Here is a 144179-nt window from a genome sequence, read left to right as displayed (position 1 = left end):
AGTTAATCTCTGTCGCAGAGAGAGTAAGAAAAATTAACAAACTGCTGTTCAAATATTTATTAGCAGGAGAGACTGGACAGATATCATTATTCTGTGACTGGGGGCGATTGAAACTTAAGGAATTATCTTGTCCTTACATGGGGAGGGTTAGAGGACCAGAGCCATCCCTGGGGGGTGGGGAAGGGTGACGCCTGTTGTAGGTCAGAATGGGAGGCAATGTCTCCAGAGGCTTCTTCTCCCCTTTCCTCGCTAAAATCGGATTGTGGATGTTGATCCTGACATGACAGGCACTAGCTCACCTCTGACACAGGTAGGGAGGTTCCCCTCTGCCATCCAGGGGGCTCAGTCCTGAACCTCAGCCTTGACCCTCCTCCTGTTGCCGTGCCTCTGTATTCCCTTCAATCACCCCCTCTTTTTGACAGCCTTGGCATTTCTTGACCACTCTGGATTTTCCCCCACAAGTGCTGGGCCTCTCTCCCACGGGAGTCACAAATCACCTGTCCTCTCCCATTAGTCCCGCACCTAAGACCTAGATAAAGTGACTATAAAGGCTGGCACCTGGAAGAAGAGCTCCAGACTTTCCAGCTGCTGGAGATTGCCTCCAAAGATGGCCACCAACAATGCCTCCCAGCCTTGGACTCACATGTTGCTCCTCCCCGTCAAGAGGTGGTACCGTTCCTCCCCCCTGGAATCTGGGCTGGCCTTGTGACTTGGCTTTGACTTGCTGCTGCCATTTCCACACCTAGCCCTTAAGGGACCCTGGCAACTTCTGCTCTCTTGGAGCCCTGAGCCACTGAGAAAGAAGTCTAACTAACCTGCTGAAAAGTGAAGCCCAGCCACCTCAGCTGCCATCTTGAACGTTCGAGTCCCAGCTGAATTCATGAGTGACCCCAGCAAACATGTCATGGAAGAACTGCCCGGGTATGTCTGGCCAACCCTTGGAATCATAAGAAATAGTAAATCGTTGTTTTAAGCCACTAAGGCTTGCAATGGCTGTGAAATAGTGATAGATACTTGAGACACCAGTCCTTCTAGGAATGAAGTCTGGCTTCCCCCTGACATTTTGCATGATGCAAACTATACTTTGCCAACTTCAGGACCCCTGTTGACACACGTGTTGGACACCCTGACGCTGGCCACCTGCCAGGGCTATTCTGTTGCCCTGCCCATCAAACTCCAAGCCCAAGCTCATTGGTTATTCAATAAACACTGATTATACCTAAAGCTAGATTCGAGCCCTGTTTGGCCACTGAGAATTCAGAGACACACTCCCAGCATTCAAAGAGTTCACAGGCCAAAGGGGAGATAGGCAGGAAGATAACATGTTAAAATTCAGGGTGCAGGGACTTCCCTCGTGGTCCAGTGGGTGAGACTCTGTGTTCCCAATGCAAGGGGCCCGGGTTTGATCCCTGGTCAGGGAACTAGATCCCGCATGCATACCGCAACTAAGAGTTCTCATGCTGCAACTAAGAAGCCTGCATGCCGCAACTAAGAAGCCCGCATGCCGCAACTAAGACTTGGCACAGCCTAAATATATAAATAAATAAATATAAAATAAAATAAAATAAAATTCAGGGTGCAAAGTGCTGAAATAGTAGCAGGACATAGTACCGTGAGAGTATGAGAGGTGGGGGGTGGAGGAGGAGCAGTTACACCCAGGTAGACTTCACAGGGAGGAGTTTTTGAGTGATCAGTGGGGAGTTCTCCAGGAGGGTCATTTCCAGGTCACTGTGTTTCTGAGCTGTCCCCTGTGGCCCTTCTCAATGCCACTGCCTGTCCTACCACCCCTGGGCCTCCCACATCTCACCCGTGCAAGCTCTGCTCTCACCAGGGCTGGGCTCTACAGCTGGTGGAGGATTTTAAGTAGGAGAATGACATGACGGCTGATGTTAGGAGTGGACTGGGAGGAACCAGAGACTGGGCCAGAGACAGAAGCTCAGTGACAGGGCAGGTGGAGTGGTTAAGGTGAGAGAATCATGGTGGAAAGGGGAGAGAGACCTTGCCTAGGATGGAGAGCCTAGGACTCAGAGGTCCAAAGTCCCAAAGTCCAATGACTCCCAATCCAGAGCTCATTCCACTGGTGAGCAAATGAAGAGTAATTTGTAAAGTGAAAAGTACACATGAGTATGTGGAGATAGGTACAAGAATGTCCTTGGTAGCTTTGTTTGTGATGACAAGAAGTTGGAAAGAATTTAAATGTTTATCAATAGCAAAATAGCTATATAAATTATGGTACATTTTTACAAAGGAATATTACAGAGGAGCTAAAAGGAATGAACTTAGCTCTATATAACAACATGGGTAAGTCTTGCAAACATGTTGTTGCATAAAAAAGTCCCATAATCACATATACAGTAAAAAAAAAAACCACTTATTTACTAAAAACACAAGCAACATTACATATTTTCTATGGTTTTCTATAAAATACGTAAGTGTATTTTTAAAAGGTCTGGAAGCCACCTGCCAAATTCAATATTAGGAAAGGGGACATGGACCAGGAATCTGGGAGGTGTACAAAGAAAGCTTGTGCTTTACTTACAATGTTCTGTTAAAAAAACGGGAATTCCCTGGTGGTCCAGTGGTTAGGACTGTGTGCTAGGACTCTGGGCTTTCACTGCCAAGGGCCTGGTTGGACCCCTGGTCGGGGAATGAAGATCCCGCAAGTCTCGTGGAGTGGGCACAAAAAAAAAAAAAAAAAAAAAAGAGCAAGAGAGCAATGGTTCAATTAAAACTGATATTATTAAATAGTCATTAAAAATTGAAAATAATGAATTAAGAATTTGATTCATGAGCATTGTTCCTCCCCCTGAATTATCAGCTCAAACCTGTACTCTCCGATCCCTCACAGAAGCTGAGGCTCCTGGGTGCCCCTTTATTCTGTGTCAGGCTCCGAGTGGTGGGAGTGTCACTGAAGAAAGGAGGGGACAAGGATGTACTGAACCCCCTCTGCCCGGCATGCCCTGTGACCGATCTTGCATCACTGCATCATCACAGCAACCCTACGGGGTGGATATGACTAGTCTCATGTACAGATGAGGCATGAGAGGCTCCAAAAGGTCAAATAAGCAGCTCAGTTCACACAGCATTCAAGTGGAAGATTTGAACCCAGGTCTGTCTTATTCCAAAAGCCATACCCTCTCCTCTGTACCCAGGAACAAGGTGATGGACAGGCACAGAATCACTTGGGAGCTTTCAAAGCACACAGGTACCCAGATCCCACCCTCAGAGATTCTCAAGTAATTGATCTGGGCTTTTTTTTTTTAAAAAAAACGTGATTCTATGTTCTGCCAGACTTGAGGACACTGCTTTAACTGGAGGCCAGCTCATTTCCCCTGGATCAGTCATCATGGGTGACCCTCCAACTGTGCCCTGTGTTACTAAAGTGCTGTCCTTCTGGACAATGACTTTGTGAGAAGCAAATGTTTATTAAACGCTGGGATGCATCTTTGAAAGGTAGCTTGCAAAGCCAGTGTCAAATTTTGGTTCTAAATCTCTCACTGTCTTTTGTTAGGGAATGTGAGATGTATTCTTCGAGAAAAAAATTACCCTATGAAATAAATAAACCACCAGTAATAATTTAATAAATTTTAAAGTCAGAGTTTCCCAGACTCAGGCATTTGGGAGCTGCCTTCATATTTGCTATATGTGTGTATCGCCACTGCGAATTTACTTGCTATTTTACTTTAAATCAACTCCCATTTTATAAAACTGAAAACTTTTATTATAAACGATAACTGTATATCATCACTAAAAATGAAAACCAAAAATACTTGTGATAAACACATAACTATTAAAAATAAAACATGATTACTTTTTGTCCTTCCTAAAATGATCTCATATACCACCATTGATATATGTCCTGTATTTTGGGAAACAGTTATAAATATTAAATTTAAAAGATTGGGAATTCTCTGGCAGTCCAGTGGTTAGGACTCTGCATTTCCACTTCAGGGGGCCCGGGTTCAATCCCTGGTTGGGGAACTAAGATCCCGCAAGCAACACAGCACAGCCAAAAATCAATCAATCAATCAATCAATCAAAGATTAAAACTTTTGCATGAACTCTTTTTTTTTTTTTAAAGATTGATTGATTGATTGATTGATTGATTACTATGTTGGGTCTTCGTTTCTGTGCTAGGGCCTTCTCTAGTTGTGGCAAGCGGGGGCCACTCTTCATCGCGGTGCGCGGGCCTCTCACTATCATGGCCTCTCTTGTTGCGGAGCACAGGCTCCAGACGCGCAGGCTCAGTAGTTGTGGCTCACGGGCCTAGTTGCTCCACGGCATGTGGGATCTTCCCAGACCAGGGCTCGAACCTGTGTCCCCTGCATTAGCAGGCAGATTCTCAACCACTGTGCCACCAGGGAAGCCCTGCATGAACTCTTAATGAATTTCTCAACTGGATTATTGCATCTCTCACTTGGGTTATTGCAATATCCTCTTATCCTTCCTGTTTCTACCCTCACCACCCCCTACCCGTCCCCCCCCCATCTATTTTCCTCCCAGCAGCCAGAGCGATCCTTTAAAAATGTATATCAGATCTTGTCATCTGTCCACCCAAACCCCTCCAGTGGCTCTCAACTCATTCAGAGTAAAAGCAATAGAACTTTCTATGGCCTATATCTTTGCAACTTAAAGTGTGGTCCGTGGACCAGCAGCATCAGTATCACCTTGGAGCTGTTTAGAAATGCAGACTCTCAGATCCCATCCTAGATCTGCTGAATCTGCATTTTAACAAGATCCTCAGGTGATTCATATACACTTTGAAGTTTGAGAAGGACTGACCTAAGTGATCCTACAAAATTTCCCTTCCTCTAGAACTGGATGGAGCCCTTAGAAGTCGTTGAGTTTACTAGTCTTTAAACTTATTTCAAATGAAATCTGACAAAAAGTCCTGTATTGAAACAGATAAAAGGGAACAACATCTGAGGTCTCTATGCAGATGTCCTGGGGATCCCCCCTCCTTGTGTTAGTCTTGTGTGTGTGTTTTTTTCTTTTAATGAATCTATTTATTTATTTATTTTTGGCTGCGTTGGGGTCTTTGTTGCTGCGCACAGGCTTTCTCTTGTTGCACTGAGCGGGGGCTATTCTTCGTTGCGGTGCGCGGGCTTCTTATTGCGGTGGCTTCTCTTGTCGCGGAACACAGGCTTTAGGTGCGCGGGCTTCAGTAGTTGTGGCACTCAGGCTCGGTAGTTGTGGCTCTCGGGGTCTAGAGCTCAGGCTCAGTAGTTACGGCGCACGGGCTTAGTTGCTCCGCGGCATGTGGGATCTTCCCAGACCAGGGCTCGAACCCGTGTCCCCTGCATTGGTAGGCAGATTCTTAACCCCTGCGCCACCAGGGAAATCCTCTTGTGTGTTTTTCCAACACCACCAAGCAATTCTCCAATTCTCAGTGGATGCTGACTGATGTCCTACAAATTTAGCTCAATTCTGACACTATCTTCCTGGAGACAGGGAAAGATGGCACAGGGTAAGGGCTCAGTCTCCCAAGACTGTCCTCCTACCCCCAATTCAGATGCTGATCAAAAGTCCAGGTTGTCACCTGGTACTTTTGACTGACCAGCTATAAATCGAGGTTCCCATGACCCCTCCTCAGGTTCGATTGATTTGCTAGAGTAGCTCACAGAACTCAGGCAACCAGTTTACTTACTAGATTACTGGTTTATTACAAAGGATATTAATGGATACGAATGAGCATCCAAATGCAAGAGATGCATAGGGCAAGGTTTGTGGGGAAGGGGCTTGGAGCTTCCGTGCTCTCTCTGAGCGAGCACCTCACGTGTTCTCTCGCAGCACCTCCACGTGTTCACCAACCCAGAAGCTTATTGAACCCTGTCCTTTTGGGTTTTTATGGAGGCTTCAGTACATGGGTGCAATTGATTAAATCATTGTTAATTGGTGATTAAACTCAAAGCTCCAACTCATCTCCCTTCCCTGGAGGTCATGGGAGGTGGGACTGAAAGTATCCTCTATTTCAGGTTGGTTCCCCTGGCTACAAGCCGTCATCCTTAACGGCTTTCCAAAAGTCACCTCATTCATTAACATAAACTCAGGTGTAGTTGAAAGGGGCTTGTTATGAATATCAAAAGATGCTCCTTTTGGGAGTTCCCTGGTGGCCTAGTGGTTATGATTCCCGGCTTTTACTGCCGGGGGCCAAGTTCAATCCCTGGCTTGGGGAACAGAGATCCCGCAAGCCGCGCGGCGGGGCCAAAAAAAAAGAAGACGCTCCTTTCACCTTATAGCTCTTGTCACTTAGGAAATTCCAAAGGTTTAGGAGCTCTGTGCCAGAAAGAGGGATGAAGACCAAATATATATTTCTTACTATAAAGCACAATATCACAGTTAGTGACAGAAAAAGTGAACCCAGAGAGGGGATGTCCCTTCCCCATATAACCCAACACTCAAAAATAACTGACATAAATATGCTAGGGTTGGGCTTCCCTGGTGGTACAGTGGTTAAGAATCTGCCTGCCAATGCAGGGGACATGGGTTCGAGCCCTGGTCCGGGAAGATCCCACATGCAGCAGAGCAGCTAAGCCTGTGCACCACAACTACTGAGCCTGCGCTCTAGAGCCTGCGAGCCACAACTACTTAGCCCGCATGCCACAGCTACGGAAGCCAGTGCATCTAGAGCCTGTGCTCCGCCACAAGAGAAGTCACCGCAATGAGAAGTTCACGCACCACAACGAAGAGTAGCCCCTGCTCGCGGCAACTAGAGAAAGCCCAGACACAGCAAAAAAGACCCAACCCAGCCAAAAATAAATGAATAAATAAATAAATTTATAAAAAAAAAAATGCTAGGGTTGCTTTTCTCTTTGGAACAACTTGAAGGCCTAAAGAGAAAACATGGATGGCCACGGCCTAACTGAATGTTCTGTGGAGGGAGAACTCTCCTGGTCTCTGCAAAATCCCTTCCAGAACAAGGAGCCAGGGAAGCCCAAGTTCTCTGTCTGATCAGATTCACGGGAAACCAGAGGGGCCAGTTTCAAGGCTTTCAGGTGCTGGGAGAAAGCTTGTTATTTTTTTTTTTTTTTTTTTTTTTTTTATATAAATTTATTTATTTATTTATTTATTTTTGGTTGTGTTGGGTCTTCGTTTCTGTGCGAGGGCTTTCCCTAGTTGCGGCGAGCGGGGGCCACTCTTCATCGCGGTGCGCTGGCCTCTCACCATTGCGGCCTCTCCTGTTGTGGAGCACAGGCTCCAGACGCGCAGGCTCAGTAGTTGTGGCTCACGGGCCCAGTTGCTCCGCAGCATGTGGGATCTTCCCAGACCAGGGCTTGAACCCGTGTTCCCTGCATTGGCAGGCGGATTCTCAACCACTGCACCACCAGGGAAGCCCTAGAAAGCTTGTTATTTTATAAGCAGTCTGTGCTTACTGCTCTCTACAGACAGATGTTAGAGTTCTTCCTTGAGAGAGAATTGCTCTTCTGTTTGGGAAAGTATTTCAAGAGACCTATTGATTATGCAGATGATACCTGCTGAGGGTCCAGCCTTGCTGTTCTGCTGTCAGTGATTAAACACCAGGGATTTGCACTTTTATCTAAGCATTGTCTTTTGTATTTGTCTCATATCTTTGCCTATTATCAACCCTTATTTAGCACTTTGTTTTAACGGATTTTTGTCCACCACATACAGAGGGGAGATGGAGAAGAGAGAATTTGGCAACAGGCCAGGGCGAAAGGAGTCAGGTACCCAAGAAGATGTGCCCAGGAGGGGGACATTGGCCACAGCCATGTCTAATGCTCGATTTAAACACATTGTTCATTCTGTGATGACACCTCCTTTTCTTTGTTCTGTTAAACACAAGACAACAGGCCCCAAATGGAGTTGCTTATGCTAAGCCCCAGGTCTCCAAACCTAGAATTAACCTAATTACAGTTTTGACTCTCCCAGGAATGGAATCTTAACTCAGTCAATCAGGAATCACCTGATCAGCACTAGTTAGGTAACCTGCCTGACAGACGCCTGCCATCCCCTAAAGGAAAGTGACCTTGCCATAACCAACCCACTTTTTGCCTAGTATAAGTTTCTCGTTCCTGCTCCCTTCTGCCTATAAAATTCTTTCATTTCATACAGCTCCTCGGAGCTCCTTTCTGTCTGCTAGATGGGATGCTGCCAGATCCATGAATCATTGAATAAAGCCAATAAGATCTTTAAAATTTACTCAGTTGAATTTTGTTTTTTTTAAAAAAAATTTATTTATTTATTTGTTTGTTTTTTTAATTTTTGGCTGTGTTGGGTCTTGCTGTGCGCAGGCATTCTCTAGTTGCGGTGAGCGGGGGCTAGTCTTCGTTGTGGTGCGTGGATTTCTCATTGCGGTGGCTTTTCTTGTTGCGGAGCACAGACTGTAGGTGCGTGGGCTTCAGTAGTTGTGGCACGTGGGCTCAGTAGCTGTGGCTCGCGGGCTGTAGACCACAGGATCAGTAGTTTTGGCACACCGGCTCAGTGGCTCCGCTGCGTGTGGGATCTTCCGGGACCAGCGATTGAACCCATGTCCGCTGCATTGGCAGGCGGATTCTTAACCACTGCACCACCAGGGAAGCCCCGAATTTTGTTTTTTAACAGTTCCCAAATCTTCAGTATCAGTTGTTACCCCAGCAATGAGTTGAATTGTGGCTCCCCTAAAAAGACATGTTCACATCCTAATCCACAGAACCTGTGAAGGTGACCTAATGGGAAGAAGGTTTTTTTGTGGGTTTTTTTTCTGTTTTTTATTTTTTATTTTATTTTATTTTATTTTATTTTCTTAACATCTTTATTGGAGTATAATTGCTTTACAATGGTGTGTTAGTTTCTGCTTTATAACAAAGTGAATCAGTTATACATATACATATGTTCCCGGAAAAAGGTTTTTGCAGGTGTAATTAAGGATTTTGAGATGAGATTATCCTGGATCATTGGAGTGAGCCCTAAATCCAATGATCAGTATCTTTATAAGACACAGAAGAGGACATAACAGAGGAGAAGGCAAGAAGATGGAGATGGAGATGGAGGCAGAGGCTGGAGTGATGTGGCCACAAGCCAGGAATTCCTGGGGCTGCCAGAAGCTGGAAGAGCCTAAAGCCTTTGGAAAGAGTAAGGTCCTGATAACACCTTGATTTTGGACTTCTGGCCTCTAGAACTGTGAGAGTAAATTTCTGTTGTTTTAAGGCACCAAGTTGATGGTGATTTTCTAAGGCAACCCTAGGGAAGAAATACAATCTCCAATGGCTTTGCGTTGGTGGAGCTTTGGGCATGAAGGAGCTTTGGGAATACACAGGACATTAATGAGAAAGATGTTTCACTGAAGTTTTCATGGGAGACAGAGAAGGGGGTTTGCCTCTCACGTCACAGAGCAGGCACTCATTAGAATTCCTGGTCTGTACCCTCCCACACTGAATCTTTCCTTCTCTTCTCCTTCCATAATTCTCTGAAATCCCCCTATTTTTCAAGCTATTCAGCCCTCTTTTCAGCTGAACATAAGTGCCATAGTTATCTGCCTAGAGATTATCTCTGCCTCCTCACGTGAGCCCTCAAGAGTCTCATTTTCTGAGTCATTTTCTCCTTCTTACAACCAATGGCGTCTTTCCTAAGGCATGAAGTATGAAAGGAACCCAAGAGGAAGGAGGCTAGAAAGAGAATTGTCTTCACTGACAATCTCCAGTCTTGGGATGGGCTCTTCCTGATGCACCTCTTTGGGCTTCTCACTGTCTCCACACTCCCCACTCCCCACCCAGTAGCTCTATCTAGAAACTAATGAGGTATAAACAAACACCTGGAATACACAGAATAAACCTCAGTGTTTCCTGTTATTTAATATTTATGGAATGGAATAAAACAGTGGATGCAGTGAGGTGTAAACAGGCCCTTGGATGCATGGGGCTGCTCTCCATTTCAGGCAATCTGGAAAGGAGTGAAGCAATGCCATGCAACCAGGGGGTAATTGCTCTAGCAACACCTCAACATGCAATGCACTGTAGCCCCACAGCTTTCAAATTTGTCTCCACCCTGTGTCTGGCTCTTAGCAGGGGCTCAGTGAATGTGTCAAGCTGAAATGTGAATCTGGTTTCCACACACAGCTAGCTCCCACTCAGTACTGCCCTGAGACCCAGGCAAGCATGGGCTCCTGCTCCAGCCTCACACATCAGGGGCCCTGCACTTTGGAATGCCTTTCTCAAAGGAAGCCCCCTTTTGGTGTCTGAGACGGGATGGGGCTAGCAGTAGTATTCAGGTCTGGTGCCCTAAGCCCAGACCTGGTTCTATGTTAAGTCCTAATTGCCAGAAACACACCTGAAATTTTTCTAAGAATACCTCTGGGGGCTAGGACTGGCTAGGGTGAGCAGTACCATCTGCATGGGTCTCCCTGAGCCTGAACTGGGGTCCATGTGGGTTTCTGTCCTACTTCGCCCCTTCAAAGTGGTCTGTAACCCTCTACCCTACTTGTGGAGTTGACCAGATGACCTGAGGAGCTCCAGGATCGTGCCTGTGGGGTGGTCCTGGGGCCTCGCAGCGGGACCTGCTTCAGGAGGGTGGCATAGGAGCAGAAAACTCTCTCTGGCTGGTGTGGTATTCCTTTTGTGGTGGTACATGAGATTGAGTTTCTAGAATGATGCTGACACACAGAGTTTGAGTAACCCACAAGAGATGCAGGAGGGGTTTGGAGCTCTGGGCTATTAATGGCCTACCACTGACCCTCGGGCCTGACCCATATACATGGGCCTGGGCAGTGGCTCTCACACATCTGTGTTCAGACTATAGTGCCACCTCTGGTCTGCAGCACCCATGGCTGCAGGGTGGCAACAGGTGTCCTTACCCTGTGCACTTTCTGCTCTTGGACTCCAACCTTTCCGCAGGCCTTGAGTCAGGTGTCAGACAGTCCTCTGGGTGTGACTGTGCTTACTCATTGTTCTGCAGTGTCCACGGGCCTATCAGTGTCCTTTCTTGCCTCTGAGTGATAAAGCAAGTCCTGTTCTTCTGAGGTGGCCTTGGGCTATGCTGGATGAGGACAAACAGTCTCTGCATGTATGGATCTGTTCTTGCTCCACCCATGGGCTCCTCATCTATGCTCCCCACTGGTAGTGGGGTGTAGTAGGCAGGAGTGAGGTCAACACTGAAACAGATCCCATTTTAGGAATGCAGTGATTGGGGCCCAAAGTGTTCAAGAGAAGACATGGTTACAAGACGTGTTGCTCTATACTAACAACTAAAAATTCCAAATAGTAATTTTAACATGACCAGAAAATGAATGATCATTCACAGATTCTCCATACTCTGGGTAAGACTTCTATCAGTGGTCATCATCAAGGAAGCACGACCTTTGAGAGTCAATGGAAGCCAGTATTCAGTGGCAGCGCAAGGGATGATGCAGCCCCATGAGTAATGGTGTAACCATCATTAAATAAAAGGTATTAGGGAAATGCAGAGGCAAGAAGATCTGTATTGTTTCAATGTAAACAGAGACTGAAGAACACGGCATTGTAAACAATAATAGTGTTACTGCCTTTTTCTCAGAGTGGGAGATAGGACATTAGCCCAGAACAGCACATTTGACAGTAAAGTACAGAAAGCGATGGGTACCACAAAGAATCTTCATGTGCACATACGTATCTCTTCTGTACCCATAAATAAATCTCAATAAATCACTATACCTCACACAGGCCCAGGAATTTTATAATTCTAATCAAATTCTTTACATAAGCCGGGGGCTCCCCAAAACATATTTGTCCAGGGTCCCATGCACCCTAGGGACAGTGCTGTTCCCACTTTCAGATACAGTGTCTTCCTTGAGCTCACGGATGGACCCCACATCCATTCATCCTTCTTCTAGTATTCACACCCCAATTTTCCTCGGAGAAAACACTCTGCCCCATAATCAGTCCATAGGGAATCTGATGAAACTGAAATCACTCTCCACTCCGGGGGTGAGATTCCTCACTCATCACATCTAATTCTTCTGGCCCCAACAATGGTTCCTGGGTGGGCATGTGGCCCAGTCAAAGCCAATGAGATACAGTGAGATTTTTACTTGGGATTCTGGAAAAGAGACTCTCTCTTTTCTGCAGTACATGCAACCTAGAAACGCATAAGAGCTGCATCTGCTGCTGCCATCTTTTTAGCACATGAGGCCTGGAACTTAAACCAGCAACTGAAGAGGCACAAGGAAGGGGGTGGAGGGAACTAGGAGCTGGTGAGTTCACCTGATCTTCTGATCAAGCTGCACCTGAAGCCAGACACCCTTGGATTATAAGCCAATAACATCCCCTTTTGCGTAAGTAGTTTTAGTTGGATTTCCTATTATTTGCAGCCAGATTAAAACCGACTAGATTATTGCAACCAGATTATCGCATCTGAGGGCAGTTGCCTTTATTGCCCTTAAGCCAATGCCTTTTCAATTCCATTTTTTTTTTTTTTTGGCTACCTAACAAAGAACGGCTCATGAGATATCCACCAACCTCTGCCCAGTTCCTATTCTTGCCTCCTCTCTGCCCTACAACTGAGGCCTCTTGACATCTACTGCAGGCTCAGCCCTTCTCCAATTACCAAGGAAAATCCTGCTCTGAGTTGGAGGGGCCAATAACTCTAGCCCCAGTACTGGCTCGAATGAGCCATTCTCTCCCATCCCATAGCCTGCCCAGCTCTTTCAGTTTATAACCAGATTTGCTACTCACCAAGCTCTAGGGTCTCAGTACAAGTCATGTGCTTGGGATTTTTAAACTGCAATAATCAGAATGACCCACTTTGCCAGCTTGCAGGCATAAATATGGCCATTTTTTCTTGATTTTTTTACTCATTTGAGTCCTCACATGCCCACATTTGTAAAACCCAAATCTTCCTTTTCAGGCCTCCCCTGATCCCTGGATTTTCAAAGCCTAGGGGACAATTTGGGCTTAGGGCATCAGTAAAGTTCTGTAGGGAACTAGGAGGAAGTCTGATCAGTTCACCATAGCCATTGCTCCTCACTGCCACACGGTGTGGCTGAAGACAGGTTCTGTGTAGTCCCCTGGATGCTTCTCCGTAGCTAATGGATGTCCTTGCTGGGTTCCTGCACAGGTCACAGTAGCGCCCCCTTTGGCCTTCTTCATAGCATTTATCACATTTTAATTACATATTTGTTTACCTACTCATTGTCCGACTCCCCCATAGTGTATGGACATTCCAGGGGTGCAGTTTCCATATCTGCTTTATTCATCACTACTGCACTACTGTATTTAGAGAATAGGTGCTTATTAAATATTGCTTAAGTCAATGTAAGAATGAAGAAATGCATGCATGCATGCATGAACGAATAAATGAAATGAAGTTTCTGAAGCAATGGAGAGACAAGACAGAGAAAGGTAGTTTCCAGAGACAGAATCTGGACCCACCCCTTGGGAGATAAACAGCAAACACTTGGCACATATGCTTCCACTCCCCACCCTTTTGTCCTTGGAGTCACTAATCAATCACGTCTTCTTTCTTTCCTACTGAAGCTAAAGACAGTTTCTGAATCCTCAGTACAGTAGTCCAGCCATCTCCCATAATGAATGGGGGAGGCAGACAAAAATGAAACTTTTTGCCATGCTTTCCCTGTGGTAATAGGATACAAGAGAAAGTTCTCATGCTGGCAGTTTTAAAATATAGCCTCCAAATTCTTTGATACTCCCCCTAGTGAATGATGGGATCTATGTCCCCTTCCCTTGTGTCTGGGCTCTGTGAATGTTTGATTAATGAATATGGTAGAAATGATGTTGTATCAGTTTCCAGGCACAGGCCTTAAGAAACTGGCAGCCTCCACTTTCTGTCTCTTGGAAATCTCTTTCTTGAAACACTGCCACCATGCTGTGAGGAAGCCCAAGCAGCTTTGAGAAGAGTCTACATGGAGAAGAACTGGCAGCCAGCACCAACATGCCAATCACATGGGTGAGCCATCTTGGAAAGGGACCCATCAGCCTCAGGGAGCTGTCTCAGCTGACATTGCATAAGCAAAGATGAGCTCTCCCTCCTGAACCTTGCCCAAACTGTACGCTCATGAGAAAAATAAATGGTTTCTCTCTAAAGCCACTAAGTTTGGAGTGTTATGTTATTCAGCAGTTGTAACTGGGACACTTATGAAACTTCAGCCTCAATTCTTCTCCTATGCTTCAGTCCCTATAATCAAGTTTGACTCAGTGACCCTGCTTCACATGCCAAGTCCCCTTCTAGACTGGCATTGTTTTTTAATTTTATTTTACTTTTTATTTAAATTAAAACATAGTTGATTTATAATGTTGTGTTAGTTTCAGGTGTACAGCAAAGTGATTCATATATATATGAATATATATATTTATGTATACTCTTTTTCAGATACTTTTCCCTTGTAGGTTATTACAAAATATTGAGTATAGTTCCCTGTGCTATACAGTAGTAACTACTATATATGTTACTACTATAGTAACATATATAGTAGTATGTATATGTTAATCCCAAACTCCTAATTTATCCCTCCCCCACTTTCCTTTTTGGTAACCATAAGTTTGTTTTCTATGTCTGTGGGTCTATTTCTGTTTTGCACATAAGTTCATTTGTATCTTTTTTTTTTTTTTTTAGATTCCACATATAAGTGATAGCATATGATATTTGTCTTTCTCTGTCTGGCTTACTTCACTTAGTATGATAATCTCTAGGTCCACCCATGTTGCTGCAAATGGCATTATTTCATTCTTTATGGCTGAGTAGTATTCCATTATATATATGTATATATGTGTGTGTGTGTATATATCTATATCTATAACTCTCTGTCTATCTATCTATCTGTCTACCTATCTATCTATCTATATCTTCCATGTCTTGGTTATCGTAAATAGTGCTCCAATGAACATAGGGGTGCATTTATCTTTCCGAATTATGGTTTTCTCCAAATATATGCCCAGTAGTGGGATTGTTGGGTCGTATGGTAGTTCTATTTTTAGTTTTTTAAGGAACCTCCATACTGTTCTCCACAGTGGCTGTATCAATTTACATTCCCACCAACAGTGCATGATGTTTCCCTTTTCTCCATACCCTCTCCAGCATTTATTGTTTGTAGATTTTTTGATGATGGCCATTCTGTCTGGTGCGAGGAGACACCCCATTGTAGTTTTGATTTGCATTTCTCTAATAATTAGCGATGCTGAGCATCTTTTCATGTGCCTGTTGGCCGTCTGTATTGGACCTGCATTCTGGAGAGGCAGCTTCATCCTATCCCAGCCATGGAGGGGGCGGGGGACTTATTCTGCTCCTTATGTCTCCCGTCCTGTAGGAGGATTGCTTAGCCTGTGGCCCACCTGGCCTCTCTGGCAGCCCATGCTGAGACCTTGGATGTTTCATGATAGACTGTGGCTTTTGAACTTGGGAATGAAATGTGGGTGTTATTTCAAGCCAGTTTCTAGCCCTTTCATTCCCATGGCTGTATTTGTCAACACCTGAGCAGAGAACTTAGAAGAACTTAGCAGAGGTTGTTTGTCGGTTGGGGAAGCTGTGTGCCATGTCCAATTCACTGCTTCCCTGTCATGCCCTGTCACTCTTCCTGGATGCAGACTCCTGACTTGGAGGAACCATCTCTGAAGCCTCTGTTAAGTGCTTCTGAAACATGTTTAGATGCCGTTTAGCCGCTTGGATGAGCCAGTGACTGCCTCACTAATCTGACAAACTGTTGCCAACAACTTGCTTGCTTCCCTCCTCCTGGCACTGGGCACCAGCAGCCTCCTCGCCTTGAAGATACTTTGAATTTTAGGAGGCTAAGGGAGCCTGGCTTTGGAGCTAGACAGATGTTAATTCAAATTCCAGCTTCATGATGTGAATGTCTCACATTCCTGTGAACTTGGGCAGGGAATGTCACCTCCTTCATCCTGGGTTTTCATATCTGTTCATGGATATAATGCCAGCCTCACAAAGTGGCTATGAGGAGTCAGTAACCTAAGGCACACAACCCATATTTTAACTATTAATCAGCCTCTTGAGATTGACCCAAGATGGGTTCAAATCTCCCACTTGCCCTTCTATGCAGGTTAATGCTTGTTCAGGGCTTAGAACAGTACCTGTTCGAAAGTGCTAAAGAAAGTCCTGTGAATTTTATGGGCCACTTTTGGGCACCTCTGACTGCAGGCTTCTGGTACATCTGCCTAGAAAGGTGGTGAGGCTCAGTGTTGAGTGTGGACTCTGGCACAAACTTTCTGGGTCTGAATCTTGGCTCCAATTCTTACTCTAAGTGTGATCTTGGGCTAGTTAACCTCTCTGGGCCTCAGTTTCCTCATCTGTAAAATGGAGATGATAAGAACACCTACCTTTCAAGGTTGTTATAAAGATGGAGTAAATCACTGTGTATAAAGCGCCCAGAACAGACACCGTGCTGTATAAGCGATTATGATTCTGCACTATGTTTATCAGATGTAAAGTCTCACCCCTTCCTTAATTCCCATACATAAACTCCAACTCAAAAATTTTTGTGTGAGTATTGCAGAGCTTACAAAAAACATTTGGGTGCGACGGGCAAAGGAGGAATCTATTGCTTGTTACAAAACAACTTCAAGTTGTCTTTAGACATGGAAGTTCCTAAGCTTCAGCCACGCCTCCCGTGACAACCCCTCACCATGTCACCCCATATGGTCTCCATCCTCTCACCTTCTCTCTGGTTCCTTGTTTCTCTCCCTCCAACTACCTCCATTTCTTCTTCTCAGCCTTCTACCTGGGATTGTCTTCCTCACCCCTGTTCAAATTCTTCTCCCTCTTGTACACAAAATGACTCTTCTCTCCTTAGCCTTTACAAGAAACATCCAACACCCTCTAAAGTGCTCAGCAGAACACAAATGGGGACTTCCATTCAACTGGCCCCCTTCTTGGAAGACGGTTTGATTCATAAAAAGAAATGCTATGTCATGATGTAAGGATGTAAAGACTATGATAGATTCAGTATAAATTATACAGGTTCAATTATTAGATAAAATTTATATGTATTATTTTACATTCACCCTATTATCCTTCTTACTTCCTTTCTCAGTACTCTTGGGCTCTCACTGCACCAGGGAAAAAGAGCCACAGCTGAATGGGAAGAAAAACCAAAGAAGTTAATTCCTAAAGATCCAAGTCCTGGTGATTAAAAGGTAATTTATACAGAATTTTCAAGGGTAATTTTGGCAACAGGTAATTTTCTCCTTGTAGTGTTGAAGTTAGGACATGACCCCCACACGAGACAGAAATCTACAGCATAGTAAGTGTTGGTGGCCTTTCCTTAGAAGAAAGAGAATCAGGCTTTTAGTAGAGCAAAAGAATAAAAGTGAACGTGAAATCTTTGCGCAATTATTTGAAAGAGAGAACTCTGATTTGGCAATATGGCAAGTTTATGTGGACCCTTGTTCCAGCTGCAAACACAGAGAAATGCTGGATAGAAATCTTAAAACATATCTTTTTAAAAAAAAAAAAACTTATTTATTTATTTGGCTGCACCAGATCTTCGTTGCGGCATGCGGGATCTTTTTTAGTCGCAGGATCTTTTAGTTGTGGGATCTTTTAGTTGGGGCATGTGGGATCTAGTTCCCTGACCAGGGATCAAACCCGGGCCCCCTACAGTGGGAGCGCAGAGTCTTAACCACTGGACCACCAGGGAAGTCCCAAAACGTATCTCTTTAATATACACCTGAGTTTAGAAGGAGAAAAGGGAAATCCTTAAGTGCCCGAAAATAGGTGTGATCTTAAAGCAAGCACAGTCAACTCTCAGCTGATATTGCAGCAGCCCCCAGGGGACATCCATGGACTTCAAGGACTAGGGACAGAGGTTTTAATATCCATGCAGGTCAGGAGATGTGGCCTTGGGGCCCTGTGAAACAGTGATCTGGAGCTAAGACCCTTTCCATTCAAAGCAGGAGCCTGGAAGGACTGTCCTCCCTGTGAAAAGGAGATCAGAGGTCCTCCAGCTCAGAACCAGAAATAGGCCTGGGGACAGGACAGGTGGCTAGGGTGGGAATACAGACACAATGGGGCAGGACACAACCCCATTTGTCAGTGTGTGAGCATGGATAGGGGAAAATTGACGCTGAGTCTCAGAGTACAAGATTGAATAATAATAATGAGAATAACAGTGGCCATTTACTGTGCACCTACTATGTTCTGCATACCTCATATTTAATTCTCGCAACAACTTGATGAGTTAGGTGCTACTGATGTTGCTACTGGAAGGCTGAGTTTTTGGATTTGGACAACTTCGAGGTGAGAAGGTGGTTGCCTACTGTTCCAGCTTGGGGAGGGCTTTTGCAGGCTAGTAGAGGCACATTCTGGAGATAATTTCTCAACCTAGTGGTTTTTAAACTGTGCCTGGTGGAAGTTCAGGGGCTGCCTTAGGCAGCAAGGGGAGGGTTTATTCTGGGAGGCTTTGCTGTACCCATCCCCCCTTCAACCAGAGCAGTTCCCACTGATGTCTCTTTTATATATTGTGCTTCTTCCTCATGAGATTTGCTTCACCGAAAGGGTTCTGTAGCAAAAAACAATAAAAAGAAACTACAACAAAATAAAAGAAAAAAAATTAAAAAGGGACAATCAGGTGAGGTATCTAATTGCTATCACACAGCTGTCCCTCACCCTCACAGAATCCCATGATGCTCATATGTTGTTAGCCCTTGTTTTGCTGCCGCTGGACTGTAAGCTTGCAGAGGCTTTGTTCTCTGTGGTTTCCCCAGTGTCTGGCCAGAGGAGATCCTCCATAAATGTGGAAAAAGAAATTATGCCAGGATTTCCACTCCCTTGGCTGACCCAGGAAACCTGCCTGGTAGAGACTTGGAAGTGGGGCTCTGTCCACAGGGTGTAGGCTGCTTTTTGCCCCTGGGATCCCCTCCCATAGCAAAAGAAGAATAAAGGTCCATTTCCTGTTCATTATATTTACCTAAAAGGGAAGACATTCTCTGCCTCTGGAAAATCCTTAATTGCGGCTTTATAAAGAGCCTCCACATGCAGAAAAGGGGGAGAAATTAATTGGTCTTCCAGGGAGCAGCTGAACTGAGGTCTGGTAATTGAATTTCACAATGGATGCCTCCCTCTGGGTGGCCTGTGTGTGATCTGGAATGGATATTTGAAGTTTTCCTCAAATAGGAGCTCTGGGCTCCTCAAGGTTTACATTTTTCAGTGGGTATTACTCATTTACACTTTCATCTCAAACAAGATGAAGGGAAATTTACATCATCTTACAAATTCTAAAATGATAGAAGGGAAAGACAAAGGGGTAGGGGAACCTGTCTTCATCTTGAGATGCATTTGGCAAATCCTTTGCAAAGGCTGGAAGAGCCAGTTCAGAGAATAAATTATTACTCAAATGCAGGCTGCCTCAGGGTGAAGCTGCAACCCATCTAGCAGGTACCAGAGCTTGGGGACTTTGTTCCGAAATGAAAGGTGATAGGTGAGATCGGGAGAGGCAAGGAACACACCAGGGCATGATGATAATTGATACCTTGAACTTGTAGATATATACTGAGATGCCCCACTGAAGATTTAACTAGCACAGTGACCTGATAAGGACTTGATTTGTGTGTATTCTGTCTCAACAAAATAGTTACCAGCAAATCACTGTGTCCTTGGTAAGGATATACAAGGCAACCCACCAACCACTGCCACCACCAGGGTGGGTATCAGATATTTTGGGTTTCTAAAGTCTAGGTCAGCACTAGAAATATAAAGTATATTTCTAGAAATATAAAGTATATTTCTAGAAATATATAGAATAAATAGAAATATAATATGAACCACAAATGCAAGCCACGTAAGTAATTTAAAATACAATTTATATTTAAAATCTTTTATTTATTTTTATTTACTTTTTTATTGAAGTATAGTTGATTTACAATATTGTGTTAGTTTCAGGTGTACAGCATAGTGATTCAGTTTTTTTGAAGATTATATTCCATTATAGGTTATTATAAGATATTGGGTATACATTAAATCCTTGTTGCTTATCTATTGTATGTATAGTAGTTTGTGTTGGTTAATCTCCTACCCTTAATTTTTCCCTCCTCCCCATCTTTTATTTTTCATTTATATGATTTCTTATTTTATACTAAGTCTTTTAATCAATGTGTGTTTTAGCTTAGAGTACATCTCAGTTCACACTAGATGCATTTCAAGTGCTCAATAGCCCCTTGTGGCAAGTGGCTACAAATTGGACTGTGCAGATATAGCTCTTCTTATAGTCAGTGAAGGCAAGGAGTAGAATGAACACTTTGTGATTCAAGGGTTACAAAGGGAACTGAAGAGGATTCCGGGTTAAGAAAGTTGATTGAAATGTCCTAATAGTTTGCTCCTTTTCTAATACTTAAGAAGATGAGCAAAAAATAATAAAAGCAGAAAAAAAAAGCCAAAACAATAACCTGGCAAACTGAACAAAACTGATAACTGTTGTGAGGTGAATTGTGACTCCCAAAATTCATATGTTGAAGTTCTAACCCCTAGGACCTCAGAATGTGACCTCATTTGGAGACAGGGTCTTCACAGAGGTAATCAAGTTAAAATGAGGTCATTAGTGTGGGCCCTAATCCAGTAATGATTGATGTCCTTATATATAAGGGAAATTTGACAGAGACAAGCCTAGAAGGAAGACCAGATGAAGAGACAGAGGCAGAAGACAGCCAACTACAGGCCAGGAGAGAGACCTTGAACAAATGGTTCAGGGACAACTAAACATCCATGTGCAAAAGAATGAAGTTAGATCCTACTTCACACCAGGTACAAAAATTAACTCAAAATGTATGAAACATCCAAATATAAGAGCTAAAACTATAAAACTCTTAGAAAGAAAATAGGTGAAAATCTTCATAACTTTGGTTTAAGCAGTAGTTTCTGATATATAACATCAAAAGCACAAAAAACAAAAGGAAAAATAGATAACTTGGACTGAGACTAAATTTTAAAACTTTTGTGCCGTAATAGTATGGGAAAAGACAACCTACAGAATGGAAGAAAATATTTGTAAATCATTCATCTGATGAGTCTAGTATCCAGAATACATAAAGAATTCTTACAACTCAACAATTTTAAAAGCCCAGTTAAAAAATAGTCAGGGACTTCCCTGGTGGTCCAGTGGTTAAGAATCTGCCTTCCAATGCAGGGGACTCAGGTTCGATCCCTGGTTGGGGAACTAGGATCCCACATGCCATGGGACAACTAAGCCCGCGCGCTGCAACTACTGAGCACGCAATCCACAACTACAGAGCCCGCACTCCTCAGCTACTGAGCCCACGCAGCACAGTGAAGAACCCATGCACTGCAACTAAGAACCCTACACAGCCAAAAATAAAATGAATAAATATTTTTAAAAAATGGGCAAAGTATTTGAATAAACATTTCTCCAAAGAAGAAATACAAATTGCTAGGAAGCACATGAAAAGATGCTCAACACCATTAGTTATTAGGAAATGCAAAACAAAACCACAGTGAGATACTACTTTGCACCTAGTAGAATGGTTATAACAGAAAGGAAAAAAATGGCTAATAAGTGTTGGGATGGATGGGGAGAAATTGGAACCCTCATCCATTGCTGATGGGAATGTAAAATGGTGCAGCCACTTTGGAACAATCTAGTAGTTCCTCAAAAGGTTAAACCTAAAGCTATCATATGACCTAGCAATTCCACTCATAGGTTTCAACCAAGATAATTAAAAACATGTTCAGGGCTTCCATGGTGGCACAGTGGTTAAGAATCCGCCTGCCAATGCAGGGGACACGGGTTCGAGCCCTGGTCCGGGAAGATCCCACATGCTGCGGAGCAACTAAGCCCGTGCGCCACAACTACTGAAGCCCACATGCCTAGAGCCCGTGCTCCATAACAAGAGAAGCCACAGCAATAAGCCCGTGCACCACAATGAAGAGTAGCCCCTGCTCACCGCAACTAGAGAAAGCCCGTGTGAGGTAACAAAGACCCAGTGCAGCCAAAAATAAATACAAATAAATAAATAAATTAAAAAAAAAAACAAACATGTTCATACTAAAACTTGTACACAAATGTTTATGGCAACATTATTCATCATAGCCTGAGAGTGGAAACAACCCAAATGTCCATCAACTGATGAATGGATAAACAAATTATTGTATATCCATACAATGGAATATTATTCAACCATAAAAAGGAATAATGTACTGAAACATGATACAACATGGATGAACCTTGAAAACATTATGATAAATGAAAGAAGCCAACCACAAGAGGCCACATAATGTATGATTCCATTTACATAAAATGTTCAGAATAGGCAAATCCATAGAGACAGAAAATAGTTCATGATTGCTAGGGGCTAGGGAGGTGGGGAGGGAAGGAATGAAAAGTGACTGCTTCTACAAATAATAAATGCTGGAGAGGGTGTGGAGAAAAGGGAACCCTCTTATACTGCTGATAGAAATGTAAATTAGTGCAGCCACTATGGAAAACAGTATGGAGGTTCCTCAAAAAACTAAAAATAAGGTTGCCATATGACGGAGCAATCCCACTCCTGGGCATATACCCAGACAAAACTATAATTCAAAAAGATACATGCACCCCTATGTTCATAGCAGCACCATCCACAATAGCCAAGACATGGAAACAACCTAAATGTCCATCAACAGATGAATGGATAAAGACAATGTGGTATATATATACAAAGGAATATTACTCAGCCATCAAAAAGAATGAAATAATGTCATTTGCAGCAAGATGGATGGACCTAGAGATTATCATACTAAGTGAAGCAAGTCATAAAGAGAAAGACAAGTACCATATGATATCATTTATATATGGAATCTAAAATATGACACAAATGAATATATCTGTGAAACAGAAACAGACTCAACAGACATAGAGAACAGATCTGTGGTTGCCAAGAAGGGAAGGGAAGGATTGGGAGTTTGGGATTAGTAGATGCAAACTATTACATATAGGATGGATAAATAACAAGGTCCTACTGTATAGCACAGGGAACTATATTCAATATCCTGTGATAAAGCATAATGGAAAAGAATATGAAAAAGGATATATATATGTATAACTGAGTCACTTTGCTGTATAGCAGAAATTAACACAATACTGTAAATCAACTACACTTCAATAAAATTAAAAAGGAAAAAGAAAGTGACTGCTAATGGGTACAGGATTTCTTTGGGGGTGATGAAAATGTTCTGAAATTAGTGGGCGTGCTTGCACAATTTGGTAAATATACTAAAGCCCACTAAATTGTACACTTTAAGGTGGTAAATTTTATGATATATGGCTTACAGTAAAAAAAAATATAAATGCCTAAAAGAAATTCATGAGACATTGTTAGAACACAGTGAAACTGATAAAAATCTGTAAGTTGTAGAATAATTTTATTTAAAAATTGTAAAAATAAATTGTAAAAAATACATATAAATAACAAAAACTGGGAGGTAAAAAGAAGTAAGAGTGCTCATCATTTTTCAAAGTGGGGAGATAGAAAAAACTGAAACATATAATTTAAAATAAAAACATAATGACCACAACTTTAATGTTTTTGTAATCTCTCCTTTGTAAATTTAGAGAGGTGTTTTAAGAAATGATCTCTTGAAATAAAGAAACTTTATTTGGCTTTCAACAATCTCTTTGGTTTCTCTCCAGTTCCTTTTTCTTCTAGTAAATTATAATAACATAAATGTAATACTTTTAAATTAAAAATTGAATCTATAATATAATCCCATTTTAATAAAATATTTCTATCATCTCATCTTCCTAATTTTACAATGGCATAGAAAGATGTTTCAAATAATGTTCACCTCTTATAATTTCTAGACCACAGAATTTGGTGTGGTTTTTATTTCTACTTTCACATTCACCTTTTTCTGCTTTATTGGAATTCTTCATAATAGGGTGGAATAATTTTCCCAAAACAATAGAGTTAATTTTCTAAATGAATGCAAGAAAATATGCCAAGATATGCATCCATCTCTACCCTGATCACAGACCCTGGAAAATTAGCAAAGTGAGAAGAGTTTTTTTCACTGCTCATGTAATTTATAAAACCAGCTTACCACTGGTGTCAGTGCCTGTAACAATTTATACAGGTAACCTAGATGTACCCTAGAGTCTCTCACTGTGGGTGATCTTGGTAAGATTGATTCAGATTCCTGGTCCACAGTCTGTAGATCCACAAAGTACTCTGCAAGAGTCTGGACACTCCAGGGGTCCACATGCTCAGTAACATCCACCTCTGGGGCCTGGTTCTGGCATGAATCTGTGACCCAGATGTGAAACTCAGTCACACACACAGACAAATAAACCACCCAAATCACAAAAAGCATTCATGGGTAAAATTAAATTTTTTTTCTATGTTGGTAAAAACTTTAAATACAGAAAAGAACAGAGAGTAATCTAACAAACACCCATGCCCTCCAACTCTCAGAATTTAATGATATCATTTTATAGATTTTGCTTCTGATTTTGTAAATCTAGTAGGGTTAAAAGTGAAATCTCCTATGTACACGTCCCTCCTCAGAAGAATTCACCATCAGGAATTTGGTGTCTGACCTTCCAAATCTTGTTTTCATATCTTCACTGCATATACTGTGTCCATAAATGCTTATAACATTGTTTTGTGTGATTTTAAGATATACAAAAATGGTATCATACTTTATTTTCTGCAACTTCCTTTTTCATGCAATAATGTGTTTTTAGATCTGTCTTTGATGATATATACAGATAGATATAAATATATGTGTAGTTCATTCATATTAACTGTTTTATAGTGTTTCATTGTATGAATATTTACAAATTCATCTATCTAAAGCTCTACTTATAGACAATTAAGGTTTTTCAAAATTTCCTCTATTACAGAAAATGCTGCAAAGGGCAAACATTCTTGTACATGTTTCCTGGTACACATGTACAAGTATTTCTCTATAAAAATCTAGAGGTGGGATTGCTGGTCAAAGGGCATGCGCATTTTGTACTGTGCTAGGTAAATAATACTACCAAATTGTTCTCCAAAGTAGATGTCCTGGTTTACACCTCCACTAGCAGAGTGGGAGGGTTCCTGTTTCTAAAGATTGGATAGCATGCAAATAAACAAAGAAATGGTTACATCAGTGAAATGCAAAGAAGTTCAAAATAACTATTAGGCTCATCTGTGCTTAAATGTCCTTCTGCCACCCCATCTCCGTGCATACAGACCCACGCCCAGTAGGGGATTCCACCTGCTGCTTCTACCCATATTGTTCCCAGTCACGCTGACAACTTTCTCCTCCTTATCTGCTTTTTATGCCTCCACCCCCAGTCTCATCTTTCTACCTGCTTCACTGGGGCAAAAACAATAAATTCCTTCCATTTTCTCATGGAAAGTTGCTTAATCATCCCTTGTGTTGCTTGTGGCCTGATACTCTTGCCCCAGTTTTACTTTCTATATTATCAAGATGGTTTCTCAAGTGCAGTTCCCTCTTGTATCAGTTAAGAATTGCTACATAACTAACAAACCCATCCAAAATTTAACTGGCTTAAAACAACAGTATTTATTAGCTCATGATTCTCTGGGTCAGCAATTTGGGCTGGGCTCAGCTAGGTAGTATTGCTAGTCTTGGCTAAGTTCATTCATACATTGTGGTCAGGTAGGTGCCTCTGCTTCTGGGGGATGGTTGGCTGTTGGCTGGGGAATAGCTATGACTTGGCCGCATGTCTTTTATGCTCCAGCAGGCTAGCTTGGGCTTGTTCTTATGGTAGTGGCAGGCTCCAAGGGTGAGAGCAGAAGCATGCAAGACTTCTGGAGGCTCAGGTTCAGAACTGGTACAGTATCACTTCTGCCTCATTCTATTGACCAAAACAAGTTACAAGGCCAGCTTAGCTAGATTCAAGGAGTGGAGAAATAGACCCTATCTCTTGATTGGAGAAGCTGCAAAGTCACATTCCAATGGGCATGGACACAAGGGGTGTGTGTGTGTGTGTGTGTGTGTGTGCGCGTGCACACGCATGGAGGATTTCGGGTTGAGTTCTCTGGGAAGGAAACTCTGAGATGGAGATTAGCATGCAGGGAGTTATTTGGGGAGTGCTCTTGGGATCAACACCTGTGGAAGAGAGAGGAAGGAATAGGATGGAGCAGAGGGAGAAGTCAAACTATGATGTCAGAACAAAAGCCTCAGTTGATTCCATGGGGGGACTCTGAAGCTAGGATAAGTCTTCAAAGTTGTCCTGAATGGGGGCAAGGGGACCAGGTATCTATGCTCCCAAGTGGATCAATCATTGTATACAGGCTGCCTCAAAAAGGCAGCTGCCAAGGAAATTCTCAAAGAAGGCTTACAGCTAAGGGTCACCTGCCAACAGTACTCCCAGCAGCTGGTGGAACAAGTCCTTCATTCTTCAAGGGGGGGTGGCGTGTCTGTGTGGAATATCAGAGTCCACAATACTGCCACATCTCCCTAAGAATTGTGGTGCTAATTTTTTTTGATAACACAATTGTCTCTTGTTATATATGTATACATTAAACATTTGTAATCATGTGTTAAATGTGCTGTCTTAACTGTGCACAGATTTTATTATATGGTCACAATGCTAAATGTCACTCCTTTGAGCTCAGTCTTCATAGTGTCATTGCTCACTCAAAACTTTAAGGAATAAGGAGAAACTTTGCTTTTTCCACTAGAAAGTTAGGCAAGAACAATTTCAAACCATGCTGGCAATGGAGTCACCAAAATGTAATTAAGGCAGAGATGTGACGTTCTTTTCAGTAGCAGGAGAGCGAGGCTAAGATCTGGGTCACAGAGAGATGATCACTCAAAGGGGAACATGGGAAGCAGGGATGGGAATTTGCTGGAGAATCAAGTTGTGAGAGGAAGAAGAGAATGAGTGAGGCACTAAAGGATAAATAAAAAGCTCCATCAGAGCAGCTCTTGAGATCTGAGCAGATATTTTATGCCTTAGAAGGGCAAGTTGTTCCGTATGGAAAAATTCCAGAGGAGTCACCAAGTCAGGATTTGGGGAGCTGGATGGAGAATTGTTTCCACCTGCAGCAAAGGAGAATCCCTGTGAATCCCTGTGACCACATACGAAAGTCTCTGCTTTTTGGATACAAAAGGCGTTGACTTTTATATGGAGACTGACACAGCGGCAAACTTACAGGACAGGCCAAAAAGGAGGAAATTACAGAGCGGTCAGCAGCAAGGCCTGAGAGACCCACAGAATGTCAGGGCCTCTCAATTTAAAGTGGAGAAAACAGTTCAAATTGATTAAGTGATAGGACCAAGATCACACCATGGGTTTTTGGCTATTCTCTTTACTCTCCAGATCTAGCCTTCACCCTCCCCCCCGAGGCATGCTGTGCCCCAGCAGCTCACCTCTATGGACTATGTCAGCTGGATCCTCTACTCTCTGGCTTCCTGTTGGGCTTGCCCAATGGGAGGCACCTGCAGAAGACTGGAGGATGGAAGGAAAGAGAAATGAAGTTATTTATTTCCCCAGCTCCCTCCTCACTGGGGACACAGACTGGAACCATTCTAGAAAACCCTCTCCTACAACTCCAGCTCTTTCCACATTCCCATAAGCACCCCCTCTCCTTGCCCCTTCAGGCCTGGAGTCATAACGCCCCCTCTAATGGTTGCAATCTCTGAGGTGTTTCCCCATCCTTTACCAGTTTCCCTTAACCCATCTTGCACCTTTATAAATTCTTCTTTATTCTCCTTGATTCCATTTGAGTGTGCCACCTCTTTCCTAATGCAACCCTGAATGATGTATCACTTGGGTCAGCTGGTTTAAAAGTCTTCATGCACAGTTGTCCCTTTTGACTGCTCAGACTCAGAAACCCATACTTATGTCTGGAGAATTTCCCACCAATATGAGTCTTAGTGGGAAGTAGAGCTCACTTCCTGATGTAGAATGTGGAAGTGCTAGTTACTTGCTTTCCCAGGCTCCCTTGCATCTAGGGTTTGGGCATGGAACCTAGGCTTAGGCATTTAGAGGTACACACTATACTTTGATTGAGGAGCCAGTGACATGAAGACACAGAGACAATGGAGAAGCCTAATCTGGTGATAGTGGCCACAGAAGCAGCAATATTCTGTCTCTGGGGCAGCCCAGGCAGTAGGGCCAGTGGCAGTCCCTAGAGTGAGGTGTGAAGCTTTAGCAGGGTTAAAGGGAAGCTCAAAGGTCTGACATTCTGTGGTAGGGGCAGCAGGGTCCTTACCAGACTAGCCCTGTGCTTCTGCCACCGTGGTGGCCATTCTGGTTCTCCAGCCTTCCCAGCAATGCTGAAAGCTCTCCGGTGTCTATTTCACTGATTCAGCTTCTGCTGAAATCTACCAGAGTCAGTTTCTGTTGCTTGCATTTATGAATTCCAACTGGTGGAGGTTTCCTTGTGTGGAGTGCATCCACGCTTCACAAGGAACCAGAAAACAGCCAGGGGCCATGGCAGCCGCTCTCTGCCTCCCACTCTTACCTTAGTTTCTCCCACTCTGTCTGTGCATCTGCCACGTCCTTCTCCAGCTGTGGCTTTGTCTTAATTCATGAGAAGACAGTATAGTCTATTGGTTGGGAAGAACCCACTTTGAGGCCAGAATGCTTGGGTTTGAATCCCAGATGTATTTCTTACTAACTGTGAGGCTTTGGTCAAGTTACTGCACCTCTTTCCTCTTCTGTACAATGATCATAGTAGGGTCTTCTTGTTTTGAGGACTAAATAAGATAATATATGTAAAGCCCTCACCAAGCTACTTGGTTCATAACAACCATCAATAATTGTTGCTATTGTTATCTTCACCAGCAGCATTATTATCATCACCATGATTCAAGGGCCTTACAGAGACTAATTAGAGCAGATATCTTAAACTCCAGTTCCAAAAGGAGCCAGGCAAGCAACAGGAATAAGTGACGTGGAGATGTGTGTAAAAACACACTGGGGCAGGGTGGGGACTATGGAATATGGAAGATTGTGTGCCTGTCTAGAGGGAACAGCCACTTCTCACCAGCAGCCATTTATTGCCACGTGGAATGTGAGCCCAGTGATGCCCAACTTTCCACTGTTTCAAGAGAAGCCAGAAATCCAGATCTTTATGGGAAGCCTGATGTTTCTAATATCAAAAAAACACTAGATAGGACAAACAAAACACTCCCAGGGCCATTATGGGCTGTAGATGTCACTTTGTGTGTTCTGAATGCAAATCTCTGGGTCCAGTTGAAATTCTCAGGGAGAGGATCTGGTTGGGTCAGGTTTAGATCACTGACTCAATCAGCTATGGCCATGGTCCACTGCCCACCCAGCAGGGAATGTGGTTAAAACTTTCTGAGAAGCAGGTGTGGGCAAGAATGTGGTGATGAGCTCATTTCAGAGAAGAGAAGCAAGGACTGAGGAGGTTCCCCAAGAGTTGCTTCTCTGTGGATGCCAGGGACACTGAAGGCAAATGCATCAGGAGTGTGATAAGCCCCAGTAACTGCAAACTTAAGATGGGGGCTTATTTATCTTATATAAAAATGTGTCTGGTGGAAGCAGAATAGGGCTGGTACAAAAGCTCAGATATAGCCACGTGATTCCAGATTCCTTCGATCTTTCTACACCTCCATCTTAGCATGTAGGCTTTCATTTTCATGCTTGTTACCTCATGGCTGCAAGATGGCTGCAGCTGTGACCATCATGCCTATTTTCCAGGCAGAGACAAAAGGAATCGAGAAGTGAGGGACGGTCCTTATGTAAGGATTTCCCACAAAGTCCCAGTATAGTTCTTCTTCCATCTCATTGGCCAGAACTGACTCTTATACCTGTACCTAGCCACAAGGAAATAGGGAAGGTGAATATTTTTAGCTTGGTACATTGCAGCCCCAAACAATATCAGGGTTCTGTTCATTGGGAACAAGGAGAAAATAGACCTCAGGTAAGCAATCAGCAGCCTCTGCCACCTCCTCCGTATAGGTACTATGTACCCAGACCTTGGCTAAGCACTGGACACAACAGGCTGAAAGCCACAGCCTGCACAGCAGAAAGATACAGAAATGGTTGTGAAACCCAATGCAGCTGGGCCTGGATCCAAAGAGAGAAAAATCAGCCTCTGGTTCCTTACAGCTTGGCCCCACCAGGGCCCAAGCATGGTGGGAAGAATGTGTGATTAACACCAGCAGCAGTTTCAGGAGGCACCCAAGAGATGTTCCAGAGAGAAATATGTAACCGGCACATCTGGTTTATAATGTGTATTAATCCCTGACATGTAACTTGAGTAATATATGTAAAGCAAAAAGTCCAAGTGCTGATTTAGGAAGCTTATTAACCCTGTCAGCAGAATTCATGTTCTATTTGCACAGTGCTCTGGGTCCAGCATCTCATCTAGGGCAGCAGGAAGGAGAAGGCTTTCTGATGGATGCCAGCTGATGGCAGAGGCCTCACGCTGATGGGGATGGGGCATCAGTCAAGTGCTTGGAGCCCCTAGTAAGGGATGACAGGAGCTCATCTTGGCAAGGAGGACTATGGAACTAGACCACGTTCCAGCTGGAGCTAGGGCCAGATCCATCCTCACCCCTCAGAAAGGAAGAAATCTAGAAAACTGAGGGCTTGGGGGTTCAAAGCCAGCTCTGCCACTTTTTCACCATGTGAATTTACATAAGTTGCTTCAGCTCTTTGAGCTTCAATTTCACCATCTGTAAATGGGAATCATAATCATAATCATAATCATAACTTATAGGATTGTTGTGAGGTTTGGATAAAAACAAAAAATGACAACAAACCAACAAAGTACTGAGCATTAACTGTGGGCCAGTAATATTCCAAGTGTTTACATGTATTATCTCATTGAATCTTCACAGCAACCTCATGAGGTAGATACTATTCTGATTCCCAATTGATAGTTGAAGAAAATGAGGCACAGAGAGGTGAAGTAACTTGCTCAAGGGCACACGGCTAGTGACTGGCAGAGCTGAAGTTCAAATCCAGACAGTCTGGCCCCTAAGCACACGCACTGAGATGCTTCAACAGACTGCTATATTTTGTGTGAAGCACTCAGTAAAGGGTAATTCTCGGGACTTCCCTGGCAGTCCAGTGGTTAGGACTCGGTGCTTTCACTGCCATAGCCTCGGGTTCAATCGCTGGTCAGGGAACTAAGATCCTGCAAGCTGTGAGGCCAAAAAAAAAAAGGGTGGTGGTGATTCTCTAGGCCAGTGACGTTCAATAGACCTTCCTATGGTGATGGAAATGTTTTGTAATTCTGTAGTGTCCGATAACAGTAGCCACTAGCCGCAGATGGCTATTGAGCTAGCTTGATTAAGGATCTGAATTTTAATTTAATTTAATTTTAATTAATTTAAGGTTAAATACTCACTTGTGGCTAGTGGCTACTGTGTGGGACATGGAGCTCTAGGCTCCCCCACCCACTCAGCCCTGCTGGTGGGGTTTAACCCCTTACATCTGTTAGAACCTCAGGGAGATTAGTGGCTTGCCTGGTAGGGGTCCAGTAATAGGGTTGTGTGAGCTGAACAAGGAGAGTGATGGTTCAGTCCTTTGCAGTGCCAGTTAGAACATGCTCTGGGCATCACCATTCAGAACACTGCTCCTTTAAGAGAATGGGGGCTCAAGATCCCAAGCCTTCCAGAGAGCCCCTTAGCTGTAAGCTCCAGGATCCTAGACACTGTCCCAGTCAGTAAGATAATATAACAATCATGGTCCCTACCCTCCTGGAATTGGCAGTCTAGTGGGGGAGAAGGATATTAAGCAAATGACCACTCAATTAATTATGTAATAACAATTAATTAAACTCACACCTGAGTGTATGCCAATGTCACAAATGATAAAATGGCAGTTAGAGAAAGTGCCTTGGGAACCCTCAACAGAGAGCAATTAATTGTGTATGGGGCTTTAGGAGATGGATTGGTCAGAAAAGCATCCAAAGGAAGGCAACCTTGAATTTGGTCTTAAGGGGTTGGAGATTGTAAGGATGAAGTGTGCAGGAAGAGCATTCCAGCCAGAAGGAACAGCATGAGCAAAGGCACAGAGGTGTGATAGTACTTCAAGTGTTCAGATAAAAGAGAACATCATGATTCAAGGGATGGTGAGAGAGGATGAGCCTGGGAAGATCAGCTGGGGACCACATTGTGAAATGTCTTAAATGTCATGCTGGGCTGCTGTTCTTCTTTTTTTTTTTTTTTTTTTATAAATTTATTTATTTATTTATTTTTGCTGTGTTGGGTCTTCGTTTCTGTGCGAGGGCTTTCTCTAGTTGCGGCAAGCGGGGGCCACTCTTCATCGCGGTGCGCGGGCCTCTCACTGTCGCGGCCTCTGTTGTTGTGGAGAACAGGCTCCAGACACGCAGGCTCAGTAGTTGTGGCTCACGGGCCCAGTTGCTCCGCGGCATACGGGATCTTCCCAGACCAGGGCTCGAACCCGTGTCCCCTGCATTGGCAGGCAGATTCTCAACCACTGCGCCACCAGGGAAGCCCCTGGGCTGCTGTTCTTTATCTAGGGGTGAAAAAGCTTTCTCAGCAGAGGTGAACAGTTAGATTTGTTTCAGAAGGCAGGTTATGCTGCACTGAAGAATGTGGAGTTCTGCTGTTCTCTAGATGGGCAAAGTCTTTCCGGTCTCTCCAATTCTACCTTTGGCCCTTCTAATCCACTCTCCACACAGCAGCTAGAAGAATCTCCTTTTTTAAAAATATTTATTTATTCATTTATTTTGGCTGTGCTGGGTCTTAGTTGTGACACGTGGGATCTTCATTGCAGCATGTGGGCTCATAGTTGAGGCATGCGGGCTTCTTAGTTGCAGCACACATGCGGGTTCCCCAACCTGGGATCGAACCCAGGCCCCCTGCACTGGGAGCGCGGAGTCTTACCCGCTGGACCACCAGGGAAATCCCTAGAAGGATCTTTTTTGTTGTTTGTTTTTCTTGTTTTTCATATGGTTCAAAAGCTAAAAAAGCCAACATTATCAAAATGTCTATACTTCTCCCACCCTCCCCCTTCCCCATCCACCTCTCCCCACCCTCAGGGATTCCTCAGGGGATCACTTGAATTAGTTCTGTGTGTATCCTTCCAGATTTCTCTATGCATGCAAATACTCTCTTCTGATCCTTTTTTTTCTTTCACTTAACAGTGAGATCTTTTCACATCAGTAAAGAAAGCTTTCCCATTCTCTCTCTCTCTTTTAATATAAAACATTTATAGATTTACATGGTAGTATAAGAAATAATACTGAGAGATTCCATGTCCCATTTGTCCAGTTTCCCCAAATGGTGACATCTTGCAAAACTGTGGTGCAATATCACAACCAGCATATTGACATTGACGCAGTTAACATATAGAACAGTTCCACCTCCACAATGATCGTGTGTGTTGCCCTTTTACAGTCACACCACCTCCTTCTCCTCATCTTCCCTTGCTCCTGGCAAACACTAATCTGTTCCTCACATCTATAATTTTGTCATTTGAAGAATGCTGTACAAAAGGAATCATACAGTATGTAACCTATTGGGATTGACCTTTTAACTCAGCTTAATTCCTGGAGATTCATCCAGGTTGATGCGTGTATCAATAGTCTGTTCCTTCGCTAACTAGTATGCCATGAAATGGACATACCACAGCTCTTTTGATCATTCACCCATTGAAAGGCATCTGGGCTGTTTCCAGTTTGGGGCTCTTACAAACAGTTTGGATTGTATGATAGTTGCGTGTTTAGTTTTTTTTTTTTTGATGTGGACCTCTTTTTTTTTAAGTCTTTATTGAATTTGTTACAATATTGCTTCTGTTTTATGTTTTGGTTTTTTGGTCACAAGGCATGTGGGATCCTAGCTTCCCCAACCAGGGATCGAACCCGCACCACCTGCAATGGAAGGCGAAGTCTTAACCACTGGACTGCCAGGGAGGTCCCTGCATGTTTAGTTTGATAAGCAACTACCAAAATGATTTTCAGAGTAGCTGTACCATTTTACATTTCCACCAACAATGTAGGAATGATCCGGTTTCTCTGCATCCTCACCAGCATTTGCCATTGTCACTATTTTTCATTTTAGCTATTCTGATAGGCATGTAGTATTATCTCATTATGGTTTTGACTTACAGTTCCTTATGGCTAATGATGTTGAACATCTTTCGTGTGCTTATTTGCCTTCTGTTTATCTTCTTTGGTGAAAAGTTTATTCATGACTTTTGCCCATTTTCTAATTGGGTTTTTTTTTTTTTTTACTGTTGTGTATTGAGATTATTTATATGTTCTAGATAATCCCTTGTCAGATATGTGGATTGCAACAAGTTTCTCCCAGTCTGTAGCTTGTCCCTTCATCCTCTTTTTTGTTTTTTTTAATTTAATTAATTAATTAATTAATTTTTAATTTATGACCGTGTTGGGTCTTCGTTTCTGCACGAGGGCTTTCTCTAGTTGTGGCAAGTGGGGGCCACTCTTCATCGCGGTGCGCGGGCCTCTCACTATCGCGGCCTCTCTTGTTGTGGAACACAGGCTCCAGACGCGCAGGCTCAGTAGTTGTGGCTCATGGGCCCAGTTGGTCCGCGGCATGTGGGATCTTCCCAGACCAGGGCTCGAACCCGTGTCCCCGGCATTGGCAGGCAGATTCTCAACCACTGCGCCACCAGGGAAGCCCCCTTCATCCTCTTATTGTTAAAAGGAGCAGAGCAAAAGTTTTTAATAAGTCCAATTTATCAGTTTTATCTTTTATGGATCATGCTGTTAGTGTCACATCTAAGAACTCTTTGCTTAGCTCTAGACCCCTGTATTAGTTTGCTAGGGCTGCCACAACAAAGTACCACAAACTAGGTGGTTTAAACAACAGAAATTTATTTTCTCATAATTCTGGAGGCTAGAAGTATGAAATCAAGGTGTTGGCAGGATTAATTTCTTCTGAGGACTCTCTCCTTGGCTTATAGGTGGCCATCTTCTCCCTGTGTCTTCACATGGTCTCTCCTCTGTGTGAGCATGTGTCCTAATCTCCTCTTCTTATAAGGACACCAATCATATTGGATTAGGACCCATCCTAATGACCTCTCCTAGGGGTTGCTCTTGGAGCCCTGAGCCACTGTGTAAGAAGTTTGACTACCTTGAATCTGCCATGCTATAAGGAAGCCCAAGCAACATAGAGGAGCCATGTGTAAGTGCTGTGGTCAAGTCCTTACTGAGCCCAGCCTTTGAATAATCCCAGCCTAACTTATACATACTTTTAGCCTTGTTTACTTATATTTTTATGTTAATCTATTTTTTTGTTTAAATATAAAGGAGTTCACAGACTTCATTCCTGTGTAGTGCATTGGGACAACTAACATTCATGAGAGATGACTCATGTCAGGAGCTGTGAAGGGTCTGAGAGTTTACCCTGCTTACAAGCTGAGAAGCTAGACTGCTTCATGGGTGCTAGCAGAAGACAGAGTTCTGGGGCAGAACCAGGGACTGTATTACTTACAGAGAAAGAGCAGCCAGATTGTCAGGCATACTCTGCTTTCCCATGTCTCCCAAGTCCCAAGGAGGTGATACAGGTGGGCCTGCACACACAGTGAGTTGTGTTATAGGAGAAGAATACTGAGCTTGGAGAATCTACCGCTTCTACGCTGAGCAGTAACTAGTCAGCTCTTTGTCTGGGGAAGACATTACTTCATCCGTTAAGGTGGCTTGCTACAAACACAGTCCTGAGAAATGGCCTGAGTAGAAGGCAGTCAGGGCCTTGCGTTCTTGGCATATCCAGCAAGAATGTGCATGGAAGCTTAGGGCCCACGGTTTGTTGGGAGAAGTGGATTGCCTCTCCCAACAAACCACATCCATGGATATGCTGACCACAAACTCCATGCCCTGGATCAGATAGGCTTAGTTGTGCTGTGAGGTCCCAGAGCTAAAACCTTACCATTCTCTCCCCAACTCCTGATTCCACTTAAACCAGTAATAATAAAAGGTAAAAGATTTGCTCACATCAGGAGTTTAACTTTTATTAGTAAAACAACCCAAATGTTGCCAGTCTTCACTAGTTTGCCTGTTCAAGGGAAATCACATTGTGTTCTATCAATTAGTTATTGCTCTAGTAATGCCACATAACAATCAACCTTAAAATCTAGGCGGTATACAACAGCATTTAGCTTTGGGTTATGAGTTTCCTGGTAGCTGGGTGGTTCTGCTGCATGTATCTCTCATTCTCCTCCTAGAACCAGCGGGCTAACCAGAACTTATTTCTCTCCTGATGATGGCTGAATGGCAAGAGAGGGTGCCCAACTGCACAAGCATATTTCAAGCCCATTGGCCAAAGCAAGTCGCATGGCCAAGCCCAGAGTCAAGGGGTGAGGAAGTATACTCCATCCACAGAGGTAGAGGGGAGGGAGGGAGATACTCCTGACAACAGTCTAATCTATCATCTATCAAAAGCCCGTGGTGTCTCTTCTCAGCATTTTTTACTCATATAGGACCTCAAGCCCTCAAGCCCTCCTCCATAATTTCCCTTCAATCCCAAAGTATTAAAGAACAATTAACCCTCAAATGATGACTATTCATACAATGAACTCCTCCCCCACCTCCCAGAACAGAGCTTTAGAAAAACTTACACTCCTTTTTCTCAATTAACTAACATTTCTTCCCAATAATAAAAAAGAAATAAAACATTGATTCCAAGTTTACTTCTCTAAGCTCCCTCCTCTGCCCACCAGGCTGGGGCCTGCTCTTGGATTGACAAATAACCCCAGTGCTTTATGTTCGAGCTTTTACATGCACATGAGGCCTTCTGTTTGAGAGGAGATACGAACTGTGCAATTCCTCATAAAGAATGGATCTGTTCTAGTTTTTATGGTTATATAAGGTTATAAAAGGTAATAAATTAATTTAGAAATGATTCAGGAAAGAGAGAGAGAATAGGAGTCAGAATAATAGCTAAAGTGTATATTTTCTTTGCTGCCTTATATAGTGAAAGAGAATACACCGAGGGTCTGGGCTTTACAAAGAGGTTAAATAATAAGTATCTGACACAGAGTATTGTGTTATAACAATATATTTTCCTCAAGGTCTTTTTCCCCTTTATCCCTGGTGTGTGTGTGTGTGTGTGAGAGAAAAGAAGAATTAAGCAGGGGTATATGTATTCCTAGGAGTCCCCGGAAGGTATTTCCTATATGCAGTCATCTCTGTGTTCCTCTTCCTCTCTCTCCAGCCCCTGCCTGTGAACATCTGTTGCCTGGGAGGCCCTTTGAAAACTCCTCATCTTTTCCACTGCTGAGGATATCTGTATTAGTCAAAGATTCTTTGCTAGAAGTGATAGAAACCCAACTCTAACTACTTCGAGCATGAAAAGGGGATTTATTGGCTCACATAACCAAATCATGGATCGTACAGAGTGGAGCTGACCCCAGCAATGACTGGATTTAGACATCCAGTCTAAAATGCCATCAGGCTTTTCTCTCTCTCTTCTCTCTTGCTCGTTGGAGTCATCCCTGCCTCTCACAGATGGTCGTTCTCTATATGGAGGGGAATGTGGCCTCTGGCAACTCCAGAATCATAGCCTTCCAGCTTTAGCAACTCCTGGAGGATAGAGAACATTTCCTCAGCTCTGGTGTGAAAAATTCCAGATGTCTCTGACTGGTCTGGCTCATGGCTCCATTTCCAGAATAAAAGTGGGGAACACTAGCATGGCCATTGGGAAAATCATTAGGAACCATGAAACCACATTAATTTGTATGAAGTGCAGTGCTCCTTATGAGAATTATAAAGTTGGTTCTAAGCCCTTTCTCCAATCTGCTCCTTAGAAGGCCCAACTGTATAATGGCTGGGGGTGGGGCAATCTGGGAAAACTTCCCACATAGATGCCCTGTGACCTTGCCATAAAGCAACACACTATCCCAGGAGGCAGCTCCCTCTCACGCTCTCTTTGGGGGCCCTCTAGGTTTTGTCTCTGTGGGTCAGTGGGTAGGTCAGGTTCAATTCCTCCAGGGTAGCTGGCCTGGGATGTGAAACTGGACAGCAGTTGCCCATATCTTTGGAGCAGTGTTGCTGGGAAACATGATCGCCCACTGTCCCTGGGCCCCTGGAAGGGCTGGAGGCCAGTGGCTTCACTGCAATTTTGACTCCATTTAAAGCGTGGGGCATTCCAACCTTGACAAGCCTTGGTCTTACAAGCCTTGGGACTCACAAGCCTTGAGTTCTAGAGCTGGCTCTCACTGATCAGTTCCCTTCTGTCATCCCTTTGCCTCTTCTTCAAGCTCTCCCCAAGCATATCTCCACTTACCCAGAAGCCTTAGTGAGCAATGCAGAATATTCTGAAGATTAGCCCTCTGTCAAAAGATTGGCACTTAACTGTACATTTATTTATTTTAAATTAGACTAAAATGCTTAAGGTACGTATGCATCATATGTTATGATTAATCCACATTTGAACTAATATTTTTGATGCACTGATCAAATATCTGTTTCGATAACATGAGATAAAAGAGCTTCTACTATATTTGTTTATTATCTATCATCCCCCAATAAAATATATAATGGATATGACATTTAAAAAATATTAAATGGATGATGTCTTAGGGTTCCCTGAGATGCAGACCTTGGGTCCAGAATTTGAGACCAACTAGTTTATTTGGGGGATGAGCCCTGGAAATACCGATAGTGGAGTGGGGAGGGAGGCAGAGAAGGAAAGCCTGTGGATAAATCATGTGTGATCAAATAATTTACCACTGTGGGCAACTGAAGCCTAATCCCACTGGGGAACTCTGGGAGGCAACTAAGAGTTATTCCTCAGAGTTATTCCATACAATGGGTGAGGACAATGGTGTAGCCATCAACTCCCCATTGGTCATTGGTTTAAGGGTATTTTTGTGGGCATTACATCACTAGTACTTCTGCCTTGTCCAGTGCACAGGCCAAGCATGCTCCTGTGGCCAGGTCTTTTGGGTCATAGCTGCAGTAATCATTCTTGGAGCATGGGTGGGGTGCTGAGGAGATATGGGTGGGGCTCTGGCAGTTGGCTACAGATGGGTTTTCCTTCCTCTAAGTCAAGATATCCTGGGGTTTCCCACCCTACCACTGAATCAGTGGGGAGGGGAGGGTGGTCCACATATAGGTCCATGTGCTGTCCCCTGGCCTCTTAGGTAACAGTCCAAGGACAGCACAAGGATCCGTATGTGGACTGGCCAACACCCAGACACCATCTTGAGTAGAGGAAGGGGTGAAGGCACAGAAAGATGAACATTTTTCTCAAAAGATACTAAGCACTAACTTATGTGAGATGGTTTTAAACGGGAAGAGACTAAGTTACTGTTAATAATCAGGTTTATATTTTTCTCTCTCAATAGTAGATAGGGGAGGCACAAGAAAAAAAAAACCTGTCACTTATAAAAAATAAAGAACCTATACTTTTATTGCACCTATGAGTTGTAGAGGGTAGATTTCAATCCTCCCACAAATATGATCTCCATGAGGATGGGGCCTTTACCTGCTTTGATTGTTGCCATATTCATAGCTCATAGCACTGTGCCTGGCACATAAGATGCTGAACAAATATTTGTTGAATGAATGTGTGCTCTATATTTCCCTACCAGTGGCCCCTTCCCTTCTGAGATCCAAGCCACTTAATTTCAATTATTTTATTGCAACTTCACCCAGAGCTGGGCAGGAGTGCTGGTATTTTCTCTCAGACAGTTAAGCACTTTAGTAGAGAGCCAGGGTATGAGGGGCAGCTCTCTGCACCCCACACAGGCCCAGCTGGACTCATAGAGAATGGTGAGGCTGTCAGAGCACAGGCTGGTAACTGATGGCCTGCGTGTGTCCCTTCCATTTAATGCCCTCTTACTTAATACAAGTAATGTCTGGGTTGTCCCTTGCTGCCGCTACATTTCTGTCTCCAAGGCTCATTGCGATCAGGGATGAACAGATCTCCTCAGACCCCTTAGTCCCCACAGTCATGGAGTAGAGCTGGATTCCTGGCCCATCACTGCCCTCTCAGCTGGACGAACTTGGGTGAGTTGTGTTCCCTCTCTGAGCCTCAGATTCTTCATCTGGATAGGGCAGCAGCCTTGAGGATGGCTCTAGGCTTTTCCTTCTGCAAAGCCTTGCCTCATAGTGAAAACATATGTGACTCTTCAACATGGCAGACCACTAGAGAACAAACGTATGGACACCAAGGGGGGAAAGTGGCGAGGAGGGGTGGTGGTGTGATGAACTGGGAGATCGGGATTGACATGTACACACTAATATGTATAAAATAGATAACTAATAAGAACCTGCTGTATAGAAAATAAATAAAATAAAATTCAAAAATTCAAAGACAAAAAAGAAAGAAAAATTCCAGTAAGAAAAACAAAAAAAACAAAAAAACCCAACATGGCAGGCAGGCCACACACTTCTTCACCCACAGGGATTCCCTTAATGATGTGGGTCTGGAGTCAGCCAGACTTGGGTCCAAATCCTGGGTTCAGCCACCTCTTTCTGTCTGTATGGCTTTAGACAAGTCACTTAACATCTATGAGCTGCACTCTTTTTTTCTAATTAAACACACACACACACACACACACACACACACAGATGCCAGACACTGTCCTAAGACTGCAGAGTTCGAATCCTGAATCTAGTGCTGGCTAGCTATATGACCTTGCAAATCTCTTAACCTCTCTGACCCTGTTTCCTCATCTTTCATGTGGGAATAAAAGTGTTCTCCTCCAGGTTTGCTGTAGGAAGTAACTGAGTTTATATATGTGAAGTACTTAGAACTCTGCCAGCAACATAGCGAGCAAGGATAAATGTTTGCTGTTATTATGGTTACCCATCTCGCTGAAATTTTACAACCCATTCTGGGAAGAAGTTTGAATTTCTCCACTTCTAAACTGAGGGTGATAACACCCGCAGCATAACCACCCATGGTTATGATTATGAAAAGTAACATAGGCAAAATAACAATAGCTAATGTTTATTGAGTATTGCAGTGAACCAGGTATTATACTGTGTGAGTCAGAAATGTGCTTGACAGCAAGTAGCATAGATGAAAAGTAACTGTGGCACATACATTTTATGGAGCTTTATTTATCTAACATTAGAAGTCTGGAGAAATCCAGGCTCTTTCCATCTTTCTGCTTTAACATTCTTATCAAGTCAACCTCTGTTCCCAAGATTTCAAGATGGCTGCTGTTCCTCTGTCCATCACGTCTCTGTTCCAGGCAGAACATGAGGGGAAGCGCAAAAGGCTGAAGAATGTCAGTTGAGCCTGTCTTTTTAAAAAACTTTTCTGGGACTTCCCTGGCAGTCCAGTGGCTAAGACTCCACGCTCCCAATGCAGGGGCCCCGGGTTTGATCCCTGGTCAGGGAACTAGATCCTGCATGCTGCAGCTAAGACCCGACGCAGCCAAATAAATAAGTATTAAAAAAACTTTTCTGGTAAGTAACACCAAGCAACTTCCACTTGCATATCATTGGCCAAAACTCTGTCATCTGGGTTGTTCGTGCAACCTTACCTGCTAGGAAGCCTAGAACACCAAGCCAGCCTTCATGGCAAGGGAGGTTGTAGAGAATTTGGGGGTAGCCAATTCACAATATCTGCCAAATATACATTTTCTTATTTAATCCCCACCAAAGCCTTGAGAAACTGGAAACATTATGATTTCTGTTTTACAGATGAGTAAACTGAGGCCAGGAGAGGGACAAGCCCAAGGATACATAGCTTACAAGTGTCAGAGCCAGGATTCAAACCCAGGTGTGTATGACTGGAGGGTCTGGGCTCTTCACCACTAGGTGATGCTATAAAGAGTCTACCACAATGCCTGACACAAAGTAGGGCTTAATATGTGTTACTTCCCTTCCACTTTTGGCCCTCCATGAGGCCCTGTCAACTTCAGGCATTTGAGGCTGGATCTCTGCACCCCTTTCCCTATAGTCAGAAGGGTGAGAGGGCTGGAGTCCATGGAGAGAAAGATGGTGGCCACACCCAAGGTTTCCCTGTTACTCAGCCTCTATGACCTGAGTGGGATAGAAGGAGCTGCTCTGTGTGTGTAGGGCAGAGGAGGATAGGTAGGAATACTTCTTTGATGCCAGTGTAAACTCTGGAAGGACATTTTGAAATTATGTGGTCAAAAGGTTTCAAAACAGCAGCCTGAAGGCTAAATGGATGTAATTTTTGGTCCTACACAACATTAAAAAAAATTCAATTGAATTCATAATATTTTAACGTTGGAAAACTTTGCTTCATAACCTATATTTCCTGTCTCTCTAAGGAAAACATAACCAGGCGATCTGGCCATGCTGGGCCCAGCTGGAGCTGGGTAGCCACGACCTCCCTTAGATGGGCATGCGCTCACCCACTAACACAGCTCCCCCCTGCACCCCCCGCCTGCTTCCCTTGTCTGTTATCTCCCAGGTCCTGTGAACTTCTGAGTTTGTTTCTCTCTCACTGAACCATTGGAAAGACTGAGGCTCAGAGGGGGAAGCAGAAGCAGTTTGAGTTGTCTAAGCTCATACAGCGAAGCAACAGCCAACTTCAAACTGGGCCACTGTGACTCCCAGGCCAATGCTCCTTCTACACAACACTCCCTTCTGCTGCTGTTTATAAGTTTTTTTCATGCGCAGTGGGAAATACTGTAGAAGGAGCTGATTACGAAGCGGATGAGCGTGGCAACTCTGCCTCTGCTTGGCTGGGGCTGTCGCTTTCCTCCTTGGGCTTCAGCTTTCCCAACAGGAGAACAAGAATCACACTCTCTTAGATGTGGGAAGGCTTTGAGAACTCTGTGGAGCTAGGAGAGTTTATTAAACATGATTGCTGTTTTGTTTTGTTTTGTTGGCTATGCCCTGCAGCTTGCCGGATCCTAGTTCCCGGACCAGGGATCGAGCCCTCGCCCTCAGCAGTGAAAGTGTGGAGTCCTAACCACTGGACTGCCAAGGAATTCCCATGATTGCTGTTTTGATTGTCTATTGCTAAGTTAAAAAGCACCCCAAAACTTAATGGTTTAAAACAACCATTTAATTTGCTTGTGATTGTGCAATCTGGACTGGGTTTAGGTGAGTGGTTTTTCTACTGATATTGCTGGTGATCACTCTTGTGGTTGCATTCAGCTGGCAGGTAGGTGGATGGCTGGGATTCTGATTCTCTCCATGTGGTCTCTCCAGCCACACTTCGTAGATGGTTGTTCAGGGCTCCCAAGAACGAGCACTCCAAGAGGACAAGCCAGCATGCAAGCATTTATTGTCTCTGCTTGCGTCATGCTTGCTGATGTCCTATTGGCCAAAGTGTGTCACATGGCCAAGTCCAAGAGGAGATTACATAAGAGCATGGCTAGGGACTTCCCTGGTGGGGCAGTGGTTAAGAATCCGCCTGCCAATGCAGGAGACACGGGTTTGAGCCCTGGTCTGGGAAGATCCCACATGCCGCTGAGCAGCTAAGCCCATGCACCACAACTACCAAGCCTGTGCTCTAGAGCCCCTGAGCCACAACTACTGAAGTTCATGTGCCTAGAGCCTGGGCTCTGCAACAAAGAGAAGCCACCGCAATGAGAAGCCCGCACACCACAACGAAGAGTCGCCCCCACTTATGGCAACTAGAGGAAGCCTGCGCACAGCAACAAAGACCCAACGCGGCAAAAAAAAAAAAAAAAAAAAAAAAGAGCATGGCTAATGGGAAGCGTGGTTCATTGGGGTCCACCAAAATAATGGTATAACACAAGTATTTTCATGGTGTCTGACCAATGGCTAGAGTAGAGAGAGTGCACCTCGCCTGCAGGATGACATTTGATAGTCCCTGAGTCTCCCTACTCAGAATTATCTCTCCTGATGAACCAGCCCAGAACCCGATGCTACCTTTTGCTTTACAGCTTTGGACTGGCAAGACCAGGTTTTCAGAAACCAGATTAGGTTTCAACCCATGGTACCAATCCAGTGATTTTTTTTTCAAAGAAATAATTATTCCATGCATTTTCTAGCTCTTTTATTTTTTTATTTTTATTTATTTGGTTGCACTGGGTCTTAGTTGCAGCAGGCAGGCTCCTTAGTTGCAGCACATGGGCTCCTTAGTTGTGGCATGTGAACTCTTAGTTGAGGCATGCATGTGGGATCTAGTTCCCTGACCAGGGATTGAACCTGGGCCCCCTGCATTGGGAGTGCAGAGTCTTAACAACTGTGCCACCAGGGAAGTCCCTCAGTCCAAATGATTGATATGGCTGCCTTCCATAGTGAGGTGGGGGGAATGTCCTGATTGGCCAGGACTGAGTCAAGTCACCAGAGCTAGGGGCAATGGGGTCAGCCCATTCTGAACTAAATAGGAATAGTGATAACAGATGAGATTTAGTAAGTGTTTGCTATGCACCAGCCACACCTTATGTGAATTAACTCATATAATCCTCCCCACAATTCCCCATATTCCTTTTTTTCTTTTTTTGAGTTTTATTTTTATTTATTTATTTTTATTTATTATTTATTTATTTATTTATTTATTTATTTTTATTATTTATTTATTTATTTTTATTTATTATTTATTTATTTATTATTTATTTCTTTTTTTTGAGTTTTATTTTTATTTATTTTTTTATACAGCAGGTTCTTATTAGTTATCTATTTTATACATATTAGTGTATGTATAATCCCAATCTCCCAATTCATCACAGCACCACCCCCGCCCCACACCACTTTCCCCTCTTGGTGTCCATATGTTTGTTCTCTACATCTGTGTCTCTATTTCTGCCCTGCAAACCAGTTCATCTATACCATTTTTCTAGGTTCCACATATATGCGTTAATATATGATATTTGTTTTTCTCTTTCTGACTTACTTCACTCTAGACAGTCTCTAGATCCATCCACGTCTCTACAGGTGACCCAATTTCGTTCCTTTTTATGGCTGAGTAATATTCCATTGTATATATGTACCACATCTTCTTTATCCATTCGTCTGTCGATGGGCATTTAGGTTGCTTCCATTACCAGGCTATTGTAAATAGTGCTGCAATGAACATTGGGGTGCATGTGTCCTTTTGAATTATGGTTTTCTCTGGGTATATGCCCAGTAGTGGGATTGCTGGGTCATATGGTAATTCTATTTTTAGTTGTCTAAGGAACCTCCATAGTGTTCTCCATAGTGGCTGTATCAATTTACATTCCCACCAACAGTGCAAGAGGGTTCCCTTTTCTCCACACCCTCTCCAGCATTTGTTGTTTGTAGATTTTCTGATGATGGCTATTCTAACTGGTGTGAGGTGATACCTCATTGTAGTTTTGATTTGCATTTCTCTAATAATTAGTGATGTTGAGCAGCTTTTCATGTGCTTCTTGGCCACCTGTATGTCTTCTTTGGAGAAATGTCTATTTAGGTCTTCTGCCCATTTTTTGATTGGGTTGTTTGTTTTTTAAATATTGAGGTGCATGAGCTGTTTATATATTTTTGAGATTAATCCTTTGTCCGTTGATTCATTTGCAAATATTTTCTCCCATTCTGAGGGTTTTCTTTTTGTCTTGTTTGTAGTTTCCTTTGCTTTGCAAAAGCTTTTAAGTTTCATTAGGTCCCATTTGTTTATTTTTGTTTTTATTTCCATTGCTCTAGGAGGTGGGTCAAAAAAGATCTTGCTGTGATTTATGTCAAAGAGTGTTCTTCCTATGTTTTCCTCTAAGAGTTTTATAGTATCTGGTCTTACATTATGTCTCTAATCCATTTTGATTTTATTTTTGTGTATGGTGTTAGGGAGTGTTCTAATTTCCTTCTTTTACATGTAGCTGTCCAGTTTTCCCAGCACCACTTATTGAAGAGACTGTCTTTTCTCCATTGTATATCCTTGCATCCTTTCTCATAGATTAGTTGACCATAGGTGCGTGGGTTTATCTCTGTGCTTTCTATCCTCTTCCATTGACCTATATTTCTGTTTTTGTGCCAGTACCATTATTGTCTTGATTACTGTAGCTTTGTAGTATAGTCTGAAGTCAGGGAGTCTGATTCCTCCAGCTCTGTTTTTTTCCCTCAAGACTGCTTTGGCTATTTGGGGTCTTTTGTGTCTCCATACAAATTTTAAGATTTTTAGTTCTAGTTCTGTAAAAAATGCCACTGGTAATTTGATAGGGATTGAATTGAATCTGTAGATTGCTTTGGGTAGTATAGTCATTTTCACAATATTGAGTCTTCCAATCCAAGAACATGGTATATCTTTCCATCTGTTTGTGTCATCTTTGACTTCTTTCATCAGTGTCTTATAGTTTTCTGAGTACAGGTCTTTTACCTCCTTAGGGAGGTTTATTCCTAAGTGTTTTATTCTTTTTGTTGCAATGGTGAATGGGATTGTTTCCTTAATTTCTCTTTCTGATCTTTCATTGTTAGTGTATAGGAATGCAAGAGATTTCTGTGCATTAATTTTGTATCCTGCAACTTTACTAAATTCACTGATTAGCTCTAGTAGTTTTCTGGTGGCATCTTTAGGATTCTCTATGTATAGTATCATGTCATCTGCAAACAATGACAGTTTTACATCTTCTTTTCCAATTTGTATTCCTTTTATTTCTTTTTCTTCTCTGATTACTGTGGCTAGGACTTCCAAAACTATGTGGACTAATAGTGGCGAGGTGGACATCCTTGTCTTGTTCCTGACCTTAGAGGAAATGCTTTCAGTGTTTCACCATTGAGAATGATGTTTGCTATGGGTTTGTCGTATATGGCCTTTATTATGTTGAGGTAGGTTCCCTCTATGCCCACTTTCTGGAGAGTTTTTATCATAAATGGGTGTTGAATTTTGTCAAAAGCTTTTTCAACATCTATCGAGATGATCACATGGTTTTTATTCTTCGGTTTGTTAATATGGTGTATCACATTGATTGACTTGCATATACTGAAGAATCCTTGCATCCCTGGGATAAATCCCACTTGATCATGGTGTGTGATCCCTTTAATGTGTTGTTGGATTCTGTTTGCTAGTATTTTGTTGAGGATTTTTGCATCTATATTCATCAGTGATATTGGTCTGTAATTTTCTTTTTTTGTAGTATCTTTGTCTGGTTTTGGTATCAGGGTGATGGTGGCCTCATTGAATGAGTTTGGGAGTGTTTCTTCTTCTGCAATTTTTTGGAAGAGTTTGAGAAGGATGGGTGTTAGCTCTTCTCTAAATGTTTGATAGAATTCACCTGTGAAGCCATCTGGTCCTGGGCTTTTGTTTGTTGGAAGATTTTTAATCACAGTTTCAATTTCATTGCTTGTGATTGGTCTGTTCATATTTTCTATTTCTTCCTGGTTCAGTCTTGGAAGGTTATACCTTTCTAAGAATTTGTTCATTTCTTCCAGGTTGTCCATTTTATTAGCATAGAGTTGCTTGTAGTAGTCTCTTAGGATGCTTTGTATTTCTGCGGTGTCTGTTGTAACTTCTCCTTTTTCATTTCTAATTTTATTGATTTGAGTCCTCTCCCTCTTTTTCTTGATGAGTCTAGCTAAAGGTTTATCAATTTTGTTTATCTTCTCAAAGAACCAGCTTTTAGTTTTATTGCTCTTTGCTATTGTTTTCTTTGTTTCTATTTCATTTATTTCTGCTCTGATCTTTATGATTTCTTTCCTTCTACTAACTTTGACAATTCCCCATATTACTTATATGAGGCATAGAGAGGTTAAGGAACTTGCCCTGGTTCACACAGCTAGTAAAAGGCAGAGCTAGGATTCAAACTCAGGCAGTCTAACTTTGGCATCCACACTCTTTATGGGCTGGACCAAGAATGGGAGTGGATGTTCATAGGAAAGTCAGGAACTGATGTCAATAAGAGGGGGACATGATACTGTGCAGGCAAAAACAGTATCTGTAACTGACAACCACCCATTAACACCCTTTAAAAACATGATGTATCACTTAGAGCACAATTTGAAGAACAATGTTTTGTTCTTTATGCAGAAACCTGCATAACTGTGCATCTTCCTCTCTATTCCAGCTAGGACTCTTTTAGTCTTAGGGTCTCCTGATTGGATCCAAAGCTAAGTTTTTGGGCCACATGGTCAAGAACTCTTGAGGTACAACAGCAAAAAGAACAATCTGACTGAGAACTGTTAAAATATGGAGAAGTGGATTTGGAGAAGCAGATGGAGAACATAAAGGGGAATGTGGTGGACAATTGCAGAAATGCATCTGGGAGGCCAGGACAGAAGCAAGATAGATTGAAAAATCTCAGGAAGTGTGTGTGATTCTTCTGAATATTGGGGGTGGGGAGGGGGTGGAAGGCCTTGCGTATCTGTTATTTCCTGGGCACTCAATCCTTTTTGAATAAGATGCCCTAGAGATAGTTTTTCTCATTAGAACAGATGCCACAGACGCAAAGCTTTCCTTGTTTATATTTCTTCTAATGTGCTTCTGCTTGAGCAAGCGAGCCCTTAATGTCAATTTCAATTAATGTCGCAGCATCTGATCTTGGTGTTGCTTCTTATGGATGCAATGGGTGGGGTTGGGGGTGGAGCGAAGTTCACTGGGAAGTGGGGGGAGGTGTCCCCTCTTGTTAGGTGACTGGAAGGCCCTGGCGAGGGAGGCATTGGGAGGGAAGGTGTGGAATGATTTTCTCCCCACTTAATGAAGGCCATACTTTAAAGATGCTAGTCTGTCTATTGTTTGATAAAAAAACTAATTTGGAGACCTAGTAGTAAGGTAGAGAGGAGAGACAAGGCTCTGAGGGCTGAGCCGGTGAGAAATGTGACACACACAACCTTGCATTGACCTATGAGAGCTTCCCCCATAACCTAGAACTGCCAGGAGCAGGTGCTCCTAGCCTGCTATCTACTATCATGGGGATCCCCTAATTCTGCCACAAAGCTGGTGGTCTCACACTAGTGTGAGTGTGACCTGAATTCAGCATGGCAGTGGGATGGAGCAGTTTGGGGTAGGGGAAGCAGAGCAAGGTTCATAGAGAGGCAGAGACAATCACAGTCTGCCAACTCTTCTTCCTTCTCTTCCTTCCTTCCTTCCTTCCTAACAAAGGGATTTCCTTTGTTCCCTGCCAGAGGGAATTTGTTTGGGATAGAGAAGATATGGATTCATGTTTTCCAAGAGACCAACCTCAGGAATGATTCTCTTCCCTTTGAGAAGTCAGGGCTCTTGTTTTTCATCTTCTTTATCATCAATAACAATCATTAGAAGACATTACCATTTCTTGAGGAACTTCTATGTGTCAGGGGATACTATACACATTATTTCTAGTCTTCCCAGCAACTGTCAAGGTAAACATAACTTATGCCCACTTTACAGAGGTGCAATTTGGGGCTTAGCTTCAGGAGCTTGTCCAGTAAGAGACAGGTTTGGGGTTGGAACTAAGGCCTGATCATTTGATTTCTGGCTCTGATGTCACCGATGATTGAACACTTGGGAGCTCCAGGCTCCTAAGACTTGCCAACAGGTGCATCCAAATGTTAAACACAGAATTTAACCTGCCCTGGAGTAGAAGTTGAGAAGGCTCTAGCCCTAGTTCTGCAACTCTCCTGTTTTCAGCATATGTGACGTGTGAGTTCCCCTCTCTAGGCCTACTTCTCTATCTGTAAAATGGGCAAGTTGGACTAAATGTCTCCAAAGGTCAGCTCAATCCAGTCTAACCTGAGAGCACTCATGGGGGCTTCTTGTTTGACTGTGCTGGAAGGCTACAAAAGTGGACAAGACAGGCTTCCATGCTCTAGTTGAGTTGGATGCATGCTTTAATAGTTATAAACCAAGGGCAACAAATCTTGGAGAGTGAAGCATTTCATTTATACTTAGCTAATTGCAAATGTGTGTGGCAAGGGAGATAAGATAGGCTTCTTGGAGGAGAGAAATTCTCCTTCCCCTTTGACCATATGGTTCCAACAGGCACTGCCATCTACTTATTCACCCAACCTCTCTATTCACAATGATTGGTTAAAGAGTAGGCACCTGGCTCAAGGTGGGCCGGTCACAGTACCTAGCCCCGCACCCATGGATAACTGGTCTAGGGATGAGCACCTACTCATGTTGGACCAATCTAAGTCCTTCCCTTAAGGAAGGCTTAAATTTCTGTCAAGACTAGAAGCAGAAAGCCTCTGTCTCACTAGTGGAGCAGCTGAGAGTTGTTGAGTGCTGAGAGCTGCTGCAGCCAAGTGTCCAGCCTTGAGGAGAAAAGCTCACACACAGAGAATGAAAGACAAGGACTGAGGAAAAAGAGTCCTAGCCACATCCAAGTCCCTGATCCCGTCATTTCAATTCTCTGAGCCTGGTTGTCCAGCCTTCCCATCAGTTCTTGGAGCTCCCCAATACCCTTTTAATAAGTTCCTTTTCTGTTTCTGTTAGCCTGAGTTTTTGGGTTTTTTTTTTTTTTCTTCAATTTGCAACTGAGAACCCTGGCTATATCCTGGGGCTCTGGGGCAATGCTAGTGGGGCTACTCCTCACCCCAGTCAAGGAGGGGCCAAAAGAGGGTTTATTCTCAAGCAGGTCGACAGGAAGGAGGGTGTGTCATTCCAGGTGGGAAGTGCATTAGCTTGGGAAGCAGGAATCCCTCCCTGTCACTGAACCTTAGGCAAGTCTCTGTACCTTTCTGAGCCTCAGTTTCCTTTCCTTTCTGAGCCTCAGTTTCCTATCTGTTTCCTTATCACCTGGAATAGAATGGTGATTCTCAAAGCCGTGTTCTGCAACACCCTGTGGAGGGACCACTGTTTGAGGGTGGTTTGTGGCTGGGGTGGGGAAGCCTACTAGGCAGGACTCTGGGTTCCCCTCCCTCATTTCAAACAAAGCCACTCCCCTCCCCCATCTAATTATACATTGCCTTTCTGTGAAAGGTCTGCCTTAAAAGAGGTCTCTGTAGCTTAACAGGTTTAAAACCCCTGGATGAGATGTCTTTGGGGACATTTTCTTTTCTAATAGTTCATGAGTTTATGGATTATAGGAGAAAGAATAACTTTCACACTGATGATAAAACCATTCTGAGTGTTTTGCTCTATGTCAGGCACTGAATGCTAAGTGCTCTACATACATTTGTCTTATTTTAAAAAGTCCTGGGGCTTCCCTGGTGGTGTAGTGGTTAAGAATCTGCCTGCCAATACAGGGGACACGGGTTTGAGCCCTGGTCTGGGAAGATCCCACATGCTGCCGAGCAACTAAGCCCGTGCACCACAACTACTGAGCCTACAAGCCACAACTACTGAAGCCCACGTGCCTAGAGCCCGTGCTCTGCAACAAGAAAAGCCATCGCAATGAGAAGCCCGCACACTGCAATGAAGAGTAGCCCCCTCCCGCCGCAACTAGAGAAAGCCCACGCGCAGCAACAAAGACCCAACACAGCCAAAAATAAATAAATAAAATAAATTAAAAAAAATAACTTTACTGTTAATTAATAAACAAACAAACAAATAAATGAAAAGTCCTTAGGACTTCCCTGGTGGTCCAGTGGTTAAGACTCCGTGCTCCCAATGCAGGGCGCCCGGGTTTGATCACTGGTCGGGGAACTAGATCCCACATGCTGCAACTAAAGACCCTGCACACCGCAACAAAGATCCCACGTGCCACAACTAAGACCCGGTGCAGCCATATAAATAAATAAACAAGTAAAATATTTAAAAAATAAATTAAAAAATCCTACAGCAACCCTATGATGTGGGGTCAAATAAGAACATGGGACTTATTGGTGCAGCCACTATGGAAAACAGTATGGAGGTTCCTCAAAAAACTAAAAATAAAGTTGCCATACGATCCAGCAATCTCACTCCAGGGCATATATCCAGACAATACTATAGTTTGAAAAGATACATGCACCCCTGTGTTCATAGCAGCACTATTCACAATAGCCAAGAAACAAACTAAATGTCCATTGACAGATGAATGGATAAAGAAGATGTGGGATACACACACACACACATACACACACATATATAATGGAATGTTACTCAACCATAAAAAAGAATGAAATAATGCCATTTGCAGCAACATGGATGGACCTAGAGATTATCATACTAAGTGAAGTCATAAAGAGAAAGACAAATACCATATGATATCATTTATATGTAGAATCTAAAATATGACATAAATGAACATATCTATGAAACAGAAACAGACTCACAGACATAGAGAACAGACTTGTGGTTGCCAAGGGGGAGAGGAGTGGGAGAGGGAAAGATTGGGAGTTTGGGACTAGCAGTTGCAAACTATTATATATAGGATGGATAAACAAGGTCCTACTGTATAGCACAGGGAAATATATTCAATATTCTATGATAGACCATAATGGAAAAGAATATGAAAAAGAAAAAATATGTATAACTGAATCACTTTTCTGTACAGCAGAAATTAACACAACATTGTAAATCAACTATACTTCAATAAAATTTAAAAAAAATTAAATCAGGGGAAATAAAAAAGAACCTGGGACTTCAAAGGTGAAGTAACTTGTTCGAGAGCACACAGTGTTGTTAAGCAGTGAACGGGAGTTTGGATCCAAACTGATTAGAAGGCATGAACTGGCAGCCCACAGGCCAAACCCAGCCTTAAGATGTGTGTCTTTTGGCCAGCACAGTGTTTTTATTCTTTTTAAAATTTGAATTAGTTTCCAGCATTTAAAAACCAGAAGATTTTTGTATAAGAATTTGAATTTAGAGCTTATTTTTCTTCTCAGACCTGGCAGCTGCCCACACTGGGAGCCCATACTCTCACATGAGTAGTAGGTGCCTTCTTTAGAAGGAGCATGAACTCCCAGCTTGCTGCAGACCCCATGACTCCCTATTATCTTTTTTTTTTAAAATTTATTTTATTATTTATTTATTTATTTATGGCTGCGTTGGGTCTTTGTTGCTGTGCACGGGCTTTCTCCAGTTGTGGCGAGCAGGGGCTACTCTTTGTTGTGGTGCGCGGGCTTCTCGTTGCAGTGGTTTCACTTGTGGCAGAGCACGGGCTCTAGGCGCACGGGCTTCAGTAGTTGTGGCACGTGGGCTCATTAGTTGTGGCTCGCGGGCTCTAGAGCGCAGGCTCAGTAGTTGTGGTGCACAGGCTTAGTTGTTCAGCTGCATGTGGGATCTTCCCGGACCAGGGCTCAAACCCGTGTCCCCTGCATTGGCAGGCGGATTCTTAACCACTGCGCCACCAGGGAAGTCCCAACTCCCTATTATACCTGACCCACTTTGCTCATTTATGGTACTTACTTGGCTCTGTTGGTATCTGATTTTGCAATCCCTGTTCTAATGACAAGCCTGTGTCTTCCTTAATGAATTCTTCCTTCTTGCATCCTTCCATCTCCATCTGCTCCTTCTTCAGGTCCTGCTGATTCTCCCCATCACCTCTCGGTTGTCTGCTCCCTCCTCTTCATTCGCCTGCTTTCCTCATCTCCTTTTTTCTTTGCCTCCAATGAAGACACCTGTTGGGTCCCTCTACTCTTCTCTCCCCTGAATCCATCTTCTTAATCCTAATCTGGGTAGCTCTACAAATATCATTGTCAAATCTCTGAAAAAGGATTTGCCCATTCAGGGTGAGCTCAGAAGGCAGAATTAATTCCAATGGTGGACAGAGGAGGTCACTGATAGCATGTGTTGGGGCTCAGATGGCCCTGGGTTCAAATCCTTGCTCCTTCACCTACCATTTGTGAGATATTGGCCTGTCACATTTCCTCATCCATGAAATGTGGACAAAAACAGATCCTAGAGTTGAACCAGATTGCTTTTAAAGGTTCTTCCAAACTTGACACTTTATCATTTCAAAGCAACTTCTGCTCAGAACCTTTCAATGATTCCCACCATCTATGAAGTTGAGTGGAGAAACCAGTTCCTCCAGATACTAGTTCTACCCTACCTTTTATATCTCATCTTTCTCAACTCAACTCATACCTTGCACTGCAGAAACACTTAGCTCTTACATTCCTGTCTTCATATTTGCTATTCCCTCTGTCTGGAATCCCCTCCAGCATTCTGTAAACAAATATCTCATAAAAATGTGAGGCATTAATACCTCCACCTGTTGAACCCTTCTCATCTCTTTTTGTTAGGAGGTCTGTTTTTATTGTAAATTACACACACACAAAAAATCCCAACTCAAAATACTCAAACTCTAAAGAGGTATTGGTCCATAGAAAAGTCCAGAGGTGGGTCAAGCTTCAGGTATGGCTTTATCAGGTCTCTGGCTCATTTTTTCTGCAATATTTTCTCAGTCCTACCCTCCTCTATGTGATGGCTTTGTTCTCTAGCTGACTTCCCTCATGGTGGCTGTGATGGTTAATTTTATGTGTTAACTTGAGGGGCCTTAGCCCAGATAACTGGTAAAACATTTCTGGGTGTGTCTTTGAGGGTGTTTCTGGAAGAGATTAGCATCTGAATTGGTAGACTAAGTAAAGAAAGGCAATGTGGGTGGGCATCATCCAATCTGGTGAAGCCTGAATAGAACAAAAAGACGGAAGGGTGAATTTGCTCCTTTGCTTGAGCTGAGACATCCATTTTCTCTTGCCCAGGACATTGGACATCGGTGTTCCTGGTTCTTGGGCTTTTGGACCTGGACTGAATTATACTATTGGCTTTCCTCATTCTCTAGCTTGCAGATGGTAGATCATGGAACTTCTCAAGCCCACACAACTGTTAACCAATTCCTGTAATAAATCTCTTCTATATATCTAAATATATATTATTGGTTCTGTTTCTTTGGAGAACCCTGACTAATATGGTGGCTAAGGAAAAATTCTGCCACAACTCTAGGCATCAGACCCTATATACCACACTGCTCAGAAGGCAAAAGGATGTCTCATCCTCATTCTTCGCCTTTATTGGACCAATAGTGGTACATCTTTAATAATTAGAAGGTAGGACAGTATAGTGATTCAGCATGCAGCTTCTAAAGTTGGACCCCACCACTTATTAACTGTGTGACCTTGGGAAAGTTAATCTCCGTGCCAGAGCTTCTGTACAATAGGGATTATAATAGTACCTACCTCATAGGGCTGTTGTGGGAATCAGCTTGAAAAGCGCTTAGCAGATTGCCTGGCAACTAGTAAATGCTCCATGTTAGCTAGTGTTGCCAGCACGTTTCCTCAGAAACATCTCCCTTTATACTCTAATCTTCAGGGATTCTTCTGGACGATGCAGAGTATTCCTAGCATTTCTTTGTTGAATTCATAGTCATTCATTCAACAGATATTAAATGAGGAACCACTGTTTTGGGTACTGAGGAATGAGCAAAACAGACAAAATCCTATCTTTGTGGTGATCACACTGTAGTGGAAGGTAGGGATGGGAGAGAAACAATAAACATGTAATATTTCAGGTGGCGATAAGTGCTATGGAGAAAAATTCAACAAGAAAGTGTGTGAGGAAGTGCAGAGGAGTGGAGCGTTGCTATTTTAAATGTGGGTCACTTCCTCAGAGAGGCCTGAGGAAGTGACATTTGAGCAGAGACCTGAAGGAGGAGTGAGCCATGCCAATACCTGGGAGGAGAGCATTTGAGGCAGACACAAGAGCAAGTGCAAAGACCCTAAGGTTAGCCGTATGCTTGGTATGTCAGAAGAACAGGAGGGAGGCCAATGTGGCTGGAGTAGAGTGAGAGGTGGTGAGAGCAATACAATAGGGGATAAGAAGAGTAGGAGGCAGGTCACACAGGACCTTATAGGGCATGAACATAATCTTCAGTGTCAGCAGGATGCCGGCAGGGAAGATGATGTCACCTGCACAGGGAAGTTTTATAACTGAGGCCATGAACAGGAAGGGATGACTGCTTCAACTTTCCTGGTGGGGTGGGGGTGCTGACGGGAGGTCAGAGAAGGCCTCTCAGAGGAGGTGGTTCTTGAGCTGAGTGTTGAAGGATGAACAGGAGGCATCTAGGCAGAAGGGAAGGAGCAATCCAAGTGCCTTATCAGAGGGTACTGAGAGATTGTGGTGTATTCAAGCAAACATGGTCAGGCTGGTACACAGAGAGGGAGGTGAGGAGCCAAGGAGTGGCCAGAAACAGAGCAGAGGAGGTTGGGGGGGGCCAGATTCATTTTTTTAAAAAAACAGATTTATTTATTTATTTATTTATTTATTGGCTGCATTGGGTCTTTGTTGCTGCCCGCGGGCTTTCTCTAGTTGCAGCTAGTGGGGGCTGCTCTTCATTGCAGTGTGCGGGCTTCTCATTGCGGTGGCCTCTCTTGTTGCGGCGCACGGGCTCTAGGCATGCGGGCTTCAATAGTTGTGGTGCGTGGGCTCAGTAGTTGTGGCTCGTGGGCTCTAGAGCGCAGGCTAAGTAGTTGTGGCACATGGGCTTAGTTGCTCCCCAGCATGTGGGATCTTCCCGGACTAGGGCTCGAAACCGTGTCCCCTGCATTGGCAGGCGGATTCTTAACCACTGCGCCATCAGGGAAGCCCGGGGCCAGATTCATTAATTGGTTGACTGACTCATTCATCCACTCAAGTTTTTATTGAACACTAAGTCTGGTGACACAGTGCCGTACACAACAGTCAAAGATTCCTGGTCTCATGGAACTTACCTTCTAGTGAGGAACATGGGCAAAAACACATAAACAGATCAGTAAATGACAAGACTAAGAAATGCCATGAAGGAAATGAACAAGAGGTCAAACTAGAGAACATCTTTAAGCTGGGTGTTCAGGGAAGGCCTTTCTGAGGAGGTGATATTTAAGCAGAGACCTGAGGCGTTAGAAGAGGTGGGGGAAGAACGTTCCTGGCCTTGGTCTCAGTTGTCACCATCTCTCTAATTTGATTTTTCTTCCTTTTGAAGCAGCGACAGGTCATCAAACAACACAAGTGTAGCTATAACTGCTGGTCTGGCAGAGCCAGGCAGGATTCATTTCAAACTCTGCTTCGTGCTCAGGAATCCAGTCTCTTAGGCAGGTTCTGGGGGAAGTGATGTGAAAAATACAATCACAGAATCACAGGTCGGACGGCGCATGGAGAATTTGTCTTCCCAGAGTCCAGGGAAGACTACAGCTGAGGACTGAAGGGCTTACCATCCTCGTGTGCTCTGGTAAGACCCCTCCGGCTGTTCCGTGGAGGCTGGAACACTGATTTAGTTGAGAGTTTTCGACAGGAGAACTCTATTCAGTAGTGAGGACAAACATCCAGATCCAGATCAAATTATAAAACATTTCTCGCACCCCAAAAGGGTAAAGCTGCTTGAATTTAACTTTGTTTTTATGTGAAAGTGGCATCTCCTCCCCAGACCCGCCCTCACGGTGGCGTCTCCGCCCACTCCCAAAGGGCAGCGTGGATCTTCGCCTTCTCTACTCACCAGGTTCCCTCCAAAGCGAAAGGCCCTGGCGCTCCGTCCCACTTCTTCTCTTCCGCATCCCTCGGGCACCGCCCATCGCCAACTAGTTTGGGCCCCACCTCCAGGCCCCGCCCACCTCCAGCCCCCTCCCGAACCCCATCGCCTTTGGGTCACGCCTCCTTCCGGCTCCTCCCCAGAGTGGCCACCTTTGGGCCCCCTCCTGCCGGCTCAGCTTCCGGGCCCGCCTCTTTCTGTCCCGCTTCAGTCTTTCCTCCGTTTGGGGCTTCTCTTCAGCCCCGCCTCCAACACGCCCCGTTAAGGGCCCCGCCTCCCCCAACCTCGCCGGGGCCTCCCTCCACCCTTGACTCCTCCTCTGGGCAGGCCTCCCTTTAGCCCCGCCCACACCCCCCTCCTTTCAAGCCCGTCTCTGAGAGGGCGCCAATGTCTTCCATACTTGTCTCGCGCGCCTCTCTTCACTGCATCATCACTCTCTCAGCCCCGCCCCTCCTTACGCTCGGTTCCAGTGTAAACCAGTCTCTCTTCCCGCCCTAGCCCCGCCTCCTCAGGGTCCCACCTCAGTCCTTCCTCCCTGTCAGGCCCCTCCCCGGCCCCTCCTTCCTCTTCTCCCCGCCGTAGCTCTGGACCTTTCCAAAGCTAGGTTGAGGGGGTAGGAAGAGCCTCTGAGCCTCGGGGGCCCGGCTGTGTCATGGCGGGGCTGCGGACTCCTCGCGCTTGAGTCGCCGGGCCCGTCTTTGGAGACAGAGGCGGGGACAGGGGGTGGCGGGGCCAGGGCCGGAGTGGCGGGCGGGGCCGAGTTGAGGGAAGCCACTCCGGACGCCCCCACCCCGGCGCGCCTCAGTGGTGCCGGCCAAGGGAAGGACTCGCGACTGCGGGGCTCGCGCCGCTGTCAGTGCGGCGGGGTGCGCGAGCAGCGCGGCGCAGCGTGGGCAAAGCAGAGAGAAGCTGAGGGGGCGGTAGCGGCGGCGGCGACTCCCGCGCGTGTGATCAGTTCCTCACGCTGCGGCCGGGGCCGCCTTCTTCCTCCCTCCCTCGCTCCCTCCCATCCGCCCCCGAGTGCGGCGGCACCACCTCCTTCCGCGCCGCGCGGCTTCCTCCAGACCTCTCAGCGCGGGTGAGTGGGGGCCGCGGGCGTCTTCTTAAAGGTACGGGGAGGGGGTGCTCCTTGCTCCTTTTCGGTCACCCACCTCTTCGCGCCGGTCGCTGCCTATTTTTAGAAACTCTTTTTTTTGGCCATGCGGGGAGTCCCGGGAGCCGGAGTAACTCCCGGCCCCCTCCCCCCGCACCTTCCCTCCACCCGGGCCTGCCGCCCTGGGTCCCGGCAGCCCTGGCGTTCCCTGCCCGCCTCCTCCCCGCGGGTCGGACCTGGGCCCGGAGTTGGCGGGGTGGGCCCGCGCCCGCTCGGAAGTTGGAGTCTTTTGTGTTCGCGCCCCGCCCCGCCCCGCCCCGCCTGGCGAGGGGAGGAGGGGGGAGTGGAGGCCGCGCTGGGGAGGCCTCGGGCGGGCCGGGCCCCGGCTATGGCCTCGGCCCCGGGCTTCTTCCGACTCTCCCTCTCGGGCTGGGTCTGCGGGTTCCCGGAGGCGATCAAAACTGGTCCCGCCTCGCTCCCCACGGGCCTGAGCGCCTCCTCGGCCCCCCTTTCCCGGTCCTGGGCATGTTGCACACCTTGGGCTTATAGAGGAACAACAGCAGGCCCTTGAGCTGGGGCCGTGTTCCGCGCTTCACGCAGCCTTTTCGCCGCCGAGTCTCAGTTTGCCTTTCAGTGAACAGGGAGAAAGAAAGTCGCCTCGCAGGGTGTTTGTGGATTCAGGGAGGAAACTAATGTGTGAGAGAAGTGTTTAATACCAACAGGTAACATTTAATGGACTTGACTCAGGAACTTCGCAAGCCTTATTTCATAGAATGCTCACGACGGCCTTCTGAGGTTATCCCCATTTACAAAAGCAGCAATCAAGGCGCAGAGAGGTTAAGTAATGTGTTCCAAATCACAGTTAGGAGCCACAGAAGTGTAAAGCCGTGGTGCTGGTACCTGTTGTTTATTTCTTAGTGTGAACTTGTGTAATCTCTTAGTGCAGAACGGATTTTGAGTCACATCGTTAGTTGGGAGACCTAACTCCGTTCTCCCTGATTCCTTGCCCGTTAGAAGCTGATGGATGCAGAGGACTCCAGATCTCAAGCACAACTGAAGTTCCGTGGGTTTTGGCTCAGGGAAGGTGTAAGTCGTTTAAAGCAGTGAGGTCCATCCGTTTTTTGTTTTTTGTGGCTTGTTCCTCCCACCAAACCTTGCTTGTTCTCTATAGCGTTTAGATTTATAGCTCCTGGTTGGGGGAGGGGGAGCAGAAAGTGGTTCAAGTCAATTGCTTCAACTCCCTGCCTTCAAATAGAGATTTATTTCTCTTATTTTCAGATAAGGCCCAGAGGGGTAAAAGTGAACTAAAATTAACTTTGGCAAGTGTTCTAGTTTTCCAGTGTGTTTGATCCCTGGTGTCTAAAGATCAGGCAGGGGAGTTCCTAGGCCAGGTCTTGCGATGTCTCCTGATGTGTGCTTTAGTTCTTTGGAGTCTGGAGGTCTGCTGTAGTCTCCCCTTTCCAAGATTCTGGATTTAAGAGTAGTGGTATATAGGACCTGGAAGGGGTCTTATCTGGTCTAACTTTTTTTATCTGCCTTTTCCCTCTTTCCTGTTAACTGAACCTTGGAAAGGAGAAGTAAGTTGTCTAAATTCACAGACTGCTTTAGTGACAGAATCACAACTGGAATTCCAGTCTTCTGACTCCCAGTGCAGTAATATTTTTATTTCTACCGTACTCTGCCACCTTTTGAAAGGGCACTAAACTACTTATTCAGGTCTGAAGACCAAGAATCCCAAGTAACTTGAAATCACAAAGAAGTTGTTTAGTCCCAGCATTAAAAGGAGGCCAGGTTTTGTGCACAGGAGTACCAGTTCTCGTAAGTCACCACTGTTATTTTATAGTACTTTATTTATGGTTTATAGTTCTCTTTTATAACTGTTACCTGATTTCATTTCTCATCCAGTTCTGTGAGGGAGCTCTCAGCGTTTGGTTTATATCTCCTTTTTACAACTCTAATTGAGAATGGAGACATAGCAAGGTTAGGGCACTTGCCTTACTTAGATCACTGGATTAACAAGTGGTGAGTACAGGGCATCTCTCATGGACAAAGGATTTGATTTGATGTGGCATCATGAACTCAGTCACTCATTGTGGCTCTCTGAGCCTCAGTTTCCTTATCTGTAAACTATCACAGGGTTGGGTGGGGACTATGAAAAATGGCTATGAAAGTGCATTGTAGTAGTAGGCTAACATTTATTAAGTACTTTCCATGTACCAGTCACTGGATTAAGGACTTTCTGTAGAGCATCTCATTTAGTCCTCAGAGCTACTGTATGAATTAGGTATATTATTAAACTCCTTTTGCAGAAGAAGAAACAGGATTAGAGAGGTTACATGACTTGCTCAGGATCATGTAATTGATAACTGCAGACAATATAACTTTAAAGCTGGTATGCTTTTTATTTATTTTTTTGTAAAAATACATGTAAGATCAAATTTACTATTTTAACTATTTTTAAATGTACAGTTCTGTGGCATTAAATATATTCACACTGTTGTGCAACCATCACTACCATCCGTGTCTAGAACTTTTTCATCTACCTCAGCTGAAACTGTATAAACACTTACTTCCTCTCCTCTCCTTCCTGGCAACCATCATTCTATTTTCTGTCCTTGTGAATTTGACTACTCTAGGTACTTCATATAAATGGAATTATACAATATTTGTCCTTTTGTGACTGGCAAAGCTGGCACTCTTAGTGCCTCCCTTAAGCCCAAGGTGCTCTGAAAATGCAAAATGATTATTAGTTCTCATCTGCAGTAAGGTGTGGCATGCAGCTCCAGAGCAAGAACCTAGGCCTGGCTGTACCACTCTGGTTAAGCTTCCCCCACTCCACCCCAGCTCCGTAGATTAAAATTCTTTATCACTGAAGCCTTTTTTGGAGATCTCTGCTTGCCCCTTCTGTATCTTCCAAAGGGAACTCCTGCTCTTGAAATAGAACCCAGAGGACTCCCCACCCTTGCTTTGTTTGCATCTTCCTTTCTGGCTGTCCTGGGTTTGGGCATATGGGGCTGTTGTGATCAACAATAGCAGTGCTGTGACAGCAGCTTGGATCAGAACTACTCAGGACGATTAAATGGATTATCTTTATGAAATGCTCCCTCTTTGTGCCCTCCTCTTTCCATAAAGGCACACAAGAGGGATTAGCTTTTGGGTTCCTAGAGGGTATTTATGGCTCCTCATTGCTTGCAGGTGGTTAAGATGGAATTAAATGCTGCATTTAGTCTTTCAAAATTCCCTTTGTTTTTACTACTTCTGTGTCTTTGTGTGTTTTGGGTGGTGTGGTGGTGCGATGTGGTGTTTATGTTTGTGAAGTGTAGTTGGAATTTTGTCATGATGCCAGCAGGGGTTGGGATGGGAGGTGTTCCAGAGATGGATAATAGGGCAACAAACACAGATCTGAGCATGTTGCACTTTCCTCAAAAATCTGATGGCCCAACATTGCCTACCTATTAAAGTCTAAACCCCTGAGTGTGATAATAAGGTCAGAGTGTATTGAAATGTTTATTGGATAGAATCTTGTAGTTGAGGGACTTAAAATCATGTAGACCAGCCAGCCACCCAGCCAACATTTGAATAGGCTACCCAATGAGATTCTGTTTCATTGGGCACCTCATTATTGGAAAGTTTTCCATTTACAGAACAGTTATTAAACATCTGCTCCGCAGTGTACTAAGCTTGGAAATTTGGGTGTCTCAGGGGGAAGACAGGCAAGGAAACAGGCAGTGTGAGAAGTGTTGTGACAGGGACAAGCACCGTGAGAGCACGGAGGAATGGAACTAACCCAACCTTGGAGGGTCAGGGTGGGGGGGTTCGTCGGAGAAGTTGGCTAGGCCTAGACCTCAAGAGAAAAGACTAAGCTAGGAAAAGAAGAGATTTGGGGAGCTGAGGAGGAGACAGGTAAGACTGTTCTAGGCAGAAGGGAATAGCAAGTCTAGATATGGTGGTGGTAACAGGTGAGACTTTTGGCCATTTACTATATCTACCAGATGCCATTTTAAGCATTTAACATGTGTTAACTCATTTCTTTCCATAACCATCTTGAGAGGTACATACTGTTACAATTCCCATTCTGTAGGTGAGGAAACAAACCCAGAGGGGTTAAGTAAGTTTCTCAAGATTTCTGGGTGGAGCATAAAGCATGAGATGGGTGGATGTAGCAAGAGATGAGACTGGCAAGGTGGGCAGAGCAGAGGCCAAGTCATGAAAGGAGCTTATTGCCCAGGTTGAAGAGTTTGGACTTCATTTTGGTGAGGGGACCATGATCCTGTATGCATTTTAGAAGGATATCAGTGGCTCTTTGGGGAGTGGATTGGAGGGCTAGAGCACCATGGGCAAAGAGACCAGTTAGGAGGCTTTTGCAGTAATGCAGGCAAGAGGTGATGGTGTTTCCAATGAAGGGTGTGTGTGTGTGTGTGAGTGTGTGTAGAGAAAAGAAGATGGAATTGAGTTGTGAGACACTGTCAAAGATTGTTGGTGTGGAGGGCAAGGAAGAAATCAAGGAAGACTTCTAGATTTCTACCTGGTGCGGTTGTATAGATGGGGATGCAGTTTATTGAGGTGAGGACACAGGAGAAGAAGGTGGGGGGAAGATTTCTCATGCAGGGTCTTATTACATCTGATTTCATTTATCTTCATCCAGTATTGATCATAGTTATCCAAGGGGAGGGGAGGGGAAACTGGGGTGAGGGAGAGTACGGCACAGCAAATTTGATAACTATCCCTGGCTAAACTGTTGTAGACACTAGTTTTGGAAAGGAGGAAATAATTAGAACCTAGACATTCCAGACCTTGCACAGCTCTGAAGACTGCTTATGTTAAAGCCAAGGAAAGCTTATGTTTTCTCCAGACAACATTCTTTGGCATTGCTCTCCCCATGTGCCAGTGTCCCTCTCTAATTCACCTCTGCTTACTCTGCTAGGCACTGGGAAAGCAAAGATGAATAAAACATAGCTTGAGAAGCTTGTATTCAAAAGGGCAGCAGATCTCAGTAGCTTAGATACTGTAGTGGAGGGGAGGGAGTGGGGCGGGACAGGATGGGGAGGGACTAAGAAGGATTCTTATTAGGGGCAGGAGTCAGGAGCCTGCTCTGTGTGCCAGTCTTTTCCTCAGGTGGCAAAAGTCTACACTTACTCAAAGGGCCAGGTTTATTCATTTGAATAATGATGAAAAATAATGACTAGATGACCCCCAGGGTCCCTTCTAGCAATAACATTTTATGATTCTAGTGATGATTCAGACAGTATATCTCTTGGAGAGGTATTTTCTTTCTTCCTTTCTCTTCCCTCCTGCTTCCTCTTCCTCCCCTTTCTTCCTTAGGCAGTAGTAGGGATGTCGGGGTGGAGATAGGGTTTTCACATGAGTGTCTATTAAAAACCTAGTTTTATTCAGTTTTAGCTTTATGTATAAAACGTACAACTGGAGGAGAGACGATGGCAGTAGTAATGTTAGCTTGCTGTCCTACAACTGACCCCTGGGTACTGTAAGGAAAGTTTCAGACCCATGATGGATGCAGCTCACAGACTCTCAGGACTAGAGAGAAAGGGGCCGTGGGATAAATTGGGAGCCTAGTCATGAGCCTGAGGATATTTGGTCTGGTCCCTGCTACTAATAATTCAGTGTATGGACTTGGCCAAGCCCCTTTGCTTCTCTGGCCCTATTGCTTCATAAAATAATCAGGGGGCCAAAGGGTGAGCCCTGGGGACAGAAAAAGGATTGGAAGTTCCTCTCTAATGAGGAATAATTATCGAATAACTGGAGACAGGCATCTGCCCAAGTATTGCTAGTTATCTCTTCTGACTGTTTCTACAGCCCTTCTTTTTTCCTCAGTCTTTTTGTCACTTCATAATGGCCTCCATATGAATAAATCTGCTGTGCCTCCTGGGAGGAGGGGAGGAAGGTTGGGATATTATCTCTAGGTTCTGGTCTACATCCCCAACGAGCCGTTCAGGCTGCCTGCTGCCCCCTGCTCTCTATGCTGGGGTAGGGGTTGGGAGTTTTTGGTTGAATACTCAGGTTTTCTTAGGCTCAGACACATGTATTTGGAGTGCTCCACTGACTAAAGTGCCAATCTGGCCATCCTCCCAACATGCCCAGTGCAGTTCCACTGAGGGGGAATAGCATTCGGTGGGCCTTTGATGCTTGCCAAACTCATGTTAATTGTAATTACCTAATACTCCCTGGGATCTCAGTTTTCCTGTCTGTAAAACAAGGGGGTTGGGCTGATGTCTGGTTTTATGGGAGTGGCTTGAGAATTCATTTCTGGAAGAAGAAGGGGCTTTGTTAGAGTATTGAGAGTATCTCACAGGGTTAAATTCTGGGTTCGCAGATACCTTTCAGTATATAAACAGATGGATATTGCTTTTTAGAGTGGACAGAGTGCTGAAAAATTGCTTGTGAGGTGAATTTACCAAATTGTCTACTGAGTTCCATTATAAACTTGGAGCTGTTGTCCCATGGGACAAACTTGGAGTCCAAGACTAAGAAGTTATATTTAAATATGTAGCAAACTGTTTAAAATCATAGGATAAAAGGAAAATAAAAACACTATAAGATTCCCAAACACCACTAGGACTGGAAAAACACTAGACCAGAAGTTTGCATTTCCTTAGAGCTTTGGCTTTCTGAGGTAGATACCTCTGCTGTGGTTACCTGGCCCTTGAAATGCCATCTGTAGAGACTGAAGAGTTCTGTTTATTTGTCAAGGTAAGAATCATTGCCTTATTCCAAGTAAGTATTCTCATTTACAAGGTCTCATTTACAAGGTCACATTTACAACCTGGTCAACCTATTGTTGGCCAGGTTTTCTTCATTCCAGAGGCATTTATCTGGTATTTAGCTATCTCCTGTTTGTTTGTTTTATTAAGGATTTCACTAAGCCTAGTTAACGGTAGTGTTTGCATGGTGTCTGTTGATCTGTTTGTCTAGTTTCCTTTGTAATTCTTTGTGCTAGTGAAAGCAAGCTGAGCAGTAGATTTAAAAGAATCATTTCCATAACTCATTATTTCTCTCGGTCTGGGTTTCCTTTCTGGAAGGTATGATCATGCTACACTGAGAAGTCAAATGTTGTTCGCTGCTTACACAGACCGTGTTAAGGCTTTGGGACTTTGTTCTTCCAGATAGTTGTAAGCTGGCACTGAGGAATGGTGCTCTCAATATAATAATGATAGCTGTGCCTGAATCAGTTGAACACAAGAATAACTTTTCTTCATACCTTAAAGACTCACCCTAAATTGATTTTTCACACCAATTAAAGTTAACTCTTACTAAAATTAGGGTGTTAGGTAGAGTTACCATGCTAAGTAGGTTACCTAGCTGCTGTAGTAAGATTATGCTTGGAAGTCCAACTGCTTTCCATCCCTAAGTTCAACCATTTGTTCTAGGAATTTGGAGTACCTACTATGTGTTCTCCCTATGGAGAACATAAAAACCAAACAATACATGATTCCTGCCCCCAGATTACATTCAGTCTGGAGAGAGAGACAGATAAGTACAACAGGTCCTAGCTTATTCTTACCCGTGCTTCCTTGGCCTGGATATTTTGGTTGAGGGTTTAGACTGGAAATAGCAGAATTGATGGATGTATCACTAGGCAAGGAGACCTATTTGAGTATCTGACTTCCAGTGTTCCAATTTGGTTTTGGCCTTCCCTCCTTCTCTTCCTTTCTTCTGCCTGTTATCTAGATTTTCTTCTCTATTGCTGAGGTGTCCAGCAGCCAGTGTGTAAAGTCAAGAACCTTAGGGTAGGGGACAACATTGTCCTTCAGGTTTGGGTGTCCAGACATCTGCCTAGTGCTTTCCCTATTCTTCTCACATCAGTTCTTTGGCTGGTTTCCAGAAAAAGTTGATATTGTCTAGCTTCTTATTTAGGAATGAAGAAAATTGTTTCATATTGCATTAAGTTTTATACTCAGTTTTGAAATAAAATAGCTATTTTGCTTGCAAATGGAATTATTTGAGGTGTGGTTTCTGGCATTTTTTTGGCTGTGCTGCACAGCCTGTGGGATCTTAGTTCCCCGAGCAGTTATTGAACCCGGGCCCTCAGCAGTAACAGCACGGAGTCCTAACCACTGGACCACCAGGGATTTCCCATTTGATCAGTTTTTGACTTACTAATTATGACTAAACTGTAGTTCTTGAAGCCCATTGCTGCTATCTCTGCCAGCCTTCTTTGAACGCTTTGCAGCATGGAGCCCTAGGAAATGGAGGGAACGTTGAGGTTACCCTGTCTTGAAGGGCTCTTCATCTTCCCTTGTCCCTATTCTCAAAAAGAAAGTGTTATTTGGGATGCTGTGTTGTGTTCATGATTTCTTCCAACAATTTAGCATTGCCTGGGAGGTCTAGAAGAAGAGGAAATATGCCTGTGTTCGTCCTCAGAGGTTGGGGACAATATTGAAATCAATTTGACCAAACTGTATGGAGCCCATTGAGTCCTCCCTTGGTGCTGTGAGGGATGAAAATGTGTAAAGCATACTCTTGTCTTCAGGGAACCTGTGGTCTCTTTGGGGAGATAAGGTAATCATGAAGTTGTAGCTGATAATAAGGCAGTTTGGTGTAGAGAGCTTGGTTTGGAAGACTAAGGTCTTACTCTTGTTCCCTGGAACTAATTTGGCCAGGAAAACTGGAATAAGTCATTTTCCCCTCTCTGAACCTCCATTTTCTCATCTATAAAATGAGGTTAATAATCTGTATCTTGCCTTCCTCACAGTGTTATTGTGAGGAGCAAGTTAGATGTTACTAAAAGTGCATTATAAAACCAGATGATGCAATTTATATGTGAAGAATTCATGAGTCATTTATCAGAGGTAATAGGTAAATAGCAGAGTTTCCTATAGAAGGGGAGAACTCTTTGGGCTGGGGTGATCAGGAAGAGTGGTCTGGACCAGTCTTGGGATGGGGAGAAAGAATGCTGGAAGCATTTAGACAGAGGCAATGATGGAGCAAAGGACTATAGGCAGAACTGTTAAGGGGCAGCAGTGAGTGTTTTAGCTTTAGTAGTTATTGACAAACAGTTTTCAGACTGCATACCAGATCAAACTCTCATCAGCTGTGTATGAGAGAATTCCTGTTGCTCCATGTCCTTGTCAACACTTAGCATTATCTTTTTATTTTATGTCATTCTTGTTGGAGTGTAGTTATAGAAGTGAATTGTAAGAACCACGATAGGAACTCTCAGGTAGTACCATACAGGGGTAAAGTGATTGGTAAGTTCAGAGAAGGGAGAGATTGCTTCATTTGTGGGTGTGTGGTGCCCAGGGAACACCTATGGAGGAGTGAGCATTTGAGCTGGGCCTTGTAGGATAAGGATAGTGACCATATATTATCTAGGACCATCCCAATGTCTAATATTCTGTCTTGCTGCGCTTATAAATTATGAAACACCAATATTTCTATGTCTGGGCCAAATCTCCCAGTACACCCAGAAGCAGCGCCCGGATATCTTTTCTCAGTTGCAGTGCTTCTCTCTCCTCCCCCTTTGTTTCCAGAAAGTATGATCACAGGAGATTTAGGCTCCAGAGATGGAGAGAGGACATTCTGTGCAATGGGAACAACTTGAGCAGAAACACAGATGAGCAACTAGATCAAGCGGCATCCATATTCCAGCTAATGAGCAGAGTGGGGAGGGCATGTCCCATAATTTGGGGGTTGGTGATACCTTCTCATAGTCTCCTGGAGCAGGTGGAAAAGGTAATAATGTTCCCAAGCCAATTTGTATTTAAATTGATAGAAGGATGAGAATGACCTCTTTGCCTATAATTACATCATTTCGGGGAAGAAATTAATCCAGCAGACAGTCATACTTGAAGTATGTCGAAAGAGAGTTTGTCTTCTCTTAAAATGGAGGGGGAGGAAGGGGAACGCCAGGACCTAAAGAGCTTAGTCTCTCAGCACTCATCTATTACTTGTATATTTGCTCGGAAAAATTACCATTTCTTTGTCAGCTTTTATCCTGCCTGGTGGACTCTAGCTGGGTGTTTATTTTCTGTAGTTTTACCAAATCACTTTGAAGGCTGGTGTGAACATTGATCATGTCTTAGAATCTTTCTTCTTTGTTCTGTCAGCAAATACTAGAAAATGTACCTTAAATTACCTGTTTTTGGGAAACAAGGTGGCCCTGCCTGCTCCCAGAGAGGCATGTTAAACATTAGTCAGCTCCTGATCCTGTGTTAGGTCCTGGGGTATTTGTCGGGACACTGGGGGTGTTAGAGCTGCCAGTGGGGACATTGACCAGAGGGTATCTAGGCCTTCTGTCAAGGAGACTTGTCAAGTACTTGATTAAAAATCTGACCTGGGTTCTAGACCTAACTCTGCCATTTATATTAATAATAGCTGCCATGGGACTTCCCTGGTGGTGCAGTGGTTAAGAATCCGCCTGCCAATGCAGGGGACACGGGTTCAAGCCCTGGTCTGGGAAGATCCCACATGCTGCGAAGCAACTAAGCCCATATGCCACAACTACTGAGCCTACGCTCTAGAGCTCATGAACCACAACTACTGAGCCCGTGTGCCACAACTACTGAAGCCCGTGTGCCTAGAGCCTGTGCTCCACAACAAGAGGAGCCCGTGCACTGCAATGAAGAGTAGCCCCTGCTCACCACAACTAGAGGAAGCCCGCGCGCAGCAACAAAGACCCAACGCAGCCACAAAAAAAAAAAAAAACAAAAAAAAACTGCCATGACTTGGGTGCCCACTGTGGTGAGATACCATATTGGTGCCTTGTGTTCATACTAATAGGGCTGATATTTACTGACGGTTACTGTGCGCTGAGAGCTCTTTGTGTGTGTGTGTGTGTGTGTGATCTTTATAATATAAATTTATATATAATCTTAAGGCATATCTTATATGTAAAATTAATGTATAAGACATAGACATGGGCTTCCCTGGTGGCGCAGTGGTTGAGAATCTGCCTGCCAGTGCAGGGGACACGGGTTCGAGCCCTGGTCTGGGAAGATCCCACATGCCGCGGAACAACTAAGCCCGTGTGCCACAACTACTGAGCCTGCGCGTCTGGAGCCTGTGCTCTGCAACAAGAGAGGCCGCAATAGTGAGAGGCCCATGCACCGCGATGAAGAGTGGCCCCTGCTCGCTGCAACTAGAGAAAGCCCTCGCACAGAAACGAAGACCCAACACAGCCAAAAATAAATAAATAAATAAATAAAAGTGAAATTCTTTAAAAAAAAAAAACATAAACATATTTCATATAAAGTTTCAACATATTGTATATGTTGTATATACATATACAATTGTATATATTGTATATATATTGTATATAATTTAAATATAATATACCTAAGTATATATTAAAAATATTCTCACCTCAACCGTAAGAAGTAGGTTTTGTTGTTCCACGTCGTATAGGTAAGAAACTGAGGTACCAGTAGGTTAAGAAATATGCCCACAGTCACACTGCTAGTAAATGTAGTTGCCAGGATTTAAACCTAACCAAATCTTCTTTTTTAATATGGAAAATTTCAAACGTATACAAAGTAGACAGACTAGGTTAATGAAGCATGATGTACCCATCGTTCAGCCTCAGTAGTTATCTATTCATGGTCAATCTTATTGCATTTATACCCTTACATACTTCTCATCCTGTGCTTTGAAATGTGGGTATCATATTTTGTCCTTAAGTATTTCACAATGTATTTTTTTTTTAATTTTTGAACTTTTTTTTATTGTCGTAAAGTATATGTAATATAAAAGTTACCATATTAGTCATATAGTTCAGTGGCATTCAGTATGTTCACATCATTGTGCAACCATCACCACTCTAGATACTTCTTTTGTTAAAAAGCTTTCACAATGTATTTTTAAAATTATTTATTTATTTATATTTTGGCTGTGTTGGATCTTTGCTGCTGTGTGGCGAGCGGGGGCTTCTCATTGCGGTGGCTTCTCGTTGTGGAGCATGGGCTCTAGCACGTGGGCTTCAGTAGTTGTGGCATGCGGGCTTGGTACTTGTGGCTCGCGGGCTCTAGAGCGCAGGCTCAGTAGTTGTGGTGCACGGGCTCAGTTGCTCTGCAGCATGTGGGATCTTCCTGGACCAGGGCTTGAACCCGTGTCCCCTGCATTGGCAGGCGGATTCTTAACCACTGCGCCATGAAGGAAGTCCCACAGTATATTTCTAAAAGATGATTTTAAAAAACACAACCATTATCACATAATAAAATTTAACAATTCCTTAATACCATCAAAATCCAGATTGTGTTCAAATTTCCCATTGTCTTATAAATGTCACAATCTTATTTTTACAGTTTGATTTAGGATTTACAGAAGGTCCATACATTGTAATTGGTTGTTATGTCTTTTAAGTCTTTTTTAATTATAAGCTTACCTTTTTCCCCTTTTATTTGTTGAAGGAGTTGGATTGTTTTTCCTGTAGAAATTTGCTCATTGCAGATCTGTGGTGTGTTTAATATGTTTCTCTGTCCTTTGTATTTCCTGTAAATTTGTGGTTGTGTCTAGAGGGCAATATCTCTTAATCCTCATAGCAGCCCTACAAAAATAGGTATTCTTATTTTGCAGATGAGAAAACAGACTGAGAAAGGTTGGGTAACTTGCCCAGGGCCTCACAGCAACCTTGGATTTGAACAGACCTTCTTGCCTTCAAAACCTATGCTCTTTTGTTTTCACCGTTCACCCATTCTGTGAGCTTGAGCAAATCATTTTCAGTTCTCTGGGCATTAGTTTCTTTGTGTGCACTGAGAGCTCTTATAGAAGTAGTGTTCTGTGTCCCTGTGACCATTTTAGTGCCCACCATCTGACGGCATGATACTAGATGCTGTGGGTGATACTCATATGAATAAGACTGTTTTCAAGGAGCACGTAGTCAGCCAGGGACTGAGGACCATACCCTGTTTCAGACATGGAGCCTGTTTTGGCAATTGCGGGTCTATAGGATCATTAATCCCCCATAGATTCCTGACTAACCTCCCTACATCCTGTCTTGCCCTCTTTCAAGCCATGCTCCTCTCTGCTGCCAGTTGCCTTTTCCTAAAAACCATTTTTGTTGTGTTCTCCCTGCTCATAAATCCAGCTTGAGGGATCTGGTAAATAAGAAAAGTTTTTCCAGCAATAAACCTTCCCTCCTTGGATTGAGTTACTGTTTTCAAGGGCAGCTAGTCTTTTTTCTTTTCTATTTGGCAAAGGTGTTATTGCTTTTATGGAAATGGAATCTGGAGATGATAGAATAATGATGGAGTGAAGCATAGGGAATGCCATCTTGATTCAGGGGAGTGCACACATTTAGCATTGTACTGTTTACTCCCAAGGACATCCGACCGTAATGGGGCAATTGTGCTGTTTTGCAAAGAAAAGGAACTTTTAGTTGTGGAGTCCAGGGAGAAGAGTCTTAAAGGTATCCTTTTGAGATACCTTCATCTCATTGATGAACCTTCATCTTATTGGCTAACCAAGCCATTAAAATGAATGTGTTATATAGGAGTAGAGTCAAGCAGAGCAGTGTTTTCGGTCTGTAGTAATTTGGGTGGCAGACAGGTGGCATTGGGGTCCAGGTTGACGTACAACTGATATAGGTAGTGAAGTCAAAAGTCAGGAGAAGTAAAGTTTAGGGCATTTGTATCACTGGAGTGCCTTGCATATAATAGTTACCTAATATCTTTTAAAAGTCTTTAAAAAAAATACTTTGACAGTGGATCAAGCCAGAGGAGAAGGCTGTGAAATCATGGATTCTAAAGCTCAGGAGCCAAGTGATCTAGGACCCTGGATAGCTCCTTGGAAAAGCAGTTCCTCTGACAAAAGTTAAGAGTACTTAGGGGACTCCTAAGTCCTTTCTGTTCCAGATCTTTTCAGAGGATCTTACGCTCTGGATCAGAAGTTGCAGACTGGCAGGTCTTGGATTGGGTCTAGCCTGAAGTGTATTTATTTTGAGTTGGACCCCAGCCTGGGAAGATTAGGGTTTTCAGTGGAGATACTATGTATGAGATCAGAGGCCCGGGCATGTGGGCTATGAGGGTGAGTGATTTCTCCTGAAGAGGGAGTAGGATTTTTGAGGAAGAAGAAGGGGCTGGATCCTGATGCTGACCATGAGCATTTTCCTATTCACAGGAGTGGGACTAGTCCCCAGTTATTCTACAGGCTTCACTCCTTGAGCCTGCCACCAGGGACTCTTTGTATCATAATTGGCACCAGGCCAATTTGGCAAAATGCTTGAGTTTACAGAATCATGTTTTTCATTTCTCTCCCTCATTCCACATGCTACTTCCTTATTGGCTGACTCTTCTAGATAGAACATATTTATTCTCAAGTTTGTCAAAGCCCACACCATTTCCTGTTGTTTCTTTGCTACCCAAGCCCAGTGTCCGTTGCCATTTATCACCAGGCTAGCACTTTTTTCTTTGAAACACTTGGTCAGCTGTACTTATTTTTGCTACCTGCTTGGTGCCTCTGGGTCAGCTCAGCACTAGATGGAACTCTAATATTGAAGGGACTTAACCCAGTTACAGTGCTCTTAGTCCCTGGGACTAGATGAATTATCTTATTTTACCAGGAACTTTTGGTGCCTCTGTTGCCTAGGAAGGCTGTCTCCTGGCTTGTCTTAGGACTTCATAAGGACAGCAAAGTAGTCAAGTCTCAGTGAACCTTGTCCTTGTAAAATTGGCATTTTTTGCATCTAACAACTCACAAGCTGGGGTGAAGTCTGCCGTCTCATGGAAGAAACCACAACATCTAAATATACAATATAAATCAAAGCTGTTTTACTTATAAGTTAGTAACTGGTCTTTCTTTCCCCCTAGCTGCAGTGAGAGCAGCTCCTGTGTGTTGAAAGTAGGTGGCTTTCTGAGCAAGTGACTGTTCTTGCTGCCTGTTCCCTTTGGCTTCTTGTAATTACTGTAACATCATCATCCAATATGTGGAGCACCATGGTAATTTCCATGACAACTGATCATGATTTCCCAGATAAAGGGAGGAAGCTAATAAGTGTTAGGAACTTGAAAAGGGTATTGGGCTAAGTTCTTGTGATACTAGTAGAATTTGGAGCTGGGAATGACTTTTCAGCAGCAACTGCCTAATTAAACCTTCCCCATTTATAGACAAGGAAACAGAGGTCTAGAGAGGTTAAACAACTTGCCTAAGGGGTCCCTAGGTTGTGTAATACACTTGAGATCCTCAGTCTAGTGTTTCTTTGTGCCTTCTATTCTGTATGGCTTCTTTCCATTATGTCCCACTGGACCATGAGCTCCACCAAGGCAGGATCCACATCTGTCTTGTTAATTAATGTTTTCCCAGCACTTACCACAGGACCTAAGTATTTTTTTAAAATTAATTAATTAATTAATTTATGGCTGTGTTGGGTCTTCGTTTCTGTGCGAGGGCTTTCTCTAGTTGCGGCAAGCGGGGGCCACTCTTCATCGCGGTGCGCGGGCCTCTCACTATCGCGGCCTCTCTTGTTGCGGAGCACAGGCTCCAGAAGCGCAGGCTCAGTAATTGTGGCTCACGGGCCTAGTTGCTCCGTGGCATGTGGGATCTTCCCAGCCCAGGGCTCGAACCCGTGTCCCCTGCATTGGCAGGCAGATTCTCAACCACTGCACCATCAGGGAAGCCCCCCTAAGTATTTTTTGAGTGAATGGATAAACTATGTTGGAGTTCTCAGACTGGGACACATGAAATCACAGGATAAACCATATGCCTTCCTGAAGTGTACTCAAATCTTTTTTTTGTAGTTGGATTAGTTTAAGTATTATTACTAGTAGTTTAAAAGTTTACTCTTACATTAAGTCATGTTATGGATTGGATAATAAGTTAACATAAATTTTTTAGATAAAATGAGAAGGCATCAAATAAATTCCAGGATTATAGTAGGCCCTTTGACCTTTACCCCAGAGGGTCTAGTGTTGCCAGATCTCTGATATATTTAAGAGGAGCTAGAAATCTAATTAGAAAAAAGAGGTCTGACTTTAAATGTTGGCAGACAACTCAGGTTTGTTTGTTTGTTTGTTTTTTAAACAAATGTGTGGGTCAGACAAAACACATCCTTGGGCGTAAGCATCCCTTTGTGACCTATGAGATAAACAGGTCTGGGTAAGAACAAGACTTTGGACAGAGCCAAATGGATGATAGTGTCAGGGATGGCTTCCATTCTGAGTCTGGCTTGGATTCAAACTGGCCATAGGTCGGAGTGGAAAGAAGTTAAGACTTGATAGGTTAGGAAAATTCCCACATTAAATATCATCCTCTGTGGGTAGCAGCTTCTGTAATATCTTAGCTCTTAGAGAGCATCACATTTACTCCCCTTGTTTTGCAGATTGAAATAAAGTCCAGAGAAGGTAACAGAGCTTTCCTCTAGGATCCTAAGCAGCAGCCTTAGATCTTGGGCAGGCCCCTGCTTCAAACTCTAGACCTTTGTTTGGTGCTCCTGCCTCATGCTCTTAGGGCATGGGGCTAGGGGCTTCTGGAATACTTTGGGATGGTTGGTAGAGCTGGGCAAACTCCACTTCTTAGTACAGCCCTATCATCCTAAGCAAAGGGAGGGTTGAGGTGGCAGTAATATGCTCAGCCTCATCTTGGTGCAAAGGGTCTATTTCTGTGACTAGCATCATGTTGACCTTATTTTTTCTACCTAGAAAGATGTAGAGGACAGCTCAGCAACAAAGAGCCTCAGTGCCAAGATAGATCCATTCCCTCCTGTGACTTCCTTGCCTCTTCTCTTCCTCTTCTTTTTCTTCCCTTTCGGCTCCTTCCTCCTTGAACCCTGCTACCTCCCTTCTGCACCCTCCGCCCCCCGTCCTTTCTTTTTCTCTCACTGTTGCCCTTCTCCTCCATGCGAAATTCTTGTGATGCCACTGCAGTAGGCAGAGCCTGGGATTGGACCTGTTTTCCAGGAGTTTTGAGAGGACTTGCTCTAAAGTAGGGCAACTAAATAAAGGAGATTATATGTATTTAAAATGTCCCTTCTCCTTCCCCACCTCCACCCCAGGTTGGAAAGGATAAAATCTCAACTATGGACTTGACTATAAGGCTCATATAGTCTGGTGTCACCTCACTTTGCTGCCTTCTGTCAGCAGCACAGTTTTTAACACCCACTGTTCCCTGTGCTCCTGTTCAGTAGAATGACTTTGTTTTGACTATTCCCTCTGAGTAGAAACTCTTTCGGCTCCTTGTTGTCTTTACCTGACAAACTCCTACTCATCTTTTCGTACCAGTTCAAATGCTACCTCCTCAGTGAAGCTTTCCCTGATCACTCCATGAGCAGAATTAATTTTGATCTTCTTTCTACTTTGCTTCTACTTCTATAGTTGTACTCTGGTGCTGTATCACACCTGAATCTGCTTTCATTCCTGAAATTGAGACCTTATGAGCCAAGAGACAGTGTGCTGTTTATCTCTGTTTCCCGTGTGTCTCTGTAACAGGCCTGGCACAAATAGTACTTGCAGAATGAATGACAGAAATATATGTACATAGATACCTGTGGTATTCGGTTGAGCGATAAATGCTATAGGTGCAATATGATAAAGTGCTGTGGCAGTTTATGGAAGTTCTTGAGAGAGAACTTCTGAGAGAAATCTTGGAAGCTTCTAGAAGCTGGTAGCATTTGAATATTTCTTTTGAGATTTAGGGGAAGTTCAGTTGGCAAAGATGGTGGGAAGAACATTCCAGGTGGAGGGAATGGTTAGAGTAAAAACAATGAGAAAACACAGAGGTCAGGCCCCACCTACTAATTTACTCTTGCCCTAAGCTAGAATTCTTTCTAGAATGTGTGCTAAATTTTTAGGCCAGCCTAAAGGAAATTCTCTTTTCTCCTGTCTTTTCTACCTTTTTTTCTTTCTGTTCTTTCCTTCCCTTCTCCCTCTCTCGTGACCCACTTGTCTTTTACTTTTGATTTCTTCTCAGTCCTTTCCCTTCCTTTCATCTTCCCAATGCTCCAGTTTTTTGTTGTTCTTTTTTTAATTTTTTTTTTTGTCTGCGTTGGGTCTTCATTGCTGCATGTGGGCTTCCTCTAGTTGTGGCAAGCGGGGGCTACTCTTCGTTGCGATGCCTGGGCTTCTTCTTGCGGTGGCTTCTCTTGTTGCTGAGCATGGGCTCTAGGCACGCGGGCTTTAGTAGTTGTGGTGCGCGGGCTCAGTAGTTGTGGCTCATGGGCTCTAGAGCACAGGCTCAGTAGTTATGACGCACGGGCTTAGTTGCTTCACGGCATGTGGGATCTTCCCGGACTAGGGCTCGAACCCGTGTCCCCTGCCTTGGCAGGTGGATTCTTATCCACTGCACCACCATGGAAGTCCCCCCAGTGCTCCAGTTTTATGTTTTTTGTTTTTTTAACTTTATTGTTTACCTTTCTCTACCTACTTTCTTCTTTCTTGCCCTCTTCCCCAGGCAACCCAGGAAATCCAGGCCTTTGGGTTGAGATGTGAATCAGCTACACAGTATTTAACTCCAAATACCACCTCCTCTTGTGAAGCTGAGAAGTAATCATGGCATAATTGCTTCTCATCTGTCTCTTATGTTTTATTGACATTGACTTTTTTTTAACCTCCCACGATGGTGGGGGTGTTGTTATCATCTTATTTTTTTTAGTAGTTGTCAAAATGTCAATTTTAATGAGAAATTTCTGCAGACAGGCCTGCCCTTGAGTGGTGTGAGCCTTCAGGCAAAGCTAGGGCTGGATGAGTCAGAAATGCTCATTGGTCTGTTTTCTCATGCATACAGGTGTCTGGGTCACACAGATACATACACACTCCCTTCTGTATCTACAGGTTTGTATGCTTTGCAACACATACACACACAACTGAGTTACAAAGGTGCACATATTTCTTCTCTTCTGTACACATCCATACTTATCTCTCTTATACCTTATACCCACACATTTATCCTCCTATACCCTTGTCCCACTGTTTTCTACCTAGATACACAGAATTGTGTGTGCCACGAAAGTATCTGCAAGCCTGTCTTACAGACACCACACTGTCCTCTCCCTTATGTATCCACACAAGTACTCCCCTACATACAGACACTGACATCTGCCCATGCCCCAGTCCCATACACTCAATACCACACCATCTCCCACTATTCCTTAAATCTCCCTCCTTAATTATTTCTAATCTTTATAGAAACATTTTAGTTTCAGACTAGTTTTGAAAGGAAATGTGTTTGTCGACAGCCAAGCTAGTGGACCATTAGGGAGTCTGAACCATTTATGACAGATCCTTTGACTAAGGCCTCTAGAGTAACCCTGTTATTGTGGAGGTGGGGGAGGGCTGGCTCAAACAATAGCGGATTGCTTCTAAATGGCACTGTTATGAGCCAAGGTGTATTATTTTTTTTTTAAAGATTTAACTTTTATTTATTTATTCATTTTTGGCTGTGTTGGGTCTTCGTTTCTGCACGAGGGCTCTCTCCAGTTGCAGCAGGCGGGGGCCACTCTTCATCGCGGCGCGCGGGCCTCTCACTCTCGTGGCTTCTCCTGTTGCGGAGCACAGGCTCCAGAAGCGCAGGCTCAGTAATTGTGACTCACGGGCCTAGTCGCTCTGCGGCATGTGGGATCTTCCCAGACCAGGGCTCAAACCCGTGTCCCCTGCATTGGCAGGCAGATTCTCAACCACTGCGCCACCAGGGAAGCCCGCCAAGGTGTATTTGAACCTAGTTCCAAACTGGATCCTGTGATTTCAGGGTTCACTTCTATTGGAAGGTGATCATATACAGGCAAAAGAGCCAGAGCCACTGTAGATGTTCCAAATCAGACTTTCTAGGGTGGGGCCTGGAAAACTGTATTTTTAACAAGTTCCCAGAGTCCTTCTGTTGTGTAGCCAGGTTAGGAAACACTGATGTAGAGGAAAGAACTAGAAGTGAGAAGATCTGCGTTATCTTTCTGTACTACCTTGGACAAGTTATCTTTTTTTGGACCTTAGCTTTCTCAACTGTAATATAACAAAGCTCATGCTTATAAAGGACCTTTTCAGCTCTAAAATTTCATGCTGCTTTATGATGAGTTCAATCTGGGATACTTTTCTACCATAAAAGTGTCCATTCTCTGTCTACCCTGGGCAAGGCATTTCAGGCTTTGGCCAGAGGCCAGCAGAGGCAGCCTAGGCCCTGATCTTCTGTCAGAAGCACTGACACAGTTCCTAATTAGAAGTGGATCGATATGGGCCTGCAGCCAGGCCTGGGGAGCCTGGGAGGAAGCTGGAGGAGTACTCCTAGCTGGGGAGAATCTGATTACTATGAAATCGATATGTTTTCCTCACCTTTATAAACTCATATATAATATAGTGCTAGGTACATAATACAGGCCCCCTCCTCAGATGGCAACATCATTTAGTGTTAATATTGGGTTAAGCCTCTTTGTATGTTCATTTCCCCTAACAACTTACCGGGATAGGTTGAAAAGGAAACTGGAGCTCAGAGAAGTGAAGTGACTTGGCTGCCCTGTGTCACATAGCATGTTCTCTGTTGTACTGCACTACAACATTTCTGAGCATTTGCAACACTTTGATTCCAAGCCAATGAACTTTTTTTTTTTAATTTGGAATCTTTTTCTGTTCAGAATTTTCTCATTTATTTTTGGCCACGCCACATGGCATGTGGAATCTTGGTTCCCTGACTAGGGATCGAACCCGCGCCCCCTGCATTGGAAGCTTGGAGTCTTAACCACTGGACGGCCAGGGAAGTCCCTTTTTTTTAAAAAAAAACCAGGGCCATCCCTTACCCTTCTACAGACTGAACTGGAGCTGAGGCCCTCTCCCTGGAACCCTTCAAAGACTGGAGGAAATCCCTTAAAACCAGTGGTTGAGGAGGATGGGGGGAGATGCTCTGCTTGCTTAGGCTTTCTCATCTCCTTTCCCAGGTCCCTAAGGAATGAGCACGCTCTGGTGGGAGAGATCAATCATCATTTGGGATCAGTGGGAGGGCTGAGTCAGGTTTCTGAACTGGCCCTGTGCAAGGAGGGGGAAGGGACTCACGACCAGATATTTCTTTTTTTTTTTTTTTTTTTTAAGAGAGAAATTCAAGAATTACAACACTGAATTTTTTTTTAAATTTTTAATTTATTTATTTATTTTTAGCTGTGTTGGGTCTTCGTTTCTGTGCGAGGGCTTTCTCTAGTTGTGGCAAGTGGGGGGGCCACTCTTCATTGCGGTGCGCGGGGCTTTCAGTGTCGCGGCCTGTCTTGTTGCGGAGCACGGGCTCCAGACGCGTAGGCTCAGCAGCTGTGGCTCACGGGCCTAGTTGCTCCACGGCATGTGGGATCTTCCCAGCCCAGGGCTCGAACCCGTGTCCCCTGCATTGGCAGGCAGATTCTCAACCACTGCACCACCAGGGAAGCCCACGACCAGATATTTCTATGCGTTGTAGAACCCGAGGGCTTAATATGCTCAGCTACCAGTGTGCTCAGACCAAATTCCCCCTACATTTGGTCATTCAACAAATATTTGTTGAGTATCTCCTATGTGTCAGGGCTTGTGCTAGTGCTAGCTAAGGATTCCTCGATAAAGACCCAGTCCCTGCCCTGAAAGACCTCACAATCTAACATCAGAGCCAAACAGGGAAACAGACCATAGTATTCTGTATGTGCCTTAATAGAGGCATATGCAGGGTTCTCTGGGATCACAGAGGCATGGAAGTGGGTTTTTCTGGGGGAGATAACTTTGATCTGGCTTTGAAGGAAGAGTAAGAGTAGAGGCAGGCAAGGCAAGGAGGGCACTCCAGACCAGGGAACTAGCGCAAAGGAAAGCATAAAGATGTGTCCAGGAACAGTTGATAAAGGGGTGGACATTAGAGTAGTCCCTAACATGTAGCCAATCAGATTGACAGCCCTTGCCCCTTACTAGACTTAGGGCTGTAATAGTAGTCACTGAATGGTAGTAACACAGGAGCAGGTAGGGAGAAGAAGGTGGATTTGTTAGTAGATGCCAACTGAAACTTAGTTTCAGGGAGGAAACTAGGGAGGAAAGCTGAAGAGCAGCAGCCCTCTGCACTCTGGGCCAAGCCTGCAGAGACGCTGGGGGTTCTTGGCAGTGGTTTGAAAGTTCGTTGGCTCAGGCACAGGGCTTTGCTTCTCTGATGGCAAAATCCTCTACTTGCCTTCCCCTCCTTTCTTTTAAAAAGAAATTAATGGAATCTGTTCAAAGTATCCCTGAAATGAAATTACATTTTTAACTCTAATTACCCTAATTAAAACTTGACAGCTGTAATCCTGGAATGGCAGATATGCTAAGTACCCCATGCCTGTGACAAGCTTACTTACCCAGATGGAATGTTGTTCTGTTCTGGGCTTAGGAGAAAAATTCTTTTGTATGTTTGTTTTGTTTTTCCCCATGAGCAATTTAGTCTTTGACCTCACAGCTTGCTCAAGCTAGGATAGGCTTACTTGTGGGCTACAGGCTTGTTCAGGACCCCTTAATCTCAGTAGAGGTCCCTTTGCATCCAGAGGAGATGCTCCTGATGATTCTTAGCACATACCTTTGAGTTCTCATTTCAGTTGAGGTTGGATTGAATGCCCTGAGCCTTTCCCTGGGTGAAATCTCCTGTCTTGGGGGGATCTGCACTTGTTAGAAGGCTGTCTGCTGATCTAGGGCTAAATCTGTATCTGGGATCAGTTTATGGCTGGTATTAAGGATACAGTTTGAGGTCAGGGACAAGGAGCTCTGAAAATAGGATCCCTCTTCTCTTCACATATATCAGCGTAGGCTAGAAGCCACCTAATGAAATGCCTGGTCTTGGCCCCTACCTTAACTAGTTACCTGGCCAGACAGGGAACATGATGGGGAGGGAGGGAGGCAGCCCCTGAAGCAGCCTGAAGGATCTGTTGATGCTGTGAGTCATCTCATGGTTCTGTTAGAACCAAAGATTCCCATGTTCTAATGACTTTCTCTTAGCCCAGAAGCCTGTTCAGTCAGTGGACACTGAGTGTTACATTAGGTACTGCAAGGGATACAGAGTTGAATAAGACACACTCCATGCCCCTGCGAAGCTTAGAATTGTGGGGGGAGTGGGGAAACAGTAGTGGGTGAGGGACAGCCATATAGTGACTAATTATGTAAGGCAGAGCAAGAAAAGACTTCTCACAGGTGTTGGCATTTGAGCTTGTCCCTGAAATAGGTAATATTAGCAGAGGAATGGAGAAGGGCATTGCAGGTGTTAGGGAAGAGCATGGTGGAAGGTAAGAAGTTGCCAGGTGACATCCTGCTGTGATTGGAGTACAGTGTGCAGGGAAGGATATGATAGAGGATGAGGTAGAGTTTAAACTATCCTGTAGGCAAAGGGGATCCATTGAGGGTGTAGGATTGTGATATGAGTGTGTGTGGTGGACTGAGGGACAGGGTGATTGGAGACAGGAGATTAGTTAGAACAGATGTCAGGCAAACTGACCTGTGGGCTGAATCAGTCTGCTGCCTCTTTTTGTAAAGTTGTACTAGAATACAGCCACACTCATTTGTTCGTCTATGACTGCTTTCATATTACCTTGGCAAAGTTGAATACTACAGAGACTGCTAGCCCTATACAGAAAAAGTTTGCTGACCTCTGAGTTAGAAGGTAATTATGAAAGTTCTGGAAGAGGAGATAAATGTCAGGACTAAGCTGGAAATGAATTGGAGGTGTCAAATGAGACTTTTCAGAAGAAGGGACAGCATGATTTAACAGAGAACACCTGCCCTACCTACCTCTCAAAACTTTGTAAAGGTCAAATTTGCTGAAAGTCACCATATCACAAAGGACACAGGATGCAGGCGAGTCCTGATTTGCCCTTATTAGCTGTGTGACCTTGGGCAAATCACTTACCTTCCCAGAAGTTCAGGTGAATATTGTGGATAGAACAAAGAAAAGAATCAATCAGATTTTTCCTCATGGCACAGAACTCTTATTCTGCTACTTCTCTATACTTCACCCCCCATTTTATAAATCTGAGGGCCCGCTGTTGGGAAGATCAGATATCCTAGAAAACCTGGAACATAATTTACAGTTTGAGTTGTGAAGTTGGGGATGGGTGGGCAGAGGGTTTTGATCTCCTGGAGCCGCTGGTGTTGTGGGAGAAGGGCTCATGATAGTTTGAGGACATCCTGTGCCCTTCCCCTTCCCTAACTGCTGGCACTTGTTCTGGCCAGATTGAGTTTATTTCTGCCCTTTAACTTCCAGAGCATATTAGCCCCCTGCAAAGCTAAAGGCTGGATTGATTTCTTTCTCAGTCACCTTTCAAAGCAGGAAACTATGTAAGTACCACTTGATATCCCTTATGCGTCTCTCCCTGCCACTACACTGAATCCCCTATGACTCACTCCCTTTTTCCTAGAATGTTGTGCATCTACCCTGGAGGATAGGAAAAATCACTAGATGGGAGACCGCAGTGGTGGGTTCCAAACTCATTTCTCCCTTCAGTTTACTATGTGACCTCAGCCAATTTGTTTCATGTTGCTGGCCCTTCAAGTGACTTTAGTCACCTCTTAGGATCTGGGCTTTCTTCTTTAAGACCTCAACTTCAGAGCACAGCCTTTTCCCTTTTTTTCTTTTATCCTCTGTTCCCCCCTCCTTTCAATCTGGAGTATTTGTGTATATACGTACCTCATTTGCTTCAAATTCACTGCCTTTGACTGTGAGGAGAATAGTCATATCTCTAGCTGTTTGTACTGGCAAGGTTCTAGGAACTGGCACTCAGTCTAATTACTGGAGTGGAACAGACACTGGAGGTCAGGTCCAGCTGACCCTAGGGTTCAGCAAGGCATGGTGTCTCTAGGATGGGCAGTCTAGTTCAGTACAGGTAAACATTTGGCCCTGGTATCCTTGATAGAGTATAAGAATGAGGGCCAGGCACTGATCCAGGCAATTTACATTTTTTTTGTTCCTTTATCTCATAACTCTGAGACAGGTGATATCATCACAGATATCATTTTACAGATGTGGGAACTTAGTTTTAGAGGATCATTCAGTAGACAGAGACTGACTCATTGAGGATACAGGGAAATACCTAAATATTCCCTCTTCCCATAGGGGAGAGTGGTGGAAAAAACAGACAGTAATCAAAGCTCTTAAGAGGATATAGGGGAGCAGGTAAATAATAATGCTTAAGGATACCCAGTTTAGGTGGCCAGATCCAGGGCTCAAACCCAGATCTGTATGCGTGCTATTTCTACTATACCATGCTGCCTTCCCTGCGGAAGGATGGGGAGAGTGGCAAACTCAAGAATAAGTCTAGGCTGGCAGGCAGTCTCTGAGGAATGGCCACTGGTGGGAAGGCCTAGTCTTGGATTCAGAGCTGGGCTTTAGTCCTAGGAGGGCCTGAGATGTTAGGCAGGTGACCTGAGGCAGGCGTTCTCACAGGGACCTGGGGCCATTTGTAGAATACTGTACATGATTTTGTGCCCTCTAGAAGTTGAAGCCTCGTGGTCAGCACTGACAATATCCTGGAATACCACAAGGAACCCCACAATCAACTCTGTGGTACAGCAGAACAGAGAGGAAGGGTTGACATCCAGGCCGTAAGGGTAGGAGATGGGAGTTAGGGCGAAGACTGTTTTAAATATTTCCTGCCTGGAGTCAGAATTGTTTGAGGACTGGATTTGAGTTGCTGACTCCAACCTGAAGTGATAGAGCTAGGATAGAAGTGAGAGGGAAGGGAAGAGATTTTAGAGGCTGACAGTCTGTCTTCAGGTTAAAAAAATAAAAAAGATTAAAAAATTGTGTTAGAGTCTACAAATTAGTCCAGTTTAAAAACTTGAACCATTCTCTTCTCAGCACAGCCTTTGCATATGCTGGCTCCTTTTCCCAGAGGCTCTGTCTTCCTTTTTCTCTGACCATGGCTAGGCAGGCAGGTCATGGCTAGCTCTGAGCCATAGCATCCTTCAGTCTGCTGCTTCACCCTGGGTCTTTCCCTGTGATGCCGCCAATAGTGCTAGATTCGAGGCCTTTCTCGCCTTCTGAGATGGCCCACACTCTTGTCTGTGGAGTCTGTTTCTCCTTGAGTAAACCATCTTTCATTTTAGTTTGGCTCGCTCTTGAATTCTTTCCTGTTCAAGAACCCACACTCGGCAGCCATCCCAGGGACTCACCTAAGACCTGGGATGTGAGCATCCTCTCGTGCCCCACTGTCTTTCCTGCAACAAGGGGAGATGTCACTTGGGGATATCACAGCACAAGTTACGGCAGATCCCAGTTTGTATGTTTTGAAGGATAACCATTGTATAAAGTACTGAACTGCGATTTTGCAAATATCTGTCGGTTGTTAAATTCTTTTTAAAGACATGTCTCCCTTTTGGTGTTGTTATTTAAACTACGGAAATTGTCTTAATCCAGTTTCCAGATTTGGTTTCTGGCATAAGTGATCGTCTGCTAGAGATCTGTGACATAGTTGGAAGACTAGGAGAAATACTCCCAATAGATGAAACAATGAGGAATTCCTGAAAGATGAGATAAAAACAGATCAATGGGGCAACCCCAATAAAAATGAGGACAAATACTCCCCACCAAGCGAAAGAGAGAAGTTCCCCCCAAAATTAGTTTTCTGGACAAAACTCTGTGTTACCCTGAGATAAGAAGCAATGACATGGACAGTTGGCCAGAAAATTAAGTAAGGTAATCACTGGTCAGTCTCCTTAGCAGACAGTCCTCTGACATTTAGGATAAAGCCATGTGTCTTAGTCCGTTTGGGCTGCTAGAACAAAAACACCCGAGACTGGGTGCCTTCTAAACAACACATGTATTAAAAAAAATAGTGCTAGATTTCGATTTCTTCATCTGTGAAATATGAGGTCCTAGTGTTCTATACTAAACTGGTCTTTTATCCGCCAGACCTGAAATTCATTCTTAAGGCTAGTTCTGATCCCACCCTTGGTATCTACAGTCTTCACGTAACTGAGCTGAATCCCAACTAAAATTAGCAGATTGTTTTTTTTGCCTGACCATCTACTTGTGATTTAAATTTTGGGGTAAAATTGGCATTGTCTCTCAGATCCTGGCTTTCTGCCCCAGAACCCCAGTTCTGGGACTGAGTCCACTTCTGCAGAGCATTGTCATTGCTTTTTAAATACCTATTCAAAAACTGATATGTAAACTTGAAATTTGTAGTTCCAGTTTCCAGGTACATTGAGGACACCTCCAAATTTATTCTGTACTAGAGGAAGTCTGGATGATTTGGGAAGTGCCCTGATTGGGAGTAAGGAGACTGATTCTGGCCATGCCACTGCCTTCCTTCTGTGACTTTGGACAGATCCTCTCACTCTGGTCTTACCACTCCTTCTGTAAAATGGTGGGGCCTCTTCCAGCTCTGGTCTCATCAGGGACAAAAAGCCATCTTCTGTACAGTTCAGTTGCAGAGCACTGTCTGGCCCCAGCTTTGGTCTGTTGGTTACAGATTATAAAGCCTTGGATTCTCGCTTCCAGCTCAAGAGGGGGAAGGGGAACCATCCAACTGTCTCATTAGCATGGAGAAAAGAAAACAGTAATTACTTGTGCCTCCCTTGATGATTCCTGCGGGGTTGGTTTTTCAGGGAAGGAGAAGGGGGAAACTGGAGGCAGATTCAGCTGAGGAAGGAGAAATGCTGTTAGCTGCCCAGAAAAGGCAGAGGCAAGAATGATTGTCTTGCAGGTCTGTTGTATTCTGTGGACGTTCTTCCAGGCAGCCTAGAGACTGCCTGGATTGAGTTTCATCTATTTATGGCATGTATAGTGTTCTCATACGTGGACATGGATTGGGCTCAGGAGCCCTAATGTCACCTGTCATTAAGAAACCAGCTGCCCTCCAGGGCCTCTTTTCGCGATATGCTGGGCATCCTGACACCTGTCTTTGTTGGGGAGAAGAGGGTTTTACTGAGCCATTTTGTGACTTGGCTGCATTTTTATTATGTTGTGAGGTCATTTTTTTAACCCCCATGGCAACACAGCCAGTTGGTTTATTATGCCAGGGCATAGGCAACACACAATAGAGCCAGTCACAAGAGTCAAGGTCAGGTATTCTTGTGATTGGAAGGAGTCTAGAACTGCAGGACCATGGCGTTTGATCCAGGCTGGGAAAAGCAGGCCTCACGAAGATTGAAGCAGTTAGAGTTCTGAGGCCAAGAGGTTAGGGGGCAAGCTGGACAGAACTAAAACAGATTGGCAAGCGTGGCTCCTGGGACAAGGACTATTTGCTCTATGGCCAGTCTTGTACTCCCTACTGTCTATGGGCAGTTGTGCACCTTCAAGTGCTGACTATAGCAGAAATGGGTCTGAGACTACCTGCAGGTGAGCCCTGCCTGATTGAACCTGGAGCTGTTATGCTAAGATTATGTCCTGTGTCTGCTCACTCCTGCCTTGGTTGTCACCCCGGAGGCCTAGAGAACCTAGCTTCTATTTTCCTTCCCCTCTCCTGAGGAAGATATCACTTCAGAAACACCTCTTTCAGGGACTTCCCGGGTGGTCCAGGGGTAAAGAATCTGCCTTACAATGCAGGGGACACGGGTTCAATCCCTGGACAGGGAACTAAGATCCCACATGCCGTGGGGCAACTAAGCCTGCGTGCCTCAATTACTGAGCTCACGCACCTCAACTAGAGAGCCTGCGTGCTCTGGAGCCCGCGCACCGCAATGAAAGATCCGGCATGCCACAAGTAAGATGCGACACAGCCAAAAAAAATAAAAAGAAAACGAAACACCTCTTTCAATCAGTCTTCCTGTATGCCCTGGAGATTGCTCTACTCTAAACACCAGAGGTTTTATAGGGATGTACTATTTTTTTAAAAAATTTATTTATTTTTATTTATTTATTTTTGGCTGTGTTGGATCTTTGTTGCTGCGCACGGGCTTTCTCTAGTTGCAACAAGTGGGGGCTACACTTTGTTGTGGTGCGCAGGCTTCTCACTGCAGTGTCTTCTCTTGTTGCGGAGCACGGGCTCTAGGCGTGCGGGCTTCAGTAGTTGTGGCACATGGGCTCAGTAGTTGTGGCTCACGGGCTCCAGAGCACAGGCTCAGTACTTGTGGCGCACGGGCTTAGTTGCTCCACGGCATGTGGGATCTTCCCGAACTAGGGCTCGAACCCGTGTCCCCTGCATTGGCAGGCGGATTCTTAACCACTGCGCCACCAGGGAAGTCCCAGGGACGTACTATTTTTTTTTTAAATTTGTTTTACAAATGTAGAAAATAATTTCTTCTGTCAAAATATCTTCTTAGCCCCCTGAAGCACTCCCTTTCTCTTGTCTTAGGTCTTTTGCTTGGTTCCCCACCCTACCCAAAGCCTTTGATATCCAGGCCCCAGTTCTTCTCTCAAACTTTTCTTAATTTACTTCCTGGCTTCTTTCCCCTACTCGCCAGCTGTAGATTCCTGGTTTCCATATACTCCTGTAAGAACCTGTTCCCCCTTTTTTTTTTTTAATTATTATTATTTTTTAATGGAGTGCTCCAAAATAATAGTCTGGCCCAAGGGAAGGAGTGCTTGTCTTAAGAGTAAACTTCCAGTCATGTGGGCCATAGTAAAGTGCTTCCCAGAAATAGGGACAGTGTGCACACTCAGGACACAGTACATGCTGACTCTTGCAAAAGTGTTCATACATAGCATTGTATTCCCTCCCGGTATAAGGTGTTTTGATCAGGTATTTGAGTTCTGCCCTGGCACCTCTCATGGCTTTTTGCCTGTTTGTTACAACATTAGAACATCTTGTCCTTTAGGGTGTGGTATTCAGTTTGGCAAAAGGCCCTGTCTCCTCTTTTACTGCGACAAATGTGAGAGCCCCTTGGGAAGGCCTGGTAAGTCCAGTCTGCAACTCTGGAACTTGATGGTGCACTTGCATTTCACCCCTGCCCATCTTTTCCCCAGGCATACAAAACCAATAGTTGCTTCATTGAGTACAAAATGGGAGAAGTTGGTCCATTCCCTAACACTTTCTTATTGGAGCCTATTTTGGTATGTGGGGGGCTCCTTATTTTTGAGCATGAGAAAGTGCAAGGTATATATGTAGTAGAAAGAACACAGTTTTGCAGTCAGACCTTTTGAAATAAGTTCTTTTTCCCAGTTGTGTGGTTTTAGACAAATTACTTCTCTGAGGCTCAATTTCCTCCTGTAAGATGGGGATAATTCTATGGATTTCAAGAGGTTATTAGGAATAAATGAGAATAATTAAGGCTTTGGGTCTTAATGGTACATAATAAGATAATAGCAAATGTACATTTCTTTCTTTTCTCCTAGGCCTTTTTTATTGCTTGATTCATCCTTTGTGGTATTTAAATGGAAAAACAATATCTATCGTTAAGTCACTTATGCCAGGCCCTGAGGTAAGGGCTTTCCCATGCTATTTAATTTATTTCTCTCAATAACACATTTATGAAGCAGGAACCTTTTAAAACAAATGTAGGAAACTGAGGCACAGAAGGTAAATACCTTGCCTAAGGTCACAAAGCTAGTAAGAGACAGAGCTGGGATTCAAACCCAGGTGTGTGATTCTAGAGCCTGAGCTCTTCACCACTAAATTGGTCATTACTACTTTTTGTTACTTTCCCTGAGTAATACGTGACTTCTGCTGGTTCTTACCTTCTTTGTGCTTGGAACTGTTGGTATTTGCATACATGTAGCTCTTGAGCCTTTTCAGTCTCAGTTGGTGCTTTACTGTCTTTTGATGGAGGTACAGACAGTGACAGTCTCTGCCACAGCTCTTCCTAAGTCTTTTCACTCAGAGCAGATCTCTTCAAGTGAAAGGTGGTACAGCCCTCTTTTAATTTTATTTCATTTTTTAAAGGGACCATCCCCTCATTCTTTCTTTACCTTTATATCAAACTAAATAGATTTAAACAGTTAAACTGTTTCTTGACAATCTTGTTTGATCCATCAGAAAATCCTCCAGACTAGTAGATACTATCACCCTCATTTTACAGATATGGAAAAAAGGTCCAGGAAGGTGAAATGACCTGACAAGGTCACACAGTGCATTATAGGTAGAGCTGGAACTAGCCTTTAGGTTTTCTCTCAGCCCAGGGCTCTCTCTTGATTTAGTAAGAAAGAGAGATACCTGTATATAATATGTAGATCAGACCTAAAGAGGGTTGAGCTGTATTAGGACCCAGGATCTAGAGAGTCCTGAAGGGACCTTGCCTCCTCCATCCCATTTTTACCTCAGTACGTTCACACACATTTGAGAAATTAAGCAGAAAGGGAGAAACACTTTTCCCTTAGGAATCAACAAAGCTTTCCTGACAGGGAGCTTTGGGGATGGGTCCAGAGGGTAGCAGTATCCCCTTATCTGTAAAGAAGGTTAGACTCCCAGGGCTTATTAGCCTGGAGCAACCTTTGTAGAAGGAGCAGAGGAATAGAGGAAGAACTTTCATGTCTTCTGATCTCTGCAGGCCTCAGCCTAAACCAGGTGAGCAAGGGTTAGGCTGGGGCAGGACGGTGGTGAGAACTGAGGATGGGAGCCCTGAGGAATTTCACTTTACCTCCTGCTGACAGATTTTGTCTGGGGTTTGGACAAGCAATTTCCCTTCATTTAAAATATATAAAGAGGAATTCCTACTACTGCTCGTAAAAAAAAAACAAAAACAATTTTGTTTCTGGAATCAGAAGGAAAAAGAAACCTTTCTCAAAGTCTAGGTGTCAGACATTTTAATCCTGCCCTGGCACCCCCTTCCTTTTTGTTTCCTTCCTTACCTTCTCTCCTTTCACCCCTTTCTTCTACCTCTCCTTTCTGTGTTAACCACCTAACTTCCTTTCTTATCCTTTTCTCTTCTCACCTCTTCCCTAACTCCTGAAAACAAGAATGGGAAAAGGGTACCTTCAGCTGAGAGACTAGTAGATAGTTGATATAGATATTGGGGCTGAGAGTCAGAACATGCAGCTTGAGATTTTGGACCTTACTTCTAGACCTTAGAACAAAGGTTGATAGAGCTGGTGTTTTATTCACTCACAGGTTCCCTAAATACTTAGTGTCTTGTACGTGCCAGGCTGTGTCAGATACTTCGGCATTCTAGTTAATAAGACCCTAAACCTGCCGTAAGGTCACAGTCTTATGGGAAAGACATAGCAGCAGTAAACCTCCTCTTCGCTCCTCTCTTCTCTCCCCCACCCCCATTCAAATCATTGGATTTTTGAGGTAGAAAGAACTTCAGAGTTTGCCTGGTCCCTTTTCATGTTGCTACATGATGAGTAAGGCAGACCATGAAGTAAGTAAGCAAGCACATTAGGCTTTGGAGTAAAGCAGACCTAGGTTCAAATCTTAGCTCTGCTACTTACCAGCTGTTTGACCTTGAATGACACACTTAGCCTCCTCCCCCATCTTCAGTTACCTTGGCTATAAAATGGGCATGCCATCACTTGCTTCACAGGTATTATTACAAGGGTTACCAGCATAACACCTAGCCCAGTGCCTGGTGCATAGTAGCCCATGTCTTCCTGTCACCCTGCATCAAGGCCTGGCCTAAGCCCTTGCTCTAATGAAGCTTCTGAGGCCACTTCTAGTCATACTGATTTCTTTCTTTTTTTAAAAAAATTAATTTTTTATTTATTTATTTTTGGCTGCATTGGGTCTTTGTTGCTGCGCACGGGCTTTCTCTAGTTGTGGCAAGCAGGGGCTACTCTTCGTTGCGGTGCGTAGGCTTCTCATTGTGGTGGCTTCTCTTGTTGTGGAGCACGGGCTCTAGGCACACAGGCTCAGTAGTTGTGGCACACGGGCTCAGTAGTTGTGGCTCATGGGCTCTAGAGCGCAGGCTCAGTAGTTGTGGCGCACGGGCTTAGTTGCTCCACGGCATGTGGTATCTTCCCGGACCAGGGCTCAAACCCGTGTCTCCTGCATTGCCAGGTGGATTCTTAACCACTGCACCACCAGGGAAGCCCCAGACTGATTTCTTTTTCCACTTTTATAATACATAGCACTCTTGAAACTGTTAGGTCCTGCCTAATGTTCTTTTTTTTTTAAATTTTTAAAAAAATTGAAGTATAGTTGATTTACAATGTTGTGTTAGTTTCTGGTGTACAACAAAGTGATTCAGTTATATGTGTGTGTGTGTGTGCGTGTGCATGCTTTTTCCTATTCTTTTCCAGTATGGTTTATTACAGGATATTGAACATAGGTCCCTGTGCTATATAGTAGGACCTTGTTGTTTATTTTATATGTAGTTTGTATCTGCTAATCCTAAACTCCTAATTTATCCCTCTCCCACCCCCCTCCCTCTTTGGTAACCATAAGTTGTTTTCTGTGTCTCTGAGTCTGTTTCTATTTTGTAAATATTCATTTGTATCATATTTTAGATTCCACATATAAGTGATATCGTATGGTATTTGTCTTTCTCTTTCTGACTTATTTCATTTAGTATGATAGTTTCCAGGTCCATCCATGTTGGTGCAAATGGCATTGTTTCATTCATTCATTCATTCATTCATTCATTGGCTGCGTTGGGTTTCCTATGCTGGGCGTGGGCTTTCTCTAGTTGCGGTGAGTGGGGGCCACTCTTCATTGCGGTGCATGGGCTTCTCATTGCAGGGCTTCAGCAGTTGTGGCACACAGGTTCAGTAGTTGTGGCTCGTGGGCTCTAGAGTGCAGGCTAAGTAGTTGTGGCACACGGGCTTAGTTGCTCCGTGGCATGTAGGATCTTCCTGGACCAGGGCTTGAACCTGTGTCCTCTGCATTGGCAGGTGTACTCCCAACCACTGTGCCACCAGGGAAGCCCTGTTTCATTCTTTTTTATGGCTGATAATATTTCGTGTGTGTGTGTGTGTGTGTGTGTGTATGTGTGTACACACCACATCTTTATCCATTCATCTGTTGGTGGACATTTAGGTTACTTCTATGTCTTGGGTATTATAAATAGTGCTGCTGTGAACATTGGGGTGCATGTATCTTTTCGAATAGAGTTTTCTCCAGATAATATGCCCAGGAGTGGGATTGCTGGATCATGTGGTAACTCTGTTTTTAGTTTTTAAAGGAACCTCCATACTGTTTTCCATAGTCTGCCTAATAGTCTTAGTCATCCTTTGTAGGAAGCTGACACAGTCCTACCAGGACTTTACTCCACAGTTCTTGCCAGGAGCCTAAGGATAAGATTTGTTCTCATTCATCCCTGCATCCTCTATAACCCCTAACCCAGAGTTGTGACCATGGCTAAGAAGGCCCAGGAATTGTTTTCGATTAATTGGGTAGAAGACTTGGGGTTTTGCAGCTGACAAAAAGAGCTGTTAAAGATTTGGCTGGGTCTCCCATCTCAACCCTTCCCCTTTCCTCTCCTGTTGTCACATTGATTCTTACAAACTCCCTATATTGTAGGCTGGATGGGAATTATATCCCCATTTTGTAGTTAAGGAATCTGAGGCTCAGATTAAAACTCAGGTCTTTTGTTAAGAGATAGATCCAGAGTAAGATAAGAGTAGTAGGGGACTACCCTGATGGCACAGTGGTTAAGAATCCGCCTGCCAATGCAGGGGACACGGGTTTGAGCCCTGGTCCAGGAAGATCCCACATGTTGCGGAGCAACTAAGCCGGTGCACCGCAACTACTGAGCCTGCGAGCCACACCTAAAGCCCGTGTGCCTAGAGCCTGTGCTCCGCAAGGAAGAGCAGCCCCCGCTCGCTGCAAATAGAGAAAGCCCCCGCGCAGCAGCAAAGACCCAACGCAGCCATAAATAAATACATGAATGAATGAATGAATGAACCCCACGCAGCAGCAAAGACCCAAGGCAGCCATAAATAAATGAATGAATGAATGAATAAATAAGAAAATGAATGTATGTATGTAGTAGTAATTGGAACAGAAATCTTAACTGACGAGGTTTTCCTTGTCTGGAAGCAGTAGGAATCTTTACAAGGAAGAACAACAGGGGATGTGTTCTGAAGCCTTAGTGGATGGTGACGCCAGAGCCAGATAGTAGTCACAGCCAGAGATGTTTCAAGAACATGACAGAGAGGTAAGAAAGGGTTCAGGATAACTTCACTGAATTGCTAGGCCTTGAAAATTAAGAAGGATTTGAATATGTACAGATGAAGAGAGGCATTCCAGGTGAGGCAACAACATGGATAAAAGTATGGGAGCTGGAAAGCCCACAGTAGAGGTAAGGTAGATGATGACCAGACCCATGGTATGAGAGTCTAGAGAGCAAGGCTGAGGTGATTGGGAGCCATGACATTTTTTTGAGCAGGGGAGTGGCATTAGGAACATTAGTCTGGCAGTGTGGGCTCAATAGATTGGAACAGGAAGGGTCGGGGGAGACTAGTGAAAGAGAGACCAGGGAAGAGGCTGCTGTAACAGCCTGTCCTTGTAATGTCAATAAATTCTAAGAATTATTCCAGCAGTGCAGGCAGGAGATAATGAGATCCTGAACCAAGAGGAAGTTGACACAGTAGGGAATAAAGAAGATGATTTGGATGTAGAGCTGTTAGAGACTGAAAACAAAAACAAAAACAAAAAAAAACCTCTACAAGGACTTGGCAATTGTGGGAATGAGGGAAGAAGGGGTTGGAGAGCATGAGTGAACATTTTGGAGTCCAAATATGTACTTGGTGAGAGAGTAGCATTGACATATATACACTACCAAATGTAAATAGATAGCTAGTGGGAAGCAGCCGCATAGCACAGGGAGCTCAGCTCGGTGCTTTGTGACCACCTAGAGGGGTGGGATAGGAAGGGTGGGAGGGAGGCGCAAGAGGGAGGGGATATGGGGGTATATGTATGCATATAGCTGATTCACCTTGTTATACAGCAGAAACCAACACAACATTGTAAAGCAATTATACTCCAATAAAGATGTTAAAAAATATACGTACTTCGGAGAATTGTTATACCATTTGGTGAAACATGGGGACTGGGAAATGGAAGATGAGTTCAGTTTGTTGACATGTTAATTGGAGGTGCTGATAGTCCTTTCCTCTTACCACCCACCCATTAGTGCCTCTGCCTTTGTGCTTTGACCCTGGCCTACAGGGATCCTTTAGTTCCTTATGTTTGCTGCTTTGTTCCAGGCGTGGAGCCCCCCACAGATCCCTCTACCCAGGCCTTATAGCAACTGTCATTCCTTCTCTGAAATAAAATAGTACATGTAAGGTGCTTAGCCCAGTACCTAGTCTATTTCAAAGTGTGCATTAAATGGTAGTGGCTATTAAATGGCTATTGTTGTGGTTATCATCATAGCTTTGTGATCACAGTATCCTCTGGAACCACCTGGCTGAAGGACTCCGGAGTTATTCAACTGGTATTCAGTAAAAAGCTTGGACTGCAAGTAAATGGAGAGGATCTCAGACTTGGGTATAAATGGGGACTGTGAGCCATGTCAGCTAGGACTAGAGAATGCGTTTCCTGTGTTTTTTCTTCTGTTTTTGAGAAGTGGTATAGTGTGTGGTTAAGAAGGCAAGCCCTGGAGGTTGGATTTCCAGGGTTAAAGTCCCAGGTCTACCATCTATTAGCTGTGTGACTTGGGGCAAATTTACTTAACTTCTCTGTCTGTTTCCCCATTAGTAAAATGGGGAAATGTAATAACACACCAACCTTACAAGAGTTTGTAAAGATTAAATGAGTTAATACAAATAAAGGGTTTACAACAGTGCCTGGCACGTGCTACTGTTCTCCTTACCCCAGTCATTTCTACCCCACATTCCAAGTAATACATAGGAGTTTCTCTGTTTTCTCTCTACCCCACATTCCAAGTAATATATAGGAGTTTCTCTGTCCCTTACCCAACAGACGAGGAGGTGAGCAGAGAAACCTGAAATCAATCTCAGAGTGCCTGGAAGTTTGTCCCAGCTGGGTTCCAGGTTACTGAAGCCTGGAGGAACCTCATTCTTCCCATCACTGTATTCTATGTTGACTTTCTTGTTCTTTAGCATAACAAGCTTACTCTTGCCTATTGTTGCCTCAGGGCTTTTGCACTTATTTCCCCTCTCTGAAATACTCTTCCCTCTGATCTTTGCAGGTCTTACCCCCTTACTTTATTCAGGTCTCTGTCTAGCAATTGCTTCTTGGAGAAGTCTTCCTTGACCGATTTATCTAAAACAGACCTCATTCTCACTCCTTGTCATTCTTTCTTTCCTGACTCTGCTTATTTTTCTTTATAGCACAACCTGAAACCATATATTTAATTATTACCCTATCTTTTGCTAGGATGCAAGACTTGTAAGGGCAGGAACTTTGCATGCCTTCATTGACCTAAGTTCATGCCTGTTCTGAGCAAGACCCTGACTGATTTCTCTCTGTTATAGGTGAGCCCTCTTCCCTGAGACAGTTGGTGCTGACCCTGTAACGCAAAAGAGGAAATTGCTGGCTGAGCTCAGCCTTGGTACTGGTGAGTGAGGGTGCCTAGGTAAACTCTGGGCAAACTTGGGCCAAGATACAAGGTAACTAGTTTGGGGCTTATTTTTACCCTTAGGACAGATAACTTACAGATAATTACTCTCCTACTCCATGCCTAAGAGACTGTCATAGGCAGTCTTTTGTACTGGGAGGAGAATTGAACTTGCTTTCCTGGAGCTGCCATGAGACAGGCTGGGATCGTTTGCCATGAATAAAGCAAAGTATGCTCAATTCCTTCTGGCTTCTGCCAGCTGCTTTCTACTGGGGGGTATTCTGGACCTGGCAGCTAAACCCCTTCTCCCATAAGCTCTCTTAACGTGACTTCATAGCCCTTAGAGACTTTTCCTGATTTCAGTCTTGATTGTGACCTACCAAGCCCAGAGTCAGCTTCAGAAAATCCTGTGGTTTTATCAGTCCTGCAGAATGTGATCATCAGTGGAGGTGAGGACGGAGTGATTAGAGTGGGGCTGTGTGAAGAGGGAAGTCCATGGACTCTTAGAAGGAAGACTGCAGATGGTGAAACAGGAAGGGAAATCAACATATTAAGAACCAATAGTGTTATGGATCCCATTTAAACTAGACAAAACTCCATCTTATAGATGAGAGAATTGAGACTCAGGAAACTGAAGTAACTTGCCCAGGTTTACACCTGGGAATCCGTAAAGCTGATATTAGAACCCAGGTCAGTCTAACTGTGAATACCATTGTTCTCTCTGCCTTGGCAGGCTTTCCTTGGAATGCTAATCTCCCTGGAATCATGATTTTTCTTAAAAAGTTCAAGAAAACAGACCTCCTTAGGGATTCAGGAAGGAGGTCTAGTTATTTGAAGGGCCCAGCAGGGCAGGCAAGAGTTGGGGGTTCTTTCTGAGCAATGGCATTTTTAGTGAGGGGGAAAGGAAGAACCTTCAAGCAGGCAGAGGCCAAGGCTAAATATGGCTGGAAGGAGAAGAAAACATCTGTAACACGTGGGATTCCATAAGCACTTGGGCCAGCACAGATGGGGACCTGGAGAGCTGAGTTGCAGTTGGAAAACCTGGGTTTTTATCTTCTCGCTCAGTATTTGCCCTTGGATAATCTCCATTTCCCTATTTGTAAATTGGAGTGCCTCACTGCACCCACACGTCTATTTTGTGTGCACCAACCATACAGGATATTGTAGACAATCAAATGGGAGATGCAAGTTGGAAAGCTTTGTGAACTGTAGAACAGCATGACTGAAATGAGAGGTGAGAAGAAAGTGTTCTAAGTATCCTTGGCATCTCAGTCCCTGACCTATTTGCCACCCCACTCCCCAACGGTAAAAGGGAAGGTTTTGCCTTGGAAATTTACACTGTAAATTTTCTCCCATGCCCTTCTCCTCCTCTCCTTCTGCAGGCCCTACCGGAAGTTCAGTCTTTCCACAAGTTCAGTCTTTCCAGGGCACAGAGACAAAACCAGGCAGCATTGGCAGCCATGATTTGCAGCATGTGGGCTGCAGAGTGCAGGTTTAGATGCACTCACACAGCCTGGCTCCAAGGCCACTGCCAGTACAGATATTATAGTTGGTTTCAAGAGTCCATCCCCAGCATGTTAGAACAGGAGGGCTATTCCTCTTCTGGCCCTAGGTTCCCTGCCTTCCCCCAACCCCCACCCTCCAGCTGCTAGTGAAAAAGGCACTTGTACTGCAGCCTCATATCTTATCAGAGGCCATGGGCATTCCAGTTTTCCCACCGGTTCTCTCTCTCTTGGCCAGTGATACAGGTCACTCTCTTCACACTCTGTAACAAGGGGCATTCTGTTCTTCCCTCTGCCTGCCTGAGGATGCACAGAGGGATCTGTCCTCCAACCTGATGCTCCTGGAATCCACACTGGCCAACCTTCCCTCCTATTCTGAATCTCCGGACTCTTCCTGTCCTCTCTTTCTGTATTGGTTAATCTAATGTTCTATAGCTTCTGGCCTTTACATGGCCTGGGCATCAAGCTTGGCTTTTATTGTTTTCGTGACAACTGCCCTGTGAAGAAGTTCCACTACTGACTATTTTAAAATATGAACGATTCTATGTAAAATATTGTATAATATACTGATATCCATATAGTATCTTATTTATCTAACATCCTCAATTTTCCAGAGTGCAACTGAAAACAAGAAGGTAACAAAGCATTGTCATCCTTAAGACCTTGCACAGCACTAATTTATTCCTATTTTTACGTGTTGTTGTAACAAGCTTAGCAATCTGGTTTCTAAACCTCCATAAGATTAAGAGCGGTGTATAAAAAGGGGAGGAGGAGCTGCTATATTAGCAGCAGCTAGAGGTGAGAGCTGAAAGCTAACAGTAAGGGAGAGGTAAAAGAAGAATGATAAGAAAGAGAAGTTAAAATGGGTATGAAGGTCATACTTCAGGGACAACAGCCCTATAGACATCTATGCATTTCACTAAGGTGGAGCTAGGTAATTTTTAAGGTAGTTCTAGGTTCTTCTTGAGGGACAGAGGTATCAGAGAATGTTTAATTATTTGTAGTATCTACTATACTATCAGGTGCTATATTGAATGCTCTACATAAATTGATTTCATTTTCATAACAGCTTGGGAGGTAGGTGGTGATATTCTCATTTTATAAATTACGGAGACTTAGAGAGGGATACACAGGCAGTGACTGGAAGACCTAAGCTTAGAACTTAGAAGAATCTGGCTTTAGAGAACCAAGTTTTTTCTATTCTACACTGGCTCTTTCTCCATGACCTAAAACCCTGGTCCTTCTTAGACTCTTGGGACAGTGGTTCCCACCCTCCCAACCCCGCCTTTATTCATTCTCCTATATATGAATATCTTTTTAAAGACGTCCATTCATTCAGTGTGTATTTATTGAGTGTCCACCATGTGCCAGGCACAGTTTTAAGTGTTTGAAACGTAGCAGTGAAGAAAATAGTTTTCTCTCTTGTATCCTAAATTCTAGTGGAGGATAAACAAATGAATACATAGGAATAAAAATAAAGCAAGGTAAGGGAATAGGGAGGGACTGTGTGATGAAAGAAGGCTTCTGTGAGAAAATAAACTCTGTTCAGAAATATGCACGAGCTGAAGTAGTATGAGTTATGCGTATATCTTGGGGAATAACATTCCAGGCATAGAGTTCAGCAAGTTCAGAAGCCCTAAAACAGGAGCATGCTTAGTGTCTTGAGGAACAAAAGGAGGTCAGTGTAGCTAGAGATGAAGTGAGCAATAGGGAGAGTGGATTATGGAGAAGAAGTCACAAGGGTAGACAGGGACTCAGATCATGTAGGGCTTTATTCTGAGTGAAATAGGAAGCCACTGCAGAGTTTTGAGTAGAGGAATGACATAATCTTAACGTCCATAAAATCGCTCTGCGTGACTCTACCGGCTAGGACCTCCGGTACAATGTTGAACAGAATTGGTGAAAGCAGACACTCTTACCTTGTTCCCAATTTTAAGGAGAAAGTATTCAGTCTTTCACCATTAAGTATGATGTTAGCTGTAGGGTTTTTTGGTAGACTTCTTTTATCAGGGCAAGTAAGTTCTCTTCTATTTCTAGTTTACTCAGAGGTTTTATTATGGATGGATGTTGGATTTTGTTTGTGTAGTTTTTATCCTTTATTCTACTAACATGGCACTATGTTATTGATTTTTGGATTTTAAACCAACCTCATTCCTAGAATAAATCCCACTTGGTTATAGTGTATAATCCTTTTTGTATGGTGTTGGTTTTGGTTTACTAATATTTTGTTGAAGAGTTTTGCCTTTATTCATGAGGCATGTTTGTGTCCCACTGGAGCAGCAAGCCTGACAGAAGAGTGACTGACAGCTCTTAGAGGGCAGTTTTAAGGCCGTTGACTGTGGCAGAGAGGTAGGGATCTGAGCCTAATAAGGCCAAGAGATCAAAAACCCAAGCTGGGAAACCATAAATCAGGAAACCAAGGTCCATCAGCAAGTTTGATACCAGAATCATAAGATGAGTAGGACATGAATAAAGGGGACTTATGACCTAATGGGGCAGATGCAGAAAAAAGCCCCAAAACTATTCTACAAAAGATCACGTTAACACAAAAGCAGAAATTGCTGCTTTTGAGTTATCTGTCATTTTGTATTAGGAGTCTCTACTGGTCTCCCGTACCTTCGTCTCCCTCCCCATCTCCTCAGTTAGCATAATATATCAAGAGTTAGTGTACTTAAGTGCATAGGGCAAGAGACAAAGTTATCTACAGGATAACTTGTCTTTAGGAAGATTAATTAACTCCATCTTTCTCACCATTGTATATATTCTTAAAAACCTCAGGCTATATGCTGCTGGGGAAAGAGAGGAAGCTTTAAAGCCAAAGATTTGAATCCTTGCTGTGACATTCATTTCCTTTGTGACTAACCTCTCCAAGCTGTAGTTTCCTCCTCTGCAAAATGGGAACAATAATGCCTATACAGTTATTGTGATGCTAATAGGAGATGATGAAAAAATGCCTGGCCTGGATTGGTGTTCAGCCACTAGTGGTTGAAATAAATTCTGATACCCTGTGTTCAGTGTCAGATTGTAGTAGAAGGTGAGTATTGTGGCCCAGGCTCTTAAGCCTGTTCTACTAACTCAACCTTGGGAAAGCATTTAATATCTCTGGGCCTCAGTTTCCTCAGCTCCAAAAAGAGGGAATGAAGTAGAAAGTTGTTCTATAATTGCTGGTATGTCTCTTCCAGTTCTGTGCCTCCAAAGGCACTTGGTCTGTCGTTCAAAGGAAAAAAAGAGGAGGGGGCCAAAAGAGAAGACTCAGATTCAGTCCTGCTTAACGCTGCAGCAGAGACAGAAAGAAAGAGCCATTACCTACAACGAGAAGTGTTTGGGAGTCAGCTGCAGGGGCAGTGACCTGCCTGTCACTCAGCATTTGGAAAAAAAATATCAATGAGGAAATCAGAATGGCCTGGAATGTTGGAGACTGAGTAGATAACAAGTATGAGAGAGTCCATGAGGCGTAGAACCCAGTTTGTGCTCTGTCACCCACTTTCTGGGTTTTCCCAGTCAAGCTGTTTCTCTTTTTGCAGCCTCCATATCCCCATCTGTAAAATGAATTAGGCAATGTATTCTCCAGGGGCCTCTTCAGGGCTTCCTAAAATTTCATTGTCCGCTCTCCTCTGGCTCTCAAGTTGGCTTGTACTCAGCTTTTGCCCTTGGTGTTGAGGATTTCATTTATAGGAGAAGGCTTCTTAACTAGCAGGTTAGCACTACAGTATATATTTAGAATGCTCTTGAAACCACAATTTCAGGCTGCTAAGAATCATAAAATTTTCAAGTCCAGAAATGCCTTGGTCCACCTGGTTTCACCCCGTCAGTTAACACTGAGAGATGATGCAATAGAGTGGAAAGACTTCTGGCTTTAACAGCAGACCTGGAATTCAGATGCCAGCCTGTATTAGCTTAATTTCTCTGAGCCATAGAAAATGAGGATAGTGATAATAGAGTAGGCATGTAAAGAATTGTTATTATTTGGAGGAGAAAGAAAAAACTGAGGCCTGAGAGATGATGTCGCCTGCTCAGAGTCACGCTCAGACCAGAACCTAGGTCTCTTGTGTCTCAGTTCAGGGTTTTCTCCTCTGGAGTCAAGGTCAGCTGTACCCATACGTAGGTAGTAGCAAAGATTGGAACTGAAAGCATGTCAGCTTTCTTAACATCTCTGCCAACAGTCTTCTCAATTCCCCTGTGGCGTGTGTCAATAACACAGCCCGTACTTGTTTTAGAAACAAGCTCTTCATAAGCACTCCTGTTTGATTTGCTTTGGCTGGTACAGGATCCAGATGCTCTTAGAATAGCACAACAGACTCTCCAAATCAGCCCATTCCCATTCTGAGCCACTCACGGCTCTGATCTGCTCACTGGGGTTCATCCCCTAGTCCTCCCTACCTGTCATATGAGTCACGTTCAGTCATCTTTTGTTATTTGCCCTTTCCCTGTTGATGGAAGTCACATTTATCAAGTGCCTACTATGTGCCAGGTATTGTCATAGGTGTTTTAAGTTAAAATTATCTTCGTTAATCTTTATAACTCATTAAGTTATTAATAGCTCCAGAGGGAAAAGCTGAGGCTCAGTGAAGTAAATGAATTTGCCAGAGGTCATATACTTAGCCTGTGAAAGAGCTGGGTTTTGAACTCAGGTCCTCCTGCTTCCATAGACCCCATGCATTTAGTATAGTAAGCTCTTTCCTGAGTATCATACTGCCTCTGGCCTCTGCCCTTCCAGGAGGGTAGAGTGTTCAAGAGTGCCCAGGAAGGGGTATGCAGTGGCTTTAGTATAATGGGAATATCTCCATGCCTTCAGTGCATTTTCCCATGAGTTTCTTCTGCTCTCCTGCCTCAAACCAACTTCTCTAGGATCCACGTGTGTGGCCCAGAGGTCCAGTCACTAAGCGAGCGGCCAGGTTTCCATCTTCAACATGGAACATGGACTCTCTAGTAAGAAGTGCACTTGTCATTTTCAAAGTTGAATGAGGGGAATATTCCAAGCAATAAGCCCCTTGTATGCCCAACTCTGAAATGTAAGGAAGGAAGAGAGAGGGTCTACACATCTCAAGTGTGATGAGCCTCCTTCAGGGACCTGGCAGGAGAGGAGAATAATATGAAAGATTTAAGAATAAGATTGCTCTAATAGGTCTTCAAATCTGTAATCATTTTTCAGTTTACAAAGCACCTTACTTGTAGAGATTTTAGTTTAAGGAAACTGAAGGCATCTGCCTTTATGTGGCAGAGTCAGGGGCTAGAGTCCAACTCCTTAGTCTTGATAAGGCCAGTGAATCTAAGCCCCCCCTGAAAGGGTTCTGTCCCTGGCCTTGGGTTCCACTCAATCTTCATTTGCAAAAGGGGCAGGCCTTTAGTCTCTGCCCTTTTCTGAGCCCTCCTCTGCCCACTTGTCCCCTTCCTCAGCCCTTCCTACTCAACTGCTAGGGCCTTCTTAATGAGACCCTCTTCTAATGATACGTTTTTAAGTATAGGGTAAGAGGAGATATTTTTGGCTCTGTATTGTCCTCAGGATCATTTGCCATAAAATGATGGAATTTTAGGATGTCAGAGTGGGAAGAGATCTTAACTAACAGTTATCAAGTTTATGGAGGAGCCCTTTATTTAAACATATAATTAAACATCTCAAACAGAGCTGCTCTGTTAGAAGTGGCAGTGGTGGGCCCAGAGTCCACCAGTCCAGCCTCCCCCTTACCCTCATCAAAGACAGGCTCTGAGGCATCTGCCTTAAACCTGCAGAGTTGCCAGGAACACAGTTTATAAAACAACACTGACCTAGATCAACTTACCCGTTTTATAATTGTGAAATTGAGGCCCAGCAAGGGGCAGTAAGTAATAGGCCCAAGGTCACACAATGAATTAGTGGCAGGTCTGACTCTCAGCTTTGTGCCCTTTCTGCTACACTGAGCTTTATGTCATTTCATAAGTGACCACCTGTTTCACTTCACTAACATCCTGTGCCTGGATATCAGGCTTCTTTTGCCTCCTGGCATCTGGTTCCTGTGAGGTAGGTAGGCAGGCCTGTGGATGTGTGTGCTATGTCAGGGCATAATTCTCATCCATGTGGTGAGCATGTGTCAAGTTTTGTTTAACTCAGTGTGGGAACCAGCAGAAAGAGAATAGCTGAGAAACTGGATTTATGTTCTTAGTGGAAAAAGGATTGCTGAAATGAGATTGCTAAATTAGATCCAAAATTGATTAATGTCCTAATGAAAATGTAACATTTCATGTTATCTTTTCTGCTTCTTAGTTTGCTATATGTTAACCTCTAACTTTGCAGAGTTTTAAAATATTTGGGTCCCAACTGTTTGTGAACAGTAAGTCAAACAAAATTCCATTCTCCAAGAGTATCAGATGACTCTCAGATACATACTAAAAAAAATGTCCTAACATGACTTTAAAAGTTCACACAGTTGTCTTTTTCCCTTACTTCCAGTTTTTGGATAATTTTCCTTAACAAAGCACTGCTGAAAATCATCAGAGTCTCTGGTATTAAAGCTGGCTAGAGCTCTCCCAAGTCAGGAGGGCATCTTTCTGCTCAGGGCACAGACCCGACTTCTTTGCTGAAGCTTCTGCAGGTAGCAGCTATTAGCAGGACCTTGAGCTGTCTCCTACAGCCCTACTCACTGGCGTGGAGCTTGGCCTTTGCGAATCCTAGACTTGCTTCTTCCCCTTCACCTAGTCATGGAGGCTTTTTCCCTGCTCTGGTTACCCTCAGGGCCATCTTGGATGCAAAGAGGTCCCAAAGTTCCACCTGGAGGAAGTTTGTTTTGAGCAGAGTTTACTCAGGTAAAGTAGGCAACTGCTTTCATTATGTGGTTTTGTCTCTGAAATGTTTTTGCCCATCTTCTTATCCCCAGTGCTACCATCCAAGGCCAGATATTAATCCTCTCTCACTGAGACTTTTTCATTGTCAACTAGCCTGTCTCCCCATCTCCAGTCTTTGCCCCTGAAATATAACCTCCTTTTTCTCTCCATAGGTTTTAAGATACAGATCTTATTCCTATCACTTTCCTGCTCATAAAACCTCTAGAATAAAATCCAGTGTCCTTAGCATGACATTCAAGGCTCTGCAAATACTATTTCTCCTCTTTCTTTCCAGCTTCTTCTCCAGTCCCATAGGAGTTCATATTAGTGAGTAGAAGTATGAGGGAAACCAACTTTTGGTTGGATGAACTATCTGATCAAGTCTGCCAGTGAAGGTTAAGAAGTGTTATTAGTTGTGGTACCATGTTAACATCCAATATGATAAACATTTGTGCCAGGCACAGAGATAGGTCCTTAGGGATAAGGAGAAGGCAAACACATGGTCAAGGCCTTTGGAGCCCATAGCTGATCAAGGAGAAGAGGTAGATAAAGTAAGTAGGTGGCAGTGATGATCACTATAATGGAAGCATGTGGAGTGCTTTGGGAACTTGGAGGAGGGGAGGATACTAACTGCCTGAGAGATCAAGGAAGGCTTCACAAAAGAGCTGATATTTGAGTTGGACTTCAAAGATGAGACATTTGACGGTCGTGAAAGATGAAGTATTTGGCAGTTGAGAAAGGGAGTCTGTAGCTTCCAAGCAAAGAGACCAGTGAGGGCAAAGGCACAGAAGCTTACATGTGTGTCTCAGAGAAGAGTAAACAGTCCATTGTAGCCAGAGCATAGGATTTCAGGAATGGAGTGTGGTTAGGGTTAAAGTTATCAAAGTAAGTTGGGGCTAAACTGCGTAAGGCCTCATTTTCCAGGTTAAGGAAATGCTGTGTTTCACATCTAGTATACGATAATAATTCTTGAATTAAGTGGTATATATTTGTCTATTTGTGCACGTGTGTACTTGTGTGTTAGGATGTCATTGTTACATTTGGAGATGATTTTTGAAGACCCTCTGAGGCAAAGCAAATATCAAAAATTGGAGCCAAAAGGACAGGTTAAACCTAAGTTCACCCAGGCTTGAACTTTGAACTTCTGAGATTTTCACCAGTTCCATAAGCCCATAAGTTAATCATAGCATGCCAGAATTGGAAGGGACCTTAGGGATCCATTCAACAAATGCCTGATACTATTCTTGTAGCTGAGATATGGTAGTGAACAAAACAAAGACTGCCTTCATGGAACTTGTTTCAGTGGGGGAGACAGAAAACGAGTAAATCATTAATTATTAGATTATTTCATATGTGTTATGAAGAAAGATATGCAGGCTAGGCCCCAAGATAAGAGCATGTTTGTAGAGAAACTAGGAGGCAGACAGTGTGGTTGGAACAGCACCAAAGAGAAAGAAGCAGGGTTAAGGTTGGAGAGGAGACAGCTGAGGCCAGAACATATAGGACCCTGCATTTGGCCAATGGGAAAATGAGGCTAATATCCAGGGCCACATAGCAAGTTAGTAGGAAGGCCAGGATTGGTAACTATCCTGGTTCAGCCTCCCTTCCCTTGCCTGCCTGCTGGCTTCTGGCTTTTATCCAAGATTAACGTGGATCCCATTTAATTCCTTTATTCTCCTCTCCCTCACTTAGCTCTCTTTCTCTATCCCTGTACCCAAGGTTCCTGTCATACCATTACTCTGTTTCATTTCAAGCTTCTTTGCTTAATCACAGCATTAGCATTTCCCAGACTCACATTTGTACACATGACCTGGTAATAGAGTGATTCCTGGAAGGTCAAAGTTAGAGAGGTCCCTGGACATCTTTTAGTTTGATTCTCTGGTATTAGAAACCCAGAGAGGACGAGTGACTTGCCCAAGGCCACTTAACTAGTTAGTGGTAGAACTTGATTTCCTTTGCCTCCCAGTCTCTGGCTCTTCAGTTTTGGCATGCTACCTCTCTTTCTTTAGTGTCCAGCAAAAGGGAGTCAAGTTGTGATACACATAGTTGGCAAGAGCAGCTAGCATTCAGTGACCCTCTGCCATCTGCCCCTTAGCTTTTTATTTTGTCTTTGTCATGTGAGTTTACTGTTTTATTCTGGCCAATGTCTTTGAACTACCACTCTTTGCAAAGACAGTATGTTGCTAAATTTCGCATCCTAGTTCATGCTATCCCCCCTACTTAACTGGCAGCCTGCTCTTAACCTCCAGTCTACATCCAGGCTTGTCTTTTAAGCCCAGCCCGTATTATCTTGAGAGAAGCAGTGTAGAAAGAGCATAGCGTTTGGAGTTGGATATATCTGGATTTGAATCCCAGCTTTGGCATGTACTGGGACAAAGTAATCTTGGATAAGTTAGTTGACTTCTGAGAGCAGTTTTCTCATCTGTAAAATGCGGATGTTAATACCTGCTTGATGGGATCATTGGAAAGATTATTTAAAGTGTTATATGGGTATACCTCAGCATTCTGTAAAGAGAAACTTAGTAATTCTTCCTCAAAAGCCCATCCTGAATGCCCTCTCCCTTTTTCCTAATCATCTAATAGCCAACACTTCTTGGGTGGGTTTCTATGTGCCAGACACTGTGCTAAGTGCTTTTAAAAAGTATTTATTGGGAAATTCCTTGGCGATCCAGCAGTTAGGACTCTGAGCTTTCACTGCCGAGGACCTGGGTTCAGTCACTGGTTGGGGAACTAAGATCCTGCAAGCCGTGAGGCGCAGCGCCCCCCCCCCACCCAAAAAAAGTATTTATTACTACATGTGAATCTATAATTATCTCAAAATTAAAAGTTAAAAAAAAAATTTGAACCACTGATCTCATTTTTTCTGTATTTATTATTCTTGCTCTTGGTAGATAGATGCCAGGTTAGGATTCAATATATGCCTGTGTTCCAGTTCTTGCTATTTTCTAGTTCTGTAAATTTTGGACAAACCTCTTGACCTCACTCTTAAGTGTTTTTCCCACCAGAGTCCTAAAATTCCATTTCATAACCATTTGGAAACCTGACTTGCTTACCTTCTCACCTTGGAATTTGCCTCTATTGATGACATTGCAGTGGCAACTGGGCTGGCCCTGTGTGACTTGGAGAGGACAGTATGGGAGGCAAGAGAACTAGGCACCTGGGAGCTATTAGATCAAGGATTAGCAACTCGTCATAAATCAAAAGATTTCTGGGGTAGGAGTCTGGGGGTAATGTCGATGGTGACTCTACTTGGATTATGTTCTCGGGGTGAGATTGCCAACTTCATTGAATGGAAGGACCAGCAATGCACAGGCACTCTAGCTTGTGCCTGGGCAAAAGACAGCGTGTTGGTGGCAAGTGTCCAACATGGCCACGGCGGCCCACAGGCCATCTCTGCCATTCAGGACATCAGCCGCTGGCCCTGCCAGCCCTGGGGCAAGGTTGCTGTGGTTTCATAGAAAGAGCCCAGTCTCTGAAATTGCAAGTTCCGATGGTGAGTTCAAATCCCTGTCTACCAACTACTGGTTGTGTTCTTCAGCTAGTTCCTCAACTAGTTCCTTAGTTCCTGAAAATTCTTACTTTATCTCTCAGAGCCACAGTTTCTCTGTCTGTGAAATAGTGCTGTTGAGGGAGTTCCCTGGTGGCCTAGTGGTTAGGATTCCAGGCTTTCACTGCCGCGGCCTGGGTTCAATCCCTGGTCGGGGAACTGAGAGCCCATCCTGCAAGCCTCGCCGTGCGGCCGAAAAAAAAAAATAGTGCTGTTGATACCTACTTTGGGGGTTGTTGGGAGGATTCAAAATACCTTAGGCAAATAGGTGTCACACAATACCTGATACTTAGTTGGGTGAATGGCAAGTTGATCTGCTGCTGTTAGCTTTTTGAAGACCAGTATCCTTGGGAGGTGCCTTTCAAGTCAGGGCTGCTCTGATTCTCTTACCACCTCCCCACTCACCCCCAGAAACACCCTAGACCCCTCCTTTCCTTCCTCAAGTTCAGACCCCAGAAGTATTGTCTGTCTCACCAGGTGGCATATCTGAGTAAGCAAGATTGTTACATAGCAGACATACAGGACCAGGGAATGTAGCTCAGGCAGCAGCTGATGAACAAAAGGCTTCTCTCTGTTCCCAATAAATTGGTCCTTGGGGATCCTAGCTTTGAAATTCTAATTGACACAGGAAGGAAAAGATTCATTAGGCTCTGGTCTCATTAAAGTGTTCTGCTGCTCACCTACGATTTATTCTTGGCACTTCATCAGGAGAAATTAAGTAAACCAACAGACTGGGAGGCTGCTGACAGCATAGTTCAGTGTACCTGGTGCTGCTCGTGGGGTGAGGATATTGGGCCTCCCATACTCTGGAGCACACAGCTGGCTTCAGAAGTTCCTCACCCTTAGGACTTAGCATGAGTCTAAGTCTCATAATATTGTCAGTGCTTTTGAGTTCATTCATAGGTGATAGCTCATTTATGGATGGTCCAGGAAGAACTGGGGCTTGCCCAAGATCACTGAGCACAGCAGTGGTGGAGCTAGAATTAGAAACAGTCAGCCCTCCTGACTTCCAGGCCAAGAATCTCCTTTGGATTTCTAGATCCACTATTTCAGTCATTCAACCATCAACAGATACTTTCGACACATGCTGTGTGCTAGGATTCTATGATAAAACAGACATGGGGGGGGGGGTGGAGAGGGAATACCTGACCCAGTATTAGGGGAGATTAGAAAGGCCTCCAAGTCTGAGGGGTGAATAGGAATTAGCTCAGCAAAGAAACATATGAGGAGTGTTCAAGGCTGAGGGATCAGCACCTACAAAGGCTTAGAGACTCTCTCCAGTAATGGAAAGTCTTGCTAGGGTGGAGGAATTGAGGAAGAGATAAGTTACGATGAGTCAGTCTATGAGGTTTGGGCCACTTCCTGTTATAAGAACTCTATACCTGGGATTAGGAGTCCTGGGTGTTCTAGATTTGTTTCTACTGCCAGTATTTCTTTAGCATTTCTGGTGTGCCAGTGCTGGGCATTGAGGTACAAAAATGCATAAAATATATGTAGCTCTGTCCCCCAGAGATCTGTTAGTTTAATGAGGCTAACAAACTAATAAATAACTCCTATAACAAATAAAAGGAATAATTACCTTTGATGGAGGAAGTCAGAGTTGAGCTGTGTGTCACCATCAGTATTTTCTCTGGGCTTCGATTATCTCACCTGTCTATTTAGTGATAACCACTGTCCTGTGTAGCTCATGAGCTGATGGGAAGACAGCTCTGTAATGACTGATGTTTGTGTGGCATTTTGTGGGTTACAAAACACTCTTTCATCATTAATTAATTGAATCTTAACTATAATCTTATGACTTAGGAAATCTTCCACCAATTTACAGATGCGGAAACTAAGGCTGAGAGAGGTTGAGGCTTGTTTATGGTTTTACAGCTTTTGATTAACAAAAGCTAGGATTAGAAATCCAAATCTTTTGCTCTCTTTTGCATTACAGTGAATCTGAACAAACTTTGAAAAGTAGAAAGATGGCAGGCTTTCTGTTCCATACTTGAGTGGCACATTTCCCTCTCCCTTCAATAGAAATGCAAAGAATGACTTCAGTGTGAGAAAAGCAGACTTAATTGCCTGGGGAGAAAGAAAAGGAGCTTATTTCAAGTCTTCCCCAGACTGGGCTCTGAACTTTTAAGACCATGTGTCCCAATGCTCTGTCAGCTCCCACTATTCCATCTCATGCCATTTACAGAGTAAATGTCTCAACTATTATGTCACTGGCTACAAATAGCAACTTGTAGGGTAGACAGAGCCTGCTTTACAGGTGGGTAAACTGAGGTCCACAGAAGTTAAGTAATTTGCCCAGATTCACTGAATTATTCATGCCAGAATGAGGACTGGAATCCAGGGCTCCTGACACCACAGGTGCTCTTATGTCATAGAAGAATGCTCCTTTGATTCATTCAGTTCACACAACAATTCTTGAATATACCCCATGAGCCAGAGACTTTGTTTTACAAGAGAACCTCTGGTTAGGCTCAAACTATGTTGGTGCAGTGCCTTCCTCTCTAAGAGGAGGGACTTTGCTATTTATTTATCTGTCCCTGACTAGGGCCTGGTTCCAAGAATGCTTTGCTATTGTTTTTGGCCTTACTCTGTCAGAAGCTGAAGGGAGCAGATGGCCACAGCAGTGTGGATCATGAGGGTGTGATCCCAGGCTGGGCTAGAGAATGAGTTGAGAGCCCTACTCATCTACTACTGTTTCTACGGTCAGGGCCCTGCCAAGGTGTTTTCCATCCCAGAACAAATTGAAGCTGGCCAACCCTGCCCCCTCCTACTCCCATACACAACGTACTTGTTGATCTTCTGGATAGATTTCATACAAAGGCTTCTATGATCTGCTGTCCCAAATGACCCTTTGGACCTATTTCCCAGGCATGTTGCGCTATTTAAAGAGTCTCCTATATCTACAGGCCTCCCAACACTCCCACCCTCACTGCTGTTTTTACTTCTGACTCCTTAAGCAGATTGGCTGCTTAGTGTGACTCTGACAATTAGCCTAAAGAGTACTCAATACTGAGAAGTTGACATGTTTTCTGTTTATCCAAAGTTCTAAATGGAAAGTTTAAGGAACACTATTTTGGAGCGGGGCAGGGAGGTGGGGTGACTGGGATAAGGACAGTTGACTTCATGGGAAGCCTACAAGAACCTCAAGTACCTTAGAAAGTCATGAAAGGAAATAACAACATTTGTTCACAATATTTCAAGTGCCCCTTATATATATATATATATATCTTTATATATTACAGAGCCCTTTCATACCTATTATTGCCTTTGAGTCTCAGAGCAACTCTTTGAGGGCAGCAATGCAAGGATTACTATTCCCACTTGACAGTTGAGACCAGGGAAGGTTAGGGAAGAAGGTTAGTGATCGATCTTCTGGTAATTATGGTGGCAGAGCCCCAAACAGAACCAAGAATTGGGAGACAGGTAGTCCTAGGTTTGAAATCTGGTGCTCATCATATTCTAGCTGAATGACCTTGGGCAAGTTACTTAGCCTCTTCAAGCCTCAGTTTTCTTCTCTGTAATAAAAGGATAACTATCTCTTACGGTTGTCAAAGCATTAAATAATATAATGTATGGACAAATGCGAGCACAGTATGGAACAAATATTAGGAGCTTAGTAACTGCAGGTTTCCCATCTTAGTGTTTTAAGTGTCTTGTATTCTGAGTCTTTAAGAATTAGTACTCTCACCCTCAGAATGGGAGAAAATATTTGCAAACGAAGCAACTGACAAAGGATTAACCTCCAAAATTTACAAGCAGCTCATGCAGCTCAATATCAAAAAAACCAACAACCCAATCCAAAAATGGGCAGAAGACCTAAATAGACATTTCTCCAAAGAAGATATACAGATCACCAACGAACACATGAAAGGATGCTCAACAACACTAATCATTAGAGAAATGCAAATCAAAACTACAATGAGGTATCACCTCACACCGGTCAGAATGGCCATCATCAAAAAATCTAGAAACAATAAATGCTGGAGAGGGTGTGGAGAAAAGGGAACCCTCTTGCCCTGTTGGTGGGAATGTAAATTGATACAGCCACCATGGAAACGGTATGGAGGTTCCTTAGACAACTAAAAATAGAATTACCATACGACCCAGCAATTCCACTACTGGGCATATACCCTGAGAAAACCATAATTCAAAGAGTCATGTACCACAATGTTCATTGCAGCTCTATTTACAATAGCCAGGACATGGAATCAACCTAAGTGTCCATCGACAGATGAATGGATGAAGGAGATGTGGCACATATATACAATGGAATATTACTCAGCCATAAAAAGAAACGAAATTGAGTTATTTGTAGTGAGGTGGATGGAGTTAGAGTCTGTCATACAGAGTGAAGTAAGTCAGAAAGAGAAAAACAAGTACCGTATGCTAACACATATATATGGAATCTAAAAAAAAATGGTTCTGAAGAGCCTAGGGGCGGGGCAGGAATAAAGACACAGATGTAGAGAATGGACATGAGGACACGGGGAAGGGGAAGCTGGGACGAAGTGAGAGAGTGGCATGGACATATATACACTACCAAATGTAAAATAGAGAGCTAGTGGGAAGCAGCTACATAGCACAGGGAGATCAGCTCGGTGGTTTGTGACCACCTAGAGGGGTGGGATAGGGAGGGTGGGAGGGAGACGCAAGAGGGAGGAGATGTGGGGATATTTGTATATGTATGGCTGATTCATTTTGTTATAAAGCAGAAACTAACACACCATTGTAGAGCAATTATACTCCAGTAAAGATGTCATAAAAAAAATTAGTACTCTCACTACAGTAAAGTGAACTACATGTAATGAATTTCTGTAAGCCAGAGTATCGTTTAAGTGCCTCACTGGGTTAGTGGGAAGCAGGGGTGCTCCAGGCACTGGTTAAGTACTTCTGATACAAATCACAGTGGGTTAGAGCTGACCAGGGACCCAAGAGATCTATTCCAATGTGTCTTCCTCAGAAGAGATGTTAATAATCTAGGAAAAGTCAGACTGAATAATGCAAAGTACATTTCTTTATTGTTGACTTCTTAGAGCCTTAGCGTGCATGTGACTGGGGAGGGTGGGGAGGAAGGGATGGAGTATGCCAAGTTTCCTGTTTTTATTTGATCTTGGAGCCCCTTTTCTGAGGAGCTCTCATTAACATCTTGAGGAACACTGGTTTTTCATGGAAGAGTTCAGGCAACACTGATATGGTTCAGTTCCTCCATTTTTTGGATGAGGCAATTAAGGTCTGTAATCAAGTTTACAGAGCCAGTCCACAGTAGAACAAAGTCTAAGGTTCAGGGTGCCTGACTCTCCCTTGGGCCACACCACTATTTGCACTCCATTGTTCTTACTCTTCTAGCCGGCAAATCATAAAATTACAGAGGATTCTGCAAACCACTAATCAGAGAGCATTGTTAGAGCATCAAGCTTTCTGTTTTGTTGTGTTTGTGCCAGTAAGCAGGAAAATGAGGAAACAACAGGCTTAATGGCCACCAAATGTTTCCAAACAGTTGAAAGACCAGGGGTCAGGTAATTTTAGCTCAGTGTCTGGAAAGGTGCCTCTAAACCACAAAGTTTTAAGTCTGTTCTTGTTTTAAGAAGTTTCAGTTGCATCCAGGGGCCTCATCCAAGAGGCCCATAGTGCAGTTCCCAGCGATGAACACCGATACCAGTAACTATGGGAAAGATCCTGAGAGGAATTTGAAGAGAACGTGTCAGATTTCTGCTCTTCCATCACCATCTTCCATGGAATTCAGTGGTTAGGAATGTGCCGCTGGTTTCTATCCAGACCTGGCAGAGGGAGTTGTCCTTGGCATTTATTTGGTGGGGGCTGTCCTTGCTTTTACTAAGCCTTCTAGTTTAGATCTAGTAAAAAATACAACCTTTACCTTTGCCAAGTTGTGCAGTAAACTTTCCAAAACACATCTGATAACACAAAACAATCCTGTGACATAGAGGTTATCTTCCATGTGTCGTTATGAGGACACTGAGGCTCAGAGAAGGGGTAGTGACTTTTCCAGGGGCTGACAGCAGATTAGTGATATGTTCATTGTTGTATTACAGGTGCCTAGTGCAATCCTGACATATAGTAGATCCTCAAGTATTTATTAATTGAAAAATTGGTACATTTCCAGGACTGAACTTCGGTCTTCGAACTCTTTGCCCAGTGTTCTTTCCTTTAAGCCAGCATGGTAGGGCCCAGTGGTTGGGCTCATCTCAGGGTCACCAGATAATTCAGAGAGAGTAGACTGGGTCTCCCTTGCTGTGTTGATTTCCAACGAGAATGGCCGTTTCTAGCCGTTGTTGCTCTCTGCTTGGTGAGGACCTTGTACATCTTCCCCACCATAGAAAGCTTAGATTCAGCAGTTTCTGGGCTGAAGATTCAACCTCTCTTTTGAGCCTCTGCTCCTTGGAGTCTACTGAACAAAGACACCACTGGTCCCCAGCTTCTCGCTCTGATCCTCCTTTGTTGTCTCTCTCATCACTGTTTTGCCTGTCCTTCTGCCCTACTGATGGATGAGGAACTTGGGTTCATCCCATGAACTTCAAATATACAGTTCACTTTTAAGGAGCTGCCATGTCAGGAACACTGGGAAACCATTTACTGAAACAGTGCCCACCTAGGATTCTTTCACCTGTTGCATCTGCTTGTTGCCAGGGCAGTGCTGGAGGCTGGGATTGCAAAGATTAATAAAAGTCTCTGCCTTCTAGGAGTTCGGAGTCTAATGGAGAAAGACAGATGTGTAAATCACAAAGGTGCAGCAAATGTTGCTGTGACAGAAGTCTGTAGAGAATATCGGGGTCCAGAGGAGACAGTGACTGTCTTCCTGGGGGATGGAAAACAAAGGCTATCCTGAAGAGTTTTCATCAAGGTTATGACATAGGTGGCTTTGTGCACTGAAAACCCTTCTGGCTCCAGCCTCCATCACCAAATCAGAAATTGGTTCTGGTCCTGCTTTATTGATGAAGCAATCTCTCTTAACCTTACGCAATGTTAAGAGTGTGATATTTGGAGCCATCTATTAAATGGGACCAGTAGTAATAATAATTTCATTTAGAAAGCTCCTGAATGCTTCACTTGCTGGTATGTTATCTCACCGAATTTTCACTACCTTATGGGGAAGGTGCTGTAATATTATTCTCATTTTACAACTGAGAAAACTAAGGCACAGAGGAGTTAAGGCATTTACCCAGCATCATACAGCTGATACATGGCAGAGCTGGGATTTGAACCCAGGTAGTCTGACTCCAGAGTCGTTGTCCTAAAAGAGTCTCAGGGCCATTGTGACCTTGATATAATTCTTAACCTCAAAGAGTTGTTGTAAGAATGAGAAGTAAAATACTTAGCAATGCATCTACCACAAAATAAGCAATTAATGAATCATAATGATCATTTTTTATATTACAAAACAGCCTTTCCTAAAGGCTGGAGTGGATTGGGCTCCTGCAAAGATGTCTCCTTTCTGTCTCCCAAGTCTCCTGGCTTCGTTTTCTATACCGCCTGCTTCTTTGTTTCTTAAAAAGCATGAATGAGGAAGGGGGTGGGGACAGTGGTACCTGGAGTTCACTTCCGCAGGTACTCCCTGAGCACCAGTCTGGGCCAGGGTCTAATCCTGAAAGGCAGGAGGAATGCCGATATTAAATAGATTGTGGTCTCTGCCATCCAGGAATTCACAATCTGGGAGGGGAGATGACACAGAAACAAATCATTTTAATACTGCCTCCTCGGATGGATCTTAGGCAGCACATCAGATCCCATTGCCCACAGCTCATACCACTACTAGCAGGGCATGAATGACTTGCTACTATATTAATTGTTGAAATAATCATCCTGTTAATATCCTTGTCATCATTAAAGCAGATGTTATTAATGTAGAAAGTTGTAATACTTCAGAGAAGGTCAGCAGCTACTCAAAGGAGACTTTTAACATGCTCAATTGGAAAAACCTATTTTATTTTTATGGGGGGGTCGTGGTGGCACTCCTAAACTGCCAGTGGAGCTGAGGGAGTCCTTGGCTTGAGCAGTGTACTATGGGGAAGGATTTATGTCCCTCAGGCCTCCCCGCTGGCCACCTGATGTGCTGCTTAGTTATCACATACTTTATAGTTTCTTGTACCCAGGCACATTTTTTTATTTGGCAGAAGGAGCAAGAAGTGGGGAGGTAGCTTTCTGAGGCAGTACATCTGCCTAGAGAGGCAGTGACTGAGCTCCTGCTGAGATTGGCTGGCGCTATGCCAGGGCAGTAAGGGTTTCTTGAGTATATGTATTATTGCAGGAGGTACCTCCAGTTGGTTGATCCATGAGCATTATTGGAGCCCCTGCCATGTGCCTACCAATGTGCTAGGTGCTGTGAAAAATACCCCAAAAGTTCTGCACTGCTTGGCAAGAGAAGACTAACATATGAGACAAAAAGAGTTGACACAGCGGGATGTTGTGATCGGGGTTTGACTTCTGTAGTTCAGACGCTCAACACCTATAGGGACTTCTGAGTCCCTTCTTACTGAGCACTCTTCTGCGTATGACATAGGACTGGGTCCTGGCTCCCATGAAGTCCAAGCTCTTCAACAGTCCACAAGGGCTTTCTGATCTGGCCTTTTCCAGGCTCTCTGCTGTCATCTCTTGTAACATCCAGTCTTAGACTCTACACTCCAGTAAAACCACAATACATATTATTATTCACTCAGTGTGGAAGCACTGTCCAGCTTCCACAACTTTGCTCATGCTATTTCCTCTTTCCTAAATGTTTTCTCTCATCTATGTGTGGATCAACTTCAACTTATCCCTATGGACAAGATCAGAACTTCTTGATGACTCCTCTTGCTGACTGCCTCCTCTTCCTTCTGTCCTGTCCCTTTGGTAAGTGACATGCCTCTGAGTTCCCACGTGTTCCTCTCATAGCCCTTATCCAGGTGAAAGGGATGAAACATAGTTTCTGGTTTTCATCACTGGACTGTGTGGACTGTGAACTCCTCTGGGGCAGGGATTGTAAATACTTTTGTTCACTTCCATACTTTGTACAGTGTCTGGCAGAAACAGGTACTCAATGATTTTTTGATAAATGAGTAAATAAATTTTCAGCATATTATTCCTCTAAGAACCTACAATAACTTCGTGGCAATCAAAAACTCTGTAGACTCAAAACTTAGTGTAACAATCGTGGGAGACTGTTATTTTCATGTATACATGAAAACAACAATGAGGATTTGCTTTTCCCCTGTTAACTACCCCCACCCCCCATCCCCCCACCACCACACATACTAATACAGTACATGATTCTGGTGAGGTTGCCATGAAAGTGGCATTCATTGGTGATAGCAGTGTAAATTGGTATAGCACTTTTGGACAACAATTAGGCAGAGTGTATCTCAAGAACCATAAAAATGTTCATACATTTTGACACAGTAATTCCACTTCTGGGACACTCTGTCCTAAAGAAATAATCCAATATATAGAATGAACTTTCCCTCAGATGCTATTATTTATAATATTGAGAAATTGGAAAAAGCTTAAATGACCACCTAAACTATGACCAGTCTAAATTATAAATCCACTCATGGGGAAACTATGAGTTATTAAAAATGATAATTATTTTAAAATGGTGCTTATTGAAAGCTATGCAGCAATAAGGACAAATACGTTATATATACTGTGTTATAATGTTAGTTGAAAAAATTATGTTACAGAATTGAATGAATGATCTAACAATGTAATCCAAATATAATGCACAAGAAAAAACACTGGAAGGCAGTATACCAAGATGCTAACAATAGTTATGTCCTATAGAGGGGTTGGGGTTTAGGTGATTACTTATGGAAATTTCAAAAAATAAACACACAAGTACAAACACCCAAATTAATGGCCAAGAATTTTGAAATAATAAAGCAAAACTTTAATTTTGGTTTTAAGCAAAGGAGGCATGTAGTGATATTGTGACGGTGTGGAGGATGAATTGAGTGGTAATATGAATGGAGAAAGAAGGGCTACATTCTAAAAATATTTAGGAGGCCAAATCAGCAGGGCTTGGTTTTAGTATGTGAATCAGGAAATGATTCACTGTGTGGAGGGAAGAAGTATATGGAAGTATGCCTAGTAGAGAACATCAGCTCAGGGAGTTTAATGACTTGTCCAAGGTCACACAGTTAGTAAGTAAATGATTGATTGATCCTGGTCTGTCTCTGTCCAAAGCTCATGCTCCTGCAGCTGAGACATCTGTATATTAAAGTTTGGGAGAAACTTTTTTTTTTTAAAACCAGCTATTGCAGTATAGAAACATGTTTAGTGTAGTGTCCTTTTTGAGGGGAAAGGGGACCAGAAAGGGTTAGTTAATTCTTTCTAAGAGGATGATGGGGGGAAAAGACCGTAGAGACCACAGCTGCTTCTGTCATGATCAGTTGAATAAATTAGTTTAGAAGTTCATTAGGTATTGGGCATGTTATGCTTATTGTTTTGGGGGCTGGCTTTTTTTCCCCCCTAAGTTGTTATGGTTCATTGGTTTACTTTTTTGGTTTTTTAAAATTTATTTTATTTATTTATTTATTTATGGCTGCGTTGGGTCTTCGTTGCTGCGCGCGGGCTTTCTCTACTGTGCCGAGCGGGGTCTACTCTTCGTTGCAGTGCACGGGCTTCTCATTGCGGTGGCTTCCCTTGTTGCAGAGCACGGGCTGTAGGTGCACAGGCTTCAGTAGTTGTGGCTCGCCAGCTCTAGAGTGCAAGCTCAGTAGTTATGGTGCACGGGCTTAGTTGCTCCACGGCATGTGGGATCCTCCCACACCAGGGCTCGAACCCGTGTCCTCTGCACTGGCAGGCAGATTCTTAAGCACTGTGCCACCAGGGAAGCCCTCATTGGTTTACTTTTATTTGATGCTCGTGGTGGCTGGGCCTCCTGAACTTAGGTATGCAAATGTTACCATATTACATGCAAATGAACATTTTGGTCATTACGCCAAGTTTATCAATGATGCTGCAGCTATGGGAGTGAGAGAGTTCAGATTGGCAGCTTCCAACAAGGGACATTTATCTAAGCAGCTCCCTGAAGGGGTCACCTGAGCAATAAATGCCCCATCTCCACATTGCATCATATAGACTAGTCCAAGAAAAGGCGGTTGTAAATTTGAGACTATACCTTGGGGTCTGATACCTAGCCCTTCAGGAAGAACTCAATTCATACCAACGTGCTCACTATGTGACCTTGGGCAACTGCCTTTGTCTTTCTGCACTAGGGTTTACTCATCTGTAAAGCGGGTGTGACTTATAATCTCTTAGAGGATTGTTGTGTATGAATTTGGTAGCTTTAGCTAGTGAAGGGGCTTGTAAACCACGTTTAAGGAGTTGGACTTGATTCTTGGTGGTGGGAAGCTGCTGAAGGGTCTTAAACAGGAGACAAGGACACACTTGCTCAGTGGTTCACTCAAGAGGCAGAGCTTAGTAATATTTGTGGAATTAATGTTGTTACCAGAGGGACAGAGTGGCTATGACAGTGACATATTCTCAGTGGTCCTCTTTGGGCCAAACATACAGCACTGTGGGGTGGTGCTTACAGCCCTGAGTTGTGTTTAGATCAGCACCTTGGAGAGAGGTCAGCTTTCTTTTCTCCTGTCTGAATGTGGGAAATTAAATATATATATTTATATGCCAGTGCATATGCTTTCGGCGGGATCAAGCCTTAGTGGGACTGTGAGGGGTAGCATTAGGTGTTTTCAAGGAGAAGGATTGTTGTAATGAGGAAAATACTGATTTCACAGGAAAGGATTTTAATCAACTGCCCTTACACCTGAAGGGCACAGTGCTTGGCTGCAGTGCCAAATTGTGTACCATCTACCGCCTACTTCCAGCCAACTGGCCCACTGCCAGGGTGCCTCTGTCTAGGAAGACCTGCAGGAGCTGTCCATCCCAGGGAATATCCCTGTCCACATTTTTGTAGCAATCTCAGGTAACAGTACACTCCTATATGTTATCTCCTTTGACCCTCACAACAACCTGCACTGCAAGTGGGCAGGGCAGGGATTTTCATCCCCATTTCACAGATGGGGAGCCTGAACCTCAGAGAAGTGAAGTGCCTTCCCAAGTTCACCCAGCTAGTGGAAGTGGGGTTCAGGACCTGGGACTCCACAGGCAAGCAGGAATTCAAAGCTAATAATCCCCTGTTACTATTTTAATTTGGGGCAAGGTCTGTCTTGGGAGGGGTTAGGCCGCCCTCTCTGTGTTCCTCCAGTAGGAAAATGGGGACGTGTACACTACCGTGGCACAACCTGCTGCAGCCTTATTCAGAATAGAGTAGCCACAGAATGTGGAGGTTCCATCGGAGATACCGAACAGTGAGCAAGCAGAGGTTTCTTGCAGTATCAGCCCTTGCAGCCCTGTTGCCTGGAAGGGGAGAACAACCTGCCTTCTGGGTCCTCAAGGTACAAGAGGCCTTTCTGGGAACCTTCACTTAGGGGCGTCTTGGTGCCCGCCTTCTCAAGTTGTACTCTCTGGGGACTGCTTTACTCTTGATACTCATTTCTTTATTCATTTAACACTTAATGAGTGCCTACTCCCGTGCTTCCTTTTATGTTCAAGGCACATTTCCAGATACTAAAATTTATTGCATCCACAGTGATAGTATTCTTCCCTTGATCATAGTTCAGCTCTAGATTAATGTTACAGTAGAACTCACTACCTTTCATACTCACAAGAAAAAGTTCTTCTGGGTTCTAACAATAACAATACTAATAACAGTAGCATACTTTCTAACGTGCCAGACATTGTTTTAAACATGAATTAGATTGTTTTATCCTCCAGCAACCCTAGAGATATGTATCACTACCCCCATTTTATAGGTGAGATAACTGAAGCATAAAGAACTTAAGACACTTACTGAGGGTCCTCTCGCACAGCTAGTTCAGTGGCAGAATGAAGGCATTTGGCTTCAGAGGTTACTCTCTTGACCATATTGCGTGGCCTCTCACATGGCAGTAAGCATTTAGGCTTTGATTCCTGCTTGATGGCAGCACCCTGTCCACAGCAGCAGGTTGTACCTCTCTATACGCCGTGTCATATGACCCACTCAGCTCTGGGTTGTGCTGAAAAATAGTACTACCCCATTAGCCCAGAACAAAAAGAAGTTTTGTACACTGATGAAAATTTAGCCATGCACCTGGAAGATTCAAGGTACATTACTATGTCTTGGCACACTGGTTAAGAGCTACTCATCTGCCCCAGCCAGTCACACTCTTGGGTGTACAGTGGCATTCAAGAATGAATCTGATATCTATCTTGCTGTCAATAAACTCCCTAGAGGGAGAGAGAAGAATACTGTGTAAATAGCTGTGATACAAGACTGAAAATTAGAAATACCAAAAAGAAGAGTTACAACACGCTTCCCCTTCCTGGCTGGTTTCCTCATGTCCTCTAGTCTGGGGAGAGAGGGTCTAGAAGTACTAGCCTCTTCAGGCACATGCCTTCCTTTCAGATCACCAGGCTTCAGGAAGATGTTAGTCCTCATTAAGCCTAGATCGTCTTGGCTTGCAGGATATAGCATGACCTAGAGCAGATGACCAAGATAAATCACCTCCTAAAGCATTTGGTGGCAAATTCTTGAACTCATCCTTGGCCTGCATCCTCTTCTCTCTTTCTTGAGAAGAAAGGAAAAAGACTAAGATAGTTTTTCATAGTCTAACACCAAAGTCTACAAGAAATCAGGTTAAAGGACTCGAAAGAAATGAAATAAACTCTATTTTTTGTTTGCTTTGCTTTTTATAGAGGTTGACAGGGATGGGTGAGAGTGGTTTAGAGCTGCGCTACTCAAATTATAGCCCACTGAGTAGATGGATGCTAGTTCGCAAACTTGCTGGTTTGTGATGAGTACAGAAATTGAGACTAAGCGCTTAGACACCTTTACAGTAATTTGACATTTGTATTTTACAAATGTATTTGTCTGTAATGGATTGGAAGTTTAAAAAGCAAAACAACAAAAAACTGCTTCTTCACCACAAGTAGTTTTGAGAAGTACTGGCTCAGTGTGACAAAGTGAAAAAGAGCTTCAGTCTTCTTGTCTGTAAAACAAGATTAATAATACCTACCTCAAATTGATGTTAAATAATATTTTGGCATACTTAATATGTGCCTGCCACTGTGCATTGTACATGTATTATCTTATTTAATTCTCGCCACAACTCTGAAATAAATTTTGTTCTGAGGCTTGGATAGGTTGAGGGACTTTGCAGAAGTCAAACCCTGTAATAAGTGTGTAGGTGGGATTTGAATGGGAACTAGCGCTCTTGACTGTTATGCCATGTTCTGTGTAAAGAGCCTGGCGTGCAGGAGGGCTCCCTGTCACTCCACTTTCTCTACTTCACTAGAGGTCTGGAGACCTGCTTTCTCATTCTGTCACTGATCCTAACTTATTTTGTGATCTTGGGCAAGTCACTTCTTTAAACCTTAATGATCTCATCTACCCTCAGTGGTAGGGACTATGTTTTATTCATTTTTGGTTCCCCAGCATTTAGGTGGACAGGGCTTGGCATATAATGGGTATTGAGTACTGAGGCAGTTGATTACACTGGATGATCTCTAAGGGTTCTTTCAGTCTCTACTCTGAACATCATAGGTACTTTATCCTCTTCCCTCTTGAGCATCATATTCCCCACCTACTCTACCGGCAGCATGACCTTATTTCCGCATGTCTGTTTGTCTTAAGCAGTCTTGATTCTGGGTACTTTGAGACAGCCCACATGATGCCCATGTTTTTACTCGTTTTTGAAATGTGTCTAGAATAAACCCACCAGAGATAACACAAGTATGGGGTGGAAGGGGCTGACTCACAAAGTCAGAAATGTGCTCTTACTCCATTCTTAGCCAGTGGGGCCTGGGCCTAGGGCAGCTCTGCTGGCAGCCCTGCCAGGCCTGACTAATGGCTGCAGCCTGGAGCAGGGTTTTCCATGAACTTCATCGGGGTCTCCAGTAATTGGAACATGGCACCTTCTGCCTTGTAATGGATGGCAGAACAAGAGGGGCATTTGTCACTGCCTGACTTCCCTGTGGGGAAAGAGGCTCATAAGTCACAGCTGACAAACCCTTTGATGACTTTTAAACTTCATTTACAGAAAAGAATAGCTGTAATCAACCAACAGCAAGCAGTGACTAATCTTGCCACATTATCACTGTGAGGAGCCAGCCCCTTGAGTTATGGGAAAGGGGAGAAGTCCATCCCCCAGGCTCACAGTAAGTGCTTATTGGCTCTTGGACTTGAGAGTATGCACTCAGCAAGGCTCCATGAGTTTTTTCCCAAAGGATCAGAAAGTGTTAGAAACTGATCTCCTGGCAGGTAGAGTGCATGCCTAGCACAAAGCCATTCTGGGCCAAGGTTAAGAGCACTAGCTCTTGTCTCATACAGCCTGGTCCCAGCTCTGCTTGTGTAGGTCCCATTTCCTAGCTTGTGTAGGACTAAGCTCCAACTAAGCTTAGTTTCCTCATTTGTGAAAAGGACACTATATATACCACCACCTACCTCATAGCAGAAGACATAGTACAGTTCCTGGCATGTAGTAAGTGCTCAGCAAGTATTGGAAATGTTAACCCTGGAAGAGCCCTTCGTGGTCACATGCTCCCAAACTCATGGTCATGTGGTACATCAGCAGCAAAGCCAGGACCAGTCTTCCTACTGGGGGATGGGGGGGATGACGTCTGGCAAAAGTAAAGATGCTGACAATCATTTGTAGTTCCCCAACTCTAACTCAGTACTGGGGATTGTAAGCCCAAGTTTGTACCTACCTACCCTTTGTTGCCTTTCCCTCCATAGCTATAAGTGCTGCTTGTCACAGATGCTAAACCTCAGCCTAAGGCCATAGTCAAGAGTGCAAGATGCAGGGAGGGTAGAGTATATACTCAAACCACACTGTGGGAAGAGATGGCTGAGGCTCCAGCTCTACCTTCTGTTTCTGCTTTGGGGTCTCCCCTCAGGGCCTAACAGATGCTGATACCAGTGTTAGAGTATAGGACTAGAGACCTCATGGTGTGGCGGGGAGGTGAGTCAGTGGCTCAGCAAAGCCTGGAACTCCTCCCAGCCAGTGTTCTTTCCTCTGTCAGTCCCATACAGTAGTGATTTGACAGGCATGGGGAGGGGGCACTCTTACGAAGTTTTTAGGTTTGGTACCACATACTAGGACAAGGGAGAGAGCATGCATAGGCCCCCTACCCCTGACTCCCTTATTCTCAGGTGAAACGTTGGAGCATTGGGAGACAACCTGGGTAAAGAGGATTAGGACTGGAATGTGGAGGATCTAGACTGCCAGGCTAGATTCATCTCTTTGCATAGGGCATTGGGCATTTGAGTTTCTTATGTAAATATCTACTGGTCTCAGCCATTATACTGGGCTCTTTACAAATATTATCACTAATCCTGGGAGGTTGGTATAATTCCCATTTTGCAATTGAGGAACCTGAGGCCCAGTGAGGATAAGAGACATGTCCAGGGTTATATCTCATAAGTGGTAGGACTGGGATTAGAACTCAGTCCTGTCTGACTGCAGAGCCTGTGCTGTTTCTGCTATTCCATGTGCGTTCTTTTGTTATTAGGAAACAGTCAAGAAACAGGTTCCTGGAGAGAAGGCTTTCTTAAAAACAAGTGGAGGGCAAGGCCCGTGAACACTGTTCCCCAGCACCTCCACAGTGCCAGCACAGAGGAGAATACTCAAAAATGTTTGTTGAATGAGTGAAGGGGATAGGAGTTGGGTAATAATAGAAATAGGTATAATCCCCTATTCATTTATAATATGTTACAGATGTACAGAGAACTTTCACATCAATCAGCCTATTTGATTTTTATATCAGATTTGAGAGGTAATCAGGAAAAAGATTATTTCTGTTTTCAGAATAGGATGATAAGACTCAGAGAAATTACAAGACTTGTTTCAGGTCACATGACTAAGAGCAGCAGAGCCAAGCCTCCTGGACCTGTAGCCTAGACCCCTTAAACTCTCCACCCATCCCAGGAGCCCTCAGTGTTCAGCTTGATGGGAACTAGGATTTCTCTTGGAGGTGGGAATGGTCAAGAACTAAAGAGCATTCCTTGGGAAATTAGTCCTGTCTGGCCAGTAATGATCATTTGGGCAGTGATAATGAGCTGGGGCCTGGAGAGTTTAATGAGATTAACAGATGTTCTGTCATCCCTAGCTGCCTGGTAACCAGGAGTCTCTGGACCAAGGAGGCCCTGGGTACTGATCAGTATAATTGCTTGGCTTCTCCCCATCACTGATAGCTATTTTCCGTTAAAGTCACCCAAATGGCTCCAGCGTTATCTAAGGGCAGAGGTCTGGCCACAGGCTGGTATGACCACTCATCCCCGTGCTTGGGAATAAGGCTGGAGATGTCCAGCAGAACTGGCCCAGACAGAGGCTCTGGATAGCACTGGTTGGGGGGGATGGAGGACCAAGAGCAGCAGAGGTCCAGTGCTGAGGAGGATTCACAGAGTTTGGGAAGTGGGTGTTCTGATGGTTGAGTGCCTCAGAGGTCAGGCTGAAGACTAGGTCCTGATAGGCAGCATTGGAAGGGCATGAGGTTTGGTAAGGCAGAGTCATAGGTTTAGAATAGTTGAGACAGTGACATGTAGAGCGTCAAACAAGAAGCCTGGATTCAAGTCCCCTAGCTACTTCCTTAACCAACTGGGGGACCTTAAGTAAGTCACATATCTTTGCTGATGATCCTCAGCTTTTTCATCTGTAAAATGGGATTAACAATGTCAGGCTCAAGAAAATAAACTGGGGCTTTCTTTACTAAAATCCTGTGCAAATATGAGGCATTGTAGTAGAAAAGGGAAAGGGGCGAGGAGGACCAAGGAGAGGGTGTGGCTGGCTCAGGGTGACACACTCTCACCATGGGAATCAGTACCCAAGGCGTCTCTATGCTTAGGTTTTTGGAGTCAAACAGACCTGGGTTCCAGTTCTGGTTTTGCTCTGTTAACCAGTAACTTGGTCTCTCTGAGCTTTCTTTCCCTATCTAAATTACCTCCTTATAAGGCTGTTGTGAGAATTAAGTAAGGTGAGGTTTGTAAAGTCTCTTAACACATAGTTGGCAGTCAGTAATTAGAGGCTATTCTTATTGTGATGCCCCTCTGGGAGGCTCATTTACTCAAAGTTCAGGGGTTCAGGTACCTTTTAGGGCTTTTCTGCCTTGACAAAGCCCTGTCACTTTACCACATGTTCAGGCTTGGCTCTTCCAAAACATAGCTTCCATCTGAAATGTTTCATCTGGGGAAAACGATTTGTTTTTTGCCAAATTTCTTCTTTTCTTATTAGCCTGGAGGAGCCAGCCTGGAGGAGCCAGCCCATTCCTTTGAGCTGTAAATTGCATTTCAAAGCCTGTGTTCCTGGTGGGTTTTAATTAGCTTAAGGTCCCAGCTTTTTTTTTTTTTAAATAAATTTATTTATTTATTTATTTATTTTTGACTGTGTTGGTTCTTCGTTTCTGTGCGAGGGCTTTCTCCAGTTGTGGAGAGCGGGGGCCACTCTTCATCGCGGTGCGCGGGCCTCTCACTGTTGCGGCCTCTTGTTGTGGAGCACAGCTCCAGACGTGCAGGCTCAGTAGTTGTGGCACACGGGCTTAGTTGCTGCACAGCATGTGGGATCTTCCCGGACCAGGGCTCGAACCCGTGTCCCCTGCATCGGCAGGCAGACTCTCAACCACTGCACCACCAGGGAAGCCCAAGGTCCCAGCTTTTATGCAGCAGTTGTTTTAGCAGGTAAAAGTGAAGATATTTATTTGGGAGCCAGTCCCCAGTTTTCTCAAACACAGCGTATCTAGACTGCCTCCTCCAAGCTTCTCACTGTCCTGAGGGCTTGTCTCTTAGCAGCCCAGAAGGAAAAATGAGATATAAGAACCCTAGACGTAGAGTCTGAGGACCCGTGGGGTTCTTGGCCCTGCTACTCACTGGCTACGGCATCCTGGCCATGTCCATTCCCCTCTGTTCCTCAGAGAGTAGGGGGCATATAAGCTCCATGCTCACTAAGGTCCCTGCTAATCTGACATTGCACAAGTCTCTGGGAACAAGTTGGGTTCTTGAATCCCGCCCCCCCCCCCCCCATCTCTGCAAGAACAATCCCTCTACCCACCTCTCCTTAGCTCATTGCTAAGCATGGGGCCTCTGGGGGCTACAAACACCTTGCTCTCAATTACACAGCTAATCTGTGAGGCAGAGCTTGGCCCAGGGGGGGAAATAGCTTATCAAGTCAACTAGCTTCTGCTGAATAGGATGTCAGTATTTTCTAGGGCTCCCGCTCTAACCTGGTGGGAATCCCGGAAGAGCCAAGATAGAATTGTGTGGAGAGGATTGAGTTGGGGATGGTTGGTGTGCAGACGGGGGTGTTTGGGTCAGAGGCTAGAAAAAGGTGCCTGGAACCCTAGCCTCTAGTAGTCCCCCCAACTCCTCCATACCCCTACTTAAGGGCCACAGCTAGCCCTTCTCACCACCTTCTGGGATATTATCCTCACTGCTTCCTCCCTAATGTTTATTGAGCATTTACTGTTTATTGAGCAACTTTGTCGAGCTTGCCTCTAACATTTGCAGGGCAGAACAAGAGTATAGATGGAGACCCACATACCCTGTGTCTAAATATTCGAAGGTTATAACTTATAAGTGAGGCTAACAAATTGGTATTTTCATAACAACCTGGAAGACCGTATCTGAATTAGGGATTCTGTACCTGAACCTAGCAGTTCTAGGAGAGCTAGTCTGAGCACGCTTTCTTTTCATTTTGCACCCCCAACTCCATTCCTCAGTTTGAGGAGCTTCATGGACATGTGAGTGGATACTTAAGCTTTTCTGAACCCCCAGAGAGACCTACCCCTTGAGATTATGCACAACAGCAGCACGGCCTGCCCTCTGAAGAGTGTGCAGGCCTTGAAAGCAGATTGGGGGCTATTTGGTTGGGGAATACAGCGGTTAGGTTCCCGGAGCATGCTTCAGGCAGACATTTCTCCTTGACAGTGCAGGGCAGCCACATACATATATTTCCTAAGTGTCTTCTCTACAGATCAGAAAACTGAACCCCGTGTGACATGGCTTCTGACTGCCTTTCCTTGGCATTGTACAGAATGTGCTCCAGTCTGACCTTGACCCTCATCTAGAATGGGCCCAGAAATGGCAGTATTAGTAGAACAGAGACGTTCAACTAGTTAGAGTAACTTTTAGATCTTATAAAGAGCTTCACAGTTTGCAAAGGCCTTTTATATACATCGTCCCAAACCCCAGGTGATGAGAGAAAAGACTGGGTAGAGGCAAACCCAAAGGACTTTGCTCACCAGCCAAGGAGTGAATGCTGATCCCACTATAGCACCAAGCACAGGTGCTCAGCAGTGCTTCCTGTTCAGTAGTGTTAGAGCTTACTAACACTACTGAACAGGAAGCGGTCTGAGGGAACCCAGCGATGGTCATGGCCCTGCCAGGGCAGTGGCAGAGCCAGTAGTCATCAGTAGATCTCTGAACCGTCATCCCCCCTTCTTTTCTTTCTGTCTTGGTCCACACACCTGACCTGGTTGGCTCCCTCCAGCCAAAGCAGGTGGCATCTCCCTGGGCCAAAACTTCATGACTTTGTGCTGTCTCCAGGAGACAGCCCTGGAGATAGCTCAAAGGAGAGAGTTATCGGATGCCCATGGAGGAGCCCCACAAAGTTCTTGTATACCCATGGACGCACAAGGAATTAACCTTTGAATGGCTTGTCATCCAGGTAGGAGAGGGATTGTCAGAGAACTGTGAGGCATGGGGAACCCACATACATTGAGCATTTCTTTCTGCATATGGGCAGTGTGTTAAGTGTTTTCACGGGCAATCTCTTTTGTGTCCCTCACTGCTTTATAAATGTTGATGATTGGATTCAAAGGCAAACTGAGTAACAGAAGAGTCCATCTTCCCACGCCAGCTCCAAAACTGGCACCAGCCCCTTCATCAGCAGCAGTGCCCTCTCAGCCCTCAGCCTTTTACCTGCGATGACACACACTTGACCCCAGTATATCCTTGCTACTGCAAGCCCATAATAGGAGCAGGTTCTTCCGCAGAATCGTTCTCAGGTCCAGCGTATGGTTTCTTTGCAAACAGTACCATCTGCTGGTCAGAAAGTGCTAACTTCTAAGCTGGGAGGATTGAGGAGAAAAGGGTCTTTTTACCCTAATGGGACAAAAGATACAGATATCCCAGCTTATACTCAGCTCTTCTCTAATTCACTAAAAAGAAACCCCCTCTGCCCTAAAATATTAGGTAAATAGGCAGGTGTTTATGGTTAGCCTAAGCTGATGAGAGTTTTTATGCATACTGCCTGGTGGTTCTTCAGCACCTTCTGCAATAGCTCTAGGGTCAGGTTTTAAGATAGGAGTGTTCCAAAAGGGAGTTGCACCAACCTATGCCAGTGAGCAGAAGATGGCCAGGAAGTATAAATGCCAGGGCTTACATAGGCCTTTCCTACTGAAATTGAGCCTCCTTTTCCCTTTCCTGTTGGAGCCTGTGCCCAGATTATAACCTGTCCAGGAAGGGGAGTAGGAGAGAGTTGTACAGCCCTTTGGGGTAAAAAACGTTGCCTGAGTATAGAGAGCAAAGAGCAGGTATAGTATCATCTCTAAGCAAAGAGGACAGAACTTGAATAGTAAGTGTAAAATGGATAACTCTAAAAAATTAATTTATTAAAAAAACTTCTCAGGGCTTCCCTGGTGGCGCAGTGGTTGAGAATCTGTCTGCCAATGCAGGGGACACGGGTTCAAGCCCTGGTCTGGGAAGATCCCACATGCCACGGAGCAACTAGGCCCGTGAGCCACAACTACTGAGCCTGCACGTCTGGAGCCTGTGCTCCGCAACAAGAGAGGCCACGATAGTGAGAGGCCCGCGCACCGCGATGAAGAGTTGCCCCCGCTTGCCGCAAGCCCTCGCACAGAAACGAAGACCCAACACAGCCAAAAATAAATATAAAAATAAATAAACTAACTTAAAAAAAAAAAAAACTTCTCAGATAAATATGCTGACTTACTGTAGTACAGTTGACCCTTGAACAATGCAGGGGTTAATTCATGTATAACTTACAGTCAGCCCCCTCCACATCCACAGTTCTTCAGCATCCGTGGATTCAACCAACCATGGGAACCATGCAGTATTGTATTTACTGTTGAAAAGTATTTGCATAAAAGTGGACCCATGCAGTTGAAACCTGTGTTGTTCAAGGGTCAACTGTATTTAAAGTGGGTTTAGCCCTGGGAAGGAGAGTGATAAATTTGATAGAAATGGGCTTTAGGGACCAACGACCTGGGTTTGAATGCCTGTTCCTGGCAAGTTAATGAACTTGTTGGAGTCTGGTTTTGGTAAAATATGAAGGATAATGATAACACTCATGGAGTCTTTTTTTTTTTTTTTTACATCTTTATTGGCGTATAATTGCTTTACAATGTTGTGTTAGTTTCTGCTGTACAACAAGGTAAATCAGCTATAAGTATACATATATCCCCATCTCCCCTCCCTCTAGGTCATCACAGAGCACCGAGCTGATCTCCCTGTGCTATGCAGCAGCTCCCCACTAGCTGTCTATTTTACATTTGGTAGTGTATGTATGTCAGTGCTACTCTCTCACTTCGTCCCGGCCTCCCCTTCCCCACTGTGTCCTCAAGTCCATTCTCTTAAGTCTGCATCTTTATTCCTGCCTTGCCACTAGGTTTATCAGTACCATTTTTCTAGATTCCATATATATGCGTTAGCATACAGTATTTGTTTTTCTCTTTCTGACTTACTTCACTCTGTATGAGAGACTGTAGGTCCATCCACCTCATTACAAATAACTCAATTTCGTTCCTTTTTATGGCTGAGTAATATTCCATTGAATATTGATATATCCATATTGAATATCCATATGAGCCACGTCTAATTTATCCACTCATCTGTTGAACTCATGGAGTCTTGGAATTATTCAATATCGCATGCCACCCTTAGCTCACAGTGAGTGCTCAGTGAGGTTTAGCTCACTTTTTTCGAAATGGCTGGTTCTAATAAAGACAGCCATGGTCCATGTCTGGATCAGACTGAGCAGTTTTCTTAATATGATGTTGTTTTAGAGCAAACATTACTTGCATTTACGATGTGACCTCTTTACCATGGTTCTACATTGAAGGAACAGAAGAAAAGCTGTGGAAAATCTTCAAGTTTAGATCCTGCAAGGGGTAGCATTTGAGATGAACATTAAAGAAAGAGTGGATTTGAAAGAACTGGAGTCAATATGAAACTTAAGTAATGTTATAAACCAACGTGTAACCTCAATTAAAAGAGAAGAATTGAGTCAAGCAGACCAGGGTTCAAATCCCTGTCCTGTTATTCACTAGCATTGTGACCTCTGACTTTGCATTTCCTCCCTTATAAAATGTCCTAATTCTGCTGATCATGTCAGTACCAAATGACGGAACATATGTAAAGCACCTATATGAGGTGAGCAGCCAGTGAAATGAACAAAAATGGGGAGGCTGGATGCTGTAGGGGCGTGTGTGTAGGAAGGCACAAAGCAATCCAGTTTAGTCAGGTTGTGGGCCATGGGCAGCCCTTGAGCCCAACCCGGGTTCCCAGCCTCACAGTAGCTTTCTTTCTTCAGGTGGCCACCATGTCCTTGAAGATCCAGACAAGCAACGTAACCAACAAGAATGACCCCAAATCCATCAACTCTCGGGTTTTCATCGGAAACCTCAACACAGCTGTGGTGAAGAAGTCTGATGTGGAGACCATCTTCTCCAAGTATGGCCGTGTGGCCGGCTGTTCTGTGCACAAGGGCTATGCCTTTGTCCAGTATGCCAATGAGCGCCATGCCCGGGCAGCTGTGCTGGGAGAGAATGGGCGGGTGCTGGCTGGGCAGACCCTGGGTAAGCATCTCTCCATGGCCCTGCCCCTGGATTTCTCCTGGGCAGGTGCTGACCTGCATTCTTTAGCTTCCCTCTTATCCTCTTTTCTGTCTTCTCCAGCTGTCACCCACTATAAGATCAGTGCCTGTATGGGAAAATTTTAGAAGTTTCAGGAAAACACTTCTGTTCTGTCCCTGCTTTCACAGTGTAAGGGTTCCAGTTAAAATGCAGATTCCCCAGAGAAAGGGAGCAGAGTGGACTAGCACAGCCTCTTACATTGGGCTGCATTTGGCTTAGGTTAGAACCCTTTCTGAGAGCCAGGAGGAGGGGCTGGGAGCATAAGGTGAAGCAGGTGCTCTTGGTCTCGGTGTTACGTACATGAGATGTGGCCGTGTTGGAGGCCTACCTTGGAGCCTGTATAGTGTTTGTATATGTTCACATACTTCGGTGTATTTGTGTATGTTTGAGAAGGATATGTATTCCTGAATATGTGGTATGTGGATGTAACTGAACATGTGGAGAATATGTGGACACTTACCTTACTTACTATGTATATATGTAGAGTTATGTGTGTATCAGAATATACTTGAGTGTGTAAGCAGATATTCGTGTATTCATTTACCAAATATTTATTGAGGTCCTAACATTTGCTGAACTCTGCTCTAGGCATAAAGATGTTTGGTAGAAGGTTTGTGTAAATGTGCATTGGCTCATTTGCATATGGGCAGTTAAGTATAGGATGTTGGAGCCACGTCTGAGTGTAGTTGAGAGTGTGTGATCTTATTTCCTGGATATGTGAACGTATGTGTGAGGGTGTGTGTCTGATGTATGTGTTTATGTGAGTGTACTTGAGAAAGCATATAATTTGATGTACGTGGCGTGTGTGTGATTGTGAGCATGCATGCATGTATCTGAATGTATATGAATATATAAACAACTATATGCATGTGATGTGTGGGTATGAGTCTAATTTATGAAGACCTCTGTTGTCCATGTTAGTGAGTGAAGTCCATGTGTATCTCATGTAAACACATAAATTGCTGCACACGTGCATGAGGGTGATATGTGTATGGGTGCTGATATCCTGTCAGCATCTGACTCTGCCTCCTCCCTCCATACAGACATCAACATGGCTGGAGAGCCAAAGCCCAACAGACCCAAGGGGCTAAAGAGAGCAGCATCTGCCATATACAGGTGGGGCGCTCTGTCTTGTTTGTCTGTCTCTGGGTGGGATTGGTTCCTCTTTCCACAGAGGGAGTGAACACTGGTGGTGACGGTATGCCAAGCCTAGAATTTGGGGAGGTGTTTGGAGATGAGGGCCTGCGAAGAGTGGGCTGAGTGGCCGTCTCTAAGCCCCGGCCCTCTCCCCTTTGTTTCCCCAGTGGCTACAGCTTTGACTATGATTACTACCGGGACGACTTCTACGACAGGTGAGCGGGGGAGGGGCGTGCCCAGGCATGAAACAGCCAAGCTGGAAGCGTCCTGAGAGATTGCTGGTGCAGCCCACTCAGTCCTCCAAGTGGGAACTGAAGCCCAGAGTTGTGGACAGGCATCTGCCCAAGGCTGCTCCGCAAGTTAGTGGCAGAGCTGGGACTGGGGTCCAGTTCTATAGGTGCCCAGGCCAGAGCTCTCCCCAGCCCACACTGTCTCCCAACTCTCTGACCGCCCCTCCCCCTCCTAATCCTGGGGTGGGACTCAATGGGACTGGACAGCCAGGGGACCTATAAATGTAGCAAGGTGGAATACAAAACAGGTGCAGGGCCAGGTGCAGGGAATTTGAGCCCTCACGCTTCTGCTGTTCCGTTTCCTTACCTCTCTGAGGTGCCCAGCCAGCTGAAGGAACCTCAGAGCTCAGTCTGAGCTTCTTAGCCTTATATTTATAGCCAAGAGGCCAGCAGTCCTTTGGAGGTCTGAATTAGTCCCTGGTAGGCTGTGGCCCACCCCCAAGCCTACCCAGACCCCAGCATCCATGGCACCAGCCACATTCTTGTGGAAATCATGGTGGGGGCTGGCCCAAGCTTCTCCTCCTTCCTGCTTCTCTCCCTCCCTCCCTCCCTCTCAGCCTGCCCCAGGCTGTCCAGGAAGAACAGACCTCTCTGAGCCTCAGTTTTCTCACCTGTGAGTGGTTTCAGGCGACAGTGCAATGTAGTGGAAAGTGCCCTAGCCTGGGAGTCAGAAGACCTGGGTGCTAATCTCAGCTCTGCCACTGAATAGATTACACAACTTTGGGCAAATCCCCTCCCAGTCTGAAATGGGCTTGCACCAAGTGATCCCTCAGGGCTCTTCCAGCTCTGGGATTCTGTGGTTCAGTGATTCTGACCAAGGCCAGAGCCGCCCCCTCCCCTTAGGGGCAGAAATGCAGGGTCTGGGACTGGGTCCATTCCCAGAGACTCTCCATCTCCAGCCATCACCACCCTAGGGCAGGGGCTCCCTAAACAAAGGAGTACCAAGGCATGGGGCATTGAATTGCCTAGTGATGGCAGGTTACCTGGCTGTCATCAGGAAAGTGATCCCATAGTACCCTGTGGCTGCTGTTCTGTGCAAAAATGTGGTAGCAGCAGCAGCGGTGGGAGAAACCCCTACTTGGCTTACTGAGTTTCTGCCTGATCAGGAAGAGAAGCCCTCCTGGAAAGGGCTGGGTGATGGCGTCGGGGGTGCAGCATACTGTCTGGTATAGAGGGTCTGACCGAGCTGCCTAACCTTGATACTCCACTGGGCCCCCTGCCCCTCCATCTCCAAAGTCGAGTGAGAAGGATGGGGTGACTGGGGGCCCAGAATGAGGAAAGGGGCTTGGACTCCAGCCTCATGCCTCTGAGGTCATAGGCCCCTGAGTTGAGGGTCTCGGTACCCTGGCCCTTCACCTATCACACCTTCTAACGTGTGTTTTTAACCAAGTTCTCTCATGCTCTACCCTCACAGCAGCCTTGGGGGATGTGGGGGGCACAGAGTTCGGGGTAGCCATCCTCATAGGCAGATGGGAAAACTGAGGGTTAGGCAGGCTTAGGGATTGACTCTCACTCCCTCACCTCTGTTTCCGGCTGGGGATTTGTACTGCTTTAGGGAGATTTGCAAACTCTGACCAGAGCTTGGGGTACAGTTGACTGAGCAGAAGTAGGTCAGGTAATAGAACAGGACTGGGTGTCAGGGTGATCTAGGGAAGTCTCCTTTCTGGGGCTGTCAGTTTGCTCCTCTGTTGAATGGGGCTAACCATTGAATGGTGGTAACCATTACCACCTGTCACCTCCCCTGCTCCTACCCAGCTTGAATGGTAGGAAAGGTGGATGTCGTAAGGTCACTGAGGTCCAGAAAGCCCTTCCTCTTCACCCTCAGGACTATAACTGGGAAGGATGAGGTATGGAGTGCAGGCTACCCAGCCCTTCACCAGCCCTACATGTGTTGCTCTAGGGTCACAGTGCCCCCTGGTGGCCACAGGCCATGCTGCAGCCTCTGGCCCGTTTGCTCTCACAGGCTCTTCGACTATCGGGGCCGCCTGTCACCAGTGCCAGTGCCCAGGGCAGTCCCTGTGAAGCGACCCCGGGTCACAGTCCCCTTGGTCCGACGTGTCAAAACCACAATACCTGTCAAGCTCTTTGCCCGTTCCACAGCCATCACCACCACCGGCTCAGCCAAGATCAAGTGTGAGTGACTATATCTTCTTCCTAGGTAATTTTTATTTTTGTCATTAGCAAAATAATAGAATCACATTTTTTTACATTGGAAAATAGATAAAGGAACAAATCTCCCACAGTTCTGCAGCTCTAATACAACCAAGTGAGTATTTTCATGCATTTCTAAGAGGAAAGACCGACATTTGTGGAGGAGGGTCTTGGGTTAGGCACAGAGTCCAGTGCTGTGACATGGAGCCCAGTGAGGAAATGGTGTCATCTTTCCTTTAGTAAGCACAAGGACAGGTCCACACAGCCTCGCTACTCCACATTCATTCTGGTGTGCACACGTGGTCAGGCACTCAGGAAATCTGATTGTAAAACACATTTACACACCTTGAAAGACAGATACCACTCTCTAACATAAGCAAAGTCACATGCTTGCTCAGGTGCACACAGAGGTACACACCACACACCTCCATTTTTATCCATCCCCAGTCCCTTTCAGAGTTGGAGGGGTCGGGGATGGTGGGGGAGATCCAGGTTCAGAAGGGCCTCCAGGAAGTCTCAGGGGGAAGCCACAGGCAGCTCTGGCCTTTTCCCTGGCCAGAAAAAGACTGTGGACAAGGATAGTTTCTGCCACTGGCCTGTCTTCCTAGTTGACAGAATGGGGCTAGGGTCTTGTGTTAGTGTCAAGCTCCCAGCCCTTAGGTGACATCCCTGTACTCCCTCCACTCTCAGTAAAGAGCAGTGAGCTGCAGACCATCAAGACAGAGCTGACCCAGATCAAGTCCAACATCGATGCCTTGCTGGGTCGCTTGGAGCAGATTGCCGAAGAGCAGAAGGCCAATCCAGGTCAGCTTCCAAGGGTCCCTGCCCAGATCAGTGGCCAGGGGCACAGGGCAGAGTGTGGGGAGGACAGTGCATGGGGCAGAGAGGGACTGTGGCCTCCAATCCCACCTGGACCCACTGTGCTGAGGCCTAGCTTCCGCTAAGGTGCTACCCTGGGCAGCTGCCCCAGGTTGATTTTTATTCCCCTCATTCCCCGCTTCCGCCTGAAGATGGCAAAAAGAAGGGCGAGAGTGGCAGTGGCAGTGGCATCGGCATCGGCAGTGGCAGTGGCAGTAGTGGTGGCGGCAGCCGGCCACCGGCCCCCCAAGAGGACACAGCTTCTGAGGCAGGCACGCCCCAGGGAGAAGCACAGGCTCGAGACGACGGTGATGAGGAGGGGCTGCTAACACACAGCGAGGAAGAGCTGGTGAGGGCATGCGGGGGCGCAGGGGGAATTGGGACTGGGACTGGACTTTGCACCCTTGGTTGCAGGAGGGCTGCAGGGGGAGGGGGAACCTCTGAGCCGGTTGGCTGCCCTATGAGCTCCCTCCTTCTTTCCCAGGGATTCTAGTCCTGTGAGGAAGAGGGGGGAACGAACAGGGAGTACTTAGCTATTTCAGCTGCCAGTCAGAAATCCCACTGAGGACTGGGGCAGACCTCTCTCTAGCCTAAGGCCCATTCTAGACTCTGTCTTCCACATGAGTCGGAGAAGGGAAGAGTCACGGACTCAAGGAAACACACAGTCTGCAGAGTTCCAGGGAGCACGAGGGGGATTGCCTGGGGAAGCCACAGGGAGTGTGGGTATCTACTCCACCTGAGGATTTTCTAAAAGCCATTGTTGCCTCAGAATGAAAACAGGCTGTCTCAAGAGGGAGTGAGCTCTCTGTTTGTTATTGGAATTCTTCAGATTGAGGCAAGGAGCTCATATTAAGTGGGAAAGTAGACCAGATTCTGAGTCTATAAGATGTCTGTTGTATGCCTCGTACTCAGTTACCTAACACTGAGCACCAGGCCCCGTAGTTCACGCTTTTTAACTTTATTTAACCTTAACAGCAGCCCTGAACTCTGCAAAGTATTACTCTTGTCACATTTTACACCATGAAGAAACTGAGACTCAAGAGGAGTCAAGTAGCTTGCCCAGGGCGTTGTAGCTAATAAGGGTTGAGCCAGGATTGGAGCCTGGACTTCGGCGGGTCTGTGAACTTTCTCCACGTGGCTGGGTTCTGGTGTGAGGACAGATGGGCTTATGGCCATAACAGTTGGAGGTCTTCCTCATGCCCAGCTTGTCTCTTCTTATTTAAACCTAGCCTGATACCCCATCTTACTCTTTCAGGCATAGTCGTCTCCATAGAGGCCCTAATGACGGCTTCGATGCTCCTAAGATGGGAGCTAGCTCACCAGTCTACTAGGCTTTCGGTCTGCTCCAACCTAAGAAGGTCTTTCTATGCAGAATGTGCCCCCTGGCACACCTAGAACTTCCTTGACTGGTCCTTTCTCTCTCCTGAGGGGCCTTCAGACTACACTGTTGGGATCCCAAGCCAGCCTTTAGTTAGACTGGTCCCATAGTTATTCCCTTTGGCTATCCCTCCCCCTTTCTGAGTGTGGTCTCCATATGTGCTCTGGGCCCCAGGGTAGGACAGAGCTTGCAGTGAGTGATGTGTGGTCCTTTGTTGTCTCCTCCCTATCAGGAGCACAGCCAGGACACAGATGCGGAGGATGGGGCCTTGCAGTAAGCAGGTACGGGGGTCCTGGTGGGGAGGGGTGGAGCAGACCTGGCAGGGTAGTGCTGTGCCCAGCAATGAAGGCTCTGTTGTCCCTAGACATCCTGCCACGCCCATTTGTGGTAGGGGCTTGGTGGGTTGCAGAGCAGGGAGCCGTGGATGGGCTAGCCAGGTCCGCCCAACAGGAGTTCCCTCAGAATACTCTGAGCCACATTGCCTGTCTCCACTTGTAAAGAGCTCCGAGTCTAGTGGAGGAAGACAAACTATTACCACCCAGTGTGAGCAGGATGACAGGGACTGGAGAGCCAGGGGCTCAGAGAGGGGTGTGGTGGAAGAGGTGATGTGTAGCTGAGCCTGTTGAGGACTGAGGGAGAAGCGTCTGAGGGAGCACCCTTATCACAGGCACAGAACGCTGGCAGTCCTCGGTGTGTGAGAAGTGGCCAGGAGCCTCCTGTGGCTGCAGTCCCAGCTCTGCACAGTGGGGAGAGGCAGCTGCTCATCATCAGAGGGTGATGATTATGCCAGACTTAGGGGCTGGGATTTGATGCTGTCTGGAGGAAATGCCCCGTGCACCCCAGCCCTACAAGGTTGTGATTGTGCCAGTGTAACAGATGTAGAAACTGAGGCACTGAAGGGGGCAGGGAGATACCACGTATCTCACAAGATCCCCAGGTGGTAATTGGTGGAGCCTAGATTTGAACCCAGTGGTGTGGTCCTCAAAGCTCACTCTCTGGTTGGTATTTACCACCCTGCTCTACCCCACCCTGGAGGGAAACCAGGCCACAGCAGCTCTGCCCATACTCTGCCCCATTCCTTTGGGGGCCGTTGCCAGAGTAAGACAGGCTTGGGCAGAGGAAGGCCTCAAACAACAGAGGTGTCTGTACGCATGACACATTCATGCTATGAGATGCTCCACCACACATTTACGTTTAGGCAATCTTCGTGGTTTGTTTTACCTGGGAGGCTAAGTTTTACCTTGTTAAGCCAGTTTGCAGGAGAAGTGCTGGGGACTCAGGTTAGGAAACTGAGGCTTAGGGAAGGGGGAGATTTACCCAAGGTTTCATGGCCAGAAAGTTATGAGGCCAGAGCCAGAGCACAGGCATATCTCTTGTTTGCAAACAGCAAACACCATTCCACTCTTTCTTCTTCCCACCCCCTGTTATCAAGAGCACGAAGGGGCTCTTCCTCTCAGCCTTAGTCTCTCTTTTGTGTCTCTTTCTCAGTCTGACAGGAGCAATGGCCACCGGCAGGAGAAGGGCGTACACCGTACCAGGCCTCAAGCTGGGCACCCACCCCTGGATAACCACCCCCAGCGGGTCCCAGAGGAGAGCTGGCAGCAGGCACCACCTCCCTCACACGTCCCAGCCAGTGCCACATTCTCTGCAGGTGGAGTTATCGGCATCCCCTTCTCATGTACCCTCCCTCCCTGTTGGCACTGCCCAGGCCAGAGGGCAGAGCACAGAGTTTCCCTATACTCTTGCCTCCCCTCCCCAGGACACTCCCAGGCTTGGGGTTTTTTCTATAGGTTTGGAGGGGGGTGGGACCCACAGGGAGGGGACCCTGACAATAAAGAGATTGGATCCCAGTTTGCTCTGAGATGGAATGGTTTGCATTTTCTCATGAAGGTGCCCTGGCCCTCCTGTCCAACCAGAAGGCAGGTCTGCTACACCTGCTTCTGTTCCCTCCTTCACTCCTCTCCGCCAGAGAGCATTGTCTAGGGTGCCTGAAACTGATCTGTCTGGGCCTTAGTTTCCATGGCTAAAATGGGGATTAAAATGGCCAGTAGGGTTGTTCGGGAGGGTCAGATGTGCCAGTGACCACGAGAGCATTCGTGGTAGAAGTGCCAAGCGATTTTGATCCACTTGGTCAGGCAGTGGTAGGTCCAGGCCTCAGTTTCTAAGTCTGGTGTTTCCCAGCTCTAAAATGGTTCTAGAACTCGCCACTTCCTCCCCTTCTGTGTCTTGGTTTAGGACACTGTTTTTTCACAGGGATCTTGGGCAGCAAGGGGAAAGAGGCTAGAGGCTGAGGCCTTCAGTCAGAGACCCAGACCTGGAGTGAAAAGTAGCCCCTTGGAACTGGTCAAAAGACTTCAATCTGGAGAGTTGGAAAGTTGAAGAGGGTGTCTAGAGGAAGGGGCTAGGTCCACAGGGAGTGTCTCATCCCCTTGAAGAGCCCTTGGTGGCACATACCACTACAATCCCTGAACCGACAATCTGTCCTTGCACCCAGGACATCAGAGTCCAGCTCTAGCTGACCCACTTGCACACCTGGGTAGGTCTTCATGTTCCCCTCTGTACAAGGTGGGGAACTGCTGCCCTGGACTGGAACTTGGGCAAAGTCCAAAGGGGTTTTGGTGCCTGGTAAATATCACACTGAGGGCTGGCACTGTGTTCTGTGTCCCCAGAGCTTAGTGCTGTGCGCCCATTGTACTGTAATAACACTTCTAGACTCTACAAGGACTACTCAGTATGCTTTACTGAGGCACTCACTTTTCAGAGCTGGGGGTACAGGTACAACAGCATGGGCCATGGGCTTCCTTAGTATGCCAGGCATAGAGGCCATGAGAAGAGCAGGGAAGACCCTTTCCAGAGTTGGAAGCATCTGCCCTACCCAGAGGCCCTGTCTTATCACCCTGGCACCAGGAAATATCCTGGACAGAGTAAAAATGGGATTCCCCAACCTGGCGCCCCGGAAAAGCCCCTGAACTACTTCAGCTGCTAAGAAAGCTCACAGTTGGGCCCTTGAGTTAAGAGGTTCAGATCCACAAGACCCTGCATATACCTGCCCGTCCTCCCTGTGTCTGGGACCAGAAAAGACACTTCCCATTGCATTGCTCAATAGTTTTCATTTTTCTTTCCAACCTCTGAAAAACAAAAGGAGATCATGAAGAAATGTGATACCAGATTCTGCCCAAAGCACTGATATTCTTTACATACTTTCAAGATCTTAAGTAAGTATCGATTGTGATCCTAGCAGCCCTCTTGAAGGACTGTCATAGCCAGTGGGTTTCCTGGATTGTGAGCTAATGCTTTCCCCCTTTTACTGCTGCCAGTAAGGTTTGTGACCCTGGCAGGTCTTTTTCCTTGCCAGGTCTCAGTTTCCTTATCTGTGTGAGGGGTTGGCCTAGATAGGGATAGTAAATGGGCCTTATTTCAGTTGTATAACAAACCACTCTGAAATTTAGTGCCTTTAGTGAACATTTATTAGCTTCTGATTCTGTAGCTGGGCAGTTTGGGCTGTGAACCAGCTGGGTGGTTCTTCTGCTTATCTCATCTGGGCTCTCATGTGGCTGAAGTGAGCTGGCAGATTGTCTGGAAGCTGATTGGCCTCAGATAACCACCCACTTGTCAAGTGGTTGGGCAGTGGGGGCAACTGGGCCACATGTTCCTAGCATCTAGCAGGCAAGACAGGGTAAGCCCTGATATGCAGGTGCTCTTCAAGCTCCTTTCTTGTGTCATGCTTGTTAAGGGTCTGTTGGCCAAAGCAAGTTGTATGGCTAAGCCCAATTCCTCATTATGACCGTAATTTGTTTTTAACCTATCTCAGGCCTCATTTCACTTGCCAATTCAAAACATTTAGTAGCAGCTGCTGGAATGCTTTTTGAAGATTTGGAGCAGTTTTTAGACTATTAGGAAATAGTAACATGATAGTTTGGTCATGTTTTTTATGGGCAAGGAATTGAAATATGGGTATGTGTCAGGTATTAGCCAACCCTGGCCAGGTTACATCTTGTCCCGTAATATATATACTATGCAGTGGGCCATCTGATGAGACCACAAAAATACAGACGGTAGAGCAGGGCAAAAGATTCTGAGCCAGGTGTCCTGGGTTTGAATCCCAGCTGGGCCATTGACTGGCTTTGGGCATATCAAAATCCCTCTACCTGTGGCCACTTCCTGAATATCTGCTGTATAAAAGGCACATTTTACACTTAGTTAATCTCCACAACCACCCTTTTAGGTGGATGTAGTGTGAACTTTTGGTTACAGGTTATAGAAACTGAACTTAAACCTGCTTAAGCAGGAGGAAGTTTACTGTTTCACAAATTTAAAAGCCCAGGGGTAGATTTTCAGACCCAGTGGGACCCGGGGGTTCAGGAGCTGCCATCAGGAATCTTTTTCTCTATTCCCCAGCTCTGCTTCTTCTGTTGGTGGTGTTCTCAGGCAGCTTCTAAGTGGTGGCAGAGCATGGCCACAGGGCCTGTGAAGGGTGGAGGGAGGAGAAAATCCCCAAATGGAAAATATGAGTTCTACAGCTAGAAGAAAGGGGGCTTGGGCTGACAAAAACAGGTCTTCATTGTGTGATTATGACCATTTTATAGATTTTATAAATGTGGATATTCTAGAACATGGCCCCATTGACAGGTGGTCTCTATAGCCTCTCCCCTTTATCTGGACTCTATTTTATCAGTAGAATACAGTGATGGTGATGCTATTATGCCAGTCTCCCAGTCCTGTTCTTAAGAACTAGCAGTTTCTACTTCTTCTGTGTTGGGACCCAGCCACCATGCTGTGAAGAGGCCGTGTGTACATGTTCCGGCTGACAGCCAGTATCAACTGTCAGACATGAGTGAGGAAGCCTTCAAGATGGCTCCAGCCCAGCCATTGTCTGGAGAGCTGAGTAAGAACTGCCCAGCTGACCTAGTCAAAGCCCAGCACCATGAGTGATAATAATCAAATGACTGTTGTTGCTTTAAGCCACTAAATTTTGGAGTGATTTGCTATATATCAGTTGATAACCAGAACACAAACTGAGACTCAAAGGTTAAGTAGCTTGCTCTACTTTGGGGGACTGGGTTAGGAGTAAAGACCTTCTGTTGAATTGAGTTCCTATCTAGACTTTTTGTTGTGTGACCTTAGGCAAGTCACTTAACCTCTGTGAGCCTCATCTTCCTCATCTGAAAAAAGAAAAAAACACATTCTTTTTATGACAGTACTTACTAAATGAGAGCACTTATTATTACCTAATCCAGATTCAGGTGATTTTCTCTTAAAAAATAACAGACCATAATTTCCTGTTCTATTTTTTTTCCTACTTATTTTTATACTCACCTTGTTTCAAAATGTTACTTCAGGCAGCTCACAAAGAAAAAGTCAATAGAATATTATAAAAACGAGGCAAAGGAAGATAACAGCAAGGAGGCCTTTTTTGGTGTAATAACTCTTGTGAGTCACTGCAGTCAAGAGGAGTGCGTTGGTCTAGTGACTAGGCCATGGGGCAGCCCAGTTAGCCATCCTGCTTGTATGAACGAATGGATACGTCTCTCCTCTGACTGGTCAGTGGACTCCTGGTGCACACATGCTCTGCACCTCCACCTCAGTGTACCTCTGTGGGAGCCCAGATGATCAGGGTGTCCTTCCACAAAAGTACAGCAGCCAGGTCTTGTTTGGCCAAGTGCATGGGTTTGGCTCTTCTGTAGACTGAACAGAAACTGACAGGGTTACCCATTCTTACTTTCTGACCTGGACCCCGTCTTTCCCTCAACTCTCCAGTTCCTTTTAATAATAAGCCCCCTTATTCCTCAAACCCCACCTTCAGTGTCTGTCTCCTCTGTGCCCTGCCCTGCACACCCCAATGTCCAGCTCCCTGACCACACAGGGAGATGCCTAAGGTGAGAGACTGTCTCATTTATCCTTGCACATAAGGGTTTTAAAAAGGAACATGTGACTGGGTCAACGACATAATTATGGAGCAAATACAAACAATCCAATCCAGCATCTACCTTTGTCTTCTTAATTATATTCTACCTCTGCAGAATCTATAGAAAGGCATATAACATATATACGTTAACATATATATGTTAGCATTTCCTGGGTGCTCTGCTGAGTTAACATAGATTGCATTATCTTATTTAATCCTCACATCAATCCCCCAGAGTTGGAGATACTCATCCCTTGTTACAGGTTGGGAAATTGAGACTCTGGGTTGAATAATTTGCCCAAAATCTTGTCACTTGGAAGGGGTGGAGGCAGGTTGCAAACCTGGGCAGTCGCTCACCACATGCCCCTGTCATAAATGACTCTGAAAGTCCTCTCCCGATTCTTGTGACAACAGTCTCTCTTGGCTCTCCTCCTCTGCATACTCAATTTCCTTTGCTGACTCTTCCTCTTATGCCAGCACCTCTTCATCCGCTTTAATTTTTGTGTATAAATTCCTGGCTGACCAAACCTATGGCTTCAGACTCCACTTTCAGGCCTCCACAATCTCCAACTCTCAACTTAATCCTCCCCAGGAGTGCCGGGGGACATACACAGATACCCATCTGATAGTTGCACTTGGTTGGATGTCCACAAGGATCTCAGTTGAGCCCTGCCCAGCCCCATCTTTATCTTCATGAGTCCTGCATCTTGAAGAATGGCATTTTTGTCTACCCCGTTGCTCATGTCAACATCTTCCACTCCTAATTGTCAAATCATGTTAGTTTTTCCATGGTATGTCTTTGCTCTAACCTGTTTTTCATCCCACTGCCTTAATAGTTAAGCCCTTTTTATCTCTTACATAGACTTACAACTTCTTAACTAGCCTTCCTGCCACTTACTTCCCATCAGTCTTTCCTCTTTACCACCAATCAGTTATCCACTGCTCAGTGGGTAAATTCCAGACCCCTTAGCATAGCATGTAAGCCCTTTAGGATCTGACCCTCTTCCTTTCTCTCTCTAGCTCAATACCTCCCCCAGTCTGCCCTCTGTTCTTAAGCCACATAGAACTAATTGTGAAAAGAACTGTCTGATTTCTGTGCCTTTACACATGAGGTTGCTTCTACCTGGAATGTTGTCTTCTCCCACTGGTTAACCTTCATTTATCCTTTATAGCTCAGCTCAGAAGTCACCTTCTCAGACACCTTCCTGGCCTGAGTTAGCACTGCCCCTCCTGTGTGCTACTTTTATTACAGCTCTTACAGATTATATATATTTACAACTGGTTTGGTCATCGGTCATTTTCACTAAACTGTAAGTTCCTGGAGGGCAGAGAACAGGGTCTGGAGCCCAAGTGCCTGGGACTGCATCCTGACTCCCCACTTACCAACTAAGTGACTCCTTGGGTGAGCTGCTTATCCTCTGAGTCTCCATTTCATCTGTAAAATGGAGATAACAGTATACCTACCTCAAAGGG

General features: G+C 44.6%; 1 protein-coding gene across 8 annotated transcripts; it reads left to right on the top strand.

Annotated features, from left to right (window-relative positions):
- The first annotated feature begins 57588 nt into the window (after positions 1 to 57588).
- On the top strand, positions 57589 to 138662 carry RALY (RALY heterogeneous nuclear ribonucleoprotein). Of its 8 annotated transcripts, none has more exons than XM_036825903.1 (10): positions 57590 to 58067; positions 95163 to 95245; positions 130666 to 130930; positions 132031 to 132103; positions 132292 to 132339; positions 134315 to 134547; positions 135256 to 135369; positions 135576 to 135772; positions 137034 to 137082; positions 138290 to 138662. In XM_036825903.1, exons 3-9 carry the CDS (start codon positions 130675 to 130677, stop codon positions 137076 to 137078), a joined length of 966 nt encoding a protein of 321 aa, XP_036681798.1. In that variant the 5' UTR covers positions 57590 to 58067; positions 95163 to 95245; positions 130666 to 130674; the 3' UTR covers positions 137079 to 137082; positions 138290 to 138662. The 8 variants fall into 8 exon arrangements, with proteins under 8 accessions (XP_036681802.1, XP_036681798.1, XP_036681800.1 ...); XM_036825905.1 differs by having other exon boundaries at positions 57590 to 58098; XM_036825909.1 differs by having other exon boundaries at positions 57593 to 58067; positions 134378 to 134547.
- The last annotated feature ends 5517 nt before the right edge of the window (positions 138663 to 144179 follow it).

The sequence above is a fragment of the Balaenoptera musculus genome, chromosome 15 (assembly GCF_009873245.2).
Source record: "Balaenoptera musculus isolate JJ_BM4_2016_0621 chromosome 15, mBalMus1.pri.v3, whole genome shotgun sequence".
In the NCBI taxonomy this organism is placed as follows: domain Eukaryota; kingdom Metazoa; phylum Chordata; class Mammalia; order Artiodactyla; family Balaenopteridae; genus Balaenoptera; species Balaenoptera musculus.
Note: the sequence above shows the minus strand (reverse complement) of the source record. Positions and strands in the feature narration are given on the sequence as shown.

Bases quoted from the DNA above. Each gene is read 5' to 3' on its own strand.
- RALY (XM_036825907.1), top strand. From the start codon at position 130,675: ATGTCCTTGAAGATCCAGACAAGCAACGTAACCAACAAGAATGACCCC. The intron at 132,340-134,314 runs GTGAGCGGGGGA...GTGTTGCTCTAG, and splicing joins CGGGACGACTTCTACGACAG to GGTCACAGTGCCCCCTGGTG. The intron at 135,773-137,033 runs GTGAGGGCATGC...CCTCCCTATCAG, and splicing joins CACACAGCGAGGAAGAGCTG to GAGCACAGCCAGGACACAGA.